Source organism: Chaetodon trifascialis, chromosome 20 (assembly GCF_039877785.1).
Source record: "Chaetodon trifascialis isolate fChaTrf1 chromosome 20, fChaTrf1.hap1, whole genome shotgun sequence".
NCBI lineage: Eukaryota > Metazoa > Chordata > Actinopteri > Chaetodontiformes > Chaetodontidae > Chaetodon > Chaetodon trifascialis.
The window spans coordinates 21589279-21707206 of record NC_092075.1 but is presented as its reverse complement, the minus strand read 5'-3'; the positions used below and the strand labels follow the sequence as shown (position 1 = coordinate 21707206).

At 40.7% G+C, this 117928-nt stretch overlaps 7 protein-coding genes across 11 annotated transcripts in view; 4 read left to right on the top strand and 3 right to left on the bottom strand.

Moving 5' to 3' along the window:
- Positions 1-2883: 2883 nt before the first annotated feature.
- On the top strand, positions 2884-6591 carry LOC139348576 (sepiapterin reductase-like). Its single transcript, XM_070988812.1, has 3 exons — positions 2884-3327; positions 4128-4418; positions 5145-6591. The coding sequence occupies exons 1-3, from the start codon at positions 3000-3002 to the stop codon at positions 5333-5335; spliced, it is 810 nt and encodes a 269-aa protein (XP_070844913.1). The 5' UTR covers positions 2884-2999; the 3' UTR covers positions 5336-6591.
- Positions 6592-9690: 3099 nt separating this feature from the next.
- Positions 9691-17530, top strand: LOC139348575 (histone-lysine N-methyltransferase Smyd1-like). The gene is made up of 10 exons (XM_070988811.1): positions 9691-10328; positions 13054-13230; positions 14558-14771; positions 14950-15080; positions 15488-15526; positions 15700-15895; positions 16041-16133; positions 16250-16413; positions 16870-17038; positions 17151-17530. The coding sequence occupies exons 1-10, from the start codon at positions 10192-10194 to the stop codon at positions 17241-17243; spliced, it is 1413 nt and encodes a 470-aa protein (XP_070844912.1). The 5' UTR covers positions 9691-10191; the 3' UTR covers positions 17244-17530.
- Positions 17531-24918: 7388 nt separating this feature from the next.
- LOC139348574 (ATP-dependent RNA helicase DQX1-like) lies at positions 24919-40473 on the bottom strand. Its single transcript, XM_070988810.1, has 12 exons — positions 40175-40473; positions 37836-38232; positions 35461-35654; positions 33329-33782; positions 30651-30956; positions 29429-29528; positions 28985-29143; positions 28069-28260; positions 27752-27877; positions 27127-27317; positions 26814-27004; positions 24919-25727 (listed from the first exon to the last, which is right to left on the bottom strand). The coding sequence occupies exons 2-12, from the start codon at positions 38178-38180 to the stop codon at positions 25520-25522; spliced, it is 2466 nt and encodes an 821-aa protein (XP_070844911.1). The 5' UTR covers positions 38181-38232; positions 40175-40473; the 3' UTR covers positions 24919-25519.
- A 1531-nt stretch (positions 40474-42004) lies between these two features.
- Positions 42005-53612, bottom strand: thnsl2 (threonine synthase-like 2). 3 transcript variants are annotated; one of them, XM_070988978.1, is made up of 11 exons: positions 53554-53612; positions 51583-51627; positions 49917-49969; positions 48777-49008; positions 48262-48456; positions 46854-47006; positions 46535-46768; positions 45227-45375; positions 43896-44021; positions 43610-43764; positions 42005-42555 (listed from the first exon to the last, which is right to left on the bottom strand). In XM_070988978.1, exons 4-11 carry the CDS (start codon positions 48997-48999, stop codon positions 42330-42332), a joined length of 1461 nt encoding a protein of 486 aa, XP_070845079.1. In that variant the 5' UTR covers positions 49000-49008; positions 49917-49969; positions 51583-51627; positions 53554-53612; the 3' UTR covers positions 42005-42329. The 3 variants fall into 3 exon arrangements, with proteins under 3 accessions (XP_070845079.1, XP_070845077.1, XP_070845080.1); XM_070988976.1 differs by lacking the exon at positions 51583-51627 and having other exon boundaries at positions 42015-42555; XM_070988979.1 differs by lacking the exons at positions 51583-51627; positions 53554-53612 and having other exon boundaries at positions 42015-42555; positions 49917-50032.
- Positions 53613-56336: 2724 nt separating this feature from the next.
- tbc1d13 (TBC1 domain family, member 13) lies at positions 56337-73860 on the bottom strand. Its single transcript, XM_070988967.1, has 12 exons — positions 73694-73860; positions 70748-70821; positions 70618-70658; positions 68496-68557; positions 67654-67753; positions 64080-64162; positions 63748-63907; positions 62730-62940; positions 62486-62649; positions 61576-61736; positions 61414-61471; positions 56337-61305 (listed from the first exon to the last, which is right to left on the bottom strand). The coding sequence occupies exons 1-12, from the start codon at positions 73714-73716 to the stop codon at positions 61240-61242; spliced, it is 1203 nt and encodes a 400-aa protein (XP_070845068.1). The 5' UTR covers positions 73717-73860; the 3' UTR covers positions 56337-61239.
- Positions 73861-76651: 2791 nt separating this feature from the next.
- On the top strand, positions 76652-95928 carry zer1 (zyg-11 related, cell cycle regulator). Its single transcript, XM_070988856.1, has 16 exons — positions 76652-76773; positions 77853-78041; positions 78206-78356; positions 80755-81209; positions 83479-83652; positions 83982-84096; positions 85098-85244; positions 85384-85557; positions 85675-85890; positions 87032-87073; positions 87347-87466; positions 87641-87756; positions 88231-88419; positions 89357-89454; positions 89855-89957; positions 93512-95928. The coding sequence occupies exons 2-16, from the start codon at positions 77875-77877 to the stop codon at positions 93597-93599; spliced, it is 2355 nt and encodes a 784-aa protein (XP_070844957.1). The 5' UTR covers positions 76652-76773; positions 77853-77874; the 3' UTR covers positions 93600-95928.
- A 7148-nt stretch (positions 95929-103076) lies between these two features.
- The window catches only part of sh3glb2b (SH3-domain GRB2-like endophilin B2b), a 19093-nt gene continuing 4241 nt past the window's right edge, over positions 103077-117928 (top strand). For 2 of the 3 annotated variants that reach the window (XM_070988406.1, XM_070988408.1), the window contains exons 1-10: positions 103077-103278; positions 106138-106279; positions 106828-106839; positions 107796-107924; positions 108701-108834; positions 109110-109202; positions 111900-111962; positions 114986-115009; positions 115135-115224; positions 117079-117179. In XM_070988406.1, the coding sequence (XP_070844507.1) occupies positions 103216-103278; positions 106138-106279; positions 106828-106839; positions 107796-107924; positions 108701-108834; positions 109110-109202; positions 111900-111962; positions 114986-115009; positions 115135-115224; positions 117079-117179 (851 nt within the window). In that variant the 5' untranslated portion in view covers positions 103077-103215. The remainder of the gene's footprint in view (positions 103279-106137; positions 106280-106827; positions 106840-107795; positions 107925-108700; positions 108835-109109; positions 109203-111899; positions 111963-114985; positions 115010-115134; positions 115225-117078; positions 117180-117928) is intronic. The other variant, XM_070988407.1, reaches the window with a different exon arrangement.

Sequence of the window (117928 nt, the reverse complement as noted above, 5' to 3'; positions counted from 1 at the left end):
AAGTATTGAATCGCATTGCAAATAGACACACTGAGCTGAAAATATGAGGCTGTTTATGGCATGACCACAAGGAAATGTTAGTTTGAAAAATACAAAACTCAAATCTGTATTTGAAGTGTTCAAGAAACCTGTAGTATTGTCAGTTGACGCATCAATTTTTTAATTAGTTGTGTAATGTACTGCAAAATGTTAGGTAGACTTTACCCACTTTCTTTCAGTGTGTCATAACTGTTAAATTTAGGTACTGTCTACCTAAAACATTAAGTAATTTCTACCCAAACGTTGTGGACAAATTGTTACCTCACATTCACTGAGTAGATTTGATAGGTTGTTTTTTTACAGCGTAGTAAGAAAGAGCCAGGACTGTGTATGGACATGTGCAGTGCAAATGACGCCATCATGCAGACTGGCACCATACACCAATTAAAGATTCTTGAGTAATTTTGCTAGCTGTAGCAAGCAAAAAAGAAAACAAACATTTCAGTATTGAGGTTTTGACCCGAAGTAATTAATTTCACACTGTGAGATGAATCTTTAGTCAATTAGCGAACAGAAGAGCAGAACCAATTTGCTCAGGTGGTGTTGTGCCCCAGTGTCCTAAGTTATATCAGGTATCAGGCATCAGTGATATCAGGACCTCGAGGCTGAGGTGACGAGATGCAACTGCAGCCCAGGAGCCAGTTGGTGGGTGTCCGAAGAGGGAGATCCAGGAGGAGAGGGATCTTCACTTCGCCAGGGAGCCACACTGCTCATTTGGGAGGTTGACGCACGCCAGTCACCAGGAAGCTACGCTGCTGGTTCATCAGACCAACACACATCACTAGGCGACATTGGATTTTCATTGGGGCTACGCACACCATGTCCACAGCACGCAAAGAAGTCAAGTTGAGCCCAAGCAAGGAGGAAAGCTGCATGGACTATGTCGTGTCCTACATGCAGTCTGACACCTTGCTAGAACTTGAGGACGAAGGTATGGGTCAGTTGTTAAACGAAGGTATGGGTCAGTTGTTAATGTTGGAAGATTTGATATGCAAGGTTATTGATACCTATGTTTCTGTTGATTTGCCAGTTGATGCATCAGGTGATGTATGTTCAACCAGTGCCAATCCATCCACTGTAATTCCAGACCACATACCACAAACACATCCCCACTCCAACACACGTGAACACAGTCAGAAGAAGGGCTGAGAAAACTGTACGAAGAGTTGGGTGAGTCGATGCGAAGCTACAGCCACTACATACACCCACCAAGGTGAGTCAATGCCACCCTCAATGTCTCAGAGGACATCAGAGAGAATGTTTCCGATAACAGACCTCCCCTATATTCAGCGCAGAGAATTTAAAGTGCAAGGTGGGCAAATTGGAGACCAGAGTTCTGATATAGGTTATAACAGCATCAGTAAACAAATTGACGAGGGAGTCAGAGAGGGCTTTACGGAGGCAGTTAGTCCAGGGCGTGTTGAAAATCATTCAACCAGGCACCTTTAAGGAAATGCTTATAAACAAAGATGAAATGACTGTCCCTGAACTCAAGGGCTCCCTCAGATCCCACCCGGGTGAAAAGGCAACCACCGAGGTGTTTCAGGAGTTAATGTGCACTAGGCAAGCTGAACAAGAGTACGCCAATAGTTTCTGAACCGCATGATTGGACTCAAACAAAAACTCCTTTTTCAGTCAAGACATTCCAATGCAGACATCTCATATGACCCTAAGACAATCTAGGAGGTTTTCCTCCACACAATCTACCAGGGCCTCCCAGCCAGTAAGTCCTCTCCCTGAATGGCTACCAAAACAAACTAAGCACAACAAACAACAGCTACGTATACTTGCCTGTCAGAGTACCACATGATGCAAAACACCCCTAGTCCACTTAAGTGTTTGATCAGTGGACACCCAGTAAAAGTCCTATTTGACACTGGCTCACAGGTGGGCACCAAGAATGGGATGACACTCATATTCCCAATAATACAGCGAGGCCTCTGCAGGAGCTCCTTGAAGAAGACCTTGATGTTTTTGCTGTAAATAGCCATGCTGTCCCCTATGATGGGTGGGTGAAGCTCACCATTAACGTCACAGGGAATGACGATCCCAATCTCACCATACAAGCTCCCTTCCTGGTCAGCCAGCTGTCACTACCCCAGCCTTTACTAGAGCTAATGTACTTGAAGAGATTATGAAGAGACAAATTTATTTTGGCCTTGCAAGGGGTTCAGACATACAGATAAGAGTCTGTTGGTTAAAGAACAAGAATAAGGAGAATAACAATGTCTTAATGATCAGTCTGAAGGTCACGAAATAGGAATACAAAACAAAAGTTGAGAATTTTTCCAGTGTTATACACATCTGGAGTTATATGAGGGTCATACAATGTCACCATATGAGGGGACTTGCATATTTATTATGGCTTACTTGACTGTGGAGCCCTGCATGCTCAAAACTGATGCTAGAGGGGTACTTCAAGCATCATAGTTTGAAGTGAAGGGCACTACGTAATGGGACAAGTTGTGGGTGATAATGTGTTGATACAATTGCTGATGAGGCACAAGCAGGCAGCACTGCACCAAAAGGCTGTTTATATAGAAATGGAGAGAGCATGGAGATTTCACCACTTTTCACAGATAGACAGATAGACAGGCAGAATATCACACAAAATATCACATTCACCAAAGAAAAGCATGTTTTTCAGAATCATGACACTGCTCATTATTACAAGATGTGGAAGACAGATGCTGATCATAATAATGACAGTTTGTTGTTTTCTATCTATATAGTTATTCAAGAATAGCTACAATGTTTGATAAAACGTTGGCTCTGCAGGTAAGACGTGTGATTTCGCGTGCAACCAAGAGGTGGCGACAAGACAAGTGGATTTACACCGCTGGTAAAGCCTGTGAAGAAGAGCGGCAGTCAGTTGGTGAGCGCCAGGCAGCTGTGGACGTCTTAACTCTTTAACTCAGAATACTGAAGCTGTTTAGGCTCCTCTGCTCCAACTCAGCTACATGTCGTCCACCGAGCTGAACTGTCCGGACCTGGGCCGGGCGCTCTGTATCATCACCGGGGCCTCTCGAGGCTTTGGCCGGACCATAGCGAGGGAGATGTCTCGCTTGGTGAAGCCGCGCTCGGTGCTCGTCCTGGCGGCGCGCTCCGCTGACGACCTGCGGGCTCTGCAGACTGAGCTGCTGGAGTCGGAGGCAGGCGGAGCGGGCCTGGTGGTGGAGTGTGTGGCGGCAGATCTGGGGCAAGTGGAAGGACTAGAGAGCGTCGTCAGGGCATCTAAAGAAGCCTTTTCTGAGGATATCGATCACATCATACTGGTCAACAACGCTGGTAAGAGGAAACCTGCGGAGCTCATCACTGTTCGAGGTTCATCGTGGAAAGTCCACTTTTCATTGTTACAGCTGCTCATTTCATTGATCCAATCACTTTTAAAGCTGCGTGTTTACCCAAGTAACTTACAGCACTGTTGTACAAAATCGGAGGTAATTGTACTTAAGTTAAATATTTCAATTTAATTTCTTCTGCTGTAGAATTTGAGGGAAATATTATAACCAACTTTTTAAACCGCATCCCAGTTACTGGCTTATTATCTTTAGTTACTTGTTATTTTACATGTTGAGATTTTATATTCAAAACATAGGACATGAAAAATGATTCCCTCCAATAAGACAGCAGTGTATTTAATAGATAAAATGAGTTTTGCTTTGGATCTGATCTGAATGGAGTTTACATTGTGGTCCTCAGCACAGAAACGTGATGTCAAACATTGAACAGCAGCAACACGCTCTGCAGTTTCTAGCTCAACGTTTCTTGTTAGTTTCTTCAGTAAGAAGTAAAAACTGAGGTCTGTGGATCATAAAGAGTAAAGGGGAACTGACTTTGGAATGATGTGTTATTTTACCACAAATCCACTCAACTTTGAGGAATAAGTAGAAATCTTTAACAAGGATTCTGGACCTTAAAATCTTATGCTTAAACTCTGGCAGCCCCAAGCAGAATTTGAGCGAACAACATTCTTAATAACACCATCTTGTTGCTTTCTTATGAGAATATTTGCATTACACTGGTTGATGGAAACACTCATTGAGGATGGAGACACACTAGTAACACCTTCTTCCCTCTCGCCTCAGCCTCACTGGGTGATGTGTCCCGCTATGCCAAAAGCTTCACCAACATGGACGAGGTGGACTCTTACTTGTCTTTCAACGTCAGCTCCTCCCTGTGCCTCACGGCGAGCGTCCTGCAGGCTTTCCCACAGCGTGCAGGTGTGAAGCGGACTGTGATCAACATCACCTCTCTGTGCGCCCTGCAGCCTTTCCGCTCCTGGGTGCTGTACTGCACCGGCAAGGCTGCCCGAGAGATGATGTTCAGGGTGCTGGCAGAAGAGGAGCCGGACCTGCGGGTGCTCAGCTACTCCCCAGGTGAGAAACATTCAAGTCCAAGCAGTCAGCCTGCAAAGCAATTTAAGAACTGACTCTTAATTACAACAGTGATACTAATAACAATGAAAGGGTTGTTTAAAAACTCAATTAAGCATTTTAAATTAAAAAGCAATTCAGTCAGAAATGTTTGATCAAATATTGTTGAGGATTGATAACAGATTTTACAAATGAATCAGCTATTTGAGAAAAAAAAAGTTAAAAACCTATTTATAACGATATTTATTTGGGCAGTGAAAGGGGATTCATAATTGGCTTGTAGTGGCAGTCATTTCATCTTATTATAACATCATCATGTGATTGGCTGTTAACTGACAACCAATCACACCATGGAATAACGTGTTATGATAACAAGCTGAACTTTAAACCTTCTTTGCCTTGGTTATATTGTGTATTTTGTCCTTATGGATTCATATGCTCATTTATTTGAAAATGTCTTATTTTATTTTTACTTATTTAATTTGGACCTCTCTATATGGAAACTTATGATGGGCATTTTTCAATGTTTCCATGACAACATTCAAAATGTAATTGTATTATAATTCAGTGTTATAATGAAGGAGAACAGTAACCAGTCATAAACACTCTGCAGGTCCTCTCTACTATGCACACTAATGTGTTTGTTTGGTTCATTCCAAACAATATTTCTAATTATTTCTGTCTTTCACCCTTGAACTCCATTCATTTCTGTCCTCTTTATTGAACCAGGGCCTCTGGACACAGCCATGCATACAGAGGCCAGATCCAGAACAGCTGATCCCAACCTCAGGAAGTCTTTTTCAGACATGTTTGCTCAGGGCCAGCTGCTCACCTGTGAGACATCCTGTGCCAAGCTGATGAAGCTGCTGCTGGAAGACACCTACACATCAGGAGCTCACATTGATGTCTTTGACCTCTAGTATGAGTACTTACAGCCAATCAGCCAGATAATTTATACACGTGCCTTGATTTTGATTGATATCCTAGGAACTGTCAGTCTTAGGATGTTGCCTTCTATTGTTAAAAGACCAATATAAAGTATCAAACTGATTTTTAACAAATTTACCTTCACAACATTCCAGAACAGAAGTTCTCTCACCCCACAGCAAGTAAAGCTGCAGTCAGTATAACGTCAGTGCACACAAAGGCAGAGAAATTAGTTTTGGACAGGATAGATAGAACATTGTTGCATGTTGTGTGTTGCGTTCAGTGTCTCATTCTCAGTGTGCCCTAGTCAGCAGCACATATTGCTGCCTTCCTCTGTATCCAGAATAGAATGCACTTTGAAAAAGACCTGGTGGTGGTCGGTGACAACTTGGCTGGTCTGAGCATTGCCAAGAACATAGCTGTGAACAGCAGCGCTGCTGGTGCTTAATTGAGGTAGCTCTCAGGAGATGATAATGCAGTTGGACAGGGCCACCAATGTTAAGAAACATGATAATAGGCAGATATTTACAGATATTTAGAAAAATAAGACAACCCATCTTTGTCAGTCAGGATTGTTCTTACATTGAACAGCTAACAGTCATTAGCATAATGAAAAAATACTCAGGTAAAAGCTTTTTTGGATTTTTTTTTAAATGAGATTGCGAGAGAGAGAAAGAGAGGAAGTGCAGGGAGAGGAAGAGAAGTAAGACGTGCAACAGAGATCCCCAGCTGGAATCACATCGGTATAGCTTCTGTGTCCTAACCACTAAACCCCTGTGATGAATAAATGCTTTAATGACAAAAACTGTAGAAGTAAAAACTAAAAGTTGATTAAAAAAAAAAAAAAACACTAAAGAAATGCAAACCAAAAATGAGAAATGAATACTGTAAATGCTAAGGAAAAACCACAGATATTAAAAAAAAATAATTATCAACAGAAAACATAAGAGAAACCCAAAAAGACAACGTTTGCCTTGACGAGGCTGGCTGGCCACATGTGGATGCCTCATCCCTCCAATAGTTTGAACTGTGTATATGATGTGGAAGTTTCCTTTGGTTTTAAGTGCATTTATAGCAGCTTGTGTAATTTGTCATTGATTTGCTGTACTGATCAAGTCCTTAGGTTGATCCAGCAGTTGTGTTTGAAGTTAAAGTACCTTTGTTGATTTATTAATTGAGGAATTATCATTTATACGTTCATATCCTGTTCAACCAGTTTTAACTATCCCAGAATAAAAGATTGGACTGGAACTGCTGCCTTTGCTCATCTGTCCTAACAAACAAGCCACTGAGTTAGTAATAATCCTAGAACGAAGTTATTTTAAGGAGATGGCAGTATTCCTTCAGGCTAAATATTCTTCAGATCAGTTTCATTTGTCTATGTAATAGAGGACACTGATGGTGAACCCTATCTGTAGTGGTACGTCAGACAATAAGACAAGGTCAAAACTTGCTATATGGCTGAAGCACACATGTATATTGGCACTTTGATTATTTTACTGGCTACACCAATAACTTTAACTGTATGCTTTGATCATTTAATGCTCTCTAGTTCTGGCATCAGGAGACAAACAAATATGTTAACAAGATTTTTAAATGGATATTACAAGATTTTGGGTTTACATGACCGATTGTGGGGATAAAACAACAGATTATGTTGTAAATCAAGCGTTTTGATGCACAGGTTGCACTTAAACCACAGAACAACTTAACTTACAATAATTAGAAATGTGAATTGAGTATAAATTCATCCCCTAACAGTGTATAGAGTACCTTTATGTGCAACCTGAAAGTTATGTTTGCACAATAAATGATATAAAGTTACATTGAATTACTTTCCCTCCAAAGTACAAATTTCAGTCTGCTGCGCATGCCGAGCATGTTCCAGCTGTGCTCTTATCTTTCTAAGAGAACTCATTCATAGAATATGACTTGAGCAGCACAACAGCTGTTATGCTGTATTAATGTACAACATTAGACAATTCAATGCATTCATATGCAATTTTAATAACAGCTAAAAACTATTGATAGGAATAATGAAGCATTCAAGATTTTAACGTTGGAAAAGTCAGGGGTGGAAATACACAGCCAAAAGGAAGACTGAGCCACGTCACCAATGTCTTGTTGTCTTGTCTGCAGTCTTCAGCATCTCCACAACATCAGGTCACAAAATAGGTCTTAGTCTTAAACTTTAAAGAAATTATTTAATTTCTATATGCTGACTATAACTGTTTTGCAAGAATTTCTCAAATGCTTATGTTGACATCACAGCTAAGTATGTTCAGATGAATTTCTTAATGTAAATCTGCATGTCATTTCAACCTGTGTCATGCCAGAGATTCTGTGACAGACCTGACGTTAATCCAAGGCTCAATGAAATGAAATGAAATGTTTGCAGAATTTAAAAGGCGGTATAAGCATTGGGAGCCGGTAGAGGTGAAGGGACATGCTCATGCAGGTGCAGATCTCAATTTGGAGAAAATCATTGGTTCAGGTGGGTGGTGGCTGGGTGTCGTGTTGTTGCAGTCCAACCAAAAAAGAATGGGATCCTCTACTTTAGGTAATCTGGTTGAATGTTGGGTTGTTCATAATCTCTTTTACCATGGAACATGGGCTGAAGAACGACGAGCTGTTTCAGATCAGACTGATAACTCAGTAAATCATCTGAACACTGTAATATTTGAAAGGAAATTTCTATTTAAATGGAATTCCCACAATCAGTTGAATTGCTCACAGGGCCAATGTAATTCTGATCAAATGTTTTCAGGTGATTTTAAGTTTGGTGAACTTTGACCTGTGAACCTGTAATGTGGAAGGAATGGACAGCCAGAGAATCCAAAAGCTATCCCCTGTCAGAATGTAATCTGGCCCACAAGCAAGAAAAGGTTTGCAGACAGTTATGAGACGAGTCAGAGGGACAAATAGATTTTTAGTTTACAAGCTAGCTGGATTGGGGAGGAAAATGTCAGGTGGAACATCTCAGAGGGTACAGAAAGAACCATGAAGAGCTGACTGTCTACCACTAGCACGGTAGTCACCTGAAATGGATTTCCAACAGTCTTGAAGGAGTTCCCAGAGGTGTTTAGCACTTGTTGGCCCCTTTGCCTTCACTCTGCGGTCCAGCTCACCCCAAACCATCTCGATTGGGTTCAGGTCTGGTGACTGTGGAGGCCAGGTCATCTGCCACAGCACTCCATCACTCTCCTTCTTGGTCAAATAGCCCTTACACAGCCTGGAGGTGTGTTTGGGGTCATTGGCATGTCGCTGCAGGATGCTGTGGTAGCCATGCTGATTCAGTGTGCCTTCAATTTTGAATAAATCCCCAACAGTGTCACCAGCAAAACACCCCCACACCATCACACCTCCTCCTCCATGCTTCACAGTGGGAACCAGGCATGTGGAATCCATCCGTTCACCTTTTCTGCGTCTCACAAAGACACGGCGGTTGGAACCAAATCATCTGCTGCTAGAACTCTGTGTGGCATTCATCTGGTCTCTGATCTGAGCTGCTGTTTCTGAGGCTGGTGACTCGGATGAACTTATCCTCAGAAGCAGTAATCATAGCAAAGGGTTGCTATTTTGAAGAAACTAGGCTTCTTAAACTTAAATCCAGTTGCAAACGATTGAATGCCCTGAAGCTTACAATGACCTGGATGAATGAGAATATTCACAGGTTTGAAGAAACTAGAATAAGTACATAACTCCACATGTGTTCATTCATAGTTTTGATGCCTTCAGTGAGAATCTACAATGTAAATTGTCATGAAAATAAAGAAAACGCATTGAATGAGAAGGTGTGTCCAAACTTTTGGCCTGTACTGCACACACACACACACACACACACACGCACACATGCACACACACACACACATATATATATATATATATATATATATGTGTGTGTGTGTGTGTATGTGTGCGTGTGTGTGTGTGTGCGTGTGTGCGTGCGTGTGTGTGTATATATATATATATAATATATACATATTATATTACATATTATATATTATATATGTTACACACACACACACACACATATATATATATAAATGTGTGTGTGTGTGTGTGTGTGTGTGTGTATAACATATATAATATATAATATGTAATATAATATGTATATAAATAAAATGCCAGTGCTGTAGTAGACAGGTACAGTTTGCTGTGAATATAGTGAAGCATTTAGCTGCTGAAGAGCCAGTTTTATCAGGAGTTGGTGGAGACCAAAGCAGCAGAAAAGGGAGTGTGAATATTGGACTTATATTTATCAGGTGTCCACAAACACAGCGCAAAGTAACTGTTAACGTTGGGCCACACCTGCTGTGTAAAACGTTGCTGTAAGGGCTTACTGGCTGTAAGTGACAGGCTGTGACCACCTCCACTGTACTCTGCAAAAATATTTTTCAAAAAAGATACAGCAGAGAGGCTGCAACAGAATCTGAGCAGCTCCATTTCCTGTTATGTGCCTCTGACAGACAGTCACAGCTGCCCCAGACCAAAATACCACAGGAGGAACCAACCCAAAGAAGGGGACAACATCCGTCATGGCACCCATCAACTACCTCTACTTCCACTGCCTCCCTCTGCTCTCCCCAGCCCCTCTCATTTCTCACTGCCCACTCCCCTTCCCACTCTGGGGAAGTGGTACAACCTCTACAGGGGGCAAATTTATTTTTGGCTGGAGTAGGGGTCGGCTAGGGAGAGAGAGAGGGCAAGTGCACCCGAATGTTAGTGAGAGTTTGATGAGAACTCTCCACTCCCTGCCGCTTGTTCAGTCCCTTATCCCTTGGCCCGTCCCACCTGTGGCCACTTTCTCCTTCTCTTCTGCCTCCTATTTGTTTTGTTTGCCAGTACAATGACTGTGGGGAACATGGAGAGTGCTGAACTGTTTGATGCAGGGAAGAAAGGTCGAGGCCTAAGGGCTACCAAAGAGATCAGCATTGGGGAAGTGGTCTTCGCAGAGCCCAGTTTCTCTGCTGTGGTCTTCGACAGGTACGAGCCTGGTGGTTGTACTTTTCAGACTAGGAGGACTAATCTTTTCTCACTGAGTATGTCTTGACAGATCCTACTGACACACTGCATGTGTGTTGTAGACATTAGGTCAGGTTTCCTCAACCTTCTCGGGGCTGTGACATCATTTCTAGACACCCAAATTCTCATGACACCAGCAACAAGAAAGCTGTCAAGAACTTGAGCATGACGTACTTTTGGATTCAGTTCTCAAAAGGAAGGAGGGCTCTAACAAAAGAATTATGACACCTTGCAAACTTTCAAATTAATTTCTTAAATTGAATAAATAGTCCAGTGGGTCTGAGCCAAAGGGGTGGAAATCTCAGTACTATTGTGATTAGAGAAATGACATTTTCTTCTCTCTACATGCAGTAACATCCTTTCTGTTGAGTCTGTATCTGCTTTGAGACATTGTTCATACATCTATTTTTTGTTGACATTGTTTATATGCTACATGCTACTCTTGAAAAATTGTGCTGTTATGACTGCTAAAACTATTTTGTATATCACCTTTCAACAGTAAATGTGTAATAAGAGTTTTACATAAAACATGAAAGGGTGAGTTATGTATCTGTTTGTTCCAGATATGTGACGACTACACACTGAATGCTGCCTGCCCATGTTTAGTTCTGACGCTGGGGACAATAAGCAGACCTAAGAGGTCGGCATGTTTTTCACAAAACTACTGTAGCAAGTAATTAAACAGTGTAATGCAGTTACATTTTTGTTTGCTGCAACACATGGTATACAGTACACACAGTGTCCTGGCCTGCTCTGTAGATAGTTGTGTCTGTATGAAAGCTGAGTGCAGCTTAGTTTGTCGATGTGCAGGAATGCCAGACACAGATCTGGTAGCATAGTGTTTGAGCCATATAAGAAGCAGAAGCTGCAGGATGTTGGCTCGCTCGGGGCATCCAGCACAACAGGCATGCAATGAGAGGATCTGCCTAATGTAAGACAGGAGCTGTCCAAAACCACAGTGAGAAAAGAGCTGTGTGTGTGTGTGTGTGTGTGTGTGTGTGTGTGTGTGTGTGTGTGTGTGTGTGTGTGTGTGTGTGTGTGTGTGTGTGTGTGTGTGTGTGAGAGAGAGAGAGAGAGACAGAAGCTGCACAGTCTTCGCTATGTTCCAACACTCATCAGAAGCATTAACAAGTCTGTTCACTGTTCTGTTGGACTGGATAGGCAGAGAGCACTCTGCTGAATAAACTGTTTACACACACACACATGCTGCTGTCAGCTGGGACCTGTGTGTTCACTCCAACAGTGCAAGCTTCTGGCCATAAAACTGCTGAAAAATTAACATAGAAAATATAATCATGTTTCCACATGTAAACTTTTTTTGAAAACATACTGATGGAGTTGTGATGATTTTTTATTCATAATATTTACATGCAATACATCTGCATGTACATATATGTTGTATTTATATATACTGTATAATTAACAACATTACATAGTTATATAGTATATAGAATGGTATATAGAATGCATATGAATGAATGAATGAATGAATGAATGAATGAATGAATGAATGAATGAATGAACTATTTATTATTGTGTCATGCAACTATGCCCAAGAATCCCAAATTCATAGAAGCCAGTGGAGTGTATACATTTTCAGACAATGCAAAATATCCAAAAATACAAGAGCAACTTCAACAACTTTCACAATCAAATCTTCACAGTTTGTCTATTAAAAAAAGATGTAAATCACTGGCAAAAATAACAACAGTTGGTATATAATAGAGGAGAAATCAAATCAAATTGAAAGCTTTTCAAGGCTTTTCAGAGAAAGTTAAAAAACTCAAACATATCAATATTGAACAACAACCCCAATTTTTGTGCATCTGTACACCAGAAAATTGCAGGGTTTCATTTCACTGAAACTTCAGTCTCTTAGATGATCATATATTAACATCATTATGTTCACGCAGAGGAGAGTTAACAATAACTTAGAACCAAATAGCTGCATCAGATTGGAACAACAGGCAAGTGTTAAAAGAGCATGGAGAGAGGAGCAAGATGTCTGTAGAATTTAAAAAAAATGACTTTGAGGGCCTAACACCAAAATTGAAACTTGAACATGCTGGAAGAGTAAATGAGCCACAAAGTGGCCTCAGAGATGCTCATCTGTCTTCTCCGACACAAAAAATGACAGCAGGAGCTGAAAGTCTGATTGTGTGTCTGATTTATATACATGAAACATGTTTTTAAAAAGTATTTTTCTTTTCATACTTCAGAATGGGTGCTAAAGACGATAATTCTTCTATTTTATGTTGTATTCTTGTTGTTTTAACAGAACTAGTACGTACATCTGGACAGTCTAATATAATCCAGTGGAGCAAATCTGATACACTTCACTTTGTGTTGTTGGGTCGTTGTCTTTTACATTGCATTATAAGGTGTTCCTGCTAAACCAAACCAGCCAAACTAGAGCAGCTTCCAGCTGGCAAATAGTTTTGGTTTAGATTTTTAATGGAAAAGGAAAAACACAAGCATATACTGGTATTCTTCTGTGAACAGTGAAACCGAAAAGGTTGGATGCTCAGCAGAGAATGAGTGTCCTGCTGAGAGCAGGCTGAACTGACTAATCTCAGGTGTTTTGCCTTCAATTACTTCAGTCTTCTATTTTAAAATCTTCCTTAACACCTCTGACTGCAGTTTTTTGACATGTAATATTCTTCTCTTTTGTCTGCTTCACTCTCAGTCTGGCCTCTCAGGTCTGCCACAGCTGTTTCCGGCACCAGGCCAAACTGCACCGCTGTGCCCAGTGTAAGTTTGCCCATTACTGCGACCGCACCTGCCAGACTGCATGCTGGAATGAACACAAGCAAGAGTGTGGAGCCATCAAGAAGATCGGCAAAGCGCCCAGCGAGAACGTTCGGTAAAGAAACCAGAGCTCACACTGCACGGACCTGAGGGGACGCTGCAAGAGACAAAAAAAGTGAAAGTTGATAGAATCCAGACAGTACCTCAGCATGACTATCCATCACTCTGTGGTGGATACAGTCTTTAACTACAGGGGAAAAACAATCACAGAAGCTGAAAAAAAATGTTGTTGATGTTCATGTTCAGAGTATGAATTCTATTGTTTTTATGGCTCTGTGGACTGCAAAGTCAGTTGGTCTATCAGTCTGTCCAGACTGAAATATCTCAACAACTATCAGATGTATTGTGCCACTAACTATTGGACAGAGTGTAATGACATGTGGTACACACTCACGTCTCCCTATCAGGATGAATCTAAAAGCATCATCAGTTCAAAATTTCAGTTGTCCAATACTTAGGATTATGACATAATATCAATTAAATTTACATTAGTGTACTTTGTGTTTAGTGCTAATTAGCAAATGTTAGCATGCTGACAGTAAACTAAGATGTAATCACGCTAACATTATGCCTGCTTAACATCAGCATTGTCAATGAGAGGACGTTAAAATGCTGATGTTAAGCATGATAACATGCCAATACTGATGCAAGCATTTAGCACAGAACACATTTATGGTCATCACAGGATGAACTATTTATATAATGACATCATTACCTTTCTTTTAGCGCCAAACGCCATGGACTGAAAACTAATCCACAATCACAATATTTGTTGCCCTAGAACAGAAAATTTGTCAGTATGGTAATTGGTCCTGTCAAACATTTTACGCTACTTTGTAGTGTATTGTTGTCTCTCAGGGCCAATAGTGGGACTTCAGACATGAGATCCTGTCATATTAAGGCCCTACTATGGAACAGCCTTCCTCTGAATTTCAGGTTGAAGGGACTTGAGGAACAACAGGTCTCAGCTTTGGCTGACCTTTGGTGCAAGGTGACAGACAGGTTCTTTGACCCATTACATTTACTCATATTGTTTTTAATATTTGATATGACTGACTATGTTAGTCTGTGATGATTCAAGGATATTTAGTTTGCCTTTCTTGTATGGAATTCTGTACATCATGTGCTACATCAGATCAGGCTTGTTATATAACTCTAGGGTTGTTATATCACTCTAGGAGTCTTAATTGTCTTGCACATGGAATGAATCAATCAATTAGTCAACATCTGTGTACAGAGCGTACTACACTACAGATGTTGAATAACTACAGGGAAATGGGCTTGTGTGATAGATATAGGGTTCAGAGGTGGACACACTGCCTAATATCTAAATTTGACTTTGGCAGTAATTTCTCTGTCCTGCCCACATGTCCCCTGCACAGTCTGGCTGCTCGTGTCCTGTGGCGTATACACAAGGACACAGGCATTGTGTCAGACAGTCAGCTGATCTCAGTGGACCAGCTGGAGGACCATGTGGCTGACCTGCCTGAACAGGACCTCAAAAAGCTCAAGACTGATGTGCACAACTTTGTGGAATACTGGTCTTATGGAAGGAAGCAGCACTCCGTCGATGAAATCTCACACATCTTTGGCATTGTAAGAATTAGTGTCTTATTATGCATCAGAATTCACCAGTGCTCTATAAGATATATTGCACATTGAATCTGAAGCTCTCTTCCCTCCCTTCACTTCTTTTCCCCACCCCTCTGTCTGTCTGTCTGTCTGTCTGTCTGTCTGTCTGTCTGTCTGTCTGTCTGTCTGTCTGTCTGTGTAGATCAAGTGTAATGGATTCACACTGAGTGACCAAAGAGGCCTGCAGGCTGTTGGTGTGGGTCTTTTCCCCAACCTGTGTCTGGTCAACCATGACTGCTGGCCCAACTGCACCGTCATCCTCAACCACGGCAAGTAGGTATCCCAGAAACTGCACTGTCCTTTATACATCACTGTCAACTGGAATTGGAAATAGCTGATATTTTGTGGTTACAGTTGCTTTGTGGAATCTGTACACTGATAGCCAGACTAATTCAAATATTTCAGCTGGCAGTTTTATTCCACGCCCAGAGCCCCAGAAACCACCAGTACTCCTGTGCTGGAATAATGCTGCCTGTGCATTAGTCTGTTTGTGGTCATTTAACTGAGCATGACTTTATTTAGGATATATATTATATAAAAACAATATAAACTGCAGTCATATAGCAAGATTCTGATTGAGTTTGTGGATCACTGATATGCTGATTATTCTAAACATAAGGCCAATGTACCACATAGAAATGTTTAAATTAATTGACATTAATCATCACTTTCTTTTGTAGCCAGTCAGCTGTGAATTCCAATCTCCACTCTCAGAGGAGGTATGTATATTACTGCTGTTTAGCCCTCTGTCATATAATGGCCTGTGGCTACTTAAGTGGCTATTTAACACAGACACACACAGTACCACTCCTAACCCTCACCCTAAATCCACTGTATCTATTAGAAACTGAACAGAATTTCAACACAAAGACCCTGTCCTTCTTTGTCCCAGGATCGAGCTGCGAGCTCTGGGGAAAATCCCAGAGGGTGAGGAGTTGACCGTCAGCTATGTGGACTTTCTCAACCTGTCTGCTGATCGCCAGAAGAAGCTGAAGGAGCATTTCTACTTTGAGTGCACCTGCAAACACTGCAGCCAGCACATTAAGGACGACCTGATGATGGCTGCTGCAGAGAGTGAGGGGAATAAAGTGAGTTAGGGGACACAGGGGAGATTCTACAGTACACCAAAGGGGGTACAGCCACACAGAATACCAAATCCTTTCCATTTATTTCAGTCTGATGATAATACTGTATATTCATATTAGTTGTTTTGTCCTTGTGTCTCCCTCTAAGCCCTCTGCTGATAAGGTGAAAGAGGTGACTGCCTTCAGTAAAGAGTGTCTGGAGAAGATTGAAAGGTCCCGGATTGAGAAGGATTACCACGAGGTACACAGCAGTGCTTTCGTCTTCATTTTCTTCTCTCCTACTGTCTTTCATTGTATATGCTTCACCTTCTTCTGTCTACCGAGTCTTTCCCCTGTGTTTCATCTGTCCTCTCTCAGGTACAGAAGTTGTGTTTGGAGTGTCTGGAGAAGCAGGAAAACGTCTTGGCTGACACTCACCTGTATAAACTGCGTGTGCTCAGTGCTGCCAGTGAGATTCTTTCATACCTGCAGTTCTTCTCTGAGGCTGCAGACCACTCCCGCAGGATGGTGGAGGGATACACGTGAGTGCTGACAGAGCACTTTGTTCTGGAGAGATTCAGTAACTCCACACAGCTATGGTTTCGCTGAAGACATATGTTTTATTTGATACTATCCAGTTAACGTGCCCATCCTCAATTCCTGATATACAAAATATCAGTAGTGCAGCTGTTATGCTCTTCACAGATCCCTCAGAAATGAATCCAGCTAAACATAACAGTTGTGCCAGCTCTTGCAGTCTTTGAGCTTCCACTTGTGCTGCTTCGAGCTTCGAGCCTCATGGTTCTGTAGGATGTGATACTTTGAACTAGTGAACTTGATTTCCCCAGAAATAATGATTATGGTATAGATTAACAGTTTTAACAAACACCAAATACCAACAAACTCCTGAATTTATGTTTCTAATTCACAACAGTAGTTGGCACAGCTTCAAAAACTGATCCTCTGCACTCTGTAACTTTTTCACCCCTCTTGAACAGGAAGTTGTACCACCCAAACAATGCCCAGTTGGGCATGGCCATCATGCGAGCAGGCATTGCCCACTGGCAAGCAGGGCAGATAGAGATGGGTCATGGCCTGATTTGCAAGGCCTACAGCATCCTCATGGTCACCCATGGACCCAACCATGCCATCACCAGAGACCTAGAGGTAGGTTATGTGGCAGTCTACTTTTATGGTCGGTGATGTTTGGAATATTTAAGTGTAGTTTAATATTGTAAGCACAATTCTCTTAGTAATCTTGTTTTTTTTATGCCTTTAGTCCATGCGCAGGCAGACTGAGATGGAGCTGAAGATGTTCAAGCAGAATGAGCAAGTGTACCACACCATGAGAGATGCTGCGCTGAAGAAATGAAAGGATCAGTGGTCTTTTCCACAAGCAATAATCACTTCCATCAATGCAGATTGACAAACCTGCTGATGTTCTGACATATCTAACTGTGCAATGCCATTTGCATATACCTTATGTCCTCTGAAGCACTGCACCCAGCCCCTGTGTTGAGTCTCTGAATTGCCAGTATGTCTGATGATAAACTGTTCTGTTGAAATAAACATGTACAAATGTAACACATGTTGCATGTATCTGCATGTACACTATCTGCAATAAAAGTGGAGATAGAACATGTGTTGTAAGTCCATCCACCCCCCTCCTGCACGCAACCATAAATTATTTTGAGTCTGCATATGTTATTTTTCAAGAAAAACTACTCAGTTATACTGTCTATACATTTTATTTCTCTACATACAACCCCATAAATAAAACAGAATGTCATTATTTGCTTATTCTTTTTGACATCATATTCAGTTGAAACAGCACAAAGACAGTAATGTTTTACCCCATCAATTTCATTGATTTTTGCAAGCAGCAAGCAACATGTTTCAAAGAAGTTGGAACAGGAGCAACAGAACACTGGGAAAGTTGCAGAATGCTTCAAAAACACATTCCACAGGGAAACAGGTTATAGTATCATGATTGGGTATGAACGGAGCACCACTGAAAGGCTCAGGTGTTCGCAGGCGGGGATGGGGTGAGGTTCACCTCTTTGTGAAAAACTGTATGGGCAATAATCTGATTTAAGAACAACATTTTTTCAATCCACAATTGTTAGGAATTTAGGGATTTCACCATCTATAATCCATAATATCACCAAAGATTCAGAGAATCCTGAGAAATTTCTGCACATAAGGGGCATAGCATAAAACCATCACTGAATCCTCGATCTCTGAGGTTGCACTGCATTGAATATAAGCATGATTGTAGAAAGCAGAGATAAGGAAGCTTTTTCCCATCAAGGGCCATTTCAAATTTTAGAACATTCTTTGAGGGCCATACTAAATTACTGAACACATAATATGTGTTCAATTATATCAAGCTAACCTCAAATGAAATGACTGGAACTAGTTGTACCAAGCTTTATACTCATCATTGCTCAGTTTATAGCTCAGTGTTTTTGTGTGTAGGTTGTCAGGCACATCAGCTGGTTCCACATTAAACAGAATAAGCTGGAAGATGCACAGTGTTTCCCATTTCCAGGTGCACTTACCACAGCTTTAATTTCACTTCAAATTATTTGACATTTGAAAGCAGAGAGCTGAGAAGCTGGCTGGAGCTTGAGGTTCAGCTCTGAGAGGTACTAGTTAATATCCACCATGAAGACCAAATCACACAAACACTTGCTATCACTGAGTCACCACAACAAGTTTTGCTTTATCTCAATGAATTATTCCAGATAAATAGACATTTTGTAACAGTTTTAACTTTATCCAGTGATAGCACAGCTGCAACAAGGCACTCCAACACAAATTCTCCTTCTGAATGAGATGTTAGATTCTTAGCTATTAGCTCACTCATCACAAAACCTGCCTGCATAAAACTGTTTCTGTCAGCATGTCGTCTTGTGAAAGCTGCTTGTTGGACCCCCAAACTGTGCCATGTGTTAACTTTATTCAAGTGCATTTGTCTTTGCAACTCATCCAGTTTAGCATGTTTGAAGCTGTAATGACTCTTTAGAATGGCCTTTTTAATCACTGCAACCGTGTCCCCACAAACTGACTTAGGAACATTGGCTTGCCTTTTGCCTATTTTGTTTTATGACAGAAAATTAGCAATTGCTCTCTGGAGAATGATTTTGTATTTCTGATTTGCTATTTTTGTATTTATGAAATGCTAGACTTCTCTATGTCTCAGCTCTTCAAGGATGTACTGATGCAAAGTGGAAAAGTGTGCTGTGGTATTTTCTATGCCGCTTATCCCTTTCGGGGTCGCAGGGGGGCCGGAGCCTATCTCGGCTGTCAGTGGGCGGGAGGCGGGGTACACCCTGGACCGGTCGCCAGCCGATCGCAGGGCACATACACACAACCATTCACACTCACACTCACACCTAGGGGCAATTTAGAGTCACCAATCAACCTAATGAGCATGTTTTTGGTCTGTGGGAGGAAGCCGGAGTACCCGGAGAGAACCCACGCGTGCACGGGAAGAACATGCAAACTTCACACAGAAAGGCCCGACTTGGGAATCGAACCTGCGACCTTCTTGCTGTGAGGCACGCGCACTACCTGCTGCGCCACCGTGCAGCCCATGAAGAGTCCAAATTAAAAAAAAAAAAAAAAAAAACTGTTTCCAAAAAAATGTTTTGATTGTTTTCTGATATCATGGAGGTCATATCCTCCAGGCTAAAGAGTAAAAAAAAAACCCAAACATCCAGGCTGTTTCCTGCACAAAGTTCAAAAGCCAGCATCTTTGATTGTATGGGGTTGTGTCTAGCGAGCCAACGGGGAGATACCAGATGCCAAGATGCCCCCAACTTCCAACAGAAGCCTAATTTCCATAGCTGGTCTACTTTATGACTCATGTCAGTAGTTTTCACTGCTTGATGTCCTTTCTGTGGCTCACCTCTGCTGCTACCATATTAATGCTGAAGGTAATGCATATGAGTGCTGAGTCCTCCCTGGCTGCATTGGCTACCCTCTGCCACTGGTTGCTAACCTTTGTTTATGCACTTTCAACCACTGGCCTCCTTTCTATTTCTGTTTCCCCAGCCACCTCATCTATAATCCATGGCTCCATTCAACTCCCCATCCAGCTCTGTCAGCTGTGTCTGTCTCGTTAATAAGATTACAGAGTTTTGAGAACCTTCATGCTCTGCCAAATCTAAGAAGCTGAGACGTTCATGGACACCATCATCTTCAGCCCAGCACAAAGTGAGACAACCAAGTCTAATGCCAGTGGTCTATGTCCTGCTGCTGATTCTGCACCCCCTCTGGTCATTGTCTATGATGAATCCTGGGTCTGGCTTGAGGCTACACCTAATGCCCTCATCAGCTGCACTCCAGCCCACCATGAGCCCTGAAAGAGAAGCATTCCTCTCTCACACCTCCGAACCATCCAGCTGTAGAATGGATTAGACATCTCCAGTCTCCCTTCCAACCAGACTCATTAATGGTAATCACCCCAATGACCTAGACTTATGCATTGTAACAATTTGACAATTTATTCTATTCAATCTGGAACTCTCCCTCACACTGACACGACTTCGCATGTCATTGTCCACTCCTGGTCCATCCAATCACCGCCAGCAAACATCTCCCTCCCCTATAAACCACACAAGCTCTTCACTGAGGTTATGGGAGCCTACTACAACCACCTTAGGCTTATTAACCCTACACTCAGTCATTGCTCTGGACTTTTCTATAGGTAGTATCATTTCCTAATAATACAATGGACAGCAACAGACCGCTTCTAGGAAGTATGAATGTTAACGTCCAATGACCCATTCATTTACTGTACCACTGAGCCTACGGCTCCCACTTCCACACCCATGGTCATTGCAGTCAGAATCACTGACAGATCTATCAGATCATCTCCTGCACTGGACAATCTGAATAATCACTGGAATCCAAGTAATTAAATTCCTGTAACTTTTGTGCCAAATGACATCATCCAGTTATCGAAGCTAGACTTTCTGTCTGTGACTGAAAAGAGGAATATGAATCATATCCCCCTTATTGAGCCGTGCCTGAAGGATTCCACTTTTTTCAGTTTACCTAGAATTTCAGATCATAATTGTGTTTTATTTGTCTTTCAATTTGAATACTTTGCCTTGTCACCGTCTGGTTAACTGTGCCATCCTAAACCATTTCTCTGCGGCAACATTTTCTGCTGCTTTTGTATAACAGCCCTATTATTGTGTCAGACAGCAATCTTGATTTATAAGTACAATTGTTTAATTGAGTGCATCTTTCTGTCATGGAGAAAGTTGCCCCTGCAAAGTCTAGATTGGCTCAACCTGGATGAATGCCAGTATTTGCTCTTTTAAACAAACCTGTCATAGAATTGAGAATTTCTAGAAATCTACCCATCTACTACTTCACTATCAGTATCTAGAACAACTTTCAACTGATAATATGGTTAAAGATGCCAACCCTACAATACTTTTCTAACCTTGTATCAAATAGCCAACATGATCCCAAAATAACATTATTTCTCCTTCACCACCTCCTGTTCCTATTTCTTCGGTAGGTTGATGAGGGCAACAAAATTTTCTCTTAGTTAGATGTGATATGATATATGAGGAATGATGGCTTACAGCTGTCTTTGTAGGCCACATTTTCACTGTGTCAGTCTGCTTACGTCACCCACCACAAACAGAGTCTCAAATGATCTCTTAAAGCAGGGTGATGGAGGAGAATGTTCTGGATTAGTATTAATAGATCTCAGTGCTGCTTTTGATCCTGTGGACCTCCATATTTTGCTTAAAAGGCTCAGGCAGTGGGTGGGTATCTCTGGATCAGCTTTGGGTTGGTTCTCCTCAAACCTGACAGACAGGACCTTTTCAGTTATGGCTGACAATTATTCTTCATCAACTGAACCTCTATTTTGTGGTGTTCCCCAAGGTTCTGTCCTCGGTCTGATGTTGTTTGTGTTGTACTGGACAGATAAGAAGCAATTTTAAAAGTTTCTCTTACCATTGTAATGCAGACATTGTTAAATTACAAATTTCATTTAAGCTTTGAAATGTTTCAAAACTGTTCTACTTGATTGACTTAATTTAACTCATGGGGTTTGGACTGGATGCAAGATAATTGTCTACAGCTCAATAGTGACAAAGCAGAAGTTCTTCTTTCTGCTTCTTTGTCCCAAAGGTGACGTAAAGTCCTGTCTCTTTTGTTAAACCTACTCTCTGTAATCTACGCTCTGTATGGGCCAGGCTTGACAAGCATGTAAATTCTTTGGTTCGTTTCTATTCCTAGCAACTGAGAGACACTGCTAAACACCAGCCCATTGTGCCCAGGGCTGAGATGGAGATGATTATAAATGCCTTTATTTCCTCCCGTCTTCATTATTTCATCTGTTTTCAACTGTCTCAGTAAGAAACTGAAACTGAAACTGCTTAGAAATGGTTCAACATGCTGATGCCAGGCTTGCCCCAAAAGGTCTCATGTAAGCAATATCTATGTCTTAACATTGACTTCCCATAAAATTCATTATCCAATTCAAGATTCTCGTAACTACCTTTACAGCCTTGTGTGGTAGGCACCTGCCTACCTACACCTGTATTTTTTGGTTTCTGCCTCTTGTTTTTAGCTTGTCATCTTTCATCTGCTTAATGACTGTTGCATGTGCATTCTTGTCCACTTGCAATGGACTGTCTTGTCACTGTAGTAGAACTGACCTCTAACTGACCTTCTCCTCTCCTCTCTGCATTTCTCAGGACAAATGCAGTTGTAAAACAGACTAACTTTTAAGAATTATTTATCATCTGGAATGTCCACAAGTAGAGGTTATCCCATAAAAGGAAACAGGATGTCTCGGTCAGAGACATCTTACCAACACTATTACCAAGAAGGGAAATTACCAACACCTTCACATCAAAGACTACATTGCTCATAATGTTTGTCATGAGGATCCTAAGGCTCCCTCATGATGGCCAATAGGAAATACGGACAATAAAACTGGCCGGCAGAACAAAGGCCAGGCCTCAGAGGAATCCACAAACCAGATCATACTGATGGATTGTAAATTGGACAGCCCTGAAACAAACTGTTTGTAGGTCTGGGTGCCTTGTCTTCTAGCATACCAGAATAACTGAATCTCTATATTTGACTTGACTTTGGATGTTTTCACATTACTAAGCTCATAATCTGTATAATATCAATGCTTTCCCCGTGTTTGTAGCTTATAAAATGACAAAGCTGTGATTTTTACTTTCTTACAAAATTTGTCTGAGGTTCCACATGGAGCCATCCTGCCATCTTAGGGTTCGTAGTGTTTAAGTTCATTGTGCTTTATGAGACATATCTTAAGGAGTAGTCATAATGGTGATATTCATTTTCGGGCCTTTCTATAATTTCATTAATATGTTATGATAATTTTCCCTTGAACAATCATATACATATTACGGTGAGTGTTAGAAATTGTTGTCTTGATTATTGTTGAGGATTGTTATCCACTCATAAGAGCTGCCTAATGCCTGTTATGAACAGTGTTCAAATGCCATTGAAAAATGGTCCATTTAAGATATACGTGATTGACCATAGTGAGAAGCAGATGAGCCCCTCGTGTGAATCATTAGTTACTCCTCGCCTCATAAAACCAAATTGCGCGTCTCCGAACCATCCCCCGTGAAGGACGGTCTAAGGATTGAGCCGCTCGGAGCGACATTTAAACGGCTGCAGCCGCAGCGAGAGGGCAGTGAGCAGTGAGCAACTACTCAGTTAATTTTAGTTGTCTTTTTGTTTCTTCATGTCTAGTTGTCCTTTATGTCTTCGTGTTTTCGTTCCTAAGTCTATTGTACTGATTTCATTCTTCAGACGACGTGTTTTTCTAGTTTACTCTCCTTGAAACTTTAATTTTACTCGCCACGCTAAGCCGCATGATTTGTTTTGTCTTTAGTAAATTCTCGTCAAGTAATAATAATTTTGGAGATACTTTTCATCCGGCCATCGAAGAGGTTATCAATCTTATTATTGATCAATCTAAAGTCTTGCTTCGCGGTTACCAACCAAGCTAAAGCCCAGCAGCCTGCTGCTAACCCGCTGGTCCGGGTCAGATAACCATCCAAAGCCGCTCCTCGCCTGTCACAGACGCCGTCGAAATCCAGTTCCTGAATCATCACTGTCCAGTATCAGCTCTCAGCCTTGGTGTGCCTGGGTGACACAGGCTGGGTGACACAGGCTGGGTCTCCCACTGGACTGCCGAGCAGACGAGCCACGGACGGACACTGGAAGCATCTTCGGCTAGTTTGGAGCAGGCCTGTACAGGAGCGTTGCTGACAATAAGAGTTGGTCCGTGAGGTTACGATACTGTCAATTATCCAGATTCTATCAACTATTCGTTTAATCCCTTAACTTTCCGTTCGCGTCCCTATTATCCCCTTTCAACTACTTCTCACTATCGCCAGCTTGTTTTGCCATTGTGTTGCCATAAGTTTCTCTGTTGTTGTTACGTCTTATCACCTCATATCTTCTGTCGTACTATTCATGATACATTATTCATTATCCATAATTGTGCTTAATAAATGATATTTTGATTGAGGTCCTGGTTAGACGGTGTCCTTTGAGCTGAATATATACGATCCCTGTATCCAGAGTTTACACTTCAGATTATCAGACTGTTTTATCAGCTTATAGCAGTTAATTCCTGCAGTCCTTCTTAGCTGAGGAAGGTGGTGCCCCGTCATTTTATCAACGAATGCAACATCAAATTAAGTTAGTTCCCGTACATCACTTTTTAGATAAGCTAGCAAAACTGTAACCTACCTAAAAGTTGTTCATTACTTTTTGCTTTTTTTACACGCTCAACCTTAATAGGTCATCTTGCTTTTTTAACTGATACTCTAAACATATCACACCACCTGATGACCTGAGTTCAGCTTAGACAAAACCAGAAATACAGAGAAATAAATGTCTATTGCCTTTGATAGAAGACAAAGTTAGTACCTGTGCAAACAGTGAAGCTGCAACATTTAAGAGAAGCTACTTTAAAAGAGCTAGAAAGTGAAAGAAATCACAGCTCAGCTGAGATATTTCAAACATGAAAAACCACACTTTTATTTGAAGTACTGAAGTACTGTATTGACAGACATATATTAAATAGAACAATAAGAATCTACACAAATGTTTTTCATTATTGATACAAAGCTGGAAAGAAAAAGGCATAATGAAGATCTAAGCAGGAAACCCAAGCATTGTACAAACAGCATCAAAAAGTTGAAAATAGAAGCTCTGTGCCTCACTGCGACAGCATCTCATCACAATGAGCCCTAAGAAGTTGTCTGTGCGGGGGCATCTGCATAGAGGTCAGAGGTCATCCAATAACAGAATCTCTGCTTGCTGAAGTAGTGTGTATTGCTTTCAGCTTAAACATAAACAAAAACTTGACACTTTCATTCTATCCATGTCACTTTTCCAATTGTGTGCATATATATATATATATATATATATGCACACACACAAACATTACTGTACATTAGTGTTTTCCATTTAGTCCATTTGAAATTTCACATGATTAAACCTCAAATGAGATTTCACAGACAAATTCATACAAAGTACCAAATCTCAGCTCAAACAATAAAGTGACAGCTGTGTGTTTAGTGTCTTCTCCTGAGATGCTCTGTCTCTTTGTTTGTCTCACTGGACAACACAGAGCTCAGTGCTGGACTGACTGTGAGTCTCTCCCGTCCCATCAGTGTCTCTGTGAGTCCTGCTGTGCTCATCTGACGCTCCGTCCTGTCCATATGAATGGGGCCCGAGACTCTGCCTCAGCTCCATCAGCAGCTCTTTGCCGTCACTTGATGGCAGGTTACCCAGGTAGTACTGAGGGGCCAGCTCCACAAGCCTACAGCAGAGGAACAGATCGACAAAACAAAGAAATTCAAGTCCTGTAAGTGGTTCTCAGGCTGCAATATTTATTTAAGAAATGGTTCAACATTTTGCAAAATACACTTACTGCCTTTGTGGAGCTAGGAGGCAATAAACCTTGCTTAGCATAAAGACTGGAAGCAAGGGGAAACAACTAGCCTCACTCTATCCAAAGTTCTTAAATACTCTGACGTTAATTTTGTCAGTGAAAACTACAATGAAAAATACCTATTGACAACCTTTTTTTCACAATGAAAATAAGACTAAAAAATAAAAAATAACCTTCAATTATGATTAAATGATTTACATTTTTTGCCAATAAATAAAAACTAAACAATAATGTAAAGGATTACAGACTACATTCATGTAAAATACAGAGAAATGTACTTAAAAAATTGCAGTAAAACTGCTGAGACAAACCACAAAAATGAGCAGGCAGCAAGCTGACATTTATAAGAAGGAAAATTAACATAATTTTATTGTTATTATTATTATTGTTGTTGCATAATGTGCTGTGGCTTTAGTGTTGCTGTTGGAATGAATGAGTGTCAGGATAAATGTTGACGTGTATTTTTAGGTGTATGATTCCACTGAATAATTTCCAGTGAGAAGCGTGCTGTCATCACTTAGAAACTTTTTTTACAGTACAAACTGATGGAGAGCTTCATCACATGGTGCAACAACAATCACCTGAACTCAATATCAGCAGAACCAATGAGCTTGTGGTGAACTACAATGATTCAAATATGGATGCTGCTGCAAAGAAGCTACAAACTGTGAAATGTGGATGCTTCACATGCATCCTCAACCCAACGGCACAGATGTAAACAATCAGCACAGCTTCAAGTTGGACACTAAAGATTAGTTTCATGTACCAGTAATGAAATTCCCTCAATGTGTTCCTGAGAAATCACTCTTACAAGAATGAAACAGAGGGATGGACAATCTGAAAATATAATGCCTCTGCTGTCACCGGCACAGAGGCATAAAAAGGTAATGCCATGCACAGTAACTTGAGTACATCTAAAACCACCCCTGTCATCAATATCACGGTTTCACTCACATCTGAGGGTGGACTTCAGAGGCGATGCGGATGCAGTTATCACGGGAGATGGTGAATTCGTGGTAGAGGACCCAGCTGGGGGGACTGGGGCACGGCTGGCGACACAGGTAGGAGGAGAAGGGGTGCAGGTGAGCCACATGGCGGTGAGTCAGAAGGAGGTAGTTACCTGAGCCATCCACATCGTGAGCCACCTGAAAAGTATAAGAACAACAACAAAGTATGAAAATCTGGGAGGTGTGAAGGACTGTAACATGTGAAAGAAAAGTGTGCTGAAGCAAAAGACAACATCATCTCATTTGAACAGGCTGCTTACTTTGAGGAAGAAGCCTGAGATGAGAGCACGCTTGATATTCGTGCAGTTGTCTTGGCATCCAAAAGCAGGAGGAGAAACAGGAAGCTCTATTCGCTGCATCACCTCCAGCAGCTCCGCCCTGATCACCACAGCCAATCGTAAGGCGGCGTGACTGAGGAAGTTTGTTGTGCACCACACCTCATCCTGATTATCTGCAATCACCACACAGACCATTCAATAATTCATGTAGAATTCATGCCCCTATGTAGATATGTGTGTGTGTGTGTGTGTGTGTGTGTGTGTGTGTGTGTGTGTGTGTGTGTGTGTGTGTGTGTGTGTGTGTGTGTGTGTGTGTGTGTGTGAGATTACTGCAGGGTTCCCACTGTGGTCATTATGTGAAATTTTCCACTATGTTCCAAATCCAAATCCAAACCACTGTATTGCTTCCTGTTTAGCTGGTGCTACTACTGATACAAATTCATTAAGAGCATCCAATATTATCTGTCCAGTGAGGTAATGATGTAACAAATGTCCTAACTTTGGCTGTCTGAAACACACTTTTTTCCAGATCCAGGTGAAATTCCATGATCAGTGAGATCCCTGTACTTTGACAGGATTTACATAAAGAAGGCTGAATTGTACGTACGCTCTATGAAGGCGTTATAAATATTAATGAGAGTCATGTGGTCTCCCTCTGTGTGCATTAGAGGTCGCCAGTGTGTGACAGCAGCCTCCTCTCTGCTGGCTTCTGTTGTCACAAAGCAGGAAGGAGCTGAGACAAGACACAGATCAAATGTTAATTTTAAAATGTGAAAATATGTATACAATAAACATCCATTAATAAATGCTGTTACACAGTATTTACACATCTTCTGCAAGGATTTTCATTGTGCACCTCTACAAATGTGAGTGGATCTTGAAATTTTCATTGTTTACAGTAAAACAATATACTTTTTTAGTTACCTGTGAGCATGGCAGCTATAGTTAGCAGCTCATCAACACAGTCATACTCGCAGGCAGCGATCAGGGCTTTAGCCAGCGGCGGCTCCAGTGGCAGTTCTGACATTATGATGCCCACCTCTGACAGGTTACCATCATCATCCAGCGCTGCCAGGTAGTCCAGGTCCTCCAGGGCCTGCATCAGAGCCTCAGGGGCTGGGAATGAAAAACACGTATTGAGAAGAGAGCAAGGGAGGAGGGAGAAGCCACATTTTATTGACAGAGAGTCATGGTTGTTGACCTGGATGTGCTGATAGAACGACTGCGCTTTGCTGCGAACTGACGTAGCACATATCTGTGATTGTCTTGTGAAGCAACAAGTACAGCAAACAGTTGAGAAACTCTAATATCAATGAACTTCAGTAGAGACTCTCAACAGCTCATCTGAGCCTTCATAACCGCCACAAATGTGACACACTCAGATGAACACGTACACCCTGATGTAACTGATGTTATTTACATTTTTTCTAAGTGTAACCAATTCCACAAAAAGACCAAAACAAACAATGTGTTAGTACATCTCTCAAATCATTCTACTTTTCCAACTCTACTCCAACTCCAACTCGAGCCCACAGATTCCTTCCTTCTTTCAGCTGTGTAAAATTTCACTTTTGGCTCACTGATCAGGTGGGTCAGTGTAGATTTTAAGAAATGTTACTCAAAAAGGACAAAAGTGCATTTGTTGAGAACTATTTTCAGCTGTGGATTAATCCACATTTGGTGCTCAAGTGAGTATTTCTGACAGCAGGACAGTGTATGTGGAGTCAAAATAAGGTAGAGTGTTAGAGTGTTGTTATCTGTGCTTCTAAGCAACTGATCAAACAATGCACCAGTCTGTCTTTCAATCTTAAGTGTTATCCAGAGCAGTTCATAAAGTTACCCGGTCTGTCCAGGAACTTGCACTGTCCCATGTCAGCAATATCAAGCCTCTTGAGCAGCAGTACCAAGTGGCTGAGGTTTTCCTCCATCACTCCCGGACAATGAGCCTCCCCCATTCCATCCTCATATAGAGACTGGGGGTAAAGACGGACACAGAGCCCTAAAGACCAACAAGGAGAACACACGTCATAAACAGTCATGATACTCTAAATTACTGTAGTATACAATTTGATTTTTAAAAATGTAAACATTTCTAAACACTTTGTAAAGCTCAGTATTCAGAAAACAAGAGCAAAACCAAAGTCTGGATTCTACCACAGTGTCGTTTTAGATCCTACCACTAGGAGTCGCCAAAGTCAAACATTTTCAAATCTTTCAGACAGGAAATGATGCACTGAATTATATCAGCTGGTAATCAGAACAGCAGCAGTGACCTTTGACCCACCTGGAAGGTGGCTGTTCACCCTCTGAGTTCGCATGTCAGCCTGGTGCTTGCTGATCGTTCTCACAGCCTGCGAGTTTGCTCTTATTTGTGGGTTGTAAACCTGTGGCACAATATTGTCAGAAAAAATGTCAGGATTTTTTCAGTTTTTGCATTAGTTGATTTACCTTCTATTTATAGTACTTTACAATGAGTACAACATGAGAACAATCTGTAGCATATATTAAAAAAAAAAAAGCTACAAGGAATCAATGATCCAAGAAAATAAACAGAAATATAGCCACAAGCAACAATTCCAGGTTCCCTTTTTCATTCAACAGAAAATTAAAGCAAATTAAACCTGCAAACAGCAATGAACGACTTTAAGGCACGATTATTTCTTTGAAAAGTGGAAGTTATTGGGCTGAGATTGATGTTTGTAGCTCACTCCATCTCATAGCAATTTGAGCTGATGTGGCGTGGTTTCAGACTTCAGGCTTCACAAAGGTGAGCTAAGTACTTCAGGTGGTTTAGTTTTGTTTAAACAAGTAGGGGACCAATCACACACTTGTTTCATCATCATAAAGCTTCCAACATTTCAATAGTTACACACTCAAAGTTCTGCCATTTGCCCACCTTTCATCAGATGTCACCCAAACTCTGTGGGACTCTCCAGGAGGAAGCACCAGATGAATGATTCCTCCTGGACATTCCCACTGTGAGTCTGTGACGCCCCCTGCAGGTCAGGTCCAGAAATACCATGTTAATTGGTGCATGTGAGCATGGCTTACCAGATATTTTGTCAAAACCCAAATGCCTTTGAATGATCCTGATCAAACTCACAGGAGGCATCCTGCAGTATGTCCTGAACATGCAAACCAAGTTATTCTCAAATCCAATGAAGGTGGAACACACGGGTGAACTTTGAGTGCTCAATTATTGGATTGCTCCAGACTTTGTGATGATGAAACAAGTGGATGATTGATTGCAGTCCTTCTCTAAAGGGATTTAAACTAGCTGAAGTGACTCTGCTCAGCTTTGTGAAGCCTGAAACCCGCTCATTGCTGCTTGCTGCTTTAAGTTTGGCCCACTGAGTTGCTTCCTTCTGTGGAGCACAAAAGGACTTCAACCCAGAATCGCTGCTTGCAGCTATATTTAAAACTTGAGGTACAGAGATAAGGGGGAATACTATGTTTAACAATCTCTAATTAAATCATGACATGATGTAATGTGAACACACACTCACAGTTTTGAGCTGAAGGCCTGTGTCTATGACATAGCGAACAGCTGGCAGTGAGAAGGAAGCTTCTGCGAGGGTATCAGTGAAGAAAACTTTCCTTTTGATGGCCGGACCTCCAGCTCCCAGCACTGAGCTGTTCGCGGCCTTGGAGCGCTCATTCTCACTCATTGTAGAGGCTTCAGGATCAGATTCATAGACACGCTGGGTCAGCCCACCTAGACCAGCATGCAGGGGAAGTATCCTAAGAGGACCAAGCTGAGGACTCAGAGCTACACACTCCTTTTCCAGCAGGGTCACACACTCTTCTGTTTCCTACACAGAACAAGGAAGAGAGGATGCAGTCTTTGTGTGATTCAACTCTCAAACATCCACTCTCAAACTCTTTACATAAATGGTGAGGGTTTATCTCAGTTGATACAAGACTTGAGATGTGGCTTTAGTTTGTTGTGTTAGTACACTGTGCCTCTGTGTGTGTGTGTGTGTGTGTGTGTGTGTGCGTGCGTGCGTGCGTGCGTGCGTGCGTGCGTGCGTGCGTGCGTGCGTGCGTGCGTGCGTGCGTGCGTGTGTGCTTTACCAAGGATTAACCCCAACAGATCAGTATCACCTAAGAGCACTTTGACAGACAGATCTAGTCTCCTCTACCACAGGCACACACACTAGGCTCTATCTTAAATGGAGATCAGTGAGTGGCAGTGAGTCAAGGAGCAGGAGGTGTGGTGATGTTGACACAGAGGGAGTTACAAGTGCATGTGAGAGGTTGTTATATTGTTGGTCAATATGTACAGATGGATTTGCACATGAACAGAGAACACATGAGAGATAAGTTGTTTCTGCATGCTGCATACTGTGTGTGTGAACCATGACACCAGACACCTGCAATGCACCAGAGGCCTCTCAGGTTGAGGTGTCCTTGTTTCACTCCTCTAAAAGACAAAGGTGGTGAAACCCTACAGCACACCACAGAGTGAACATTGGTGTGACCAGTTTTCCTTTTGTTAAAAATACAAAAAGACAGACTATCCACTACAGTAGGCTGGACTTTTTTTTCAAATCACTGTTGTGTTGTGTATTTTTGGTCTGCACTTCTAGCTTCATGTTGCATTCTGGCATGTAGAAATGCTGAGCTCTTCATTCACACCTCAACAACTAAACGTGAGACAGGAGCCACAATAACACGGCCTAAAAATAAAACTCTAGATGACTGCTGCATTAAAACGGCACTTGGGTCATATTAAAAGGTCCACATGGGAAAATTGCCAACAGGAATCCTAAGTTTTATTACTATTTATTATTACTATAATTTTAAGGTCACAAAACATTTTCTTTCCCTTGTTATAGATCAAGATTGACATTTTATCCAATCGTACTTTTGAAACTATTTATAGTCTGTAATTTTCCAGCAATAGCCATTCAGTGCATTCACATTCTGTAACTGTTGCTCTGGAAAGTAGTTTATTTTCTTATTAGCAGGGTCTCCCAGTCCCTCACAGGATTCAAACTGCATACCTGTGCACAAGGTGTTCACAGGAAAAGATGTACACACTTAACATGACGTGGAGGAATACAGCTGGTGCATGCGTGCATTTTATATACTGCAGAAGAGAACAGCTGGTGGCAGGCAGAGTCGCCTGAGTGCAGGTCTTCTTCAGTCTACTTTATACTGTAAAAGTAACATGGGACTGAGGACAAAATCCATAGTCCTCATTTTGTGTAACAACACATTTCAAAGTTTAATATCTCTGCCAGGTGTAAGCCTGGATGATATCAAAGCATCTGTCCACATAAGCTCACATTCTACTGGGCCCATCACCTAGTTTTAGTGCACATTTATGAGTGACTTCAGTGACTGTTCTGTTTCACAGTATATTGCCACTGACTGCTGAATCCTCTCCTTAACCGATGGAATGGAATGCTGTTTCTGTGAGGGACATGTAGCAGAAGGAACTCCAGCATCAGCTACAGTAGGCTAAAAACAAGGCTTACCTAATCTGTTGAAGGCAACATTTTGGCCCTTGTTGAGGCTTAAAGAATAACATTCACAATTTGCTCTCATCTTGAACCGGAGCATCTGCAGATTAATTTCAGGATACGAGATGAATGAATACCCCTTTATTTTATCTTTGCTACCATCTTGACTGTAAGCCTAGTGGAGATCTGCACTCTACTGACTGCACTGTTCTAGAACGCAGCTTAGAAAAGAGACCCAGGCTGATTTTGTACGCCATCACCTACACTGGAAGTACATTAGGAAGGGAGATTTTAGAGCCAGTGTGAACAGGAAGAAAGACTAGACTGCAGGCAAAAACTCTTCCAATGTACATATAGTGTGAACATTTCAGTATTGTTTAAAGACAGAGTTGGGAAAACATCATCATCAAACTCAACGTGGACTGAAATCTTAATGATTTACTACTTACTTTAAATCTTGATAAAAATCACATTTGATATTAGACAGGTTGGTCAGAAACAAAATCTCATCGATATTGGCCAAACTTACAGATATTCATTCAAATTCTGATATCTGGTATAAATTCAGTACAAATCTAAACGTGAAATGACTATAATGTCCACCGTACATTTTTTTCTGATTCTTTGGAAATTTTAAAAAGTAATTACAAGTGGGCTTGTTTTTCATTTTCCTCCCAGAATATCATTACGAGGTATATAAAGTATGAAACTTGTACCTGTGCACTTGCCAAAAACACCATCACATCTCCTTCTTCTCCCCTTCTGTGAAGATCCAGCACCATGTGACAGGCAGCAGTCACTGGATCCTTCCCTGGTGAAAGCTCCCGGTACAACATCTCAACCCTCTTCATTTCAAGAGCCTTCCTGTCCTTCTCTGCCTCATGTCCCTCTTCCTGGTCTCTGGTAGAGGGGTCAGTGAGCAGGCTGTCCAGGGAGAGGTGAGGGGCGGATGGTCCCAGGAAGGTGGAGAGGCGAGGTGCCAGCGTCGGGTGAGTGAGGAGGACCACCCTGAAGTTATCTGGCCTCTGCCGGCACACGTCACACAGCAGGCCCAGCATCACATCAGTGGACACGGTACGCTCCTGGAGCTCATCCAACACCACAATGCCATACTGATGCAGCAGAGGGTCTGACATCATTTCCTCCAGCAGGAGGGAGTCACTGACAAACCTGGGGACAGGAGAAGGAAAGAGAGATAAGGAACGAACCACTGTCCTTTAAACAAACAGATGTTTTAAACAGAGACTTTAAAGCATTTTGACAGTAGGATGCTAGGGTGACTTGGTCAAATCCTACAAGAACCACCATCACTGGAGACAATTATTTATAATTAAGAGACAAAGAGGCCTCCTAAATGGCTAAAGATTTTTGGCTGAAATCTAAGACATCTATGGACGTACATTTCTTTACATAATCATTCGACAGAGCAGGAAAGGACACGGATCATTTTCAGTGAATAAACTGCTATAGCACTTTCATTGCCACCTTGGACAGCAGACTGCAGGGAACAGAGAGCAAAGAGTCATACAAAACTGGTGTAATCCAGTGAAGCCACCTGCACTTCCCCTGAGGAGGAGATGATGATACATGATACACACCAGCAGTGGGCTCAGAAAATAGAGCAATGAATGGCCTATTTCTTGGATTTCTCTCCAGTTTGGAGGAGTGATATCTATCTATCTATAATTTCTTGTTTTTGTACTGAACCTGTTTAAGCCATGTCAACATAGTATGTCATGTCCAAAAAACACCCAGGGGCACCGCAGTTTTGAAAACCGGACCTTTTCTGATGGAGGTAGACGAATCTCTCCTGAAGGGAGACACAGCTCCCTTCAAACTTTTAGCTTTTACCAAAATAGAAATTATTTAGCTCATACTATTTTCTTTGAAAGTTTTCATCAACTACGTCAAATAGCTAAGGTGAAACCTATTTTATCAAGACCTGACTTGGAGAAATTAATCCATGCTTTTGTCACGACTCGTCTTGATTACTGCAACTCCCTGTACAGTATGTAGGGATTAGCCAGGGTTCCCTTGCTCGTCTGCAGCTTGTGCAGAACTCTGCTGCACGCCTGCTAATGTAGACCTGTAGGCATGCACATCACACCCATCCTGGAGTCCCTACACTGGCTCCCTGTGCGCTACAGAATTAATTTGAAGCTTTTGTTATTTGCTTTTAAATGTCTAAACAACCTTGCTCCACCATATCTGTCTGACCTGCTTCAGCCTTACTGTCCACGCCGATCCCTAAGACCAGCCGACTAGCTGCTGCTGGCAGTCCCCAAAACAAGGCTGAAGCTCAGAGGAAACAGAGCGTTTGCCGCTGTTGCTCGCAAGCTCTGAGACGATTTGCCTTTTAACATGAGACAGGCCTCGTCGCTTCCTGTTTTTAAATCTCTTTTAAAAACACACTTTTATTCCTTGGCTTTTAATACGTTTTAACTTATTTCCACTCTGTTTGGCATCCTCTGAAAAAGCACTTGCCGTGAGCTTGTTTGTTTGTTTGCTTGCTTTTATGCTTGTAACTTTTAACTAATTATTGTTATGTCCCAATGTACAGCACTTTGGCTACCCCTGTGGTTTTTTTTTAAATGCGCTATATAAATAAAGTTGATTGATTGATTGATTGATTGATTGATTGATTAATTGATTGAACATATTTTTAGTTTTCAAAAAAAAGTATAGCCACTAATGAGGTAAATAAATGCCATCTATCTATTGCAAATAATCTTCTACCAAACAGAAATTATACATTAGTATGATTTTCTTATTTGCAAATGTATTTATTTATTGAGATGAAATGTAAAATAAAGAGGGAAAATAATAAGATGTTATCGTCCATCCTAACCTGAGCAGGGTGTCGGGTGTACAGCTGTCATCATGAGACACCCTGTAGCCCACCTCCAGACCCAGGCTGAGGTCCATCTCATCAGCCACGCGAAGAGCCAGGCTCACCGCTGCCACCGAATAGGGCTGGGAACAACACACCAGGCCCTGAGAAAACTCATAGGACAAAGCATACTCCACACACCACTGTGGCACCTGCGGGGAGAAAAGGAGAGGGGAAGAAAAACAGAGGTCAACAACAAGAGGAAGTAGTAACAGAACACGCGGGACATGAGTGATTACACAGTTTTACTCTGCTTGTCACTTAAAACTACTTAAACACTTAATTTAGAGTGTACTTGTACTTGAACATGAAGGTGAAGCAATCTCCCCTCAGATTTCTCACACATTTCTTACTTGTTACTATGTTCAGCTTTCTTTCAATTCAAGTCAAGACTCCACATTCAAAAAACTGCTGGTCCGTCCACTGCTCAAGTGCCTCACACTAACACTAAAAATGAGGACTCTAAACCATGAATACCCTTTGCTTGAAGTGGAAGTTACAGTGGCATTAACGTATTGTTTGCCATTTAATAAGAAGAAGAATGAACATTACAGTAGAACACTGAGTCACTGAAAATCCTTGAGGGTTCCCTCCTTTATTCTTATTATTCTAATAATAATGGATGAACACCATGTAGAGCTTTCTTGGAAACAAAGTTAATGTTTACATTACGTTTTTCTACCTGAAACACTCTGTGTGTCCTTGCTACCTAACAAACACACTGAGTTGATTTAAATGTTTTAAAACTTGGCTTGTTTACACCTGTATTAACTAGTTTCTTGGCACATTACCACAACCTACTATTTATCCATAGAAACACAGGAATGTGTATTGCCTCATCTCTGCACCTGCCCATGCATGTGCATCCTTGTGCATGTGCATAAACAACAGACAAATCATACTGCTACTACTGTATTCATTAAACATTCCACAGGGTACCTTTAAATCCAACAAATACAATATTGCAATACCTACAGCAAGAAAACAAGAATATCAGACAACAAATGGCAATTAAGCTTTCTATAGCAAGCAACTGAACTGTTATCCATGGATGACTAGACAGAACAAATAAACGCAGCCCAACAATGGACCGTGAATCAATATTTAATCAAACCTTCATTAGGCCTAACGATGAGGACAGTGAAAAATACAGGCTGAAGTCTCAAACACCAAACAAAGAAACCCAGGAAGACTTGCCATCACTTTGTGGAAGCTCACAGAGATTCTAATTAAGAAAAAAAAATTGAGAATAAAGAAGATACATAATGCCAAATATTCAGTCCAGCATGGAAATGTAACCTCTACGGCATCAGTGGTGTGTTATATTTTGAGCAAGTCGTTCTTATTGAGACTGCGGGTAGCAAAAATGATTATTACATGCACATAGCAGTAAGAAGTGCAAAGGTCAGGGTGGCAGTGCCCTAACAATAGATGTAATTAGAGGTACAAATGTCACCAGAATGATAAAGATGAAGCAGGTAAAAAAACAAAGAAGACAACTTTTTTTTTCTTTCAAGAAAGTCGACAGTAACATTAACTGTGCTGGAAGAGGAGCCAAGAATGTTTCTTGATGAGTGCTGAGGCTATACCATAACAGTGTAACTGACAGTTCCACTTATGTGAGGGCAGTGAGGCTGAGAAGCATCTGTGATGATAACCAGGCCATCGCAGGGCTCAACCCAAAAGGACACACCTACTTTAAAGGGAGTAGTGTACGGGCTGACACACTGCTATCAGTATAATGCTCAAAGCATTAGCTTGGTATTTTACTATAACACCTGGAAATATGAGCAAATTCTACAGCAGCATGCAAAGGTTTGGGCCCCCTGTGGGCCCCCTGTGGGCCCCCTGTGGGCCCCCTGTGGGCCCCCTGTGGGCCCCCTGTGGGCCCCCTGTGGGCCCCCTGTGGGCCCCCTGTGGGCCCCCTGTGGGCCCCCTGGTCACATTTTTTCTTACTGTGAATAGTTAAGTAAGTACAAGATGCATTGATCTACAAACTGATCTCAGATATTGCCCAATTAAAGTATTATTTTGGTTAATTTTACCCTGTAAAGTTCTTGTATGCATGTGGCTGTTTGCTTAAATGTGGCTGCACTTAAGATGTTTTGTCATTTATGGTCTTGAATAAAGTGCCAGTGCCCCTCTGAAACAGTACTATGGAAATATTTTATGCTATTACTGTTATCTTTTGTTTCTCATGTATTAACTTCAGTTATTATGGTTGCTACAGACACTGTCCATTTAAGAATATCAAAAAATCAAGTTTGACCTGAATAAATGTAGGTAATCAACCTTCATGTTAGTTGCCTGTGGCCTTACTGGTTTCTGGTTACCTGGGTGCTTTTTCCAGCTCCACTGGGTGCACTGAGTAGCACCATGTTGTGGCTCTCCAGGTGCTCCAGTAGACTCTGCCTGAGCCTCCATATGGGAAACTGCTGTCTCTCTTCCAGCAGGGAGTAGTAGCGTGAAGAAAAGGGCAAACCATCATATGGGTTCACTTCTAGGTCTCCAAGCCCTTCCTCATCCCCTCCTCCTCCTCCACCATCTCTGTCATCATCTAAATCCCCAGACAAGATAGAAGACAGGGACAGGGAGTCCAGGGCCGTCCCAGGAGGCAGCCGGGAACCAGGGGAGAGGGAAGTGGCAGAGTGCTTTGCTGCTGGTGGTGATGACATCATCAGCAGGGGGTGGGGATGAGGAAGGAGTGAGGTCCTGGTTCACTGAGATTACCTACAGAGAACAAAACAATGATGATGATGCTAGACAGTAGCATGGCAGTACATTAGACACACTGAATCACTGAGTGCTTTGAGCAAGGTTACTGTTTGAAATGTTTTGAAGTTATGAGTTGCCTGCAGTGCCAATCAGCCTAGGAGGAGGCACAAAGTCAGACAGCAACAGGTGCGAGGCCACAGTGCTTCCTGTCTCGACAAAAGATTTTCTCCTTCCCCCTAAACAGGCCCTTCATAGGAACCTGTAGCACGTTTGGCATTTAACTGTGGAATGCTTGTCCCCACCCAGATCCCATTGAGTGCATGATCTGTTTAGAGTGGAGGGTGTGCAAGCATCTTACTGGTGTGCTGATTTATTCATGTTGGGGGAAATCAAAAATAGAAATATTTTTTAGGAAACAATTTGAGAACCTCTATTTGTTTTTATGACCAATAAGTGAAACAATATACAATCACTTTTGACAGGTGTGGTCTATTTCATATAAGCTTCACTGTCTAAGGGCTGCTGCTATTGGGCTCATTCCCATACACAGATTATCTTTCATGCCCTTGTGCCTTGCACAGGCCCTCTTCAGGTCCACACAGGTCCACAGCTGTCTGCTTGTTCCCCACCTGTTAATCTGACTACATCCTGCCTTGGGCCTGAGCATGCTGCGTCTGCGCTAACTCCACTGGCTGCCTGTTAGTTCTATGGATGTCCACCTGTGAGAAGCTGCAGCGGCCAGAGGATGCTTTCAGGCGCTCCCGGTGGAGGGAGGTGGTGACCTGGTGGTGTCCCTTCAGAGGACGAGATGAACAAGCTTATCTTCAGCGACGACTTCCCACATATCCCAGAGGATGACCCTGATGGACCCCATCCCCAGAGACACCTGCACTCCATCAGGCGATGTACATCCTGGGGTCCTGGAGGTACAGAACCATGGACCGTACTAGTCTCATCATGACTAGTCCCACACTTCTTCAGATGTTAACAGATTTGGGAAGGCAAAGGTGGATCTGTTCACCTCATGAGAGAATCTACAATGTGTACCATGGATCTCTGTGAGTGCACAAGATAACCCTCCACTGAGAGTGGATGCCTTCTCTCACTGGCCATGGCCCAGAACTCTCCATGCAGTTCCCTTAGTTCCCCTGACTCCATGCTGTTCAGCGCACTTTCAGGAGGAGTGACTGGCCATCATTCTGGTGGCACCAGTGGGAAAACCATGGCAGCTCCGATGACACAGAGACACACTGTCAGCTTGATGGCACAGTGATAGGCTGTGGGCGGCCATTGCACTTGGAAGCCAGGAGCACTTGGAGCACTTGGAAAGGTTAAGTCTAGAGCCTGAAGTGGTGCGCACTATCCAGGGTGAGAGAGCGCTTTCTACTGCAGCTTGTTCCATGCATGTCAATTCATTCAAGTGGCAAGTGGCATAGTACTCAGGTTGTGCAAAGCAAACAGGACACCTTCTTCTATTTTTTTTCAATGGTTGAGAGATTCTGGTTCAAATGTATTAAATTATGCAAAAAATCTTTAAAAACTAGGTGGTGTCAGACAGCCATCAGGGGCTTGTTCTTCCTGGCTCAGAGGACAGGTCGTTTTGATTGAGCTTTGTTGTAGTTCGTTGTCTGTCTCACTACGTGTCGGTAACAGGGGTTGTTTGTGTTTCTTGAGGCATCCTGTCAGTTTGAATCTGCAAATCTTTCCAACTCTACCGAAGTTGAGTTTGTTAACTGGTCTTTCTGGAAAGAACATTTGCTCGCTTTATGTTCTTCTCTGTTATCACAGCTGGGGATTCTCTCCTTTCTTTTATCCGAGTGCCATTTAAATTTTCCCTCGAGCAACGTGTCAGATAACACTTACACAGGCCTAAACATAGAAATAAAACAAAAAACGCTGAAACAGACCAACGACCAAGAGCAGGAATAACATGTCATACAGTGGACCCATCTCTTACCTGTGAAACATATCGGTGGACAGGTGAAGAGAGCAGGCACAAACAGTCCGTCCTCAGTCCTCTGTTGTGTCAGTTCATTCCTGTCTGTAGCTCACAAACCTCCTTCACATTCCGAACCACGGCTGGATAAAAACCAGGAAAGGCCAGATACGGACAACAGTTCTTCACCGTCTCTTTTCGTTAATCTTTTCCGACTGTGGTTATTTCCTTACTCCTGACAATAATAATAAAAGACGAAGGTGTTGACTGGCTGCGTTAGCTAGCAGCCGCCATGTTTGGCTGTCTAGCTGTCAAATCTCGTGCTACATTCACGTTCCCCGGAAAACATAGAATGTGATTTGGGATCCATGGTCAATGGACAGATGGTCACCCAGTGACTCTCTCTCTATATGTTTATTAATCTCATAACATCTACTACACCTTTTATTTAATATTTTCATTATGTGTATTTATGTATCCACTTTTAGTGTAACTAAGACACTTGTTTGTAGTTAAACAAAATACTAAAAAATACCATTGCATTGCATTTTATTCAGCTTATTACAATCTAAGTAAAATGTTGCATTGATTCTCGGCTAACTACTATAGACTCAGTATCAGATACATGCACCATGGACATGGCGCTGCTCCGGCATTAGTTTCATCCAGTCAGCACATCCCGTTCAACTTACACTCTTACGTAATACTGTCAGGTACTTAGGTGAGCTCTGGTGCCACCCCAAGGCAGAAATCTGTTACCACACAAGTTAAATGAGTTAAATGTCTGCGTCATAAACAATGCTGAAGTAAATACATAAATAACATTAATTAAATGTTATGTTCAAAGAGTTTCTTCTGAGTAATCATCATCTAACTGACACCCAAACTATCAAATCTCAACTTCTACTGGTCGTTTAATCACAGGATTGTGTCTTCACCAAAACTGCAGATCATTTTAGCCAATAATTAACACAGAACTGTGAAAGTCCAACAGCAATTGTCCTTTAAAACAGTAGACTCATACATTTGTTCAAACCTATAAACTTGCTTGTATTGTTATCATTCCATAATTTACAGTATAATTCACATAATCATTTATATACAATAAACCTTGTTAACAGCAGACATTTTGACACATCTTAGCAGGATAATTATCTAACCATTAGAATGATAATTCCAGTAACATTTTGTGTGAAAGAGTATTTCTTGAGTATTGTATTACCACTTTCACTTGCATAAAGAGTGAAAGTATTAATACACTACCCTGCTGCTGTGCATGTGTTTCACTGTCATGGCTCGCTGAGATTGTACTGGATATCATTTGGACAGGAGGGAGGAGGCCAGATCTTAATGAGCAACAGAAGTCTCTGCACATTTTAGAATTTACCTTAACTAATGCATCTAGAATCTCTGTGCTCCCTTTTAAATAAGTGATCTATGACCCTGAAGGCAACAAGACTGTCCACAAATACTACTTTAAACTAAATCCCTCAGGTTTGTATTGTCTGTGCTGCCCCTGGGAGAAATTTAACTTATTCTGCTGAATGTATATTTCTACATGAATATAACTGGAATGACAAATAAGCTGAACAGACTGGCACTGCATACAAGTACATCTGCTGACATTTAACATAAGGCAGATAAATAGATAAAAACATCCTTACTGTCCACCCATTAAGCGTTTCCATGGTGGTTTCAGGTGGTAGGTGTAGGAATATAAACCTTTTTGTTTTGGTGCACTCATTGCAAACACAGCTGCATAAAAACATCTGCTGTATTCCTGAAGGGTAAATGTCAATCAGTTAGGGAAACCTCTGAAATGTATGTATCAAATTTGTACTGAGACAATTCAACATGTTTTAAAGTAAAAACTTTATTGTTTCTCAGACAGTTAAGCTCACAGAAAACTTCTTGATTGTATTCTTTCATATGCATTTTCATTTGTGTTAAGTTTTGAAAAGTTGAACATATCATTGATTGGTATGTGGTGTTTGACATCACTGAACAAATACAAAGACTAGTCATATGACACTACTGACCAAAGTCCATTAAAAAGGCAACAGGAGGCCTTTTCCATCAACATCATTTACTGCCTTCAGATAAGGAAGTGCATAGATCAAGGACAGACTGCGACTGAGTAAAAGGCTATCTAACGGTGTAACAGAATCTTTCATGATCAGATGTAATAAGTTGCTTTGTTTTTCCTGACCGAACTCACAGACTGGATTTTCTCCCTCAGTCTGTCCTCCCAGTCTTTGCACCAGTTCAGACTCCGCTCCAGGTTCTCGTAACGGGTGGCCAATTTGTCCAACGCCAGCACCGCCTCAGGTAGATCAAAGGTCAGGCCAGCCCTCTGCACTGCTGTCTGAAACTTGGCTGGAGACGCTGTTGCAACGTAACACCTGTAATATGAGCTTTGGTTATTACTTAGAAAACTGGATAAAAGCCTGGTCACAATAAGTCAAGTAAAGACCAAATTGGTCTTTACTACAGTAAGAGGAGTTAGTACATCTTGAGGAAGGTGAGGGTGGCAATCCATGTGTCTCTGCCCAACAAATCAAGGTTTATAATTTCTATAATTTCACCAGTATTCACAATTGTGTCAAGAGCAGAACTGATTTCATGAAACTTCTTCAACACTCGAAATATTTTTTCAATTAGAGTTTTCTACATTTTCACATGGAGACAGACCATTGGATGCCAAACCAAAGACATGATGTTTGGAGACAGTAAGTGTTGAGGGAACTGCCAGATCATCTGGCAGGTCTGAGTGTGAAAGCAGATTTATACTTAAATGATAATTACAGTTTATTGGAGTTAATTTGGGTCTTACTTACCATCATTCATGATGGAATACCTGCATAACTAATGACATTCCCATTAGCCTCAGCTGTACTTCATGTTTAGGGCTAATTATCAAATGTTAGCACATTGAATTAAGACGGTAACTATGGTAAACATTACGAGTGTGCTGCCATGCTGACGTTAGCCAGCAGCTAAAGCACTGCTGCTAGCATGCCTGAAGACTCTCATCTACACACCAGCCCCTCTTCTGTGACTGTTTCGTAATTGGTTTAAAATATTTAATAGTTAGCTGTGTTCTAGAATTTTCAGAAAAGCTCTTTTCTTCTACTGGTGCTTTGCTCTTGTTTCAGTTTTCCTTCAGCTCCAGGGTAAAACTGCCTCTTCTTCCAAAAATACCAAAGTCTCTGCTGCAGCTGCTGTGGTTTTGGCCAGCACAATGTCAGCTGACTTGTAGTGCAGGAAGCACGCACCTATTCCTGTCAGGCATCATGTCTAACTGCATTTCTATTTCAGTCAAGTTCAACATTGTAGCTTGTACACAACCTTTACAGCTTAAAGTGAGTCATCAGCCAGGCGACCTGAGAGACCGTGCTGGTTCATGTCTTGCTGTGCTGTATACGCAGGTAAACAGATGAGTTCATTATTTGTGACCTGTTCATCCCGGGGCTGTGACGACAGTGGTAGTGATGCCACACAGCCACAGCTGTGTGTGGACACAGCACATACTGGTTTTCCTCCCAGCATCTCCTCATGGTCTCCAGGATCCCATCATCAGTCACTGTGCCAGTAGATAAACCTTGTGACAGCTGGAAGTAACACAGAGGGGAAGCTCATAAAAGTGTTTGGGTGGTAGATCTGGGGTGTGGTTCTACTAGACATGTGCAGGATAATGCCTGGATGTATGCTTTAAACCCAGTAAATGTTGAAAGATTAATACCAGTCTGCGGTGGTTTTCAGGCAGAGAGTGTTTATGTGATTGTTGAAACTCCTCCATCATGTTCTTCACTGAAGCTCCGTCTCTGCCCAGCAGCATCCAGAACACTCGCTCCATGTTGTATGGGTCCTACAGGCCAAAAATCAAGCAGTGACACATCCTCCTGAATGACCAAGCATACCAATACAACTTTAATTTGTTATGGCTTTGGACATTTAAATCAATAACTTCATATGGATGACAATGTGCGTGGATGGTCATTCTGTCCCACAGCTTGGTCCAGAAAATGCCATCTTAACAACACAGGCCATTAAACTTGGACATGAAAATTCAATGTCCCCAGAGGATGAATCCTAATGCTTTTGAGTGGCCCCTGGCCTTTCATCTAGTGCCAGCACTGGAGCAAAATTTGCACTTGTACTTAAGAAATATCAAAATCTAATGTGGAGACATTTGCTACCAGTCATTTACTGTGAGAATAGTTTTTATGAACTGTTGTTTCTTGGTGTTTTTGTGCATAATGCATGTGTTTATACAAATGAGAACTTCCATATGTGTGGGCATACTATAGGTGTGTGCATGCCAGTACATGGATTACTTCTATATATATTCATTCAGATACTGCTGTAGATTTTTGGTTGTCCTTATTATGGTCATATGAATGAGACGTTCACCTTTATTCCACAGCCTCTGTCTGTCTGTCTGTCTGTCTGTCTGTCTGTCTGTCTGTCTGTCTGTCTGTCTGTCTGTCTGTCTGTCTGTCTGTCTGTCTGTCTGTCTGTGCTTTGATTTTCTCAACCATCATCAGGTCAACAATTCAGTTTGGTTTATGATGGGATACCTGCATAACTTATGACATTCCCATGAGCCTCAGCTGCAATTTGTGTTTAGTGCTAATTAGCAAATGTAGGCATGCTAACACACTAAATTAAGACAGTGACTGCGGCAAACATTGTGAACATGGTGCCATGCTCCCAGAAGTTGCCATCCGATCGACTTCACTGTCACATTTTCAGGGTGTATTACTGAGGAAGAGCAGCATTTTGCATGAGTTCGAGATCTATGGGACATATTTACTGGTAGTGCATTATTACCGGCAAAAGTACACACTGTGTAGTGTACTGAGTATCAACTGTAATACCACCAAACAGCATGCTGAGTACAGCTCACTCTCCAGATAAGAAAGAAAGAGACCAGAGATGTTACGTACTAGCAAAGTCATTTTCAAGCCATGTGTGGATGAACAACGCTGTGATCTTATCAGAAGTCATCTTCAGACTGAAATCTCATTGATCATTGAGCAGTTGTAACTACATGCTGTGTGACTGTGCTACCTGGATGTCTATGGCAGGAGCCAAGGTTTGTGTGACATCAGCTGCCATGGAGAAGTCCCCTGTGGTCACAGCCCTGTGCACTATGTCATTGGAGTTCACCATGGCCACCAGCTTCAGGGGCAGACCCATGTGTCTTACAATGAAGCCAGCTGAGACACAGACACAGACAGACAGAGAGACAGACAGGAAAAAGGGACAAAACATAGTCAAAGTCCTTCTGTCAAAGGAGACACATGTTTTCAAAGGTTATGATAATCTGGAAAAAATAGACTTTTCTTACCAAAAGGAACAAATTAAGCCAGTAACAAAGAAATTAGTAAAGAAATAGTACTTCCACCACAGAACACTGACAACACCTTGGTCACAACTCTTTATTAAACTAAAAGAACTGATTCTTATCATTTTCTAATGATACATTTATGATAAAACCAGGGCAACAGGCAAGTGTAACACTTTCCACTTTATATGTCATAAGTTTAATCACTGACATTTTATCAAATAAAACTGAAAAGAATTCCTGCTTTGATGAAAATTAACTTAATTTATCAGAAATCACAGATTTTGTACTTAAACAGTGAACCCAAAATCTTTCCTCTGTGCACCAAACTAAAAAAGTATGCCTGTACATTTAAAAGGTGAGTTTTGGTTGGCTCAGGGTCACGTTGGGATCACCATCTCAAACCACTCCTGCAGCATCCTGCACCTCTCTGCTGTTGCTCTTTATGCACAGTGTGTTCCACACATTAAAAGCTTCTGAGCTAAATGCTACCTCTACGTCATGCTCCTCCTCCTGAAGTGCCGTATTAAGCTTTTTATTGGCAGCTATGATTTGGAACATACTGAACACACAGCTCAACAACAGAGAGATGGCTTATACTGCAGGACAGGTGTGAGAATTTTCTATGGATGATGTGATGTTTTTTTCACTCGTACTCACCTCTGTTAGAATCCTACGGGGCCATTATTGTAGCAAAATGATTTACAAATACGAGTGGAGAGTTGTGTAACTGTATTGTAGTCCATGTGTGTGTAATCAAATTTGTAAATACGTTAAAAAAATCTTCAAATCTGTATTTACCGGCAGCGGTTTTACAGAGTGTCCCTGAGCCATGTGGTAACATCCTTTATCCAATCATGTGTTCTCTCCATCCTCACTTGTGAACGACTGAGCCTTTCCAGGGTGCTCATTTCATACCCAATCATGATACCATCACCTGTTACCAATGAACCTGTTTACCTACCTTTACTCATACAATGGATTTCTGGGGGAGTTATCATTTGATCCAACACCAGCAGTAATCAACTCACCTGCAATATTCCCCGCTCCTCCAGTGGGAACCACCACCTCCAGCTCAGGCAGGTCTCCCTTGGCCTGCTCCACACCACTGAGCTCCAGGTAAGCGTAGATGAAGTGGGCAAGCTGGACCATGACTCTAGACCAGTTGACTGAGTTGAGGCTCATGAGGCCGTGAGACTTGACCAGTTCCTGGTCTGCAAACAGACGGCGCAGAGGCTGGTCTATGTCATCTGAACTGCCGTCCGCTACAGAGGTGAAAACACACTCAATTTGAATGTGAAAAAGGTTTATATGAATAAAATGATGGCCCTAGTCCTTCTTTAGGGTTACCTGCAAACACATGAACATTATCATCCAGGCAGGTGATCATGTGTTTCTCTTGGACTGGAGTGATGCGTCCACGGGGGTAAACCACCACTACGTCCAACCCATGGAGGCCTTTGGCACTCTGGATAGCTGAGCCACCTGTGTCTCCTGATGTACCTGGAGAAGAAAACCACAGTGGACTGATCCAGACTCAGCACATTTATCATCTTTGATACTCTGTGCAGTCTTGGTGCTTCTTGTTTCTTCTTAGGAGCATGAATGAATGATGACTCAGCATTGAAGTAAAGGATCTTTACCTTCAGAGTGTAATCTCCTGAGGCTGAAATGACACTTCCTGATGTTTTGTTTTCAGTATCTTTCCTTTTGAATTCTATGCTGCATAGACTGTTGGCATTGCTGTTTATGGGTGTAATAGAGAAACGACAGAATAACATTCACAGCTGAAGCTCATGAAACTTATCAGAGCCATCTATGCTTGACTTGAGGTTTCATCTGTGCTAAAGGACAACATCTGCTTCCCAGAGGCAGCTAAATCCCTCAAAGTTTACATCTTAAACTTCATCTTCATGACTAGCAACAATATCAACACAAAAATGACAACCATCAACATAAACCGCCATGTTCCGAACAAACACATTACAAACACCAGCACGGGGCTGTTGGGTACTTGTCAACATTGGGATTTGAAAATAAAAGAAATAAAGGGTAGGGTACACTCAGTGAATCACCACCAGACAACAACCTGCTTTAAAATATCAGAGCAACAAGGACTGAGTTCACTAGCTGCTACAGGAAGTGACAGTCAGGTGGTCAGAGTCACATACTTGGTTGAAAGTGAAATGCTGTGAACATCCCTGCATTACATCAACGAAAACACTGAATAAATTCAGCTCAGAGTTTATTTATGTCTTATTGGAGGATATGTACACATCACTGACACATTACGCTTCACTTGTGATTTGTGAAGAGAGGCAGTTGGTAGAAGAAGGTGATCATGAAACTGGATGCAGAGATAGTATACATACTGCCAACTGCTGTACTGGAGGGAAACGCAGCAAGGCCATCAAACAGGAAGTTATGCCTCCTGACAATGTTACAGTCATTCATAAAGCTTGTCTGCCAAGTTCCTGCCAAAACCAATCATAAGATAAGCTAAAGGTGCCATAGAGACCACGCTGGCGTTTTCGTGAAAGTAATGCCAAAGTTACAGTAAGATCCCCACCTGTTACTGCAAAAAGAGTCAGGGCTGACACTCATCAGGGCCTTTGTAAAGACAACTCAGCTCTACTAAACACCACATCCTTATGTCAGATATTTCCTTTAACATTTATCTCTTTTTGTTGTGGACCAGATGAAAAAGCTGCAAAAGAATGTTCTTAGTTTTATCACATCATTACAGATGACTTCTTACCTACAACAACAGTAGCTCTGCGATTGTCTTTTTGCAGGAAGTAGTTGAGGAAGCGCACAGTGCAGGTCATAGCCAGGTCCTTAAAGGCCAAGGTGTCTCCATGAAAGAGCTCCAGGACTGACAGACCCTCCTTTAGTCGGGCGATTGTGACCACCTCAGACACTGAGAAACCAGACAGGGCCTCACCCACGAGGACTGGGACAGGGAAAAGGGATGAAAGAGGAGAAATCTTTTCTTGGCGTCTGCAGCTCTGCTGTAGTGGAAAAGGTTTTCAATGTTTTTAAAGTCTTTTTGTATTATTTGAGTTCTTGTTTAAAAAGTCTTCTTTCATTTGTCTTGTGTCTGCCATCAGTTAACCTTCAATCTTAAAAACCCACACTTGTGTGTCTTAATGTTTTACTGAGAGTCTTCAGTCTCTTTAAATATGTGTACTTTACATTTTTGCAGGGCAGCTGAAGTGGAAACCTAACATGCATTAATATCAAAAGATAACAGTGAATATTTCGCCAGCTCACCCTCCAGGTCCTCTCTGGGGATGAGCTGGGTGGGGATGAACAGTGAGGCGACTTCCACCACCACTCTGTGGTAGGGCAGCCCCCTCCAGCCCCTCAAGGTCTCTGGGCTCAGCACAGGCACACTCTCCGGCATGAACATCCCCCCATCTGGAGCGTAACCGGAAAACAGCACGTCCCGGAAGTCCCATCCATGGACTCCACCGCGAGTACTACAGTACTTCATTGGAGAACTCTGTGAATGAGACGGGTCTTATACACATACAGTGCTTAACAAACTTATTAGACCACCACCCAAAGTAAGGTTTATGCCACAGCTGCCCTAAATTAACAGCATTGGTAATTATCAAAATCATTTTTTATGTTTCTGTAACGGTTAATACACCAATATGTAGAAGCTCTTTAACCAAAATGATATTTTTAATGCTAAAATATAATTATTATTGTTTACAAAAAAACTGAAAAAATAGTAAAGCAAATTATTATTTCTTGATTAATATGTCAAATTATAGTTATTCACTTGCATTCCTGAACAGAAAAATGAGTTTTAGTGGTTGAATGTTATGCTTGATTAATCTCTGACTTCTCATGGAAGCACAGTGAGCCGGCTCAAATTTGGGTATAAAAAGGTGAATTCAGTTTGAAATTCCTCATTCCTGTTCAAAATGCTAAAACGTCGAGAGCTCACTGAAAGTGACAGAGTCCGCATTGCAGCACTTCATGATGCTGGATGGTCTCACAAACAGGGAAAGACATAAAGCGTTCTCACAGTGAGGTCAAGTATGCTTTGGAGTCCATTGGCGAGACTGGTACTTACAAAATGCACCAAGGAAGAGGCAGGAAACGACAGTTAACTGAGGCAGATGGCAGACACCTCAAGATTTTAAGTGCTAGAGACAGAGGGAAGACCACTGCTGATCTTCAGGCCGAGATCAATGCTTCTAGATAGAGTCTGAGAAAGTCTCCAGAATGACCAGAAGCAGACGATGACGGAACAACACGCTCCCTACTCTGTATTATGACATCAGTTTTCCCCTAGCCTGTATCATCAACAATATCTACATCTTTCTATATATATGTTCATACATAGGTCTATTTTTAACATACTTGTGTGATAATAATAATAATAATGTCACTTCCTACCTTTACGGTTCGATCAGCTTTGTTGTCCTTGTTCTTCACTGTTATGTCTATTCCTGTGTAAACACATTGAAAGCAGTGAAAAAAAATCCACTGTATGTATACACATACCTGGCCTTTAAAGCTGATTCTCATTCTGATCTTCTCTGCTTCGTTTCCAACAACACATTTTTAACAAACCCCAAGACACAGTGTAATCAGATGCACCAAATGGATCATTCTAATAATCACTTTAATCCTGACCTGAGTACTTGAAGCAAATGCTTAAAAGAACTTTAAATAGCATAAACCCTGGTGTGAGCGGGCTCCAGTTAAAGCCTGGCCCAGGACCTCTGATGCCTGTCAGTCACCACGTGTCTCTGCTCAGTTCCTGTCATCTCTCTAATAAAGCATTAAATGCCTCAGAGAAGACACACACGGTGCATCACAAATCACCTCTTTGAAGGGTTAGGCTGAGACAATCGATGGTGGGGGTCACAGCCTCAAAGGGCCCAAAAAGACCCAGGTTCACTAAACTGGTATTGGTAATTTGAATGACTGATATTTTATTAGATAATTTCCACAATAGTTAATTTTGTGACTCTGTCAAAATGTAGTGTGGAGAGCTACATTAACCTGACGCTTATTCCAAATGAAGTTGTGTTAATTCAAATTACCACAAACTACATAAATGCTTATGATTCCAGCACAGGGGGACTGTTTGCACTGGACTTAGTGGGAAAACGAAGGTAAGTGGGGACAGACACACTGCACAGAGGGCAGTAGGTGGGGGGTCAGTCGGCAGTGGTGAATGTAACTAGTACATTTACTGTACAAGTAGAGTAAAATTTTCATTTTATGCAACTTTCTACTTCTACTCCATGACATTTCAGAGGATTACTGTACTTTTTACTCCACTACATTCACTTTACAACTGTAAGATTTCAGATTAAGTGTTGACATGATGAGCCTGAAAGCATTTACTTGTTTTTGGCTTGTGACCCTTTATACAAAAGCAGTGTCTGGTGCTCAGTGTCACATTTCAGTCTATGAGTTGTTAGCAGTTCCACAAAAAAGACATTTTCGGTGAGAACACTGGACCAAACTACCAAACTATACAAAGCAGTTAAAACCACAGCTGTTCCGCCTCCAGCAGCTACGGCAGTAATAAAAGCTACTTGCACATTGATGTATCAGTATTATCTATCTAACAATGTCACATATAATATCAGTCATGAGGGACATTTTACACACTACTTTCACTTTTCATACTTTAAGTACACTTTGCCTGTGATACTTCTGAAAAGGGTTAACACACAAAAAGGGTTGAAAAGGGTGAAGTGCAAGAAATGTAGATGAAGACTTTGTCCTCAGAGCTCTTCATTACGAGCAGGCAGCGTGAGCTGTGCCACAAAGTACTTCTGTTATTTACTCTGGTTCATAAAGTTGCAAAAGTATATTGATGCAGAACTTCCTAATTGGCCCATCAGATCGTCCAAGCAGAATTTAGTTTGTCATGCTGTAATAAATTATATGATAGATGATAATTACCCAATAGATAAAGTCACAATTCAAAACAGCAGTAGTTCCATTTTCATTATACTAGAGCCCATGACGTCTGATGGCTGTCACAGTCAGCACAGACTGTATGCACTCTGTCACACGACCACACAGCATGCACAACACTTACCACTCTACAGTGAAATGGATTTAAACTGTTTTTCCTCTTCAACTTCTGTCAAAGAAACAAATTCATACACATCACTTACTCAAGCTAAACACTTCATATTTGCAGATGGCGTGGCCTCAGTCTGTGCTGCTGTGCTTTCTACACTAAGACAGATGGACCTGTTGAAAAGCTGTTCACTGTCCCAAGGAAGATAAAAGTCGAACTTTGGAACAACCTAACTGATGAACTACTTATTTATTAAAAAGCAGGCTTACTTGAGATCTTCTCCCTCATCCAGACTCGCCTTCCTTCTCACATAACGCTTCAGTGTGTTTTTCTTTGTGGATAACCAAGAGATATCCTTTTTATGAACACATTGTTTGACTTTAACTGTTCTCCTCTTTCTCTTATTGTTTTGTACTGTTCAAGAGCTGTCATTACAGGCTTTCAAACAATGTTATTCTAGAATGAATAGCAGTGTTTCACCCACATAAACAGTAGATTGTGGACTCCAGTCCAGAACCCAAACAAAAGAGAGGTCACAAGAAAACCTCAAGGACCGTACTGAGGTGCATGGTTGTATACAGAGGTGAAACAATTGTCACATAGCTTGAGTGAAAGTAGCAATAGCACTTTTTATCTTTGTGTGGAGCAGAGGCTTGCAATAATGGACAGCCCAGCAGCAGAGAGCAGCCGACTAATTCAGTTTTAGAATGTAATGTCAGCTGTCTACGTTGGATCAGACACAGCATCGTCTGCCAGAGCCTGATTGCTGCAGACCATTAGAGCTGTCACTCACTTCACATGCTCCATCTGCAGCTGCTTTTGTCCGGATCACACAGTCACAGCATGAGAAATTAGATTAGATTCAACTTTATTGTCATCATCAGAGTGCAACACAGAGACAACAAAATGCAGTTTAGCATCTAACCAGAAGTGCAAATAGTCATAATATCCAAAAATATAAATATATGCAAGTGGTGCAAGTGGCATGAGTTCTAAACAGTATGAGGTATGTGCAAGTAATTTCTATGAAACTATAAAAACATTTAAAACACTGTATGTAAACAAGTGACACGTGCAACAGGTAGTAAGTGGCAGTGCAGTAGAAAGTATAAGTGAACAGAGGAGGTATACAGTGTATATAAAACATAAAAAATTTAAAGTAGTATGTGCAGTATGACATAAATATAATTATGTTGAAGCAAAGGTCTGTCTCTGTGAGACTTAACGTTTCTTGCAATCGAATAATCACAACTGTGGAAGAAGTGTGCAGTTTATAGCATAATCAGACATGACACTTAGTGTGATTACAGCCATACTAAAGTCTAGTATTGTTTCTGATGATATATTTGGAAAACTAGAGTGATTATCAGATGGGCTGTAGCCTACATAAAAAAAGTAAATAATCTCTTTTGCAAGTGGTGCAAATTAGTCAGTTTCTAAAGCAGGCCATCATGCCTTACATCCAAAAAGTCAAGGTAAGTGTGTTCATGTACTGTGGAATATAAAAATAATATCCATTTGCTTTCTAAGCCAAACCTGAGAAGGACATGGGAAAGCATAACCACTTACCCTGTCAATGTCCCCATCCTGGTGAATAAACTTTAAAATAAGGCTTTCATGAATGAAATCAAGTCATGTGGGGACATAAATAACCTTTCATGTCTGATTACTCTATAAACTGCAAACACTTCTTTGGCCATAGTTGTGATTATTTGCTTGCAAGAAACGTTGAAGTTGCACGGAGACAGTTTGCTTTCACCACAGACATAAATGTACTCGTATTTGCACGCTGATCCTAAAGCAGCTGCAGATGGTGGCGTCTGAAGCGAACTAACGGTCTCAGGCGGATCACTTCTGGGCTGATTCGGACAACTTAGAGCCTCTTCTGCGACCTGATCATTAAAAAGCTACATGCCCTTTTACTTCTGGTCAGAGAAACGATGCTATGCTCTCATTTTGTTGTTTTGTTGTCGGTGTTTATCTTACCTCTGAAGATCTGTCGCTCATGACTCTGACCCTACTCTGCCATTGGCTTAAACAGTGGTGGGAGGGACTTGGGGTTCCTTCACTGTGATTCGGCCACAAGCGCATCACTTAAAGCCTGCAAGATGCATTCTCGCGTGATCTCGTGAATCCAGCTGCCCTGCAAAAGGTCCACAGCACTTTCACAGCTGGGGAGAAAGTATCTCACTGAAAAATGATTCCCCAGCAAATAACAAAAATAACATTTTGCAAAAAATCGATGAAAATTCAGTGAATAAGTCTATGTATCTGAAATTTCCTGTAGCCCCTAAAACAAAAGAAACATTTCAAAATTCTGAACATTTATCCCTCAAAGAATGATTGAGGCTGTGCTTCAACATTGAGGATAATATGTGCTCATTCTGTAAAAATGACAGTGAAACTACATACCACGTATTCTTCTCATGTAATATGACCAATAAATTCTGGGTCATAGATGGATCAAACTAAAAATCTTATCTTTCCAATCTATCTCCAAAGCAAATGTTACATTTGGTATTTTATGGAAGAACAAAAATGATGAACTCTGCATCAGTGTTATTCTGTGTTCTCACAAATAGAGCTCTAAAATCATCCCTGTTTTAGTTTCCTTTTTGAAATTTGTACTTAAAATCTTTAAAGTTAATAAAGAGTAAAATACCCCAAACCTGTTTAAAAGTTAATGTTTCTTCCACTGACTCAGCAAATTGCTATAAAATGTAATATTTCATATTTCATAGTATGTATATTGATTTATTTTTCATATGAAGTTGTATATCTCTTTGTTTATGACCTGATTTATTGTTAATATGAAACTATCCCCTTGTATTATAGATGATGTATATTTGTTTATTACAATCATTCCCATGTATGTTAAGTTAGGAAAAGAATGTGAATTTTGCCTTGTTTGTGTGCAAGTTATGTACAATTGTACAGTTTCAATAAAAGTTCCTTACCCTACATCCTGCATCATAGGGTGTTGTGTCCCAGCAGCTGTCTGTTAGCTTATATGAGGTGGTTTTGTCACTCTTTGGCTAAACTAGTAAAACCTCAAGATGAAAAGTTGTTTATTAACCTCACCTTTGCCCTAACCTCACATTAAATTTACAGGAGACCACACACTTAACTGGAACTTCAAACACAGAGGGACCAGGACTCTGACATGAGGATGGGGATGAGGCAGATCCGGCAGGCTCAGGTGGGGACAGGACAGGCGTGAAGTGGGAGAGGAGCAAGACACACGCTGGGCATCATTTTCTGAATCAGGGCAGTAAATAGCTACAAGCAGCAATTCACAGGTCCAAGCCCTTTTGTGCTCAGTAGAAAGAAGCACCTCAATAGGCCAAACGAGCAGCTGTTAGGCTTCACAAAGGTGAGCAAAGTCACTTTGTTTAAACAAGGAATGAAACCAATCACACACACTTGTGACATAACCACAAAGCTTGCAGCATTTCAATAACCATGCATTCAAAGTTGCACCATCAGATCTGAAAAACTGGGAGGGGATGTTCAGGAAGTCACACAGGATGTCTCCAGCGAGTTTAATCCGGATTACTCAAAGGTATCTTGAGGTATGAGCAAATATGTAATAGACCACGTCCATTGAACCAATCAATATGCCACATCAGATTTTGGTTAACGTTCACCCCCTGAGCACGTTCACTGAAACTGGTTAAATTCTTAGCTAATTTCTGTCCACTTTGGTATCTGTGGTGCCCCCTTTGGGTTATACTCAAAAACCTTTAGTTAGCCTATTCCAAGATTTATGATGACTGGACAAGTCGTCAACCATTTTCCTGCTCAGCCCTGCCGCTTGTGAAGTTTATTGGCTGTTGGCAGCCATGTTTTTCATCCAGTCTCACTCATGTAGAATAGAAATGTGTATGTCAGTCCTGCAATCCTGTTAACCTGTTTTGTTGTTGATCCAACAATTACTGTTGTCCAAGAATTCAAAGTGGTGGAAAATCCATCATGGCAGACTTTTATGGTCCATGAAACTTTTGTGTAGAACACATTATTTCTTGGGAAGCACCTCCACATCATCAGTTATTGGAACTGGCTTCATGTTTCTAGCTCATTCCAGTTTATGGCTATTTGAGCTGTTGTGGCAGAAAAATAATAATAGCCCATTTGGGGTTTGAATCCTAATAAACCAGCACACACAACAGGGTTAATCACTCTTTCAGTGCTTAAACCCTAATTCTGATACTATTTTAATGACTATGTAGATACATTTATACATAATATAATTCAAATTATCCTGGTATGTTTCATGGAGCATTTTTGCAGGTCCTCAGGTAAGTGCTGCTCAGTAATAATTGGCTTAATTACACCACTTTGACAAAGAAAGATGTTTGATTCATACCATCATTCATTTTAATGCACATCTGCAAAACATGTAAAAACATACACAAGTCGTAACACTGGAGACATTACAAAAATGTGCTTACAAAATTGGAACCATGCAAATAAATGACATAAGACATACAGTGAACATCACCCCCACCCCACCAAAACACACACACACACACACACACACACACACACACACACACACACACACACACACACACACACACACACACACACAAAGCCATCAGGATAGAAATAAATACACATTAAAAAGAGGACCATGTGGATATGTGGATGCCATCAATTAGTAACAGTCCCTCGAAAATTTTCACTGCAACACTTTTACACAATAAAAATACTTTCAAACGCAAAATGTCTTTTTGTTTTGGTCTAAAATTGCTTGCTCTTTTTTGTTCTTTCAAAATGAAAGCAATATTCTGGATATTGATAAGTGGTTGGACGTAGATATCTATCTTAAGTACACTTGAAACGGTTGATGTTTAGTACTATTTCTTCTCAGGCAATGTCAAGAGGAACGCATCTTATTTGTGATGGGGAAGGTTTTCACTGCCCACTCTCACTGACATTAGGTCTGTGTCACTGCAGTGTAAGGTTGCAGGACAGGTCATTCAAGAATGAGTCAAGTTTAGAAAATGTTATCATTTTATATAGATGTAGAGTTGTTTGGACATGTTTTAGCCCAGGACTTGCTGTTCATGTAGTGTATTCACATGTTGTTTATCCAAATAAGCAAGTATGCGTACTCCAAATGTCTCAGGATTAAGTGTAAATGGCTAATTTGTTCCATCTATCATCTATTTGTTCAAAAGGCTGCTACAATAAGTTATTTTGTTTATTTTGAATCTTAAGTCTGCTTGCCAGTGTCATGTATATTGAGTTAATACCACATACACACCATCCTGCTACAGCAAATGCTCACTGGAGTACCAAATGTGTATTAATCCACTGTTCCCAAAAACACTACGAGGCCTACTGTACCTGGTTTAAGAAAAAGGTTTTTGAGGCTTTTGAAAAACGAAACTATATATTTGAGTTTTTTTTAGGATTCACATCTTCAACAGGAACCAATGGGCTCTGGGCTGAGAGCCACAGACAGGATAAGGAAGTCAGAAAGTGCTGAAAGATGATCTAACACATTGTTTGTTTTGGTCTTTTTATAGGAATTGTCAATAACATGAAAAACAGAACATAGGCAGACTCAGACTTTCATTTTCCATGGTGGTAATAGCTTTCTAATGTTATGAATCTACAGACATATTTAGTATCTATTATTTTAACAATTATCAATTATTAGCAATTATCCTGAAGTGTGACGTACAGCCATTACACACACCCACACAGACACACACAACCCCAATTCCAAAAAAGTTGGGACGCAGTGTAAAACAAATAATAATAAGTAACGGACAGAATGTGATCATTTGCTAATCCTTTTTGTCATATACTCAATTACAAACCTCACAAAGACAACATATTTAATGATTTACCTCATCAGCTTCATTGATTTTTGTAAATATTTGCTTATTCTGAATTTGATGTGGCAATATGTTTCAGACAAGTTGGGACAGGAGCAACTAAAGACTGGGAAAGTTGTGGAACGCTCCAAAAACACCTGTTTGGAACATTCCACATGTAAACAGGTTGATTGTGCATCCTGGAAAGGCTCAGTCGTTCACGAGGGAGGATGGAGCCAGGGGAGTGCATTCTGTTTGTATTTACATTTTACAGTGTCTCACCTTTTTTGAAATCAGGGTCGTCTATACATATATATAATTTTTCAAATAATACAAGTTACTAGTATACAACAGCTGTTTCCCAGACATTGCTGAAAAGATGACTAATGCATCGTCATCGCGTACATCCAAGTAAGGTGTTAGGTATAAGGTGGACCAATAGAATACAGCAATGAAAACATAAAGTCTGTGCAATTTACTGGTAAATAGCACTCAAGGGAGTTTTTCATGTTTTCATTGCTAAAAGGATGACCAGCTGCACAGGATCATACTGGTTTTAGATTCAAAAGCAACTAGTGATTTGATTTATGTTTAAACATCTCAGAAAAATGGCTCACACGCCATCCATATGTAACAAGAAAGCCAATGATGGCTAACTTTGGTAACAGGCAATGACACCCATTCAGATCTGTTATGTGATGTTGGCAATATCCTTTTCAGTTCAAATAGCACTTCTGAAACAGACCCCGTACAAATAAATGTGTTATTTACCAGCTCATGAACACATTTTAAAAGCACTGTATCTTTACACACTGCTTGGTAAAAGAGCTTCCACACACAACTCTCACCAATATTAAAGACTACATTTCAATAGTGTGCATTCACTAGGATATTAAAGTAAGGTTTCATTTGATCTTGGGTAGTTTTTAATGCCCAGGATAGAATAAATGATACATTACAGAAATACTTCAGTCAGCCTGAAAATTGTGTTACCACTTTGGGCATGTGTAAGGGCCATATTTGAACATCCTGCGCTTTGTCCAACATGACATGATACTGAGTGAGTGACAATGACCTCTTCAGCCTCTTCATGTTGTCTTTCATCCTTTCATCTTCCATATTAACTTGGGAAAGCATTTCATCACTGATCTAGATAGAGTGCCTTCATATGAGTATGCATTAAATAATTCAATAGGCCAAAGTCTAATCAACGTATTTTAAGCTTTTTAATGCCTTCTGAAACTTCTTTTCTCTTTCCCCACTGATTAACCCAGCAGTGGTAGATTTAATTTGCAGATCCACATTTACATTCAAAATTTAAATCTAGATTTAATCAAGCCATGACCCATCTGCCATCATATGGTATATGCACAAGATAAAATAATAGAAAATGGTAATGAACCCTCTCTGTCAAGCTGTGGTGGTGTTCACACTGAACATTATCAGGCTTACCCAAAGGTTAACCTTCACCATTAAGCTTGGGGTAGTTTAGCTATTAACTCATTTCTCATTTCATCTATTTAAAAAATAATCAACTGGAAGAAAACAGGATTTGAGTTTAGAACAACTGCAGTGTTGTTCAGTCATGCTACTTCCGCTTACTTTTCACTCATCTCTTAAGCTATTGCTATGTAAGCTAACCAATAAAAGAAAAAAGAAAAAGAAGAGGGGAAGAGGATTTTTAATGCTAATTATGATTTAAGTTATTGCTTACTTCCTTTTGCTTTCAAATGTTGCTGGCTTAACAGAAAGATAATCATTAAGAAAGTTGCTAATTTGAGTCAAATGGAGGTATACCTGTGGACGTATTTTAAGGCCTACCATCAAACTCAGTGCCTCTTTGCTTGACATCATGGGAAACTCAAGGAAAGAAAGAAATCATCCAAGAAAGGAAAGAAAAATGTGGACCTCCACAAGTCTGCTTCATCCAGTCTTCATCTATAAAAGGTACGCATCACTATGCTCTCCCAAAAGCCTTGACTGTGTCCAACATTCAGATCGTCCTCTGTACAGTTGAGCCACTGAACACAGGTGAAATAAAAGCAGCACTGACCTGCTTTCATCTTTGGCATTCTAGTTATCGAAGAATGTGTTTTCCAAAGAGCAATCAAAAGTCCATACAAGCACAGCTTCATAGATGGCTGCCATCTTTTTTGTTTGGGTTTTGTTTTTGCAGTTCAGTTTTTTTTTGTTTTTTTTTTTGTTGTTGAGGAGGGAGTAAAAAGGAACAAGAACAAGAAGCTGGACAGAGCCATCAGATCTCTATGTGGACAGTGGAGACACATATAAAACCAGGTGTAACTATCATACCTACAAACACACTCTAGATAGAATCTGGTTGCAAGATGCAAGGTATAAAGGAGGTTTAGGTGTATGTAAACTTCTGACCCACTGGGAATGCGATGAAAGAATTAAAAGCTGAAATAAAAAATGAGTATTATTCTGAGATTTCACATTCTTGAAATGAAGTGGTGCTCGTGGCAAACCTAAGACAGGGATTTAGGATTAAATGTCAAGAATTGTGAAAAACTGAGTTTAAATGTATTTGGCTAAGGTGTATGTCAACTTCTGACTTCTGACGTCAACTTATTTTTGTATATCCAAACTATTCAGTCATGCAAGCTGTCTGTAGCTGATGTAATGCTAACTAGCTGTTAACATCAACTAAGTATTATGGTTTGCATCTGTAACCATGTAAAACAGAACTCATTTGTTAAAATGCTATTGGTAATTTATTATATTACACTATCATCAGTAAATTTCAAACAATAGCAAGCGTAACTACTGTAGGCTGGTAACAGCAGAAACCATGAGTATGACTTATGAAGACATGATACTGCTCTGCCGGAGCTGTGCATTATCTTAAAATAATGCACATCCTTGGCCAGTCACAATGACTGATTGACCACAGCCATGGTATAAAGTGTTGTAATGAAACTACTCTAGAGATACGTGTAAACCCAGGTTGATGAAAAAGCTCAGCAAATAATGTTCAGTGTGAAAAGCACCACGATTTCCTCTTGATGGCTGTTGGTGTTGGTGATGGCTGTTTCTTGTGTCAATGTAATATAACTATATGAGGAAATTAATCCACATTTTCAATGGGACAAAAGACTGTTGAGATAATGCTGAACAAATAATGATTTTCAGAAGGTTTCTAATACAATATTCAATAGGCAAGGCCCATCACTTCATATTTATTTTACTCAGACAGAAAACAGACCCAGAAATACTGCCTCCTGTTTCACATCATTAAACAGATAAGGCGTACATGTTTCTTACATTAAAAACGTTCAAATGCTAAAAATAAAAAATAAAAAAACCCCATAAAGAATAAACATGCACGACGGCTCAAACCAATTAAACATTTGCTCGATCTGACTACACACTTGGTCACCATGGGATTTTTGTTAATTTTTTGGCTCTATCGTAAAACATTTCTGGTATGTTTTTATGACAAACTAAGATCGGTAGTGTAAAACTCATGTGGCTCCCTCTCCCTCAGATGTTCAGTGCAAACATTATCTGAGCACAAGAAGTCTCCATGGGAGAGATGGCTGCAAGAGGAGCCTTTTCCCATAATACATCAAGAAACAGGTGGCCTCCTCCATTCCAGGAAGGAATAGTTTCAGCACGTCCAGCGGTTTCACGGCAGTCCCCACTGACCAAACATCAGACGTAGAGTTAAAAAGCAGTATGCTGGGTTTCCCCCAACACATCTGTCCAGGCTGTTCATTGATCAAGTCCTCCCATGATACATGTTTGACATGACAATGTTTTTTAATGCTTTAACTCCCACCTACCACATCTGAGGAAAGAGGGCAGGAGGACAAGAGTGAGCAGGTTAGGAGTTATCCTGCAGCTCTTTGGCCTTGGTCAGGATGGTGTGGACATCTGAGATGGGGTAATCCTGAAAGGAACATCAGGAAAAGACTAAATCGCTCTGTGTGAGTTACCTTTGGTTAGAGCATCAGCTGTGCTAATTGTCCAAATATGAACCTGGGATGTGTATGTTTACCTGTAGTAATCTCATATTCACTGTGAAGTCTCCGGCCAGCAAGCTATCTCGGATGAGTCTGTGAACAGAGGAAGTCAACAGACACCATGATTCAAATGAAGAGTCAGTCAATCAGTCTACCAGTGCTTTAGGACAACTGGGAGCACAATGTGGATAGCTCACATTAGCATGGCGCAGCAGACCAGGATAAGGAAATGGAAGCGGTTCTGGTCAGAAAACAGAGTGTCCCAGATACGGATGACATCTGGTAGGAGGAACTCCTGAGATAACAACAAGGTCAGCCACCGGAATGTGAAATACTGTGGTTTGATGTTCTGCTCCCCCTGTGTGGACACAGAAAAATGAGGGAAAAACAGAGGAAATGGCAATATCAACGCTGCTTTAAGATACACTTGAAAAAATGAGATCCACAGATTGTCTCTCTCCCTCACAACTGTCTTGTTTTCTTCCTCCTCTCTCAGCTTTCTCACTAATTACAAACACAAAAAAATAGCTTTACTCGATGACTGACACTGAACACTTGAAAACTGTCATATAATATAAATTTCAATATGAAATCAAATGGCAATAAATATGAATATTTATAGGAAGAACTGAACTGATTTTCTGGTTTCATCTTCTCAGACGTGAGGATCTGCTGCTTGTCTGTGTCTTGTACCATAATTAACTCTATATGTTTTTTAGATTGTGGACTGCATCTTAGGGACATCCCATTTTTCACAGTTTTCTGACAATTTATAGGCAATATGATTAACTGATTAATCAGTAATGGACAAGGAAAAAAAAATGTCAGCTGCAGCTCTGATTTATAAACATTCAGGTAATTTCATGCTTCAGAGATGTGAACTGCTGCTGCAGAGTTGTGAGTGAGATGCTCTTGTTACAGACTTGGAAGATGCAGCTGAATATAGTGGACACTGGCTGTTTCAATTAACAACATGTGGTTTGAATCTGTGGCTCCTCCATTGCTGATTTGAATCATTGTCATTTAGTGAGCAGTTTAAAACATCCCTACAGCTCCCAAAGAGGAACAGACAATGAGCAGGAAGTGGGAGTGAGCCCTCGGTCTTACCAGTTTGAGATAGAGCTCCAGGTCTTTGTCCTTCAGCATGGAGTACACACTCTCCATCTTGTAGGTGATGCCACACTGAGAGTCATCCAGGCTCTTGATGAAGTTGTCTCTATTCTCCGACATCAGGTTGGTGAAACAGAAGAATGTATCTGCTTCCGCGTGCTCTGAACAATGAAGCAGAAAGGAATATGTTTATTTCAAATGCGTGAAACACATTCACATTTTCAGTCCAACTGTCACAAACCTTTCCACTGGCTGTTGGGGTCTGTGGCAAAGGTGAAGTAAATTGGCCCAACAATCTCGTTCATGCCCTGTACATAGGCAATCCCAGGGTTGAGTTTGGCGTAGATGAAGAGGATCCGCTCCACCACCTCCCAGTGTGCTTCATTCCCACTAGGCAACACCTCGTATTCGTTAGACGGATACAGGTTCAATGCCTTTCCCGGTGAGCTGACCTGGTAGAGCAGATTCAGTTTATCAGAGAGTGGTGTCGTCGTTCTGCAAACACTGGATAATGTTGATTATATGCAGCACACAAGGTGATGTTTTACTCAAAGATATTTATGCAAATTCAAGGAAAAGAGAAGTAAAAGTAAACTTCAAACAATACTCCCAATGCTGTACTCAAGAGCAAGTGATCGTGTTTGCTGTTCAGAGCTTATTAATTTCTATTTTACATTATGCAGAAAAGGATGTCAGACATACTTGTAAGTAATGTGGCATATGCTATGCAATGCTAGCATGCTGATGTTTAGAAGGTGTAACGTTTACCATGTTCACTCTTACTATATTATATACATATTAGCATTCTAACATTTGCCAATTACCACTAAGCAGAAAATACATTTGCGGTTGATGAGAGTGTCATTGGTTTTGCAGGTTTGTGGTAAATCAAAGTGCTAGTCAGAGTGAAACTTTGACCTGATGGTACCGCTAGACTCAGAGAATCACATTATTTTATTAGTATTATTATTTTTTCCAATTCATCCTGAGGGGAACACAAATGTTAGCAGATATTGAGACATTTCAGTCTGGACCACAGTGGTGAACCGACTGACAAAGAGACAGGTTGACCGGTAAACATCCAAACATCAGCATTTTGATACAGCACGTTAGCATTTGAGCTTGGAGTTTATTAACGTTTACTTGGAAATCTGACACATTTTTTCTGTTCCTCGCTGGCTTTAGTCCTTTTCCTCAAACCCATGTAACCATAACACACACTGTACTGACCACACAGTCACACATCCTCGGTCTCTTACATTGGTGACTCCACTGCGGTTGCGGTTTACGGTTTGTGCTTTCAAGGTAGTTTGTTCAACTCGTCGACGCAGCGTCTCATAATCATTCTGAGGATCCAAGATGAGTTGGCAAGGATATTCTGTAGGACGCTGGAAGAATGCCATGTCTGGGTACAACCGCCTGCAACCACGAGGACAAACACTCCTGTCATATCAGCCTCTGTTACATGTTTTTTTGTTTGCTACTCTGATGCCTTTAAAAAGAACTTCTTATATACTGTAGACACAATGACAGGCAGTGGTCCTTCCATCAGGAACAAACTAACAGATCTGGAACAGTTTCAAAGTCATACCTTACATCCTTGTCAATTTGTAGTAGAATTTCATTATCTTTGAAGTAGGTATTCCACCTGCTGTCTGGGTTTGGATTTAGAGGCTGAAAAATTGAACAAAACAAAGACACATTACATTACTGCCCCAGTTTTAAGTGACTTCTTACACTTGTGAGCAATTTTTCCAGAAACTACCAAAAATACATAATACACTGCATTTGTTTGCAAATTTTGAGGGGGAGTAGAAGACATCATTAGGAGAAAAAGTCTATTGGCAGTTTAAGGTGCTCATTTTTATACTGTGTACACATGCACACGCACACATGTATACAGTGCTGCTTGAGAGTTTGTGAACCTTCCAGACAGGGTCACTGTTTTGTAAAAAACATTAAAATGACCTTATTAAACATACATCCAAATCCCAATTTGTAAAGCACACTTTCATGTTGTTAATGAAAATATATAAAATATATATCTCTTTTTATGTGTGTCCAATAGGACACACATAAAAATTATTTAATTCAACAAAGGTGGTTTATGTTTGCAGGCCAAACCCTTTCCCAAGGATGTCTCATTTCATTGGTCTGCTTAAATGATTAATTAAACACCCAAATGTGTTTCACCTGAGTCTGTTACCTGCTTGACTTAACCAATGCAGCTGGGGGTCACTTACTTTTGCACAAGCACAAATTCCATGTTTCATGTAGTTTTTGGGCTACATAAACAAGTCCCACTAAACAAGTACATGAAATTGATAAACATATATGTGACATTTCATACATAAAAACTGGTGATGACAAAATCATAAGAAAACCATGGTAACACAACAGAAAAATCAAAACACACAAACACACAGACACAGACACACACACACACACACACACACACACACACACACACACACACACACACACACACACACACACACACACACACACTTGATTTACAGGTAACATTTTAATGGACATTTTAATCGTCACTGCATACATGAAAGGGGCTGTGATTTTGGAGAGGTCTGCATGTGTACCTTCTCCAATGAGAGCCATTGAAAAATCATAACAGCATCCATCCATCCATCCATCCATTTTCTATACCCAACCATCCCTTTCAGGGTTGAGGGGGGTGGGGGGGTGGAGCCTATCCCAGCTGTCAACAGGCGAGAGGTGGGGTACACCCTGAACCGGTCGCCAGTCGATCGCAGGGCAACATATGCAGAAGACAGACAACGATTTACGCTCACACTCACACCTACGGACAATTTAGAGTCACCAATTAACCTAATGAGCATGTTTTTGGTCTGTGGGAGGAAGCCGGAGTACCCGGAGAGAACCCACGCATGCACGGGAAGAACATGCAAACTTCACACAGAAAGGCCCTGTCCAACCCGGGGATCGAACCGGCAACCTTCTTGCTGTGAGGCACACACACTACCTGCTGCTTTAGTGTCTCTGCTATGTATTCAGGGTGAGCAGCGCAATGTACGAATCCAGCTGTTTCACACAGTCTGCTAAAATTGCCTTCTCCACGAGCCAATGTTGGAATAGCACCAGGAATAAAAACAGATTTTCCACAACTAATTATAAAACCACAAAGGTCATTAAGGTCCTTTTTGGTCAGCTCACATTGCTGACAAGCTGCATCACTTGTTCCAACATGAACAATCACTTGAATAGCAGAGGATGGGAGTGAGCGTAACACCCGGGAGCTTATCCAAGATGATAGGGACCATGGTTCCAGGGAAGCAGTGAGTAGCAGTATTAGAGAAACGGTCCTCCTGGTAATGAAATGGATGAGAAGACGATGGCTATGGGTTCTAATGGTAGGTGAGGAGATTCACACTGTGCAGAGGTCACCAACTGTGGATGGGGTGAGCGTAGGTGGCAAGGCAGTGATCAAACAGAAAGATTCACTGTTGGCTCAGGGCAAGGAAGACATCCAGAGCATCTGAACACAGTGAGCCACCAGTTGTGGGAAGGCTGCAGTGTTTGAGAGGGGTCCAGATCAGGACAAGTCAGAGCTGTTAACTTCCATCTTGGATCTCTTGTTCTAGCGTCATTCTCTTTCTGTTCCACGACCGTATTTGCAGAAATTTGCCATTCTCAAGAGTGATGGTGATGATGGTGATGGTGATGATGATGGTCTTGGTCTTTCGGCCATCTGCTGTCATCTCGTCAAATTCTTCATTCAGCTTGAACATGATCTCTGTGGTCTTGAAAGTACTCTTGGATTTCATTGAAATGGCCCCAGCATCGTCCACGCTGATCACCAGGTTGGGCTTTGCCATGTTGGCCATTTACAGAGTGGCGAAGACCACACCGATGGCCTTCATGTATCATCATCAGCTGGGTGAACTGGAGGATCATAAGACAGGTGGCGTGGCGGTTGGAGAGGCTTAGGTGAGGGGGTGACCACCACTTCATCACAGGACAACTGATGGTTAGGCATCGAGCAGGACGAAGTGGCAGAAATTCATCAGAGAGCCGTCAAATATCCTCCTTAACATCAGCAATCTTCTTGTTTGCTTGCAGGGCAGATATACTCGGAGCCGAACGTTGATACAGATGGAAGCTCATTGTATTTAGCTGGACTGGCTTAATTAAATGGCTAAATGGCAAATTTCTTCAATTATGAAACCTGAATCCAAAGGTTTGTCTGTCTGGTTTAAGGCCCCCTGTAGCATAAAAAGCTGGCAGTGCTACTGAAGTTTGCACTACACAGTATGAACTGTTAAAGTGACAATATTTAATGTTTCCACAGTCAAACAGTATGTCAACAAATGTGCCTCAGCAACTAAGGACAAAGAGTCAATAGATTTAAGTAGTATAGTGATCCACATTTTACTGTTGCACTCAGCACTGTTAGCCCCGGAAATAGAGCACTTGCTTTTAATGGCTGCCTCACATATCCTGTGTCTGTTTAGATATATATAGATATATAGCTATATAGGTTATACATATATATATATATATATAGTAACCTCTTCAAGTGTCGCCATGTTCATTGTTTACGCCATGCAAATCTGAAGTTCTATATGGTCTGAGTTCTCTGGTATCGTCCATTAATACGAGTAATAAAGAAGCAAGTATGTCAACAATTACGTTCAGAACACAGCCAGTTGTCGGAGAGCGGGGTTAAAAAGCAAGTATGCACCCAGCCTAAGAAACGCAGTTAAACATTAACCCAAAGAGAACATTAAACAGGTAGTCCTGCCAAGTCCTTCAAATGCATGTTTGGACTTATTATTAAAACATGACTGGTCTTACAATCTTCTCTTCCTGCTGCTGTGTGTTAGAGCTGAATGTTTGTCATTTCTGAAAACCAATGTAGATGAATTGTATGTGCTCCATGAGTGCTGCCTAGCTAAAGAATCTCATGTAATCACCAGCCTGCACACTGCCTCTTTAAGGCTTCTCTATTAAGCATACTTCATGCATGTTCTGCTTTTTGGTTACTTGTCATGAATGACTGCAGCCATTGGGACTGCCACTGAGGTACACTCTGCTTCACATAGAATGTAACTTCGTTGAATATGGCCTCCTTTCAGTTAGGCACTGCTGTGGAAAAAGAACACCAGAACAAAGGAGACTTGACTCACATGGTCCTCCATTGTCACATCTTCTCTGGAAAGGCCCAAGTTGGCTTTGGCAATACCAGGCTGGATGATCATTTCTTTTAGGAACTGGGAGTACACCTCCCTATGAGAGACATGGGACAAAATGAAAGAGAGAAGTGAAAACTTCAAGACGGAATGAGTCCAGTTTTTTAGCTGTGGTTTATCAACACAGTGTTCAGTGCTGGCCCCTCTTCAATGTCCTCCTGGCTCCTCTTGGATGCATGCTTATGATCTGGAACCTGGTTGCCACGTTTAACCACCCTCACACTTTGTAGGCTGTTATTGGTTGAGGACTATACACTCATGCCCAAAGGTTGTCACTCAGAAATGTCCCAAATGCAGCAAAATAAGAAAATACAGAGGGCAGGGTCACTGCACCACATACTTCCAGTGGGTCATAAGTGATCATTGAGAGGGATTATTTTTGTATGAGCCCATACATTATTTTTTTGGAAAATCCCTCTCATTCTGTCTTTAAAATATCCCTTGAGTTCTTATGTTCACATGAAAGCTTACTGTGGAATATTATATACATTCATTAGTGGTAGTGCTGAGACAATTAGCGGTGAACATGAGGCCCACAGCGCATAATGCTGTCGCCAGCGTGGAGGCATAAAAACAGTGATGAAATCTGAATTCTCTGTTAGGTCTGATACTAACAAGGGAAATGGGGGAAACAACAGTAGAGGTGGCTTGTTCCCAGCTAGCTTCATAGCTAGCTGATTTTGTACCTTCTGAAACCAAAAAAGGTATCTCCAAATAAGTTAAGCAATGCCACAGCAGCTCCTTAAAGCAATAAGGAGTCTTCAACATGTTGTCCTTACCTCTGCTTTTTGAGGAAAGACTCCCATAATGTCTGATCGAGAGGTAGGTAATTGAGAAGGATCTGAAAAGAAAATCACAGTCAACAACACAGATCACAACATTCTGCAAGCCCATATAGTCAACTGTACAACAATCTGATCCGTCCCGTTTCATTTATAACCCAGACCTCATTTCTAATTTCTATATTTAGCCAAAGAGACATTTATTGTAGGTTTAAGATGCAAATTACACTTATGCACAATTCTTTCCACAAGCATTTTCAACCCTGCTGCACCCACCAGCAAGACCATCATTACCGACTCATACAGTCTGCTGTTCCAACCCACTAAACTTTAGTTTAAACTCTGGTTCAAGAGTTCATAGATACCAAATGTGCAAGACTGTATTTTAGAGAATCCATGTAAAATGATGAACATGAAGGATTCCATTTGATGTCATGGTGCAGCCATAAAAAACCTGGGAGCTGATCATAGTTTCATCATATATCGTACAGACCTCACTGATGTGTTGCAGTAAATGAACACAGAATATATATGTGGCATTAAAAACAGTGGAAAAATGTTATGTTAACTTTAAAGCTCCAGAGGAAAATCTTCAGAGAATGATATTCTGTAAATTAACCTTCAACCTTCAGGGGGGTTCCTATGATGCACCATGATGTCACCAAGGATACAAAAATTGATGCGCCTCACTCCACAGCGCTTTGTTTGTACATTAACTAGCCAAGACACAGTCCCCCAACTCGCTGGACGAGCCACAGACCCAACATGTCTGGATCCTGAGAATCTACCTTGACTGAAGAAGGAAGTTTACTTTAAGTTGATCAATCAATAGTTACCAATAACTCTCTCTGATATTTAATAACCAAACTTGCTCTTACCAGTTCCCAAAACATAGTGTATCTGCACTGTGATCCGACAGTTGCTCTTTAATTTGTTGGTTTCATGACTCTTCAATGCTCCTCTATGTAATTGTTTTGATAATTTTAAGTGGTGAATCAGCATAAAAGGCTGTAGCCAATTTATTATTAAAAGAGAGTTGACGTAATCTGGTTTCTGTTACATGCTGAGGAATATGAGGTCACCTCAGGAGTAACACAGTGTTTTTTGCTACTTGCTCTACAGAAGTTGGCAGCGCACAATAAAAGACATCCAGTGAGAGTCCAGTCAACAACAGAAGAAAGATTTATCTTCAGCCTATATGAAATTACCAGGTCCAGAGAGTGACCAAGATTTGCTCCTTAACATGCGGTTTAGAATTCATTCATCCACTTTTAAACAGATTTAGAAAGTCCTTCACTTTATTACGTGCCTTATTATCAAAATGTCATCCCTAACATGACTACTTGTGAGAAATTCTGAGAAATCAACCAAAAAAGTAAAGAGACAGACTTTTGGTTGTCTGTAGATTGTTCAAGGTAACGGCATTATACTCAAAATCAACGCCTCTACCCTTTAGGGGTTTCAGTCATTCTTAAAACTGGTAACCCATCTTCCATACCTAAAGGAATGAAAGAACACATTTTTTGCGAGACAGGCTTCAAAAAGTGTTGCTAGTGCAACCAACTCAGAGGTTCTCAAACGTGTCACTCAAAGGTCCACATCTGATTGTTATTCAAGGTCAGAGGTCTGGAACGAATGGCGATAAAATAATATTTAATCAAAGAATTAATGTCACATGTCTTGTGACTTGGGTCAGACAAGGCTCAGACAGTTAGTCCATATTTATTTCTAACTAAGACATATTCTGACTACATTTACTCTAGCTGTAGAAATTGTGTCCAAGAGAGAGGGAGAAACATTCTGTGTCTGCAATTTAGGAGCTGATAGCAAATTCTCTGATGTAACATTAATGTGTGAACACTCTCCAGCAACGTGACCATGATAACGACGACCATAGGGACATATGCCACATTTAAACCACATTAATCTGGGGGCAGGATGGCTGGGAATGATCTCCAGCTACACTGAAGATTCAACATCACTAACATTTTATTGATGAATAGAACATTTATTTCAAAATAGAAAATGTTTCAGAACAATAAAAAAAATGTTCTTGTAAGAGGTGTAATGTGTCATACACAAAAGTGTACTCCAACAACACAGAGGCAGGGCGACTTACCTTCCAGCAAAGCGCTCGTATGCCTCCTTCAAATGGGATTCCTAAATTGAATTAAGAAAAGGATGGTCAAATACGGAACAATGAAATATCTACAATAGCATTATCAGCACCAAAAAAATAGGACACTTACCATTGAAGCACAGCTCCCTCAGTGCCTTCAAATTTATGTTTTCTTCACTTAAGGTTACTTTGAATTCCTGTATCCTGAAAGAAGACACAAACAAAAGAACCAATTTCAGTTCTGAATTACTGCTCAGTGACAAAATACCCATTACAGGTTCTCACAAAAAGACACTTTCTCTGGTATAAAGTCCTAAATATTTAGTTATGATAGACTGAAAGGAATAGTTTGACATTTTGGGAAATGTGCTTGCTTTCTTGTCATGGATTCGATGAGAGGATCAATAACACTCATGTCTGTGGCAAAAGCACAGCCCCAATTCAAAAAGTTGGCACGCTGTGTAAAACACAAGTACAACAAAATATGATAACTTGCTTGTCCTTTGTGACATATACTCAATTGAAAACAGCACAGAGACAACATCTTTAATGTTTGACCTCATCAACTTCATTGATTTTTGTAAATATCTGCTTATTCTGAATTTGATGCAGCAACATGTTTCAAGCAAGTTGGGACAAGAGCAACTAAAGACAGAAAGTTGAGGAACGCTCCAAAACCATGGTACAGGTAAACGTTCATAATAGGGACATTGCAAGAAAAAACAATATCTGATATTCTCGGGGAACTATACGACCATTCATCAAATGTCAAGACAATCATCACATTAACCTTTTTTTTTTTTTTAATAATTCAATGTCGGTTCAGATATTCAAAAATCAGACCTATCCCTAATTCATAACAGCTGACAGCATCAGGATTGGGTATGAAAGGGGCATCCTTAAAAGGTTCAGTCGTTCACAAGCGAGGGTGGAGAGAGGTTCACTTCATAAAACTGTTCTTAGCAAACAGTTCATTTGTAAATGATTGCCTTTTATTTTTATTTATGTTACACAGCATTCTTTGGTATCATGGTTGTATGAAGCAAGAGCCAGGAGGTGATTAGCTTAGCCTGACATAAAGACTGGGAGTGGGGTGAAAGGCTAGGCAACACACTGTATCTTGTTTGTTTAGTTCACAGCAAGAGAGCAAATACGTGTATTTCCCACAATGCCAAACTAATTCTTTAAGTATGGTTGTGATATGGATAAAGTAGTCATTTCTGGGAAATTCAACTTAGAAACGTTTAGCATGGGAGTTCATTCTTGACCTTTGGGAACAGTAAGTGCAAAACAATAATCCAAGCCCAAAGGTCCACTTTGTACCTTTCTGAGCTTTTAACTCCATGTAATGATCTTCTTCAACACATGGAGCTGTCTCAGGAGTCTCGATGGGCACTGTGTGCACGCATTCAAACCACATAATAATGCTTCTATTTAGATTATTTTGTTACACAATTGAGATGCTGTTTATTGATAAAACAAACAGAGGTGTGTCAGTTTTTTTTAGTAGAAAATACTTGACAAATCAAGGTACTACATCACATTGATGTAAACATCCTCTAAATATAAAGCAGTCCTGCTCATTGCTTTGCAAAAGTGGCCACACAGGCCTAACACGGCCAGCAATACTAATAGGCTACGAGCATGTAAAAATTGGAATGGGAAAAATGCATAGAGACAAATCTCTGCTATATTACAGTTCACATACCATATAAACTTTGGATTCTATTCATAGACACGGATCATTTGGAGATTCTACGCATATAATCACTTGTTCAGCCAATATTTTGCCCACGGTGGTCAAAATATGAGAAACCCTGTTGGATAACTACATCAACATCTCTTTCAGACACAAACACTGTATATGATAAGCTTCATAAATATTGGATTTATTGCATTACAACATTGTGGCACTGTATTTACATGCAGGTGTAATAGTTGCATTTTAGTGTACATTTTAATTACCATATGGTAAAAAGATATTGTTTGGGTGGTATTTGTTTCATAAAGGAGGGCATCAGAAAGAAGGTTTGTTTTTTGTTTTTTTAGCATTTATAGTTTGACTACCTTTATTTTAATTAAAACGTACTTAACCATCAAATCAGTCTTTTTTCCCCCATCATACATTTATCTGTGTATGTCTATGGGGCCTTGCACACCTGCTACGGACCTGCAGCGTGTGTTCATTCAATTTCCTATTTAGAAAGTATTTAAATACTCAACAGATCACTGTTAAGAAAATGACTTTTGCCTCATTTTCAACCAGAAAAAATCCTGTTTAGTGTTAACGTCAAACCGGTTTATTATCAGTTGAGGGGAAAATAACATGGGATGGTAAATATCTGAGGAAAATCAGTTTACAAATAAGATGAGAGGGCAAAACATATACAGTGGTCCTATGTTAGAGGTTTTTCCATGTATTTCATTTAGATTGTGGGTTAAAATAACAAATGACAGCAGCGGAAATCGTATTCACATTAAATAAAATCATTAAAAGTCTTTCTAAACTGAGCCAAAGGCGTTTTTCCAAGGTAGCATGGTTTGGCTAATTTGACATTAGCTAATTTAACGCCAGAGAGACAGTTTAAAAGAAAAGAAGACGCATTTGTTTCACCTCTGCAATGACAGAAACACACTGTCAGCAAATGCTGCCTGCTGGGTGATCGTTAATTGATCGTCGGTTCGTTTTAAGGAAGTAAGATCAGTCAGCTGATGTGCTAACAGGGAGCTAGCGGAGCTACTCACAACGATGAAGTTGCTGTATTCACGTTAGTTAGCTTAGAAGACGCCCCAGAGGCTCGCTGTTTCTGACATTAAATGTAATGTTTTAAAGTGAGCAAAATCATGTTAGCATGCTGCTATGCTACCAGCTGTATGTTTCTGAAACTCTTGCCTTAAACCTAAACTTAGCTTATGTTGGGTTAGCTGATCTGCTGTTGTTGCTAGCGTAGCACTGATATTAGTACCAGTTTTGCTGTGAGGATGCTAGCTGCTACAATAAATGATGAACAAGCAGTGTTTCACCGTCCGTGGGTCCTGCATCCCTGGCGACAACAAAGACTGAAATGTGTCTCACCTGTTTCTGTACGCAGTAGACATGTCTCAGCAGGTAGCAGAGTATTACTTTAACGGTTTCCAGAGAGGAATGAGTTATTGGCCAGAGGGAGGTCCTGCTGTCACTTCCGTCTTCACAACAACACTGACCCGAGGACACATTCTCGCTGTTGTTGCGTGTCAGTGAGTGGGTTCATATGTCGGGATTGTTCCCTCATCAAAGCACCTTATTCCTCATTTGTTCCCTTGTACCATCCAATAACACAGTTTTCAGTATTAATTATAGCTTGATACATACAATAACTTTTAGACAGACTTTGAATAACCGTGCATGTAAGTGTTATTTGGTTAATTATAGGTGCATTATTGTGATTACAAACATTTTATTTGAATAGTTTGTCAGAGTAGCTCCACCGCAGGGCTGCACATTTATGAAGAATGTATGAAGAAAGGACGCAGGAAAAGAATATGTGTGTTGCTATCTGGATGTATGCATTGCTTTACATCTGAGGCTGGCTGTCCCTTAATTTAGTTGTGCATTAAGATTCAAGGCTTCTTTGCACACATAATCACATTGATTGTTCCGTCTCTGTGGTCATTTTGTATATCTTTGTCGTGGTTTGACACGAACCAAACAAGAACCATTGACTTCATACAGAGGTTCTGGTCCAGGGGCCCATTCAGTTATCCATTCATGATCCTCAAAGAACCACTCCTCTGGCCCTGTTCCTGAACAGAGGGAAGGCTATTCATCATATTTGCACGCAAGCAACAAATACATCTTACGTAAACTGAGCATAATTTGATGTTGCGGTTTCAAAAAAATCTGGAATCATGGGTTTTAATGAAAATGTCACTTCATATAACAATCAGAATTTTATTCCTTTATTCCTTTATTGATCCCCGAGGGGAAATTGTTTTTGTTGCAGTGCTCCTTACAAGGATAGAATTAGAATAGAATTAGAAAAGAAAGAAAAGAGAAAGAATATATATATATATATATATATATATATATATATATATATATATATATATATATATATATATATATATATATATATATATATATATATAGTCACGTTTTTATATCAAGTATAAAAAACAAAATATTTATATTGAGAATATATATATAAAACAAATATACCACAAAATATAAAACAAAATATATTTACTAAGAAAAAATAAACAGTATATACAAAAGGATGTGCAAAGTTGAATTTGGAGAATCATACAGCTTCAATGAAGTGTTAGAATAAAGATGAAGTGATAGAATATGTACTGTATGTGACATCAACCAGTGTGGAACAATGTCATTGTAACTGGAGGGAGGATAGGCTCTGTAATTTAACAGATGCTCAGTTTCCAGCATTGGTTCTTTCCCTTGTGTCCCCCCACACTTCAAAGACATGTGGGTCAGATGCATATGGCTGGATTAACCTGCTATGGCTCTGTGGCAAAAATGAGTTTCTGGGCCCTATTAACCTTCCATTTCTCCCACCGTCCGTGTAATGTGTGGACACAGGAGCTGTCTTCAAGACAATGAACTGATAATCTTGCTACTGTTGAAGCTAGTAGTTGGACAAAAGTATCACATTTGACATTTGGTGGAGGTAGATTTGAGGTTGTAGGATGAAGAGGAAGTTTATCACTTTGGGGACATGAATGAAACTAAATTTCATTGCATTTCCCTGTTAGATGTCAGAATCAGAATCAGAAGATTCAGAAAAGCCTTTATTGCCAAGTATAGTTTTACACATACGAGGAATTTGCTTTGGTGGAGTTGGTGCATGACACATCTAGTTAAAAATAAGCTATTAAGTGGTAAAAAAAATATAACAATATAAATATGTATACACAAGTCTGGTTTATTGTTTTTCGGAAACAGTCTGTTTTTTCAGAATAATTAATAAGAAAAAAAGATGTTGTCTACAAGTGGAAGTTTCAACATGATGGATGGATGAAAGTTCAGGAGATTACCTAAAAGGTATAAGATTCATACTTTGAGGGGCATGACTATTGATGCCAAATGTTAAGGAAATTTGGACTGTAGATTTTGAGATAATTGTGTTAGTCACTCACTTTCCCCCCTCAACAGCTGCAGAGCCTCTGCACATCATACTGCCTGAAAATACCCATTGATGAATGTACATTATGTATGATGTGACTGTCTGAGTTAGGGTCTGCATATCCGCACAGTAGTCATATCGGCCTCTCTCTCTAAAGACACCACCTAAGTATATGTTTGTTTAAAGGTTTGTGAACAAGATAGATAGATAAATAAATAAATAAATAACACATGGCCCCTCTAAAAACAGGGCCAGAAGATCAGGTACTATTACGTGACCATGTGTCAATTGATTTCATACTTTAGTGTGCAAATCTGTAATATTTGTAACACATTTGCAATTAACCAGATTTACACACAGTAAATCTGGGCCTTGTAGGGCTCTGGAGGTCTGGGGCTCCCAGGGCAGTTGCCCACTTGGACCCACACATTAATTTGCATAAAGGAGTGGACACCAAAGAGAGTACAACTATTTAAATATTTTAGATTAAAAACACAAAATATTTTCCACTTAAGCTTGGTTAAACAACTCACATTTTATATGAACAAACTCTGAAAAAAAAAAAAAAATCACCAATTTCGTTTTTTATTTAAGTGTGTTCTTTCTGTGTGTTTGTTCTTCTTTCTTTCTCATGATATAGTCCTCAGATGTACTGCAGCTACAACTATTACCACTAGTATTACTACTGCTGCTACTGCTACTACTACTACTGCTGCTACCACTACTACAAGTAGTACTACTACCACTAATAATAATAATAATCATGTAGGTTAATAAAACCAGAGTAAGAGATATTTGCTGGTGACAGAAAGAACTGCGTAAGATTATAATAATGTGATTGGCGTATAAAAAGGGACTGGAAGGATGAGTGATGGAAGTACAAGAGGAAGAGGAAGAGCAGGAGGAAGAGATGGGAAAAGGAGGAGGGGTCTGTTTGTTGACATCGGACGCAAACGAAAATCAGATGGGTGAAGACTGGTGATCTTAACTCAATTTCTCGCCCTCATCAAGACATATAGCCTTGGCGAAAGCTAAGGTAGAGCACTGCCTGATGGGCTATGCACTCACACACCGCTGACCACTGTTTGTAGCCTGCATATCCACACAGAACTCTTAGCTAGCGCTAGCCCCACAGGCTAATTTAGCTAACATCATAGCTGGGGAAAGTCATCGTTAGCCACAAGCTAATTTAGACGCTGAAATGCATTTGTGACACCGTATCGGCAAGTTAAGGCTTAACTTAAAATAACAAGTGTTGCATTTTGGTAGTTTGGGTTGTTGTGAGCGTGCAGGCTAACACTTGCGGTCTGTTTGTCAGTAGCTGTCTAGCATTAGTGTTATTAAAGTCAATTATTCTAGAGTGCAGCTAGCTGGCTAGCTAGCTAGCCATCTTAGTTCATTGCTATGTGTGGTTAACTAACAAAGTTAACGCTAGTACTACTAACCAAAAGACAGGGCAGGCTAGGTTACTAGCTTCAGCTTATCAGCAGGAGTCACTCATTGTTATATAAATAAGGTAAGATAATTTCATTTGTAATGTTGAAACAAGTTGTAGAAAAGTAGCCAACATTAGTTGCTAACAGTTGCCAGCCATAGGCATGACGGCTGACTTCGCTGAGTATGCCAAGGTCTCAGTTTATTAAGGCAGCGAAACGTTTTGACAGTAATGTGTTTGCCAGTAAATTTAGTTTTAGTAGACACAAAAATGCTGTTACTTTTTGTAGAAAGTAACGCAGGTTTGATGTACGACTTTATTTGGGATTGAATGTCATTTTGTCACTGTAGGTGCAAAGTCTGTTTCTCTGTTAGTGCACCGCACCGCACATAACAGTTTACTAAAGAGAAAGAGAAAGAGATATTAACCAAAGACATTCATGTCTAGTTGCAGTTAATGAGAAAGATGGTGGAAAAGGAAGCAGATAATAACCTAATGTTATAATTACAGTAACTCCACCTTTCATCACTTCAATTCCGTCCTCACACTGAAACACTGGAGATATCAATTATTCAGCTCAGAATATGTTCTTTTTGCTGTTTCCCACCAGAAGCAGCATTTTGTGAAAAGAAACAGTTCCTAGCCCTTTATTTTGTTCAATGCACACCTCCTTTGATCAGAGCTGGAGAAGAAGAGGCAAACATGGCAGCCAAAGCGGGAGACAACCCTGACAGCCTCATGACACTGGCAACGGTGTTCTGCCTGAGGAACCTCCGGAAAACCATGTGCTACCAGGGATTCAGGAACAAGCTGTGCCTGCGCTCAGACATCTTCCTGCCCAGCGAAATCTGCGACAAGCTGGTCAACACGTATGTAACAGAATACATCAAGTGATATTTAGCAAATTTCTGAAAAATGCCCCGTGTTTTGATAATGTTACAGATTCCATGTCTGAAAGGGGTTTTTGATTCCATGTTAAGCTGATTTTTTTATTTGAATTTAACGTATCATTATTATTATTTTGTTTAAACAGATATATGGAGTTGGTCCACACAGACAGTAACTTTGAACCAGAGGAAAGCTTCTTTCAACTATTCTCTGACCCTCGAAGCACCAGACTGACCAGGGTACAGCTGAGAGAAGACTTTGTACGCGACAGAGATCTGGAAGCCATTAGAAAACAGGTGGGGCGCCACAAGTTAGTCAAAGACTAGGTTTTCAGAGTAAACTAATAACATATTTAGGATAACATTTTCATTTTCCAGTTCACCTCTGTGGAACATGTCAACTAGAAAACTTAAACGTTAAAAGTACCTGCACCTTTTAAAGCATAGATGAACTATTACTGCTTTTTACACCCTCAGTCTTATTTTTCTAGTTTTGCCCATCATTCCCATCAGGTTATGATGACATATGTGTTACCAACATAAGAATAGAGACAAAGACTCAATGGAGAAGACCAGTAGATGGTGTGTATGAAGCAACATAACGATCGTATTATCTAAACTTTATTTTTGGAAGTTAAAACTAAGGCGAATCTTAAAGTTATTAATCAAACTCTGTGTTAGATTTTGGAAAACTTACTGGATCAGTTTTGGTCTATCTTACTGACCATTGGCATGCGTGCACAGTTCAGACATCATTTAACAATATAATGGATAGTTTAGGTCCAACTTTAATGCAGTTATTAGGCCAATGAATAATGTTTTGTCAGCATTCATTTTTTCCATAGACCAAGTTGAGAAGGAACTCTTGACCACTCTCTGCTCTGAATGCACAGAGATGATACTGATATTAATATTAACTAAGGCTATATAAATGAGTTAATAAATTAACTCATTAATATGAAATATTCTATATCTGAAACATATATCTGATCAGTTTTGCACTCTGTTACTAAAGATTTATCTCAAAAGACAAGTCTAACACACAAACAGGTGAAAAGTTAATCTAAATAATGACAATTTATTCTGTCAGATTAGACTTTTAAATTAGTAATTGTCCTTATTTACAGTTTTTAATATTCAAACCTCAGAAAAAAAATCAAAGAAGATCTTAAAGATGTTCTTGTTACAAGTGCTCACAAGCTCAAATTGTTGTACAAAACATAATTTTAAGCTATTATTTATTGAGTGAATCATTAACTTTTATTTTCATTTAGTACTGTTTGGACAAACGCTTGTGAAGTATTGTTTGGATACCCAACACCTCACCTCATAGTAATGTAGGATTCTTATGGCAACGGTACCATCAAGACCTGAGAACGAGGAGTGGCTGTTTGGTTTTCTGTTACCAGTAATTAGCACTCAAAGAAATTATGTCAAGTGACAATCAAGAAACTTTAGGTAATTTTATCCTCTACTGTCACACTGCAAAAAGCTGAATGATTGGGTTTATCTTTCTCTAAATGCAGTGGCCTCTCAGTATAATACTGTCATGATATGACCTTGTGTTATGTAAAACATACTTTTTGGTTTCTGAAGAATAGTTTGTCACACATGTCAACAGAATTTGTCACATATTCCTCCTTCAACATAAATGTTATAGCAGTGAAGTTCTTTCTAAAAAAGGTTCTTATGCTATGTAAAATGGCACTTTTGTTTAGCAAAGGAGAGTGTGAATGCCTCAGAATTATAAAACATCAATGGTAAACACAGCTGACGGCAATAATGATGTCGCTGAGGGGATGTTGATCATTAGAAATTGGTTAGAAGAAGGGAGATATTAAAAAAGATGGGAATGGTTAGTACACAGACAGTATTTTTCTAGTATTCCTGAATGTGACATGTTTGTTCAGAGATATGTGTTGGTTACTTGTGTACAGCAGTCATACCATAAATGAAGAATAACGGTAGGTCTGCAAACATGGACTTAAAAAAAAAAAAAAATGCACTGATGCACTTACATACTGATATACTCACATACATACATACATAAGATACTTGTCCAATACCCCATGCAAGCTCCTTATCCTGCAGGTGTGGCAATGGGACAAATAATTGATATAGTATTATATTGCAGTCTCTTACATGAGACTGTACTGTGTGCATCTGGACTAATCATTTATCCTTTTTACTCCAAACATTTCTAATCTGGAAGTGTTGTGCATTCTGACAGTTCAGACTCTTACCAGGTAGGGGCTGTTTGACACTGGGAAGATGGAACCATGTGTACCTGTGTGTTAGTATGGTTTTTAAAAGGCTACTACTCTGTACTTTGTTACTCATCGTACCATCTTAGTTCTCTTTGAAATCTCGTAAAAACCAGAGTGCATGACACTTCATTTTCCAGTTTCAAAAGTATTTCAACATGTTTGTCACAGATATTGTGATAAAGACTAGATGAGCATAGATGAACATATTGCACAATTGCCTGTATTGTCATTAGGGGTGTGCCATATTGTATTGTCCACTTTAATATTGGTAATATGATTTAAAAAAAATTCCGTACCTATAGTTGAATTTGTACAGCAGTTTGTAAAGCATAACCCATTCATTCATGATTGCAGCATATTTCAGTATGGTCACATTTCAAAGTGATGCACTGATGTTCAGTGATTATTTACTTTTTGTGTTCCATCAGGACCTGATTGGGCTCCACCTCACCTACTGCAACAGCCTGTCATCCCGCAGCTTGAAAACACTGACCTGCTTTCGTGAGACATTGGTATCTCTTTGTCTCTTTGGCTGCAGCCGCATCTTCTACCGGAAAGGTGGCGCCCCACTCGCCTGCAATGAAGACACTGAGGATGAGGAGGAGGAGAGCCCTGCTTCTAGACAAGCATTAGAGACAGACTTTAACTTCCAGGGGTTCAACCGCCTTAGGTTGCTCAATTTAGGTGGCCTGCCTGATGAGGTGGATGTTGAGACCCTGCTAAAACCTCTGAAGTCGCTCACCTCACTAGATCTATCTAATGTACAGTTGCTGGGAACAGCTTTTCTCACCCAGTGGAAAGATAGACTGGCATCTCTTGTTCTCTACAATGTGGACCTGTCAGAGGAGCTGGTCACCACAGTGGTCGAGATCGTTAATCTCAGGTAAGGTGGGAGGGGGCTTTTTATGTATAAACTGTCATTATGCTCTCAACACACCTTTGTATTGCAGTCCTTGTATGTACAGACAGTTGATCATGCCTCTTCATATATATAAGTGATAAAACACAACATAAAGATACTGACGTGCTGCTGCTGGTGGTGCAGCAGCCAAATTTTAGGTGCTTAATGGTCAAATTGAATTTGTCTTTATTTTCTTAAGGGCTACACCAAGCTTTTACTGTTTTAACATGGAGGAAAAGCAGCACCACTGAAGATTGTGTCATGCAATATATATGTATGGAGCAGATGTTATTTAATGGAATGTTATGCAAATCAGATGAACGGCAGCTGTGTTCATTTCCATCTGTAGTCTAGTAAGTGAACTGATATGTTAAAGATTCCTGAGATGGAAAGGTGCGGATGGAGGGGTTTCAAATGCACAGAAAGCACATGTCCGGGAACCTCCCACTGCCATTAGACTGTCTTTCACACCAATTGAACGACCTTGTTTTGCACGAGGTACAGTATAGGATGAAGCACATTACAAGCACAAGTACATTACCATCCTGCAAAATATTGTACTACATTGGAATATGAACAGCCACAATATTAAAGCTTATACTGTTGAATAATATATCAGATAACAATATAAAAACATATGTGACAAGACATTCTTAGTGATGAATCTTAGGGTTGGGCGGTAATCCAGTAATAGGTATCCCGCAGTATCTAAAAATAGCAACGGTATCAGTTTCATTACCGTCATTAAAAAAATGCTGCGCATATAGGTCTGTAGGGGCCTAACATAATTGTAGCATCGTCATAAGAAAAATGAAGTCCATACGTTAAATGAAGAATGAACCCAAGCAGTCGTACACATGTTTTAACACAGGTATGTCCAGGCACTTGCTATTGTTCTTAGCTCTCATGAAAGGAAGAAATTCAAATAAAACAGTAAAATAACACTTTGCTCCTCCTTCATGAGACGGAGCAGTGAAACCACCTCCTCTTTATGTAAACAAGCAGGACCTTCGCTAACGATCTCAAACTAACGCAGAGTCATAGGAGGAGACATTAGCGGCGTTTTTTCAGGCTGGAATATAACTTTTGACCACAAAACAGCAAAGATAAAACACACTTTATGATTTAGCAAAGTGTTTTTCTGCTACTCTTTGGCTGCTAGCTCACCGTGTTTTCGTCGCACAGTGAGGAGGCAGGCATCTTCGTGATCATCAGACTCTCTGCTTTCACTTTCTGCCTTCACCGGGCTTTTGAGGTGAAGTGGTGAAATCAGCAGACGCTGTACCTTTGACGTGCGAAATTTTTGTGTTTTTGTTACATGTGCATAGAATTTCTTCTGGTATGCTACAAGTTAGGACTGGTGCTTCTTAGCGTGAGCATTGACCGTCTGAACTGCGCGCATGTCACGCTGCCCTGCAAAGTGATTTTTAATTAGTCACAGTAATGCCGTATACCCCAGGACAACTTGAGGAAAGTTTGACAGTATCAAAATTTGGATACCGCCCAACTCTAATGAATCTACAGAGAATTGTCGGCTGAATCTGCAGCTCTCCTCAGCATTACAGAGATTTACAATGAGTGTCAGTTCATTGTTTAGCTGTCCAGCCCACAAGTTTAATCTCACTGCTCTCACAGCATAGTTTTCAGACAACACTACCTGCTCAGCTCCAAACAGCATACAGACACAGTTGGAAAGTAGCTGGTGAAGACAGTGGAGTATTTAAAGAGTCAGATATTTCCCTGAGACTAAAGGAGTTAAAGGAGAGTGAAGCCAGGACTTGCACTCATCGAGTGGACTTAAATGCGATTCCAAATGAATGATAACGTTGCTCTGTGTCTGCTGATAGGACATATCTAGTTTGGTGGCAGTGATTAATGAAGAGATGAATGATTGAATGTGCACAGTCTTTTGCAATACAACTGTTGACAGTGTGAAAGGCTCTTGCCAGCATCACCCATGCATGCTGAAGGTTGTGCTACAAACCTGTGTCAGGTTATTCACATATCCTGCAGTGATTGACTAATGGATGGAGATATCGATCTGCAACTTTGAATCATAGTGGATTAAAGGATAGATGTGAATTTTTTCAAGTCTGGCCCAACATAATTTTTTCTTCCATCAGTATTTGCATCATTTGTAACTGACAGCTGAATTACCATTCATTCTAATGTCCCTTTTGTTGTTCCTTTTATATGCCCACTAATCATGAAAAACGTGTGACTGTCATTGATAAAACTCTGCATTCTTTAGACATCTTGACATCTCACGGGAGAGCAGGCGAACCTCCAAGTTTAAGATGACCAGGAAAATCCTAACAGCCATCGTACAGCGTCTGGTCAATCTGGTGTCACTGGACATCTCGGGTCACATAATGCTGGACAACTGCACAGTTCCACACTTTGAAGACGCTATGGGTCGGCCGAGGTGGGTAAACTCTAGAGCAGGCAAGTCCAAACTATTCCACAAAGGGCCGTGTGGCTGCAGGTTTTTCCTCCAACCAATCAAGAGGATGCAGTCTGACCAATCAGCTGTCTGAAGACTGAGATCAGCTGATGAAATGAGTCAAGTCTGGTGTGCTGCTGCTTGGTTGGAAAGAAAACCTTCAGCCACTCGGCCCTTTGTGGAATAGTTTGGACATGGCTGCTCTAGAGTGTACACTGGATGTAAAGAAGTATAATCCAGAGTTTTTGGAAATTGCTTTTCCATTTCAATTTAATCTCAGATGAACAGTGAACAAGCTCTCTCTCTTTCAGTATTGAGCCGTGCAAGAGCAGCATCTATCCTTTCCAGGAGCTGAAGAGGCCGCTGCAGTTTCTGGGCTTATATGACACCACCCTCTGCAATGTAACACACATCCCTGCTTATAAGGTATTGGTTATCTAAAGAGCTGGACACACATTAAAGTTTTCAGCTGATAATAGTTATGTCTGGTCCATTCTCATCTGGGTGAGTTGCTGCTGACAGAGGATAAAATGATATGGTGTGTAATGTTAGTATTCTAATCAGTTCAGTCTAATCAGTCTCTAATCAATCATTAAAGTTCCTCTCCTTAAAAGTCATCTCTGTTAAACAAAATGGCATATTTAGATGTTCTTTCCATGAAAAGGATCCATGTATGCCTTAAAATGGCTCAGATGTAACTTCACACAGATCTAAGTATTCTCTGCCTCTGTCTCCACTCAGCTCAAGTGGACAAGCTCCTCAAATACACAGTCTTCTGCTAGTTTTCTGTTTGCTAGCTACTGTCCATGTTCAAACCAGAAACAGATGCTGATGTATTTTCAGTAATGTTTTTTTTAAATATTCTCCTCAGCCCCCTACTAACATTTCACATGAGTCGTCATGTAACTTGACAGGCTGACATTGGCAAACATCATCCCTCTACACTACAGATTTGTTTGGGCACCTTCGATGGATAAAACGGGAGGTGTGACCAAAATAAAAGGGTTTTTGTAAAACGCTGTGGTGTTACATTTGTGTGAAAGTTTGTCCTAATTAGTGAATTCATTCTTGAGTTATGGCCAAGAATGTGTTGTGTGTGGTAATGGTGACCAAAATCAAACCAATTCATCCTCGAGTCCAAATGAAAATTTATGTCACTTTACTGAGAGGTCACAGTGGGATTTATTTTATTTTTTTTAACTCTATACTTATGTTGATATAAAGCACTTTGTATCCTATGTTTAAGAAGGTGCTAAATAAATAAGGTTTTACTTGAAATATAACTGGTTATTCCCCACGAAGTTAAAGGTACAATATACACTGGTTAGATGGAGAAGTTCATTCTAATAGGTCATTCACACATATTAACATTGCTTATTAACAGGTTTTGTTTAGTGGGTTGAATCTGTTTTGCTGGCCTTTTTCAGGTGACTGGATCCAAGAATGAAGACCAGGTCCTTAATGCCATTGAGGCTTACACAGAGTTTCGCCCTGAGCTGGCACACAGAGCTATCAATCAGCTGTTTGACATTGCCAGGATACAACACTGCAGCCAACTCCTTCGAGCTTTGCAAGTATGATGAGTTTAAGTTGGGTTGTGCTTTGAAAATAGTGACACTGGTGACATCTAATTCAATCTTTGTGCAGTGATTCTGTGTGCTGCGCTTGTGTCACTCACTCATACCTCTCCGATAAACATTCTGTCATTTTCAGCTTGTCATAGCAGCACTGAAGTGCCATAAGTACGATAAGAGCATCCAGGTGACGGGCAGCGCTGCTCTGTTCTACCTGACCAACACAGAGTACCGCAGTGACCAGAGTGTGCGGTTGCGCAGAGAGGTCATTCAAGTGGTACTAAATGGAATGGAACAGTACCAGGAGGTCACTGTAAGTCTGTCATAAAATAGATATTCAGTCCAGCTTTTGGGCCTTTTTGATCTTGCTTTTCAGACTTGTAGTAGAGTTTGTAAGCCTTCCTGTGCCTCCCTCTTTGCCCCACACCAGGTCCAGAGGAACTGCTGCTTGACTCTGTGTAACTTCAGTATTCCAGAGGAGCTGGAGTTCCAGTACAGTCGGGTCAACCAACTGCTGCTGAAAATCCTGGAGCCAGCCAGGCAGGACGAGTCCATCCAGAGAATTGCTGTGCATCTCTGCAATGCTTTGGTCTGTCAGGTGGACAACTATCACAAGGAAGCAGTGGGAAAGATGGGATTTGTCAAGGTAACATCAAGATGAGCTTTTCTCTTTTGAACTTTCTTGTCTTTCTGACAGATGTCCATAAAAACAGGATGGTTACTATTGTCAAAATTGGATTTTTGAAATTAAATTTTTGGCTAAAAGAGGTAAGGTATAGATAAGGTTGACTGAATGGGAATCTGTTATATCGGCTAAGTATGCAAGCATACAAAGAATCTGTCTTGACATTTGCTATTTGCACAAATACAACATAGAAGAATAAGAATTGAAATAGAGCCAAAGTAGGTAATAATATGATAAATACTATGATAAAATTTGAGAAGCAGCCAATAGCAATATTCTGAATTAAGTCCTTTATTGAACATAATTTATTTGGGTAGTCTCATTAATATCATGGTCTCTTTTTCAAGAAAGACCAGAGAACAAGAAACATTGAGAGTCAAGTAGCACACAAGAACGACAATGAACAATCGAGCAACATATAGAATTCGTAAAAGCAAAAGGAAATGAAAATGTGCCAGACGTTGGCTGAGCATCCCTGTGGAAGCCCAGTATTCACGTTAAATGGCATTTGGTCTGTCAGTAAGCCCAGCAGTGGATATCAGGTGGTGTTGTCCCAAATCTACTCAGCCTTCTGATAGGTCACACCATTCTCTAGTCCTGACCAAACGTATTTGTAAGCCGCCTTTAGCTCATACTTTTACCCAAGCAAAGAACAGATACTCAGTGGCTTGACTCGACCGCATGTCTGGCAAGGGGGCTTGTCATCAGTGATCGGTTGCTTTTTGTATGTTGGAAGGGGAAATGGGTAGAAAGACATGAACTGACATACTTTGGTCATACAGAAAGACCTCACATACACGCCTGATGTGATATTAGACTCTAGTATAACCTTCTGCTCTATCTCACTGCTTAGGTTCCAGTGGTCTTCATTATAATTGATCTTATTCACAGTTTTTATTGATTTAATAAAAAAGTATAACATTGGTTATCAGTGACCACTGTGGTTGGTAACCATGTACTTACTGTTCAACCCACAAGCATCGGCAGAAACCTAGTAACCTTCCAAAGTTGTCCAATAGTTTCTCAAGAGAATAAACTGAAGTGTGGTGTCTTACCTGATCAGCCTTCAAACTGTACTCATGGCTTATTTTCTCCTTCACAGACAATGTTGAATTTAATTCAAAAGAAGTTACAGGACAGAATGGTGAGTCTCAGTTTTACTCCTCTTACATCTTTTGAACTTGAAATGTTATTGTTTTATAGATTAGAACTTGGATAAGTCATTAACTGTGTAACACTTTATTTGGTAGAATATTATTTCACAGCTGATCAGTGTTGTATCATACCCATCAACAGCCCAGTGTTTCCTGACTCTCTATGTTGATTGTCAAATAAGGGCAAAAATTACAACAACAGCAAAAAAATCAATCAATCAAATGTAAGGGGATTCATGCTTAAAGGTTGTTTTTCCCCTCAGTGTGACCAGGTGATGGAGTTTTCCTGGAGTGCTCTGTGGAACATCACTGATGAAACGCCCGACAACTGTCAGATGTTCCTCAACTGTCAGGGCATGAGCCTTTTTCTGGAGTGTCTACAGGCGAGTCTGCACTCCTTTCTCTTCTGAAGCCCTAAGAGAGGACTGAGCTGCCTTCAGGATTTGTTCCATACATGTTAGAAATATATTGATAGATTTCATATTGTGCAGCAGTAGACTGTTGGTATTTCCACTGTCAAAGAAAACCTCTCCTCTCATTGTATCATCTTACTTCAGGAGTTTCCCGACAAGCAGGAGCTTCACCGCAACATGTTGGGGCTTTTGGGAAATGTTGCTGAGGTCAAAGCACTGAGGCCACAGCTGCTCACCCCACAGTTCATCACTGTATTCAGGTACTGTTGAAAATGAAATACTAGTGACTTATTAGAAGCTTACAAGTAAATATTCACATCCCCTGCTGTTTGACTCAGAGCTCATTCATGATCATTTTTATAAACTTTCTGCTTTAAATGTGATTATTTACAGCCTGTGACATGATTCTCAGCCATACACTTGGATACAGACTAAATTAACATGGATTTACACAATGAGGCAGCACAGAATGCTGTCAGATACGTACATACATGACAAGACGCTTGTTATTTGCACCTTTGTCACATTTTGGAGTGTCCACACAGCCACACCACAACGAGGACACCTGCTAAAGTCTTCACCCAATTTTCGAACAACACAACTTGTCTGAACGTAGTTTGTAGTCAGAATTGAACTTTGTGTCTGCCTTGGGTAAGGGTTGTTATTTTGTACAACCCTCGTCAGATATTTGCTGATTTCATCTGTTGCCCCCTCACTGTTTGATGTGTTCACAGTAACCTGTTGGACAGTAAGGCTGATGGGATTGAGGTGTCATACAACGCATGTGGCGTGCTTTCACACATCATGTTTGATGGGCCAGAGGTTTGGTCGATGGAAGAGCCTCGAAGAGACACAGTGATGGACAAGATGTGGGATGCTATCCAGAGCTGGGACGTCAGCTCACGCCGCAACATCAACTACAGGTAGTAACTATTTCCTTATTAATGACATCTTTTTTGTTATTTAATGTACAATAATTCTAATAATGTGTACTATAACATGATATTTTTATGACATGTTTCTGTAAAATTGTCAGTGTCAACCATGGATGCTTTTGAATAATACATGAAATGAGCAAATACCAGGAAGAGTAGTTGAGACAGTGAACATTATACCTGCCACTTAATGTAACATGTCATGAAATGTAATACTTCTTGGGTTGAAATGCCAATTAAACCTGTTTGTGTAAACAAGTTACCAAATGACATCATGACATCACATCTTTTTATTTATCAGTGAATATAACCTCTTAGACAAATTTGACTGCCATAGTGCTGAAGTAATAATAGAATACAAGCTATTACAGTAATAGTCAACAGTAATGGCCGCTTTAAATGACTTTATATACCACGAATAAAGTCATTTTTGCTTTTGCTTAGTTTTTGCATTTCAGACATGTAATATCATTAATATTGATGTTGGCTTAGCCTCATATGGTGCCTCTCAGATATTATCATTACATTTGAGTTAGTTTTTCTGCAAAATAAAAGCCATTTGTCTGGATGAAAAAATATTTTTATTACACATTATAGTCTCTTTTCGCTAATCATGACAAAGATGATATGGCACATGTCCATGCACAATTTGATGCGAAGCAGAATTAAAAAGTTTGATTGTCAATTATATTTATCTACATTGATGTTCCATTGTTATCTCATGCAAAATAACTTAATATAATTAATATTTTTCTTGGGTACTACCAAAAGCATGAACATGTCATTTTCCTGGATGGAAAATACAATTGCAACTCGTTACATGTGTTACTGAGTTGGATACTGAGTTGCAGCTGTGGTGTAGCTGTACAGCCCAGCTGTCACTGGTTTTTCTCCTGTTTGAATTTTTAAATTGCGTTGGTCCCAGGTCATTCGAGCCCATCCTGCGGCTGCTGCCCCAGAGCATCTCCCCTGTCAGTCAGCACTGGGCCACATGGGCTCTCTACAACCTGGTGTCAGTTTACCGTGAGTATCTGCAGAGTTTCAGGCCACATTCAGCATTTCATGTCAGTGCCGTCAGAGGTGTTCTGAACAGTCAGCACGAACACTGTTACTGGAAACTTCACTTACAGATATCTTATATTACACGTTCCAGCTAATGGAATAGAATGATATCCTGCTACATTTTCCTGTCCTGACTAAATAGTCATTTTAAGGACATGATATGGCATATTTAGAGTATGACTTTCTTTTTAACTGTGTTCCAACATTATCTTTTGTCTTTCACTTCTCACCAGACTGCTTGGTCTTATATATAAGGACACACACCACCTTTCTTAATTGCCTAAATTGTGCTGATACAGTAGAGCAATGCACAGGAATCATTTTCACAAACTTTCTCTTTCCATTCATTTTTGTTCTGCAGCAAGCAAGTATTGTCCCCTGCTGATAAAGGAAGGAGGAATAAGCCTTCTCGAGAAAGTTCTGGAACTGGAGAGCTCACAGCCAGAGACCAAGGACATGGCCAGGTAAGACTGACACCTGTGTGTATGTGCCTAATGTACATTTCATACTTGTTAGTACTCTCTGTACCTTGTGGGAAGGTTCTGTTTACCTAAATATATTCTACAGCTAAAGATTCAGTTGCAGGCTGAGCAGCAGAGAGAGGAACTAGTTTTCCTATTCCTCTTATTCCTCATATCTGTTTCACTTGTAAAGAGAATTTTGTGAGAAGGCTTTGGGTCAAATAACGCTGTTGCTAGCAGTCATCAGTCACTGCAGTAATCTAAATACATGGAAACACATATAGTCACTTTACAGACCTGTAGTTCAGTTCATATAATCCATGGCAAGGGCAAAAAAGTTTACAGTTCTGGTCTGTGTCATGCTTGTATAAATTACCTCCTTTATGCTTCATAATCAGCAAATACTGAATTAGAAATGTCCCAGAATGTTGTCTTCTCCCACACAAACAGGAGCAAACACAGATAGTGATACACTGGATAATGTTTTGGAAATCATCCAAGGAGGATGAGCTGATGTTTGTTTATCTCAGATCCTGGGTCAGTATCATCCAGCTGAATATGGCTTCACATGGCTTCAGTAACCAGGAGGAGTTAGGGGCCAGATAAGCCGTGTTTCCAAACACTTTCAGCATAGTACCATTGGAACCCCTACCCATCAAACCCATACAAAATAAAAAAAATATACCCTTGATCTGTTTTGCGTTCACACAGCACTCTTAAATGTAGGCTACCAGGGCTACCTGGTTACCAGGGCTTCAGCGCTCACCCCTTTCATTTTTCCAGCAGTTCAGAAACAATAGACTTTTCTTAGTATTTAGAAGCTGCAGCGTTTATTAATTGCCACACTGTAACATATAATATACGTTTACTGCCTGACTGACAGCTTACCACTAATATTTTCCTCTGCTTCACTTGAATTCACTCTCACTTTTCTACGAGTCACTCTCTCACTCGCTCAGCAACAAACTCACTACGCACACACATTTTGTGTTCTTCCTCCAGTGTGAGGTTGTTAATCACAACAAGGAGACAGTCTGTTTGAGAAAAGGCTCCAGACAACAAGACAAAAGACTGCTGGGAAAGAGCAAGAGTTTGAGAAATCTGAAATGTGAGCGCAGACATCGAGAGAACAATGGCTGCTCAAATTCTCTCTGAACAATCAACAGACTGCAGAATTTCTAGCTCCACTTTTCTGTATCAGATCAGTGTGCTGGGTAACAACAGAGGGGACAGAATGGAGTGGTTCAGTTGGTACTAGGGTTGGGCGGTAATCCAGTAATAGGTATCCCGCGGTATCTAAAAATAGCAACGGTGTCAGTTTCATTACCGTCATTAAAAAATGCTGGGCATATAGGTCTGTAGGGGCCTAACATAATTGTAGCATCGTCATAAGAAAAATGAAGTCCACTCCGTTCAATGTATCTGGTTGAATTTTCACTCGAGAAAAAGATGCTAAAAAAAATGAACCTGAACAGTTTTACAGATGTTTTAACACTCATTATCTCGTCCAAGCTCCTCTGTTGAAAACACTTTTTCAGCCTTTTTTCTGCTTGCTATTGTTCTTAGCCCTCATAAAAGGACGAAATGCAAATAAAACAGTAAAATAACACTTCGGGCTGCTCAGCAGAGTCCTCTGTGAGCGCTCTGCTGCTCCGTGAGATGGAGCGGTGACACTAGCTGCGTGGTTACGCCGGTCAATAGCTCAACGACCCGCCCACATTCACCATAGAAACACCAATGACGATCCAGAAGGAAGTAACCCCAGAGATAGGTTATTGCATGAAGAGCGCTCCCTCCACTCTAGATACCCCCTCCTCTTTATGTAAACAACCAGGACCTTCGCTAACGATCTCAAACTAACGCAGAGTCATAGGAGGAGACATTAGCAGCGTTTTTTCGGGCTGGAATATAACTTTTGACCACAAAACAGCAAAGATAAAACACACTTTATGATTTAGCAAAGTGTTTTTCTGCTACTCTTTGGCTGCTAGCTCACAGAGTTTTCTTCGCACAGTGAGGAGGCAGGCATCTTCGTGATCATCAGACTCTCTGCTTTCATATGATACTGGGCTTTTGTGGTTTGTGCAAAGTGGTGAAATCAGCAGACGCTGTACCTTTGACGTGCAATATTTTTCGTGTTTTTGTGTTTAGTGTTCGTGTTACATGTGCATAGAATTTCTTGGGGTATGAATTATGTTTCGTTTGGGTGGCAATGCTTGGTAGAGGCTTTTAGCTGAGTTTCTCCCCGTCATTCTGGTATGCTACAAGTTAGGACTGGTGCTTCTTAGCGTGAGCATTGACCGTCTGAACTGCGCACATGTCACGCTGCCCTGCAAAGTGATTTTCAATTAGTCACGGTAATACCGTATACCCCGGGAAAATGTGGGGAAAGTTTGACAGTATCAAAATTTGGATAATGCCCAACTCTAGTTGGTACCATCCACAACTTCTGAAAATGGAACCACAAAAACAACTATGAAATGTGTAAAGAACTGAAGTGAACTGGTGCTGAGTGCTTGGTTAATGCAGCTTTGGAAGAACCTTTAGCTCTGAGCTCTGGTGTTCCTTGCCTTGTGTTGAGTGCTCCTGTCAATAACTGCACACACATTGCCTTCAGAAACTTTTTTTTTTTTTTTGGTGTCACTGGCAGATTTTAGGATACAGCTGCAGGTTTGGGGGACAAAGTACAAAGTGTTGATTTCAAGCAGTGTTATAGATGGAGGTCCTGACATTTCTGTCAGTGTGAAGCTTTTGTGATCACTTCAAGCAGGTGTGTTACTGGAGAACGCAGAGAGCTGGCAGCAGAGGGGTGGGAACTTATGCGACACATTGCTGATGCCTGGATCAGACCATGAGATTTTTTTTTTGTGTGTGTGTTTCACGATGGTCACTGTGTCAGATCTAACGATCAGTGGATAAACTGTTGCTGTGTCTCAGTCAGGTGACTGGCAAGATGACACATATGACCCCGACTAATCACGGCACGTCTTATTTCACAATCACACACGAGTCAGAGATGATCAAATAGGACAGGTACAAGTTTCAGATATAGCTTTTTTATTTCCAGAGTTATACCTTTGCTGTGTGATGTAGCACCACTGCTTGTTTCATCCACTAAGCCTAAATTTCATAAAATGTAATCATTTCTTTGTCAATGAAAGAGCACTTTATTAAAGTGGAGGCAGGGCACCTTCACTATAGAATGCTGTAGGATATAGCTGTAATAGTAGTTCAGCTTTTGAATTGTTGCTCATATCACATCACAAAATCCTTTGGTGGCTCTGCTTTGTTACTTACCACAAGCGGACCAAGAATCACCTTCTGAGGAGGTCCCGGTCTGGATTTTTGGTCCAGCTTTCACGTGAGCCTAAGCAAACTAAACCAGAGTGTGTTCTTACTCTGTCAAACAAGTTAGATGGGGAAGCACCCTGATTTGCATTTGTTCCTAAAAATCCCTTTGTGAAAAAGATTTCAGTACAGACATAGAATTTACCATTGAAGAAGCTCTTGGACAAGTATCAAGCCTTTGGCTAACGTGCAATATTTTCCTTTTTCAGCAAAGTAATGGAGCAGTGTGAAAACTTCAAAGAAGACCCCATGGAAACAAATCATGGACAGGAGGTAAACTATGGACAAAGAGGTTGACACCACAGGAGCCATGATTCCCAGCAAACATCAAGCAAACCAACCTAAGGCCCCTCCTACTGTCATCACCACAAGGGTCAATTGTGTGCATTATTCTTATTCTTATCATCCTTGTTATTTTGTAGAGCAGAAGTGTGTCTCTGACCGTCTTTACAGCAATTTGGACAAAAGCTTAATATATGACACATAGGACTTAAGATGTGGTGCATGGTGTTTTGTTGTGAGGGTGCTTACCTTTGCTGCACATAAGCATCTCTTGTGTTGGGACAGGTTAACAGGGGTGGGTGACTGTTGATCTCTCAGAGTGTGTGTGTGTGTGTGTGTAAGACTTAACGGCAGAACAAGCAGTTGGAGTGATGCTTGGTTCTCAGTTGAAGGAAACACAGCCCTCTCCAGCTCACTGCCGTTAACTGTGTAACATTGAACAAAAGGCTAAAGGCTGTGCCGTGTCCTGCGCTGCCGTCAGAGGCCTCAGCTCTCACACTGCTCTCTCACAGTCACTTATGCTTGTGGAGGCCGCTGAACTGTTGACACATGTCCAGTGAATCTTAGCCATTGTGTGTGTAGGCTGATGTTGACGGGAGGGAAGTCTTCCCAGACCACGTGGCACAATGATGGACTTCTTTGTTATATATGTAAATATTCTCTGTTTGTCTCATCCTTTTACTGTGTATATGTTTTATAATATAACTGTCAACACTCATGACTTTACTCTGTATTTAAATTTGTTTAAGTTCGACTGAGATGGTCAGTGCTAAGAAACTATACACAGAATACCCAGTCATCCAAATGTAGGCAATCCTGGATACTCTGGTCTTTGAAGGATAATTTGGATTTAGTTCAGCATCGCCTGTGTTTTTAATTATCTGGCATTTTAACTTGATTCTGTTGATTCTCCTTATTGGAAGCAGTAGTGAGCTTCAACAATGAGGGAGGTCAAAACACTCAAAATACACTGTATGGCCTAATAAATGTGGACACTACAGGAGCTAGTGCACAAAGCCCGATCTGATTCAGCACTGCAGTCCTACACAGTAACACTGTTGGACTCATGATGGATAGTTGAAAACAATAACAACACAGGATAAAAAATCAATGCAGCATGACCTAGGACAGTCTTTTTATTCCACACATTCTTCTTCCAAAACCTGGTGCCTACATTAACCACAGTGCAACTTGGCTGCTGACAGTTTGGAAATTGTGGCTTGTGGGAGAAGTTTGCCTTCAGGGCTTTCAGTCAGAAAGTCTTTCTAACACGTGGCTAACGTTGAGTTAGGTAGAGGCACCAAAAATTAGGTTTCAGAAAAGATCATGATTTGGGTTCAAATAATAAGTCAACATTGACTGCAGCAGAAAGGCTTTCTGGCCTGAAGGCAGAATTCTCCCACGTCTGGGATTCTGGCAGGTTATGCTAGTAGCGGCTAATGTAATCTTGAGTCTCATGCCTCAATCAGGGATGAGGACTTGGCTGCAGAGGTCTGGTAAGTTCATTTCTTTTTCACTCCACCCCCCCATCCCCAAAACTAGCCATCAGCCCTAACTGATGCTGACTCAAGTGACATCACTTGAGGGCAGGATTTCACACTCGTTGTGACAAAGTAGTCCATAAGTATAATATGTCCATGTCCATTATACGTGTTTAAATATTACGGACATGTAACACTTCAGGCACCATCTGGAATCTTAAAGCTGTCTGCAGTGTTTTGCCCTCGAGCTCAACAGTGCTTACAGTGGTTGAGTCTGATGCCAGATAATCAAAAAGACGAGGCTAAAGGAAACAATTATCCTTGAACAACACCTGATGGTTGGTCAACATGCTGCTAACTGTTTCACTTCAAACACAATACAAGTTGTCCCACGGTACTATACTAACGTTAAACAGCAGATGAAGCAATAACTGATGGGAGAGAGATAAAACAGTGCATTGATATGTATGTTTAAAGTTAAAAGTGGGATGTTCTGTTCAGGAAGTAAGTAGGGAGATCCTTTTTCTTACCCCAAATCAAAGTCGGACTTTATTCTCTCCAGTTGCTGTTATGACCTTAAAGGTGCCCTATGGAGTTTTGTAAACAAACATTTTTATGTTCACATTTGTTGTTTCTCACCACACCGTGTGTACACATGAGGCCTGGCAAAGTTGTTGAGTGCATTTCCTCACAAATATTTCAAAACCTAATTTTATTTATTTATTTATTTATTTTATATATTTTGCAAACTGCAAATGTTTGCTAGCTCACAGTCTTCTAATTTGCCTTTTATGACACACTGTTATAGTTCGTACCACCAGCCATCAATAAGTGGACTAACATACAGCTGTCACCACAAATATGTATCGCTCTGCCCACGTTTTTATCTGTGTGGGTCCTTTTATTTGAGCTCAAGATCCAAACAGAACAAGGACCCACACATCTAAACTTTGCTCCATTGCCACTGGTGGTGAAAAACTCCAGAGGGTACCTATAATGACCCTGGCTAACTGGTTTCTTCACAGGCATTTCTCACAACATGACACTGAGATCAGGAACAGGAAAATGTTGAATTAGGACAATGTTCTGCAAAAAGCATTCACAATGAGTGACCCTCTTGAGTAAGTGTGTGCTCGGCTGTCAAAGGCACTGTCTTAAATTCCAAACTACAAAATCCAAATCTCAACAGTAGGTGTCTGAAATTTTGAGCAATTGCTTTTAGTTTAGAGAGCAGGTTACCTGTCATATTCATTTGCATACCAGTGAGGCATGGCAAATGCACAGGCTTCAACTGTTTTTATACCGTCTTTCATATGTATGACCGGCATGTGTGATATGTTTCCATTGTGTCATCATAATCAGGGCAGCAGTAACACATGGCGGACTTGGGACAGTTACTGTATGTTATGATAGCAGTTGCCTTTCTATCCTTAGTGGGAGTTTGATACACATCCATGACAGTTATGTGCCCAAAAATAGATTCCCAGTAATATGAACAATAGCAGAGCTTTCTTTTTTCTCCTTGCCTTGTGGTATTAGTGAGTGGAATAATGATTTAGGGGGAAAACAGCTGAAATTGAAGTTTTAAATAAAAAGCATATACAGTACATATACAATCAATATTAAAAATTGGAGTCTGTTTAATTTAGTAACTCTTGTAATTTCATTTTTATGTGTGTGGCTAGAACCTCAACTAATTCCATTATTAACTAAGCTATTGATAGATCAAATCAAGTTTATTATCACGCACAATTATATGCCGTCAAACACATAGTGAAATCTGTTTGCATGTAACTCACTCAGGAGCAGTGGGCAGCCGCTGACATGAGAGTTAACATACATGTTTTGATGCTGGTGGGAAAGCGGAGCACGTGGAGGGCACCCACACAAACACCAGGGCCACATACAGAGTCTACACAGAGAGGCTCTGCCCTGACAGGCGGTCAAACCCAGGACCTTTCTGCTGTGACCACTGAGCCACTGTTCATTTTCTAAATTGCTGAGGATATAAATCTTGGTTAGTCAACAATTGATTTATGTCTACTGTTTAAACTGCATTTTAAGTTTGTTTCCCCCTTAGTTTAACTCGTTGCATTGGTCCCCTTTTAGTTTAAATCCACGTTGATAATGACCTGAATGCAGTTTGATGAGCAGGGATTAAAGACACATTTTGCACAGAGTAGTGAGCACAGTGCTGATAATAACATTTGGATGGTGGGTTTGAGCGAGAAGATTTCTTTCACGTAAGTTTCACCAGGGACTGCCAGTACCTTCATATTCATGCCAGTGAAGGAACACATATGGCCAATCATACTGCGCAACAACATCCAAAAAATGTTCTCCTTCAGCTGTAAAATGTGTTAGTTCCTGGCAAAAACGTCACTTGTTCAAAAGAAAATGACAATAATTTACTTCTGTCATTTTGTTTGTGAATGGAGAATGAAGAGTTCACATAAACAGCTGAAAAATCCAAACAGTGTCAACATATAAATGATACAATTTAAGAATCTGTCAAAGTGGCTAAACAACATAAACCTCAATAAATCATGTTCCTATTCATTGAGATACATACCACCATACATATACATACACACATACATACAGATATGCTATTCTACTCAAGTAAGAGTAAAATTACCCATGTAAAATTTTCTTTAAATAAAGGCAAGATGTAGGCCAGCTAAAATGTTCTCTAAAATATTACAACTATACATTTTTTTCAAAGAGCCAATTGATGATCACACTTGCACTACAAAGTAAAATCCATTGACATATCAGTGTATACTCTGGTGAAACAACAGCACACCTCAGAGCCATGATGTCCAAACCAACAACAGTAAATTCCTTTTCTGTAGACCAACACTTAGAGCAGTGCATAAAACTGATCATCATCTGTGAATATACGACTGCCTCTCTCAGTAAGGTCTTGGTGCAGTTAAGCAGAAAAAGGCCAAAACTCAACACAACAGCAAGTGAAACAGCAGTGGACACAGCACTCTGCTGTTGGCGTTCAGGTACATTTGGACCTGAAATCCTTCCTGCTCTTGGATGCCTATATAGAGGCCCTCTTGTTTAGAGATGATTCAGTGAGAGCAGGGGACCGTTCTCTGTTGGTGCTTATCTAATGTTATTCAGTGAATTGCACAGCTGATTGCTGACATCATTTACTTGTCAGACAAGTTGTGTTGCAGCCAGGAGCCGCCTCAGAGCATCACCCCTTCCTCTTTGTTGAAACGCACTCAGAGGAATCTCTCCAGCTGTTCATGGATTTTCGTTCTCTTTTTGACTTGTATGTGCAGTTTTCATTGTCTTGGTGTTTTCTCTGGCCCTTGGTTGCCCTGCAAAGCCTCCAGGATTGTCACCGCCACTGTGAGCGGTTCCCACTCTGCAGGTTACAGTACTCAGATCAACTAGTGATTGGTCAATCAAGGTACTCTGATTTGGTCGTATTGTTGGGGAGAACTACATTTGGTTCAAATGGGTTTTATGAATGTATTCATATAACTAAATAGCTGAGCAGAGAAGGTTTTTTGTCTGCTGGTTTTTTGTTTTTTTCTTTTCTTTATGACTTTAGACTTATGCAGTAGGCGGGTGAATTTCTCTCCCACTTGCCTTGCAGAAAAACCCACTTGTCCCGGACAAGAGGACGAGGCTTAATGTCGAGCCCTGAGCCAGGTCAGACGTGTAGCACAGTGGTTCCACAGAGTGTGTAGCTCCAGGCAAAGCTTCTGTCGTTCAGTCTTCACAGTTAAGGATTATGTTCATGGGTGATGCCTAACTGATGTTTTTAAGCTATTTCATACGCGTGTACCCACTGACTTGATCTCCTGGTTCTCATGTACAGTTTTTCTTTGTGTGATTTCTGAGAATCTGATTGGTACAGCTCTGTTTCTGTTGCTATTTCACAGTCATGGTGGAAATTAATGTTCAAGTAGGCAGTGGTGTGAGATGAAAAGCTTTATTAGAGGCTCACTTTATGTTTCTCTCTAGAATTCCAATGATATGAGGAGGATTTACCACGCTTTCACATTAGATCAAAAGAAAATCTCCTGTGACTTTTGTATTCTTAAATGTTCTAAATGTGAGATTTTGAACATTGATAAAGAACATGGAGGGAAGGCCGAAGTATGGCTGAAACTCCCATTAGTTTTGGTCTGAGATGCTGGTGCTCTAGAGCGGCATCTAGTGGCTGAAACGCTTAAAAAGCTGGAGCCATTAAGAATCATAGTGTTATTTAAGATCCTGGTAGAGGTGTGAACTTCTCTCCAGAGAAAGTAGACGATCAGTTGGACATCCGAAGTCTCGGTCACCTATTTTCTCTCATTTTGAGTCACTGATTGTTCAGTTTATGCTTCCCAGAAAGAAATAATGTCTAGAGCTGAAAAAACCCATGGGTGTCAGTGACGGCAGGTAGCAACTGTTGGGTTTGATTGTTATTTATAAAGACGGATGTGCTGAGACTTAAAAAAAAAAAAAAAAGATTAAGTGAAATACTGCTTTAGGAGAACTGCTGTCACAAACTGTTGCAAATTTCATTTACTAATTTCAGAATGTTTCTGAAGTCGGTCGACACTCTGTTATTGATTTCTTTTGTATCTGCTGATAAGTGTAATCCAAATGGAGTGAAGAATATTTGATCCAAACATTATGGAATTCCAGTTTTTCCTGATCTAAATAGTACCAGACCATTAGTGTAAAGATATTAATAAGCAATAAAGATGGAGTGGTTCAAAAATGAGAATTGTGTGTTGTTTTTCTCTCTTCACTGCAGGTAATTAAACTGTCAAATCTAATTAATGAACCAGTGGTGAGCCGGGAGCTCTGCAGTGTAATGAACACTGCACAAGGGGTTATTCTACTGCAGGGCAGGACATGTCCCTCCCACCTTCACATGCACTTTGAGTGATTAAACTGGAAATCCTCATTCCCCTGGGTTTTGCCTCTCAGGCCATGTATAGGGTGCCCTAACTGTAACTAATCAACAGCTTCTACAGCATTCACACAGGATCATCATCTGTATTTGAGAGGAGACCACCATGGGAGACCACCTCTGTCTGAGATATGAGTAGCCTGAGCTCTGCTGGGTTTCTACATTTCGAGCATTGAGTGAGGAGCAAAACCATTGTCCTTGTGATAGCAGGAAAACACTGGAGACGTCATGCAGTTGAGGTAAAATTCCATATGTACTTCATAGGTTTTTAGATCCCCAGACACTTGAGATAACTCTCAAACTAGGTAACTTAGCACATTTTCTCAGGTTTTTGTACTTTATACTCCATCTGTATCTTGTAGTTACTTTGTAAATTAAGACAATTGCAAGTGAGAGAATTTGCCAGGGTGGAGAGATCATTTCCTGACGAAATGAAATCAACTGGTTTCATGAATTTCTGTTCAGTTACATTATTATATTCATCTTTCAAGATTTTCATTCACAATTTTGGAAACAAGTTGATTTCTAACTTTTAGAAGTTAGAAAGACTCTATACTTCATAAATAATTACTCTGTACGATGGAGATGGTTCGATTCCCATCTCCTCCAGTCTCCATGTTGAGGCGCGCTTGCGAACCTCAAAATGAATGAACCCCAAATTGGTGTGTGTGTGTGTGTGTGTGTGTGTGTGTGTGTGTGTGTGTGTGTGTGTGTGTGTGTGTGTGTGTGTGTGTGTGTGTGTGTGTGTGTGTGTGTGTGTGTGTGTGAGTGAGTGAGTGAGTGAAAGAACGGGTGAAGTGGCATGTTTTGTAAAGCACTATAGAAATGCAGTCCACTTACCATCACTTTAAATCATAAAGAGCAGTAGCATTACAATGATAATATCATTTCTATTCTTTCAAATTAAGTATCCTCATCACATGGTATTAAATGCATCTGAGGTACATTCTGAGTAAAGATTTTTTTTTTTTTTTCATTGTTTTGTTTTGGTATGTTTTTGGTGGGGGGGGTACAATTTTTCCTTAAAATTTCCTTAATTTTAACATGACCGCCTTCATTATTAATTGAAAATATAATATGTATTTGTAATGTACACACTGTATTGTTTTGTACATACTGTATGTGCTATACTGTATATAGAGTAGAAAATGTCAGAAGCATTCATTGTCTATGAAAAAGCTTCATGTTTAGAATCTTAATGATATCCCAGCTTCTTGTCATTCCCCTGCTGACTGGCTTCAGGACACATTCTCACACTACACTGACCTGCTGAGCTTAAAGGGTGAACACTGACCTTGAAAATAGCAGTTTAACTAAAAATGACTGACATCAGCTAATGGAGTGTGCTCATCTGGTGTGGAGACGGATCAGCTGTTACTGTGTGACAGATAGCACATGATAGCTGAAGGTGTCCTGGGGCCTCATTTATAAAACTTGCTTACGCACAAAACGGGGCTTGAAAGTTGCGTACGCAACTTCCTACGCAAAGGTTGTGATTTATAAAAAATAAACTTAGCGTGAGAATGTGCGCATCGGTACGCCAACTTTGATGCTTGCGTACGAACATTTTGGAGACAGGGGGAACTGGCGGTGCAGATGGTGAGGTGGTGAATTGAAGCCAGATTGATCTCATACATTTAATGTCATCACATATCAGACTTATAGACCCGCGTAATCTTAAACACCCAAGTCTGCAGTGAGATGTGTTCCTTTAGTGAGCCGTTAGGCCTACTACTCTATGCACAATGTTCATATATCATACTTCCATCTTCAAATGATACAGAGCGGTGGATGGCACTGGTGGATTAGTAGTAATTGTGACAAGGTGTGTAACAATCATTCAATTTGCTGAGTAAGCATATAAATAGTGCGGTGACACTCGTGCGTAATGCTGCACAATGGATGCGCTGGCACTGCTGGAAGATCACGCAAATGGTAGGATCAGGATGGAGAGAAGTTTTAGGGACCACGGAGATTTCCTGGCCCGTGATGATGACTGGCTAATAAACCGATTTAGATTCCCTAGAGCGGTGCTCTTGGATCTATGTGCTGAACTGGGCCCAGTGTTAGATAGACCCACCCGCCGTAACCGCGCCATCCGGTACCAAGGATCGAGGCTATCTTGGTGTCCAGCGGTGTGGGCTCGGGTGCGCCCTTGCTCCCACCAGTAGCAGATGCGCTTCGACGGTGCCATGCCACTTTCTTCTTGGCCTCCACCTTCACATTCGACCACTTCTTTTTAAATTCTGCCACAAATCGCTCTGTGGCACTGGAACTATTCACTGTGGTGACGACGTGCTGCCTCTCTCACTTTTTTTTTTATTCGTGACGCCACTACTGTGACCACCAAACAAAATATCCTTTCTGGCCTCCACCTCACCCACAAGCACCTCGATTTCAGTCTCCGTAAAATGTCTTTTTCTTTTCTCTGCCATGATCGTACGTAAAATGCCATTGATCAGCAGGCATATTTATATGCAAAGACATTCATGAGGTACTTTGCATTGACCATGAAAATGGTCATGGTAAAATGTGGATGTGAGGTGAATCCATCTGCGCAATCTTCCAGGTGGAGGGTGATTTATAAAGGGAAAATTGCGTGCAGGTGTGAGTACGCATAGTTTTATAAATCCGAATATTTTTTGGCGTACGCACACTTTTAGTGTGGATTATACGCAATGTTTTATAAATGAGGCCCCTGGTATTTAGACTGACCTGTGCACCATCCTGTGCAGGTTTTGTGTTATGTGTTAATAAATCACTGCTATTTCCTCACTTTCCTCATGTGGTATCTCACAATGCAGATCATTTTATTTGGCCAGATTTTGAGACCTGCCTGGTACTTGCGCCTCCTCAGTGGAGGTGAATGGATTCATCAAACACTGCGCAGTGCTCATCGTCCTGCTCTGGATAAACCACAGGCCGCTCTGTGAACACTTCTCATGAGATCCAGATGAACTGTGCTCACACTGTGTTCTGTGTGGATGTGTCCATCGTGGAGGCAGTGCACGCGCCGCGGGCCGTCAGGAGCAGTCGTGACTTGCAGCATGCCGCTGTTGTCTCTTTAAACGCAGGGCGGAGAGCAGATTTCCGATCGTCCATGAAGCGGATTACAGCCTCAGCCCTGCGTCTGTTGCTACATCATCTCAGCTGATCCGGAAGATTCCCTCCTCAGGGAAACAAACAAGCCCTGTCTGTATGCTCAGCTCGGCACGGCACCATGGATTTCAACGTGAAAAAGCTGGCTAGTGATGCAGGGGTCTTCTTCACCCGAGCAGTGCAGGTAAGACGTGAATCTTTTGCTGGACGTCCCTGCAGCGGACCGAGCAGCCTTTTACTGTCACACTGCGTCCTGCGTGGATGGATGGACACACCGCTGTGGGCCGTGGGGCTGGATCTATACAGCATTCACAAAGCAAATTATGGTCGTATAAATTACAGCAGTAAAGATGAAATCAGCTATATTTTGTCGTGTATTTTGATGTGCGCGGTCGGTGCTGTAAGCCGATAAAGGCGAGTCCAGCCTCGATCCATTATTGATGACAGTGATCTCCCATGTGACAGCAGCAGACCTGCTCCCTCCGAGCCATCGACAGCAAAGGGCTTCTTTATGGATCACACGCAGAGGCAGTGTGCTCCTTAGTGTGGATTTATATATTTATTTATTTATTTATTTATTTATTTATTTATTTATTTAACTCATGCCCACCTGCCCCAACAACTATCATTTCTATGTATCGGATAAAACGTGAAGACATTTCCCCCTAACATTACGGTGGAAAACCTGCATGCCGAATTAATCAAAACGTCCTATCGAAAAGTAAACGGGCTTAAGTCATGCAGATTATAAAGAAAGCTTTGAAGTAAAAGATTTTACAAGGGAATCCTGCGAGAGCTGTGCGACACATTTCCATGATCACAGACTCCTCATAGCGTATCTGACAGCCCCTGTTAGATAAATGTGGTAGGCTTCTATGTTCAGAGCTGCATAAGTATGAAATAAAATCATTGATAATGACAGCTATGTACTTATTTTAAGAGGAGTGTGTTTCATCAGGAAACTGAATCTCTTAAAGGGTGCTGGGCCAACACATTTTAATTTTTAGTTTCTGTACAACAACCATAAGACACACTGACTTTCAGCTCCCTCACAACAAGACGCCCCAGAGTTCACCAACAACTGTGTAAGCGACTGTAGCTTCATTTTGACCACATTCTGCAACGTTTGATTGAATGGATCCATGAAGGCAACAAGTTCAAATCACTTCTCTGGAGGTTGTCCAGAGGCATTTTGGTAAACACAGGAAGCCATGGGCTGCAGAGGAGGATGACATACTGAGGGACAAAAACAACAGAGGACTGCGCTGCATACAATAGGTCCAGGAATGTACTCAACAATCCAAAGGCAGCCATTGATGTTTAGCATGTTTAATATTTTATATTCCTACATACAACAGTAGAATTACAGAGTAGAAGAAAGCTCTTTGCTGTTTTTTTTACACATCCTGTTGCCTTTAAAAAGGCAGCAGATTATCTTGTTTTTGCTGACGTCCAGTGGTTTCATTTCTCATCTTGCTGCTGTGATTTACTGTACTGAAGGGTGTGTCAGTACACTGTGACATCACTGTGGGGTGTGGTCAGAAGTGACTTGTTCATATTGATGAAACTCCTCATAGTACACAAAGTGCTAGCATCCTGGACAGTGGGTAGTAAAAGGTTAATCAGATTCCCACAAACTAATTACCTCACAGTGAACCTGGGGCCTGTGGGGTCCCAGAGGGTCTGGGTGTGAACCTGCACTTCTTTTTTTGATTGAGACTCAGTCTGTCTCCTTTAATAGCCTCTGTTTTTTTTTTGTTTTTTGTTTTTTGAAGAAGAACCGAGAATGTGATAGTGAATTCCTCGTTTATGTGTGTCATTAAAGTCCAGCTGGCTGCTGCCTTCTGTTAGTCAGACCTGGCAACCATTTTTTTTTTGGCCTCTGTTTTAATATTTTTTTATGTATAAAAAACTGAGAGGCAGACCAGTTTGAATAACTGAGTCTTCAGCTGCTTTTAAAAAGCCTCAGCAGATACCACTGAATAAAGGTCTGTTGGAAAAGCGTTCCACAGTGTTGGAGCCACAGTTCAAAGGCATGATCACCTTTTGTTTTCAGGCGAGCAAGAGGGACAGTCCAGTGAAGTCCTGGTCAGAAGACCTGAGTGACCCACTGTTCATATAAAGATGGAGCATATATAACGTACACAGAATGACCATGCTGAATTTTGAACTTGAAAGCCCAGTTAGTAGCCCAGATTATCTGTCTTACCAATGTAAGGAAGATAAGATTGGTGCGAGTTGTTCTGTTGGACCTGGTCAACAGTCTTGCAGCAAAGAAAATCCCTGTAGTCTAACTGAGATGTAATAAAAGCAAAGAATGATCATCTCCAGCTCAGGTTGTGATTCAACACTTAATGTTTTTGTTGTTGTTGTTGTTGTTGTTGTTCACTTGATACAGATTGAAGACCTTTTTTACAACATACTGTAAATACAAATTTTCCCATGCATTTTCTGACACAGCCCCAGACCACCCAGCTCCATACCCCTGTGCTGGTCCCAGGCTGATACTCTGTATCAGCTTATGTTGCAGTTGTATCAGTATTGTTGTATATGTCAGCCCATACTGTAAGTAGCAAAAAATTGTAAAAGGCCTATGGAAATGACAAAAATATGACTGAGGTTAAGATCCAAAGACGACATTACTTAGTTTGTCGTCCAGAGACTAAGGACAAACTATCTGTTAAACACCCTGCTCTTATACTGATGTACTTGTAGAAGCAGTTTTTTTTTTTAACATGATGGAGAGTCTATGGCCATGCTCGCAGCTCTGTGGGGCGCAGTGGGGCTTTAGCTAAATGCTAATGTCATCATGCTAACGTGCTCACAATGACAATGCTAACATGCTGATGTAAAGCAGGTATAATATTCACCATCTGAGTTTGTGTTAGCTTGCCAACACTATACATACACATGAAAGCTTAAAGCTTAAGTATTATTCTTTCATTCACTTTTATTAGATATATTAGATCCTTTGCCTACGTATCTTATTAGCTGTGACTGAGTGCCTGCGATGAACACTCAGGATCCTGACTGTGTCTTCCAGTTCACAGAGGAGAAGCTGGGCCAGGCTGAAAAGACGGAGCTGGATCCTCACTTAGAGAACCTGATCACTCGGGCTGATGGCACCAGGAACTGGACTGAAAAGATCTTAAGACAAACAGAGGTGCTTCTGCAGCCCAACCCAAGTAAGAGAAGGAAAAAACACATGTTTGAAAAGATGTGACTTCAAAACTGGAAGTTTTTCACAACCCGCCATCACACCAGAGGAAACAAATGACATTTATGGATCTGTGACGAGTCAAAGTATAATTGAATGACTGAGAAAAATGATTACAAATTCAAATTAAAATTGACATAATAATTTAAAGTAATTGTACATTTGAAGTACATTTTCTTTAGTCATTTGCCCACATGGTAACCAGAAAACAAAAGATGACATTTGTTCCCTCTGAGATTCCATAGACATTGTTTGAAAGATGTATTTCAAACAAGCAGAAGGACAAAGGCTGCCTTCTTTGTAGCAGCTTAAAAGAACTTCTAATGTTTTGAACATGTCACATTTTAATTGTGCTTCCTTTACTCAAATCAATCTATTACCAAATAACTTTTGATAAAAGACTGAGAGATTCCACATTAATCTCTAAGAGACTTCATTGGATAGAGCAGTAGATGTATTTTGGGAGCATTATCTAACCCTCTAACCCTGTGTATTTTTTAACCCTTCATGCTCCAGTTGACCACACTGGTAAGTCATTTCCTAGAGTACTAGTAAGGAAAGTGTGTGTGAGCTCACGGTACTTGAGCCTCCTGAGCATTGATGAGTACAGATGATACAGAGTGTAGCATGCACAGACCTACCTTTTTCATTAACAGTTTGAACAAGATAGACGGTTGTATTGTAGCACATTCTGAAACGCATTCTCAGAGGAGAGACAGCCTGCTGCACAGTGAATGGACTATGCCCAGACACAAACAGGTGTTGAATTACTAATGACGTTCCATGGAGGAAGACACCTGGAAGCACTTGTTTGATTGGATGAAGCCAATGCTGCATTCATGGGTAAATTCTCAAATAAAAATTGTTTTTCTGATGGAATGATAATGATTAAAATGACAGGGTCTCAAATAATTTGCAGCAGCACAAAGATTGAAAGGAGGTTACTTATAAAGGCAGGATAAAAAACATGAAGAGGGAAGAGCCTGTACTACAATGACTCACAGGGTAAATTCAGCATAATGTCTTCCACAGCAATAATTCATTCAGTACCGCAACGACACAGTCATCTTTCTGTTATACTCAATCGTTGCAAAGCTACTGTCAATGAAACTCGACATTTCCTGCATGTATTTCACATTAAAAGCCTTCCATTAAGCAAGTGGAAGGCTTTTAATAAGAAACGTCTCTGCAGGAAGTGTGGGGTTGTTGACAGGGACATAAGGCAGCTTACAGAAATACAGGGAAGGTATACTGTTGCTCCCTGGAACATCAGTCACAAATACTGCTCAATGATGGAGTGTGGCAAAGGGAAATATCCTCAAAACGCTCATATTTCTCCTACATCATATTTACGAAAATGATTTGACTTGTTGCAATAGAAAGCTTCTGATTTAACTGTTTGATTTGTATATTTGATTATTAGGCACAGACGTGTTTTTCCACTAGGTTTGTACAGTTTCATCTCTTCATCACTTGATATCCAGGTGCTCGAATAGAGGAGTTCATCTACGACAAGCTGGATAAGAAGCTTCCCTCCAAGGTGACCAACGCAGAGCTGCTGGGCCAGTATATGCTGGATGCTGCCAATGAATTTGGTCCAGAGACACCATACGGTCAGTGGAGCTGAAACTGATACTGCTGCTGCTGATGAGACGTGTTGTCTGATTCAGAGTCAGAGAGGGCTGGGGATGCATTCCTGAAGCAGCTCCCTTTCTTTTAGCAGTGATAATTACGTAGTGTAAACTCACACGTGCTCTTTTAAAGCTGGGGTGAACAGCGGGTGAACAGCTCAGGAGGTGTCAGTCTGTACCTGAATGTGGTGACGTTTTTCTAAACCACATGACATCATGTTCAGCATTCTGCCACCAAATTATTTAAAGCAAGAATCATTAAGATTTTCATTATTTCAACTGATACTAGAAAGGCAATGGAGTTATTTTATCAACACTTATCAAAAGTAGGAATGTCATCAGACCGTGCAGAAGCTGAGCTCAGCTGCACACGAACATACACACACACTGCTACATACCTTCTAACTAGTCCACCTTTTCCTAATGCAGAAAATATCTTATATTTCCTTGGCCACAAAACATAATGTTATCAGTCAAAGTGATATTTCTTGGTGGCGTGATGTCTGAATGCCTCTACGGCATGCTTCCAGTTGACCAGTATGCATTGCATCGGTTTGCTGAGCCGCTGGCAGTGACCCTCGCTGCTCCTCAGTCACACCACCCATTGTGTTGGTTTTTCCACTGCCTCGTTCAGAATAACTGAAAAAGCTGGATAACATCAACGGTTGAAACTTCAGCCAGAGGACGATCAAGTGACATTTTCAGTTAGATTTGACCTTGTGTATAATGCAAGTGTGCATGTACTGTGTCAATTGTAGGCAGTACCCTGATCACAGTGGGAGAATACCAGAAGAGACTGGGAGGAGCCGAGCGTGAGTTCCTCCATACATCAGCTGTCACTTTCCTCACTCCTCTACGCAACTTCTTGGAGGGAGACTGGAGGACCATATCAGTAAGACTGACTGACTGACTCATTTAATTACTTACTACTTATTACTTAGTCTTTAGTGCTTGAAGACAGTGTGTTTGTATTAACACCACCCAAGTGAGGAGAAATATATTGCCACGGCTGCTCACTGACACTTGCTAAAACTGTGTTTGTGTTGTTGTCTATGAGATATTTCCTTATACAGAGCTGGTTCCCTCACTGTGTTAGCTCAATAGTGTTGCAAGGTTTGTCGTGAAGCAGATTTTGAGTGTTTGAAAGATCCGTCCTGTCCTCCTTAGAAAGAGAGGCGACTGCTGGAGAATCGACGACTGGATCTTGATATCTGCAAAGCACGGCTGAAAAAAGCCAAGCAAGCAGAAGCCAAAGCAGCGGTGAGATGACTTTCATATCATCACTGTTGTTTTTGTTGCTGCTGTTATTTGTCTTCTTCCTCCTCCTGTCATCTGTAATAGTATATGAATGACAGTAACCATGAGACCCACAGCAGCTAAACCGTGCAGATAGATTGGAAATGTCCTCCTCTTCTCAGGAAACAGTGATAACACTGAATAGCTGGGTGGTGGCACCATAACACGCTTTTACATTTTAATCTATAACCTCTTTAGGTAGTATTTATGAATTTCTTTGGCCACTTTGGGGCAGCTGAACAATCTGTGAACACCACACTGACATAATATTATCGCCTTAAAATGTTGTTGCTCAGAATATATTGGTAAACAGCTGCATATTTACGCATCCAGCAGGCAAACAACAACTTTATCATTCGTTTGGAGAGTTTGCGTCTACCTGATGACGTTCTTTTGGCCATGTTTTGGTCTCTACCAACTCTCAAGGGAATTATCTGACTCTTTAGCTGCTAAATGCCACAGGATGCTCACCGGCTCATAGCTAACTGTGTCTGCCTGGTATGGGATGCAGGGCAGATAGAGTACAGTGGGTTTATCTGAGCTCTTTCACTGTAAACAGCTGCCTGCTATGCTGGAAACAAGGTTGATGAGAGTCATAGGCCATAAAACCAAAACAATGAGCTGAAAGACGCTAAAACACTCCATAGAGCAGAGGCGAACTGCGAGTTTGTGATCTTTTCACCATTCAACTGTACTTTCACAGTACGTGTCCACCCAGACATATACATATACATTTAATGCTTTAAGTGATTTGTAAAGTAAAAATTCCACCGTAAATGATCTACCATATTTCACCAAACACAGAGGTCATGATAATGTTAGTCCTGTTTGCACAGGATACCTCACATGACGTCCCCTTGTAAAACTAGTCATCTGCAAATGTGGTGTGACATCTCTGTGTTTCCATTATTAGAGTGAGTCTATGGAATCCTCGAATCCTCTTCAAACCCACTCCACATTGATATGCTTCTGCTTCTACATACTTTCAGCTACAGACATTAAACTGTAGCTGAAAGAATGTAGAGGTCACAGGACAAGAACTATTGAACTTTTCTTAAACTTTTTGAAATCTTTTACAGTCTGTAAAAATCACAGTTCTCAAAATTCTAAACATCCAAATGTAGACAAACTTGTCTCATGTCAGAGAATGTGCTTATTTCAGCAGTGGGACTTAGAGTTTTGAAATTTAAAGTTGCTCTGCATCATCTGCTGGATGTGGAAATAGGCAATTGCTCGCTAACAGGTTAGTCACCCCAACCTTCATCCTAGTGGCCAAAAATGGATGAATACAGCTTTAAAGTTCACAAAAGATGATTGTAGTGAGAGACACTTTGGCCTCACAGCTCATGGTCTTGTGTTAAGCAGTCAGTTAACGTGTTGCATCTGGTACTAACTGTTATCTACTACATCCCTACATAAATATTAAACTGGAAAAGCTGAAAGAAGTACAGCAATATCACATGTTGGCCAGAATAGCATGAGGCACACAGCTTCAGGTCATAAGGTCTTGCTTTCTGTGGACTAACTTTTAGTCCTTTTGTTCTTGTTTTTTGCTTCAAGTCGATTGCTTCTTTGGATGGCATGGCTGCACTGACCAAGCTGCTACTTCAGATTTTCAGAAAGCTTTTCACATGCTCTGCTGGCTGCCATGTTATCAGTGATTCTGCCTCCAGTGCCTGTTGCAAGTATCTTAACCTCAATAAGATAAGCTTCTTAAAGCCTTGCACTGACTATTAGTTGGTTTGTCTGAAGCCATCACACCTTGATGTCAGAACAAAAGGCTCATAGGATGATGACAGAGTTGCAGATTTTGTCGTTACACATACTGATCAAAAACAACTGAATGAAGTGAATGTGAATGTTTATTTTGTCCTCTCTTTTGTTGTGGTTACATACAACATAATAACTAACAGCAGATAAAAGTCTTAATAACACTCAGGTATAGAAGAGGACTGGTGACACACTCTGCTGAAGTTTCATTGGTCAGAATTAGTTTCGAGTGCCCTGTCCTGGGCCGTCCCACCACCCTTACCACTGTCCACACCCCCCTTACATTTAGACAAGTCTACGCACAGTCAATCCTAAAATCACCACCAGACAACAACCTGCTTTAAAATATCAGAGCAACAAGGACTGAGTTCACTAGCTCCTACAGGAAGTGACAGTCAGGTGGTCAGAGTCACATACTTGGTTGAAAGTGAAATGCTGAGAACATCCCTGCATTACATCAATGAAAACACTGAAGGGCAGATAAATTCAGCACTTAGTTTAGTGTAACCATCAACATAAGAATATCATTTGACAACAATTTATTGCTTTTAAGGCTATCAATAAATTAGCCACAGTGATGGGGTACTGCCTGGACGCCAGCATGGCCCTGACAGTGTTAACACCTCTGAGCTCTTTGTAACAGGTCAGTAAGGTTATAGATTACATTGAGTTTCACTTCCAACTTGAAAATAATTTCACCACACCACCACCAACAGCTCTATGACTTCTGCTTTGAACTTGTCCTCAGTGATCTGCTCTTTTGCTGCTCCTGGTTTGTTTTCTTTCCGCCGACATGCTTGTGGTTGACTCTTTTTTTTTTTTTTTTGCATAATGAATGTGACTGCATGACTGTGCCAACATGTGATTCCTCCTCCCTGCTCTTGTTTGTAGGCTGCACCTGATTTTCAGGAGACGAGGCCTCGAAATTATGTTCTTTCTGCCAGTGCATCAGCGGTAAGAGTCCAAAGTAAAACAAATGGCACACAGACAAGGCACATATGCTTCTGAGCAGGAGCCAGGCTAACATGCTAATCAGCATAAAGCACTCGAACTCTTAGTGGACTGGATTTTATGTGTCATTCGGCCGCAGCATGGACACTAATAGACTAAGAAAATGTTAAAACCAGACTATTCAGCTTTTGGTCTGGTATGACCAGTTGCTTATAGTATGGTTTCTCAGGGATAGCTGTGTAACTGACATTGCAGTCATTTTGCAGACTTTACAACTTTTCTCAACTTGTGCTACATTTATGCTATGTTAAAGCATTTAGCGCTCTCTCTCTCTCAAACCACTGAAATCAACAAAATCAAACCAAGTTGAGGACAGTGAGCACAATGATACCTGTCAGTCAGAGAATCGTGACTTACCATCATATGTAACCTTGCATCAAACACACAGAGGAGACACCTGGAATCAGTTTACAGCAGCACATCAGTGGCACTATACTGTTGCCTCCCTGTGGCGTCTATATTTATGCAGCATGGGAGGACAACTATTAAATAACTCTGTAAGATGCACATGCTGCAAATGTTTGAATGATTTATAGTTTCAAAGTAAATAGCACAGCACTGTTGCATGCTTGTTGCATGTTGTTTGCAGCATAAATATGACACTTATGACATCAGGATGTTGTGCACTGGAACATGAACTAAAAGTAGAACATGTGAGCATGTCACCTCCCTGTGCATGCTAGATCTGACCTAAAGTTTCTACACACACCATCCTGGTTATCTTCTCTAGTGTCCACTCTAGTGTTTAGGAATGGAAGGCTAGTTTGTACTATATGTTACACATGTGTGTGTGTGTGTTTTTTAATCTGTATTCAAGTGTGAATGTTACAGGAGTTTTATGTGCATATTTTCTATTGTTGTAATCAGTGCTGTGCCTGAATGCGTTCATTGAACGATAGTTCATGAACTCGTTCATATTTTGGGCGAACGTGAACTGAACGTACTATATTACTGCCTGATGAACATAACTGTGAACTCGTTCATTCTGGTGTCTGTGAACGGCACACTCTCTCAGTTTAACTTCTTTCAATAGGGTGCCAGATTTCTATAGAGCCTTCCAGGCGAAAACCCGGTTAAAACACACTGTAAACAGGCCTTAATATGTAGCGGAAAACACCAGCAACGAGTGTCGCACCACTGCATACAAAATGCAGCATGTAGGTGCAAAGCAGCAAGGAGGCGTCTCTTAAATGATCATTTAAATGAGTTTTATGACAAGGTTGGTGAGGAAGGAAAAATCTTACATTTCTGTGCAAACGCCGGCTTTCAAAAAGAAAATCTGCACTTCAGTCACATCCACAGCAACCCTGAAACGGCACATTGAACTGAAGCACCCGGCTAGCCTTTCAAGGTATGTTCTGACGCATAGTTACAGTGTTTCAACTGCTAAAATAATTGCTGTCTGTGCTTCTATCTGGGCTGTGGCAATAATTTTGAAAAATAATAGCTCACAGCAACACAAATGGAAAAAAAGAACTATGAACTAGTTCATTTTTGGAACGGTGAACTTAGTTCAAAATTTTGAATTATGAACTGATTGTAATTATATACTACTAGAACTGGACTATTATTACTAAAGCATTAACGTTTAAGTAGAATTTTAAATCCTGTAGTACGTTAAGATGGAGCTGCTGGGTCATTTAATGTGTGACACTGTATCATACTGATCATATTGTTCATGTAAAATCCTTATCTGCAAAGTAACTGGTTGCGAATCAGAGCTGGATAGATAGTAATTATCAGTGACCCTTTGGTAGTGTCTAAGCCTAACTGAAGCAGATGGAGCACCTTTTACACCCTTTGATTTTATGTAAGGAAAGACTTGATGAAAATAAGCAAATATTAACTTTTCAAGTGATGTATCAAAGGAAACTGGGTGGTTAGGAGAGACAGCATCATTAGCTGGTTTTAACTCTTTATTATCCAGGCGGTTTGACATGTTGTCCATCTTTGTAAAGATTATAATTTTCTGAATGCATTTTCAAAAAAGCATATTTTAATGTTTTTGTAAAGTTTGTAAAGATGTAGTGTGGGAAAGGTGCTTTTTCACAACAACACGTTAAACACAGGGGGGCGTAATACCACAACCTATCGTCAGACTTCAACATCTGCAGAGGGTAGAATCAAGGTTCAGTTTAGGCTGGTGGCCGATATCTGCAGCTGACAGGTACCAACCAGTCACTGAAATAGTTACAGTACACTCAAGGTCAAATCAGGTTCTGTCTTTGTTTGGCTTCGCTGATTACACACATTCTATGGTTGAAATGCTCTTTGTAAAGGTCACAATAATATCATTTCACTGTGAGTCTGGTTAAAACCTGGTTGAAACTTTTGGTGCATCCCTTACTTCAGGTGTGAAGATCACATCAGTTCAAAATGAAGAAGACAGAATTACAGATGTGACTGTCACAGCCACAGCAGCACATGGTGGTTATACAGTCATAGATTGAAAGTGGAGCTACAAAGACCCAACCACGAATAAACCGGAGATGAACGTGTAGTTTTACAGCACTTATGAATGGATGAATGGAACAGATATCCAACTGAGCTGTAAAACTGAGCTGAGTGACTCACTGAGTTTTGTTTATTACATTTTTCATCACTGTTTTTCTTCACTTAAACTTACCAGCAGCCGAAAGGCATGTTGTTGTCATCCCTGTTGAATTAGTAACTGTACTTCTCTCTACATCTCTGTAGTATTAAAAGCACATCAGTTCAGTAAACTTGATCAGGGGTTAAGATCAAGTCTTTAACTCAGTTTCAGCAGATAAGAAAACCAAATATTTCCTGAATTGAGAGTCAGCAGGTCCCTTGCTAGTCCCTCTCATAGTTACAGATTGACTGAATTGAAGCAGGCATAACTTCTAATTCAACAGTTATCAAATTATGTTGTCAATGTAATTTGATATTTGAGTGTGGTAATGGTTCATGACTGCTTTTTTCTGTTCTCATGCTGCATCTCTCAGCTGCTGAGTGAAGAAGTGGACAAAGTAAGTACCCTCACTGCTGGACAGCGTGTCTATCTCTGTTAGTGTCAGTGCTTCATGAACAGCATTACCTGTCTTTGCACAGCCTTTTCAACACTTTCTTCCTGTCTTTTCATTTCCACCTTCAGGCAGAGCATGAGCTTCGTGTTGCTCAGACAGAGTTTGACCGACAAGCTGAGGTCACCAGACTGCTGCTGGAAGGCATCAGCAGCACACATGTGTGTATCCACACCTGTCACGTGTTTCCTTCTGTGAACCAGCAGTGCTGGAAAACCATTAGTCTCCAGACCATTAGTCACCAGCAGTCACCAGACCACCCTGTCCAGAGTAGTGATGTAGAGGATATGGACAGTATGAATCATTGTTTTGTATTCTTGCAAAATACATTGATTGCACAGAGTTGCAGGATTATTGAGAATGACTGAACACATGTATGCTCCCAAAAGGATTAATGCATGAGCTTCTTTCTAGCTCTTTCGAGTCACTTTCACCTCAAGGACAATGAACAGAAAGTTTAAGTTAAATCAACAACTAGCTTAGTACATAAGGAGGAGGTGAGGGTGGTAGAGGGGGCTGTGGTAGCAAATCAATTGGCATGAATGTATCCAGCCTGCTCAGACTGAATAAATAAACTACAGCAAAAATGTATACATTTCAGTGGAATGCTGAAATCACTGGATGTGATTGAGGGTTCAGTGGACCATGACACTCAAATTTCTGTGACATTCCCATTCAGAAAGAGGGGGTAGGGGTGTTGCACCGTTCACTTTAATTAACCCTCCTTTATCATAGTATAAACTGCACTACAGAAGAAGAATAGTTTGCAGAGAATTGCAAAGCAGTTGATGGTATGGAAACCTCTTCGAATCCACTGTGTGAACTGAGTGTACCATTTGCAGCTAGCATCATTTAACTAGCATTAAGTGTCTGTGACAAGGAGCTTTGGCTCAGGGAGGCTTTTTCCTCACACCATCAGTAACAAAATGCCACAGCACAGCAAAGAGTCAGTCAGTACTTCTTGGCTTGCCATGTTAACTTGTGGCTATATTGTCACTCACAAGCATCAGCAATCTTCCCGGCTTGCTGAGTGTTGGCTGTTAGCTCGCCCACTGCAGTAGTTCATGAACTAAGCCTGTGAGATCTTAGGTCACCAAAGCTCAAACACCATAAGTTCACAGACATGTGAACAAGCTTTGATTGGAGGTTTAGCAACCTAGAAGTATTACATGCTATGATTAACAAAAAAATTTCGACCAGATATTCTTTCATTTTGACTGCTTTAGGTAAACCAATATAAATAGATAAAGGATTCAGTATTTCCCCACCACAATTCTTTGCACTGCCAAAAACACTTTGACAAGGCATTAGACCAGAAACCACCACCACAAATCCAACTGAAACATTTTCAGTCAAAATTTTCCTCAGAGTAGGGTATGTGTTGGGGAGAAATTGGACTCATGACTTCAACATAAAATCCTGCCAGACTGTTTCTCTGCTCTGAGCAGACTGTTTGTTTCCTTTGGACAGGGCCAGGCTAGCCGTTTGGGCCTCTTGTCTTGATACAGAGCTCCGTGAACCAGCTGCTGACTAAGTGTATTTCCCCAAATGTTTAACTATGCCTCTGAGGAAACACATGAAAACTGACCTGTGAAAAAGAAAAGAACTTTTGAAGGAATAATTTCATTTTAATATGTGAATACACATTCACATGCAGCATCAGACACACACCACCATTAAAGACATGGATTCCAATGAATGTGATCATTTGCTAGTCCTTTTTGACTCTACTGAGAGCAGTGCAACAACAATATGTTTAATGTTTGACCTTACTGACTTTTTTTTTGTTGTTTTGTAAATATCTGCTTATTCTGAATTTGATGCATTGGTAGACAGATTGCAGCTGTTTGCATTCTGTTTTTATTTATGTTTTAGACAGTGTTCAAGCTTTTTTGGAATCAGGGTTGTATTTACGGTGAATTTTTAACTGAATTGAGGATATCAGTAAATTCTGACGATAATGTGATGATAATAAAACAAGAATGCTAAGTTTACCTTGTCCTTTCTCCCCTTAGCTCAACCACCTGCGTTGCCTGCATGATTTTGCGGAGGCTCAGGCCACTTACTACGCTCAGTGTCATCACTATGTGCAGGACCTTCAGAGGGAGCTCAACAGGTGAGGAGTAATTGATGTCGGTAGCTTCATCTGTAGCATTTGTATGATGGAGGCAGATTGGATTAGGATAGTGCTTTTATTGCTCAGTCACACAGCATATAACAAACTGTGTGACAAACTGCAGACTGGCCAGGGTTGGCTTTTGCACAGACTTCCTCCAGCTCATGCAGCTGGAGGTGCGTAATATGCTTACGCCATTCAATGCTTACTCAAATGTAACTGTTTTCTGATATAAACAATATGCTGCCTTGTGTCAGATGAAGCCCCAGACTGCTGAGGAAAATGCAAGGGCTGCACAAAAATCACTTGTCTTGTTTCCAAAGGGCAGGGTCTACAGATATCCTCACAAATCATTGTAGTTTGACAAGTCCCATGAGTATGTGATTCTTGATCCAACATGAGTGTTACATCACACTGATTCCAGTGAATTCTTTGTTCTTCCTGAGACAATTTCCAGTTGTTCAAGGATATCTTGACCTACGTGCATGTCTTGACGTCTCTACAGAGTGACAGCACATCTAGAACTCTTACAGAGGCCTATTGTTATGTTTTGCTTGCTTTTTGGATTCTGACTAAATACAGTTCTTATCAGTAGTCCAGGGCATAGGTTTGGTTTGGTTTGAACAATTGTTCCTGTGTTCATTCCTTCTTTTTAAATGTATTTGATCAATATAAATCTGAGACTGAAACTAATAATTCACAATAAATGTAAATGCATAAAAAGCCTGAAGCAATGTGTTACTGCATCT

Coding starts and splice junctions, on each gene's coding strand:
- LOC139348576 (XM_070988812.1), top strand. CDS start 3,000: ATGTCGTCCACCGAGCTGAACTGTCCGGACCTGGGCCGGGCGCTCTGT. Junction 3,328..4,127: donor CATACTGGTCAACAACGCTG/GTAAGAGGAAAC, acceptor CTCTCGCCTCAG/CCTCACTGGGTGATGTGTCC. Junction 4,419..5,144: donor GGTGCTCAGCTACTCCCCAG/GTGAGAAACATT, acceptor TTATTGAACCAG/GGCCTCTGGACACAGCCATG.
- LOC139348575 (XM_070988811.1), top strand. CDS start 10,192: ATGACTGTGGGGAACATGGAGAGTGCTGAACTGTTTGATGCAGGGAAG. Junction 16,134..16,249: donor TTGAGAAGGATTACCACGAG/GTACACAGCAGT, acceptor GTCCTCTCTCAG/GTACAGAAGTTGTGTTTGGA. Junction 16,414..16,869: donor AGGATGGTGGAGGGATACAC/GTGAGTGCTGAC, acceptor CCTCTTGAACAG/GAAGTTGTACCACCCAAACA.
- LOC139348574 (XM_070988810.1), bottom strand. CDS start 38,180: ATGATGTCATCACCACCAGCAGCAAAGCACTCTGCCACTTCCCTCTCC. Junction 29,529..30,650: donor CAGGCCTTCAGCTCAAAACT/GTGAGTGTGTGT, acceptor ATTGTGCCACAG/GTTTACAACCCACAAATAAG. Junction 27,318..27,751: donor TTATAACGCCTTCATAGAGC/GTACGTACAATT, acceptor TGGTGATTGCAG/ATAATCAGGATGAGGTGTGG.
- thnsl2 (XM_070988978.1), bottom strand. CDS start 48,999: ATGAAGTACTGTAGTACTCGCGGTGGAGTCCATGGATGGGACTTCCGG. Junction 45,376..46,534: donor AGGAGCGGGGAATATTGCAG/GTGAGTTGATTA, acceptor TCTGTGTCTCAG/CTGGCTTCATTGTAAGACAC. Junction 43,765..43,895: donor CTGAAAACCACCGCAGACTG/GTATTAATCTTT, acceptor TGTTACTTCCAG/CTGTCACAAGGTTTATCTAC.
- tbc1d13 (XM_070988967.1), bottom strand. CDS start 73,716: ATGTCTACTGCGTACAGAAACAG. Junction 68,558..70,617: donor TACGAGCGCTTTGCTGGAAG/GTAAGTCGCCCT, acceptor TTTTCTTTTCAG/ATCCTTCTCAATTACCTACC. Junction 62,941..63,747: donor ACCGCAGTGGAGTCACCAAT/GTAAGAGACCGA, acceptor CTGCTCTACCAG/GTCAGCTCACCGGGAAAGGC.
- zer1 (XM_070988856.1), top strand. CDS start 77,875: ATGGCAGCCAAAGCGGGAGACAACCCTGACAGCCTCATGACACTGGCA. Junction 87,757..88,230: donor CAGTTCATCACTGTATTCAG/GTACTGTTGAAA, acceptor ATGTGTTCACAG/TAACCTGTTGGACAGTAAGG. Junction 89,455..89,854: donor CAACCTGGTGTCAGTTTACC/GTGAGTATCTGC, acceptor TTTGTTCTGCAG/CAAGCAAGTATTGTCCCCTG.